General features: G+C 43.1%; 4 protein-coding genes across 11 annotated transcripts in view; 1 reads left to right on the top strand and 3 right to left on the bottom strand.

Moving 5' to 3' along the window:
- Window positions 1-2,309: 2,309 nt before the first annotated feature.
- mgat3b (beta-1,4-mannosyl-glycoprotein 4-beta-N-acetylglucosaminyltransferase b) lies at window positions 2,310-72,145 on the bottom strand. Of its 5 annotated transcripts, XM_076729644.1 has the most exons (6): window positions 23,107-23,349; window positions 18,670-18,824; window positions 12,977-13,445; window positions 9,543-10,210; window positions 7,847-8,129; window positions 2,310-7,708 (listed from the first exon to the last, which is right to left on the bottom strand). In XM_076729644.1, the coding sequence occupies exons 2-6, from the start codon at window positions 18,738-18,740 to the stop codon at window positions 7,211-7,213; spliced, it is 1,989 nt and encodes a 662-aa protein (XP_076585759.1). In that variant the 5' UTR covers window positions 18,741-18,824; window positions 23,107-23,349; the 3' UTR covers window positions 2,310-7,210. The 5 variants fall into 5 exon arrangements, with proteins under 5 accessions (XP_076585759.1, XP_076585760.1, XP_076585761.1 ...); XM_076729645.1 differs by lacking the exons at window positions 18,670-18,824; window positions 23,107-23,349 and adding an exon at window positions 71,905-72,145; XM_076729646.1 differs by lacking the exons at window positions 18,670-18,824; window positions 23,107-23,349 and adding an exon at window positions 64,402-65,179.
- Window positions 72,146-75,709: 3,564 nt separating this feature from the next.
- tab1 (TGF-beta activated kinase 1/MAP3K7 binding protein 1) lies at window positions 75,710-90,502 on the bottom strand. Of its 4 annotated transcripts, none has more exons than XM_076729242.1 (11): window positions 90,406-90,502; window positions 89,050-89,180; window positions 87,959-88,112; window positions 86,424-86,519; window positions 85,448-85,583; window positions 82,281-82,397; window positions 81,023-81,134; window positions 79,924-80,068; window positions 79,227-79,440; window positions 77,820-77,973; window positions 75,710-76,491 (listed from the first exon to the last, which is right to left on the bottom strand). In XM_076729242.1, the coding sequence occupies exons 1-11, from the start codon at window positions 90,436-90,438 to the stop codon at window positions 76,266-76,268; spliced, it is 1,518 nt and encodes a 505-aa protein (XP_076585357.1). In that variant the 5' UTR covers window positions 90,439-90,502; the 3' UTR covers window positions 75,710-76,265. The 4 variants fall into 4 exon arrangements, with proteins under 4 accessions (XP_076585357.1, XP_076585358.1, XP_076585360.1 ...); XM_076729243.1 differs by having other exon boundaries at window positions 75,710-76,488; XM_076729245.1 differs by having other exon boundaries at window positions 85,448-85,556.
- A 1,131-nt stretch (window positions 90,503-91,633) lies between these two features.
- On the bottom strand, window positions 91,634-113,363 carry syngr1b (synaptogyrin 1b). The gene is made up of 4 exons (XM_076728504.1): window positions 112,858-113,363; window positions 98,872-99,109; window positions 96,784-96,929; window positions 91,634-94,077 (listed from the first exon to the last, which is right to left on the bottom strand). Exons 1-4 carry the CDS (start codon window positions 112,957-112,959, stop codon window positions 93,862-93,864), a joined length of 702 nt encoding a protein of 233 aa, XP_076584619.1. The 5' UTR covers window positions 112,960-113,363; the 3' UTR covers window positions 91,634-93,861.
- A 692-nt stretch (window positions 113,364-114,055) lies between these two features.
- Window positions 114,056-122,623, top strand: part of ift27 (intraflagellar transport 27 homolog (Chlamydomonas)) — an 8,975-nt gene continuing 407 nt past the window's right edge. Inside the window, exons 1-6 of the mRNA XM_076728602.1 lie at window positions 114,056-114,225; window positions 114,749-114,828; window positions 121,014-121,073; window positions 121,386-121,445; window positions 121,666-121,783; window positions 122,441-122,550. Of these exons, the coding sequence (XP_076584717.1) occupies window positions 114,192-114,225; window positions 114,749-114,828; window positions 121,014-121,073; window positions 121,386-121,445; window positions 121,666-121,783; window positions 122,441-122,550 (462 nt within the window). The 5' untranslated portion in view covers window positions 114,056-114,191. The remainder of the gene's footprint in view (window positions 114,226-114,748; window positions 114,829-121,013; window positions 121,074-121,385; window positions 121,446-121,665; window positions 121,784-122,440; window positions 122,551-122,623) is intronic.

Below are 122,623 nucleotides of genomic sequence, written 5' to 3'. Positions count from 1 at the left end.
CAAGAGTGAGATGAGAATTGACACCATTTGTTTAATTTGTACAAAAATTTATGTCAAGCCAGTTTCCTGACCAATCACCCAAAAGGTGAACTACTCCTTTAAATTCTCAATAAATAGTACCTGAAAATGTTTTTTAGCAAGCCTACAGCAAGACTACACAAAATTGTGTTGACAGTGTCGTCCACGTACTTTTGGCCATGTAGTGCAGTCTTTCGCACACAAAGAGACGCACATCAGCACTCATGCCTTCCCTCCAGTTTCTGACAGCACTTGATCTGCAGCCAGGTGTCGGCCTGCCTGCACGCCTGACTTTTCATGCGCGAATGTGTCACCGTGTCCATCTGTCTCTGCAGCGCCACGCTGACTTTCATCTTTTTGATCTGCGGTGTCACAACATATGGACTCCTGGACCAGTCTCGTCCTGCACCCACCCCAAAGCCAACAATCTGTCCTGGAAGACACTCAGACGTGTTATGAGTCCTGACTCACAAACACACACCTCTCCTATTTCGCTGTGATAAACAGCAGACACACTCATCCGACAAAACGTGACATGTTTGCGGAGGAGGACTTTCCTGGTCATCGCCGCAAAAGTTTCCACTATTTGATATTCAACACTGCGTCTAAACCGCTGCTTAATTTGATCTGTTTCTTTGCTGAATTGGAGCGCACCTTCAATGTGTGATAGGGAAAATTATTTTCCATGCAACTTTAATGCAGGTTCGCTGCTTCACTGAACAGAACTGGTCCGCGCCCAATTGATTTACTCATTAAAAAGAGGCACGAACAAAAGGAAGGTTTTAGTAGAATTCAACACTGTGAGGCTTCCGGTTGTTCACCAGCACTTTTTCTTTATTGTTGTAAAGTGTCGGCTCATCCAAACGTTCTCACTTACCTCTGCTGGTATCTGGCCACGCAGATAGTTTCGGTTTGATTTGGCCAAGATTTGAGATATTTGCCTCCATCCCAGTACAATGGTAACATGCTTAAAGTGAAATGAGTCTTTTGTGGTCTTTGAAAAATGAAAAAGTCAACAGCAACATCTCTTTCCAGGAACAGTGTCTCTGTTACTGTGAGTAACCTGCAGAAAATGCGGTCAACAATCTTCATAGAGACTATTTCTTTGGCAGAAAGTAACTCCAAGGAAAATGCTGTAAGCACCATAAGCGAAATTCCATTTATCTATGTCATTTAGGGCAGCAGAAATGATGGTTATAACAAAATCTGTGCAACTAAAACCAAATCTGAATACTCAAGGGGAGTGTGTTGAAATTTGGGTGAACTGAGCCCTATAATATTATTTGTAGGTTTCAGTCTAATACTAACAAATGCAGTCCTGAAGTCCAACTAAGCCCACAAAAGTAGGTTAAATACTTGCACTTGTTTTGGGCAATGCTTGTGGTTAGCAACCCCGAGTGCTTTCCAATCAGTGCTGACACATCGTTGCAGCTGTCGGAGCTAATGTGATCGCTCAGCTTGTGGAATGTGAATACTTTCCATTGCTTACACGAAGAGAATAACAACATGTTTACAGCCAAGATGACAACAGTGGCAGTTCTGTGCTCTGACGGGAGGCGTGTGCTGGTTCCCATTTCAAAATCCCACTTTCAAGAACTTAATTTCTCAATTTGATTTAATGCTCTGTTGATGAAGATCTTTCTTCACAGTTATAAGCTACGAATTTATGAAAAAACTTACGAAAAAGTCTTTTCTTGACACACTTTTTCACACGCTCTAAAGGTTCCTGCACATCCCAGATTTCAACAACAAAGCCAAAAAGAGACTCTAGCGAAATGACCCTCTCTTCTCCGCACCCACACATCCTCCTCCTTGATATCTGGCCTGCTTGCCACTAATGTTTCTTGGAAAAGATCAATCGGTGGAAGCCACAGGGCTGGCGGGAGGCCAGAGCCGTGAAGGCACGTTAGCCCCATAGACAGGCAGGCAGCCGCTGCGCAAGAACAACAACAGATGGGGGGGTGATTTTGGTGGTGGGGCAACACAGCCCTGGAGACACACATCTGTCCAGGATACACACACGTGCTGAATGCTAGAGAACATGTGTTGATGGTTAGTGTGTGGACTAATAATGGGGGTCTGGAAGGCTGATAGTGATCATTTTAGACCGATGTTTCTCATTTTTGTGACTCTTCAAAGTTATCCCATCTCGGGATAACTCAAAGGGGCGCTTCACCAATTTTATACACGTCAGTTTACTAGTTTACATCAGCTTGTGGGAAATGTAGGATCAAGTCTTTATACGATACGATACAATAGCTCGACCTCTGCTGCAGCAACTTTGACCATTGTTCCTTAGTGCTAAATCATCACTTGAAACCTTTAGGTACATAAATCATGTACGTTTTGATCATTGTACAAATTGGCCATTTTAAGAAAGTATGTTACACTACATGAAGGTCAGGGAAGAACATCCTGACTGGCTGATATGTAACAGTTAAGTACATAAAGTGGCTGATACAATGAAGTGTGCTGTAGCAGACATGCACACACGGAACAATGGACATGTTTCTTCAGAAAACACTGACAGCGCTCACACCCTCGATTTAGACCAGCCAAACATTTACCTTCCAAGTGGGCCCACGTTTGTTTCCTGTAGCTAATATCAAAAGTGAAAGGAAAATAAAGACGGCGCCGAGCTGTTTCCTCGCGACGCACCTCCAAACATTCAGTGGAATCGCTCCACCTCGTTCGCAGTTTTGCATTTTACAGTTGATCTATTTGCTCTGTTCCATTTACCTGAAACAAGCGGCCACGTTCACTGCAGATTATTTGTTGGCACAGAGCTCATGAAAACCTTTTTCTTTGGTAAAATGTTTGACACTCCTGCAAAATTGTTGAATCTGCTTTAATTAAGCTGTAACGCCCTTAAGGTATATTGTGATTATAGGCTGCAGCTATATTCTTTTCTAGATGTTATTGCGTTATTGATTTTCTGATGGAGCAAAAATGACAGCACGCACCGGGCGGGTGCTGCGATTAGTCAGAGAGTCCAGTAGCGTAAATGTCACGCATTTGTTTAAGTGCTATGACGTCTGCTGAGTGGCTACAATCCACCAAACTATCCCTCAGCAAGACAGAGTCCCTCCTTCTTGGATATCAAACACTTTCAATCCATTATTAGCCCAATGAGGCAGCGCGCACACTGTTTCAATCGGTCAACATCTCAGCCTCGTTTTCACTTTAACTGTCACTGGCTTATAGATTTCCTTTTACGGGGATGATGAGCTGCTCCTTTCATTTGGACGGTTTTCATTTTCATCTCGGCGATGACTTTTCCCTCATCAAAGTGAAAAATCAAAGCCGTTCGGTCAGGTTTATTACCTCCCTCCTCTCCGTGTGTCATAATCACGCTTCATCCAATAAGGCTGTCACTGGGAACAGGATTATTATGTGTGCCACTATTCTCAGGTCTGCAGAGCTCTGACATTCAGTGAAGCAGCGAGAGCATTTTTCACCCAGGTCAGGTTTTCTAAGGAGAATTTAGTCGAAACAGTTCTGTGATTTCTCCGGTTTCTCCGACCGTCCTCCCCCTGCTCTCCCTCACCTCTAATCCTATTGGTCTGTTACCTTGGTTGATGACCTCAGGCTGTTAGGGATCTCAAGAATTCATCAAGAGGATTGTTGTCATGGCGATAACGGGGGCAACAGGCAGGCTGAAGTAACCCTGGCTTTTCTTTCGGCAGGCCAGACGCCCTTATCTGGCATGAGTCACTCTGTCTAACACACACACACACACACAATTGACTGTAAAAGTGCACAGCATACAGGCACATGTGCAACACACACACATACACACTGTTCTCCAGATGTGCAGCCTGATTGCAGCAGGCTGAGAGTTGGGAGTTAACTCTGCTTAAATGCTTCTTGGCAGAACTTAAACACACACCCCAACCCTGGGTGGGACTGAACGAACACCCCTGTGGTCGCATTTCTGAGATGACGTTTAGCTATGAAACACAAACATCTTGGTTTTTTGGCATTTGGCAGCGTGTATTTGAGAGGATGAGCTTACTTATCAGCAAACAGACAGAGTGAGGATGCACATGGTCGTGGTCTGAGGTCTTGAAGCCAGAGGAGGTTTGTTTGCTTTTTTGTACCATCAAATTAGATACTTTGGTCAGTTTCATCTTCACTGGTGATGCCAGAAAACAGCCATCAATGCTATTTTTGCTAGAAAAGCTAAGAAAGTAGAGTGGGTGTGCTGAAGAAATGTTTTAATTCCATAGTTTCGACACAAAAAACAAAACAAATTGATTTGCACAACCATCCATTTCAGATAATTCATGATTTAACATTTCTAAAACACAAAGGAGCCACTCTGTTAAAGTGTTAGCCTGCTTCCCTTTAAATTTCATCATCTGTTTGTCTTTGTTCCATCAATCATTACGAGTCCCTACTTTTTCAAAAGGCAGAAAATCTAATTTGGGATGGAAAAGCATCACATCCAGCATTATTGTCGTCTCCTCTGTCGCCTCACGTCAAGTCCTATTTAAAGCTCGTTCCTCTGCAGCCCCTCCGGAGCTGGATGGGAGTTTGGCTCTAAACACCAGCACCAAACCCCTAACAGCTGCCACCGCAGACCGCGCTGCCATGGAGGCAGCGGCACAGACCCGACACAACTGTCAGAGGCCTGTTGGCTAATCTGCTTTTCCTGCTATGAGCTCACAGCCGTGAAGAGCCAGCAGGGTGATGGACTGATAAACAGAAATGCTCACACAAATTTTGCAAATCTTACCGATTTCGTCATTAAGCAGAGGCTTTCCTCATGTGTTTTCGCTGAGATTGTGCAAAGGGACGGAATGATAAGTAAGGAGGTTGTAGTTTAGCGTCTCCCTCAAGGACACTTTGAATGAGGTGAAACAGGTGGAAAAGAAGAGCATTCGAGGCATTCTGTATTCAGACGTTCTGCGTCTCGATTCTGAGAGAAAATAAAGCTACAACATCAACCTTATTTCTCCAGGTTTGAACATATTCTCAGTCCTATCGTCACCCTTCGGCGACTTATCAAGTTTACTCCCTCAAAACTTTTTACTCCTGCTGAGGAGCTGTTCACATTGAAACAGCTTCGAGCCTGAAACTGAGGTAAGTGCTATCTGTAAAGCTCAGACAGGCGTTGAAGGAGCAGATGGTGGATGCAGTCAATCTACAATTAAGGGAAAAATCAATGAGTTTACTTGTTTTGACTGGTGCCTCTCTGGTGCATGTTTAGCTCCCTTCTTTCCTTAACTGCTGCCATGATGCCCTTGTTCTCGACAAAAACGTAACCCACCTGGCCTCAGCCCACATGAGACGCACCCACAGAGAAAAGCACGCTCGCCAAACTGTCCACAACATCACTAATTTCTGCCAACCAATTTGGGGTGGGGGATGTAGTGAGAAGGCAACAGGCATGAGCGGTCATGCCTCAATGTTCAGATGACAATGATCTGTGGGCACAGGGACGGTAATGGCTGCCCTGTCCTGTCCTGTCGAGACAAGCGCAGAGAAACGAGGCAGAGAGAAGATAAATACACCTCTAAGGATTAAGAGGAAACGGATACACACCCAAAAGGGAGTGTGGGAGTGTGAGAGTGAGTGTGTGTGTGTGTGTGTGTGTGTGGGGGGGGGGGGGGGTATGAAGGAAAGTTTGAGGAAGAGTTGAAGATTTTAACATTTGGACAAAAGAGAGAGGATACAATTCAATTGAAGAGAGAAAAAAATATGCCGGTTAATGAGGATTAAGAGGAAACCCACACCGGAGAAAGAAGAAAACAGACACTTAGTGGCATAAAAAGAGACAGAAAGAGGACAAGAGACGGACAGAAAAAGCCTGGACGAGTCATTTTCAGAGAGTGGGTGATTGACAGCAGCGGAGAAAGAGGAATATTTAACCGAGGGGACCTACAGTCAGTGTTGACCTCGTCTGATCACCCGATGTGAACCCACCCACGCATCCTAACACCACCCATCCCGTCTCCTTTTCACATACTTTAGTTTCCAAGGAAACAAAGTCATCTCAGCTGCTGGATAGACAGAGACACAAAACTGAAGGGTAATGTTTCCCCAACTGGTCTCGATTGTTCTCATCGGACAAACAATAACGGCGAGTTTCATCTGATGCCATCGACTGAGCATGATTTATTCAGGACTGTCTGCAAGCACTGAGGGACACACACACATATTCTGCACACTCATCTCTGCAACACTCGTGCATCAGCAGACGCTTAGGGAAAAGGAACGTCCAAAGAGCCTCCTTTTCTTTCCTTTCCATCACCGCTCTCTTCCTCCCTCATTATTCTCCGCTCTTTCCTGCCTTCTGTCTCGCTTGCACTGTTTTCCCATCTCGCTGTCTTTTTTTCCCCCCCGTCCCCCCTGATGATTCTCTCTCATTCTTTGTTTCTCTCACTGATCTCGTCCCCCCTTCACAGCCCAAAACCTCGGAGGATGATACAAAGACAGGACACACATACAGGTCTAAGGTGCGTGTGATGAATGTGAGTACATGAATGAGCTGAAACACCCTGGAGTCATTCCTTTTCATTTGGCAGTGGGTACTCCTGTGGGGTTTAAATAGGATTTATAATTTTCTACTGAGACCCATAGAATAAGATGATATCTGAATGCATGTCTGTCTCTGGAAGGAGGTCACCAAATATGACAGGAAGACATCTGAAGGTGGAGAGTGAAGTGGGAACATCAGTCCGTAAACTTTAGTAAACACAGACAGAAACAAAAAACCATCCTTCACTTCCAAGTGTCTGTTCTCCACAGGTTTCAGACGGCTGTGAAACACCCGTCTCTTTACTTCGAAGCGGCCCTTTGCTCTCAGCAGGCGTATTGGCTCGGGTGATGAAAACGAGGACAGGGGCGGGGTGACAAAAAGAGAGATAGCTTGGCTCCCCCTCCAAAAAAAAGGGAGGAATGAGGAAATCTATGATTTTGTTCATCCAGTGGTTGTATCCTCTCTATGATCTCTCCATAAAAGCCATGGTGGATGTGATTCAGTGTTCCCTTTTTTGACCCCAAAGTAATATTTTTTTTAAGAGATTTCAAATCCCTGCAACATCAGTGCTGCCTGGTGGAGATACATGTAGTCTCACTCCAATGAGAGATGTAGTTCATCAGTACCGTTCTGCCCCCCAAAACTCAGTGCTGAGGCCTCCACTCAGACCCTACTAGTTATTTCACTCATCTTTTCCTCGCTGAACTCCTATCCCTCATTCAGTCTGGACACTTTGCTGTAAGGGTTCTCCAGGAGGTAGCGGTACCTGTCATAGTGCTCCAGCATGTACTTGGGGGCGTACATGTGCTCTTTGGGGTCCACAGGTGGATATTCCTGCAGGGAGCCATCGAACCAGCCCCCGGTCCTGATCAGATCGCGGATGTAGTTGAGGTCACGCTTGTCCTCATAGTCGCCCCACCGCGGGAAGTCTCCGTTCTGCGCCGACACCAGCTTGAAGTAGATCCCCTCGGGCGTGAAGCACCAGGAGCAGTGCCACCCGGCGAAGTGGAAGGGACTGCCCACCGACCACTGCACCAGGATGTGGCCTGTGTCGTTCTCGTACTTACGGAAGCCTGACATGGTGTAGTATTCACGACGGCGGAGCTTGATACCGTCGCCATCATAGACGTCGCGGAGCATCCCCACCGTGCAGCCGGACACCACTTCTAGAGAGCCAAACTGCTTCCAGAAAAATCCATACAGTGACTGGATGTGGGGAGAGAAGACACAAGAATTATAGATAGATATTGTTCACTTGAGTGAAGAAAGCCGCTTGGATCAATATCATGCATGATACACTCATCCCACAGTCTTCCATGCGCACAAGCTCCATATTGCTGCTACCTTTCGCATGTGGATGGCAAAAGGCTCTGTCCAGCCATCAAACAGCTTGAGGAAAAGGAGGCCCTCATGTGCTGGGATTTCATCAGCGTCGTTGATGACGAAGACGTCATCCAATCTTTGCCCCATCACCCTGGCCATGCCGTTGTTTGTCAGGAAGGTACGCAAGTAGTCATCAGCGATCCAGCCGTCCTGCCGACCCCCCTCTGGGAAGTGGTCCAAGAACACGTACAGGATCTTGTGACGTATGTAGTCGTACGTACCATTGAGGAGGAGCCGCAGGAAACTGTGGAAATTGCAGATGTCATTTAGCGGATTCTCTCACCAAAAGAAAATTAAAGTACAATGAACTTGTGTGTTGTTGTATAGCACACATCACACCACAGCTAACTAGCTTCCAGTGTTGTTGTGTTTAGATCTTTGGATGTATTTTGCCCACCATTCCAGGTAGCCATTCATTTCCATTCTGTCTACATGGTATATTACAGTTAGTAGACTCTCAAATCTTGCTGGGGCTTAATCTTGGCTCGAGTGTAACCCATCACAATGTGCATTAAGACATTTCTTTTCAAGGTTAGATAGTCATTCCTTTGTGCAGAATTTTAAAATCAGTCTTCATTTTAAAGTTACCCTGCAGAGTTTTTTTTGCCACAAGTGACACAACAATGCAATATTTTGATGACCATGTCCCCGTTTTGTTTGTATCTCATGCTTTACTAGCACATCCGCAAAGGTACTGCAAGAGCATGCGGTCAATGCAATCCATATTTGTGCCGAGTTTCAGTCTGAAGGAAATGGAAATGTACGATTCATGACTAAGAATCCATACAAGTTTCAAGAGCCTGGTTATTCATTTTTATACTGTACAGAACAGAATGGAAACCAATGCCAAAAAACATTAAGAAGAATGCATCCAAACTGTGTAAAGTGCATTATGATTTGTGAAATGTTGCAGCACAGATAAAGAACAAGCACCAAAGGTCCCTGTTTGACAAATGACGCCTTTCAGTAAGAAAACCCACTGTCCATACACCAAACAACTCAATTAACCTGTTGAAATGCATAGCAAAAGAGATTGTTCACTGAATGTAGCCGCTTTCATGCAGTGTCACATCCTATGATTGAACACACCAATCTCTCCCTTCAAGGCTGCACGCAGAGTCAATCATGTCGCTCTTGTCATAATCTGCTGTAAAATTGCTCCCGAGGCATTTCATGTTGTTGCCAAAGGAACTTCACTGTAATTTTTATTCAGCACACTGATACTCAAGAAGCATGAAGGTTGGCTGTAAACAAAGATTGTAAGCTGTAAATGGTAACCACTCAATGCATCACCAGTGTCACAATTTAGCAAAAACTTATGAATATGAAAACAGAGCATGAATGGAGCTTCTCCAGCGACCTCAAATAAATCCCTTTAAACTATGACTTGATGACATGACCAAGGTTTTAAGATATACAGTATCTGTAATCAAGCACTGCTCTCATAACTGTGCTGTGCTACAAGACCCATCATTGTGTCATACTCTTTTACTTCTTTAATCCATCTTAAAATTTGCCGAGCATAGGTGCCATTTTACAGTGATATACTGTCAGGCACAAAGAGTCATCTGATGGCCACACAGCAGCTCAGTTGAGGAATACACATCTTGTTTAAATACACCTTCACTTTAAGGGCGTGGCTTCTATAATCTCTTACCTCAGAGGCCGTTTCTCTCCATAGGCAGTAAAGTTTGATTCACAAATGATGAACAGATCAACGGCTTGGGCGAGCTCATGAAAGCGTACATGCAACAGGTCAAACTCGTGGTTAACGTTGATGGCGTTGATGACCCTCCGCGGGGTCTCTCTGGGCGTCAGCCGCTCCTTGGTAGGCAAATTGGAGTGGTACACCATGGTGGGAACCCCACAGTAAGGTCCGTGCCATCCTGGCCGACACACACACTTGACCAGACGCTTCCCGTTGCCCCTGGTCCTGGCCTTGGCTCTTGGAGCTATAGAGGGCTGCTGCTGGACTTCCAGAGGTTTCCGTTGCCCAACAGTCCCAGCTCGAGAACCTTCCCCGGCTCCATTGGCTACAGACCCCCCTGATTTCCCAGAGTACTCCTTTGGGGTGGCCACTTCCGTCCCCTGCCTGAAGCAAAGGGCTCCAGCTTTGGTTCGGACAAAGTAAGGGGTTTTGTCATCTTGAAGCTGGTAGGTGCGAGTGTGGAGGTCTCCCATGGCTTCTACGTGGTCTGGTAATTTCTCCTGGTGTAACACCTGCAGGTGCTCTTTTCCAACCGATGGCACCTCTGCGAGGTCAAGCCTGGAGGCTTCGGCGGGGTGGCTGGGGTTCCGCGACCTTAGGTGATCTTCAGCTCTGTCCTGGAAAGAAAGACAAAGGAGAAGTTGATTAAGGAAACTTCCATTTAAAATAAATGCCAGCGGCAACACACATTTTATTGATATCAATTAACTTAATTGTAAAAAGAAAAACTTGAAATTTGAGCTTTGAGCTGTACAAACTTTGAAACCTGCACTGGAATAGTTGCACTAATAGTTTGAATAGCTATACTACCATCCAGTGCACTTTTTAATGGATGCAGCATTTTCTACTATTGTTCGCAATTTCAAAAAACATCTGTATATGAACTGAGACATTGAAACTCCAAAGACTGACTTCTAAAGGTTCATATAAAAGTTCTTATTGAACAAAAGTTTACATGATGCTGTTCTTGTACAAATTGCGTGCTCTGAGACATGCTCTTGATACCTTGAGACCAATTTCAACATTGATGTAACCAAACAAAGGAAGAACTGCAGTTCCATGTCTTTGTGGATCAACAGACAAAGGCTGGAGACAGCACACATTTCTCTGGTTTATATCAAAATGCTTAGTCTGACGACTGAAGGAGATCCAAGTTCATGACTTGTCGGGAGTGATTTTAAGTACTGGTGAGATCACATCCCGAGTATTCCACTAAACTCTGAGTAGCTCTGTTCAAAACATGTTTACTGTGTACAATGCAACATGTGCACAAGTCCTTCAATGTGTGAGAAGAAAGAACACAGACTTCACCTTCAAATACAAACATCTATCAACAGCTAAAGGGAACAGAATTTAAAGTGAGGTGAATTATCAGGTTTAAACATTACATTCAGGGTAATAATGCATACTTTCCCTTTGTTCTGATTACTCCTACTAAGTTACAGCTCTTCCTGCAAATAATTTTGCCTGTATTTACTACAGCAAGGCCTGAGCCAAAGCTCGTCTTTGTGATTGTCTAAAAGTGCATATGAATGTACAGTGGACCTTTGAGAAACTGGTACGATTGTTAGGTTCTACTGTATCTTTAAGACTGTAGGATCTACATGTCTAGATGTTACTTGAGGCAACGTATATGTAACATGTAATGAATGAAATTAGTTCAAGTAAGTCTGCAGATAATGTTTAGAAATTCCAACAACAATGCACCATATCATTACAACTCCAGTATGAAAGCATTCACTCCTTGACAAACAGGTTTAGCATTGAGTAGAGGCATTACATCATTATCATCCGACCTCTGACAAGTGATTACAGAGCGGTTTCCCTGTGCCTCAAAGGCTCGCGGAACATGGACGTGGGAACTTGCAGAATGTCGGAGACTATTTGCAAAGTGATAAAACAAATGAGGGCAGCACGATATAAACACAGCGCTAAAACAGAATGATAGCAGGATACGATGAAAGAAGGAACGAGATCAAAAATGTGTGAGGTAATCACATTAGAATTACCTCGAGAGGCTTGTGAAAATATCTTGCCTCAAAGCAAACACTGTTTATTACACTTCATGTCTTGTTTACATTGTTTCCTGTCATTCTAAAATGCATACTGATGAAACTATATCTTAATTGCTTTTTTACCCACTGTGCTCCATCAATACTAATTTGTAGTTAATCGTTTTCCACAGCAAACAAAGATTCCTTCAATAAAATGACACATTTGACAAAGTTCATGAAGTGAAAGATTATTTTGCTCCTGCGGGTGGCAGATGAGTTGCAGTAAGCGATAATAAAAATAGTCAATCTGTGCACAAGGAAATAATTACACACATTTGACACAAGAACTGAACTTCAGGTCCATGAGTGTTCTTCATTCTTCAGAGACTGAGGGTGCTTTATGTCCTTTTTTTTTTTTTTTAATTGATACTATGATATGAATATTATTTTGCCTCCACTAAATCATTGTGTCTTGATGTGAGTACTGGGCAACTTCAACCCATCATCCACTTGAGCTTTGTGCAGATAAAACATCTCCATGTGGCAAAAGCACTGACGTTTAACAGAGAGCTTCTTTGCAGGTCAAGGCATCATCTTATCATACTATTAATCCTTAGTTTTAGAATTTATCTCCAATTCCACTGTTTATCCAGTCTTGCTATATACAGTTTTTTTATTGCATTTTTATTTGCATTTACATCACATATAAAACTGTGACATGATCTTGCTTCGTTCTAGTTAAACAACTTCAGCCAGTCTGAGCTCTTTCAGGATAATTCAGAATTCATAGGCTGAGTGACAGAAACCCTGCATGCACTGCAATGCAAAACAACAAAACAGCCTTGTAGAAAATACAAACTTTGTGAAATGTATAAGGTGATACCGACAATGTGTCCTTTGGTGTGTGTAATGTTAATATTTTTTCAATCTAAAATGTTTCATCCTGAAGAGAGAACTCATTAAAATAGCATGTTGTTAGGTATGCACATGCAATGAAAAACTGATGACAACTGATCAGTGTGCAAAACACAATCACATCTTTCTTGGAGCTGAGTCCAAAAACTGTAATTTTGATTTATTTCTGCCTCCCACAGAGGACCCCCAGCACTGCACAAGGCCACATGTAAAATTGCTTTTTTTATTACATCGGAAAAAAACCCACAATGTTTTGAGACAAAATTGGCTTTTCGGAGGAATCCTTGTTCAACAGTGAGGGAGCGTCAGGTGCAGAGCACCTCCTCTACACCTGACAAAAAGACCAATTTGGCCTTGAAGCTCTCTAATCTATCTAATGTAAGAAATTATAGAAGCTATTGCAAGGTTGTTGTGTTGCACTTTTTCTGGTTACTTAATATACATAATGTTATAGAAAAGAGGTACTAATCTCACCTCATTCGGAGTGTCTCCCCGCTGGTTCTCCTCTGGTTTCTCCCACGGGTGAGGGGGCGCCGGCTCCTCCCTCAACCTCATCTCCAGCCCCACGTTGCTAATGATTCCAGCACCTTCAACCATGACACCCCCAATCCCCTGACCCATCCCTCCTCCTCCTCCTCCACCCCCTCCCCTTCCTCCTCCCCCAACAGCACCCGCCATGGCTCTAGCTTTGTTGTCCAACTGATGGAGAACGGGTAGGGGAGGGGCCTCTTCAGGGGAGGCGGGGCTGAACGGAGTGGCGGTCACACCCTTCTCTCTCCAGAAGAAGCCGGTGACCATGATGAAGGACTTGATGTTGGGATAGGGGGCGGAGAGCTCACGCAGCAGGGAGACGTAGTGGAGGGCCTTGTAGTAGTGGAGGAAGGAGATGACGCACAGGCCCACCGTGCACAGCAAGAACACCCTGTGCCGCCGCATTTTCATCCTGGAAACAGAGGAAGGAGGACATGAAGAAACCTGAGTCTGACTAATAACAGAAAACAATTTCCGTTTTGGAATAAGCTTTTTATTCCCATCTGCACCTCTGTGGGCAAACCACAATTAACTTAAAAATAATGGCCTCGGGCTTGTTAAAAAGTCCCCAAAAATTCTCTTATCAAAGCCAGCCCTTGGCTTTGGTAAGAGCAATAGTTCAGATAGCTGGAGGAAAGTGTTAGCCTCAAGTGCATGGGGCCAACTATGTGCAACTATATTCACCATTTTCCCAATGAGTCTGCTAATTGTTTTCTCCTCTCATTAGAAGAAAGTGGTTGAGGAGGAGTAAAGAGTTTGGGACTATGAAGGTTTTAATTGATTTTTAGATGCAAAGGATCTTAAGGATCCAGGCTCTTTGTTCTTTAGAAATGGATAATAGTGTTAGCTTGATGTGAAAATGGATGATCTGACATGAGCTTGGATTGTCAGTTGGACGGTGAAACAAGTGTATTTTCATCGTCAATGGTCAGATTACAGATCCCATCAGCTCTTCTGTTAGTATAGCATTACCTTTTATGGCGTCTTTCCTCTCACCGCTTTACTTTTACAACCTACAACTTCACTACCTTGTTTCACTCTTGTCAGGGTAATTTCCATACATAGGTGATAAACCCAGGGGATGCTACCTGCCCACCACCAACTGGTGAACATTTAGGAGCTAAAGAGCCAGATATTTCCCCCAGTAGCAGGTGGAGACCAAAACAGGGTTAAAACGAGAGCAAATATTGCACAAGTAGTTAATTCAGGTTTGAACTCAAACGTGTAAAAGGGCAGATTTATTTACTCTGATTAACGCTGAGAAATCACTGAGAATCAAAGGCCTGTCTGTGGCAGTGCTTTTGCCTGGCTCTGCCCAGTGAGCTGTACACAGTGTAATTTATGGTGATGATCATGTTGATTAAATGATTTGATTTACTTTCCATCCCATCGCAGCTTTTTATTAAGGAAGATACAGGAAAGAAGTAATGAGAGGAGAAACAAGTGAACCGAGAGAAGAGTCACTGCATCATCATTTATACCGACTTTCAGCTTCCTGCAGGGGACTAAAAAATGTGGATGACGAGAGAGATAAGAGACAGATGAGAATGAGAATGTATTCCTTATAAAGAGACCAGTTACAGATAATTCTTATCTAGTCCTGTTTGTGCACATCTGTCTGATCCATTTCACCTTCATTTTTCTCCGTTACAATAAAAACTGTCTTACGTAGAGCGTCTGTCTTTTCAGTGGGATTTTGTTTATAGCCAGGCACTGCCAGTCCGGTCAAGGGACGGGGACACTCGATGCTTACGCAGCAAGATTTCTTATTGCACTCTAATCCATTTTAAAAAAAATGTTGGGCATCTGAACACATTAAGCATACAATGTGCAGGGGAAATGAAAAACAAAACATTGAGATAGGATGGGGGAAACAAGCCAACTGTGCCAGTGACCTGCCAGCAATGCATCGCATGAATCTGAAATAGCTTCTTTAGCACCCCCACCCCCCAAGGTGCCAACTACTGGACATGAAACAAGAAGAGGAAAGGGAAAAGGAGTGTTAAGAAGGGCAATGGAGGAGTGACGATCAGCTGAAGATGGAGCAGAGGAGGGGAGGTGGTAGGATGGAGAGAAGTGGCCCAGTGGAGGGAGGAGAGAAATGACGAGGCCTGAGCTGGAGCCGAGAGGAGCGAATGTCAGGGCAGAGATGAGGAGAGAGGAGGGAGAGCGAGAGTACTCTGTGAGGATGAATCATTTAACATTCATGCTCTGCAGAACAGAACACTGAGACTGACGCATAGGCTCAAACAGGTGCATGTTAACGGCGTATCACAAATACGTTCAGATTTTAATCAAAGTGAGATCACACCCTACAGTCTGAAAACAAAGGATCACAAGTCCTGACAAGTCCCAAGTCAAGACCAAAATTCTAAACTTTCAAACAAATTATCATTTGCCGGTTTGCTGGTCTGCCAATCGCACATTTTCTGCCTGTTGGTTGGCTGCGGGCAGACTGATTATGACATTGTTTTTCACCTTCGGGAAGATATCAAATCACGTCAAACAGATTAAGTTCAAATGAAGTCACATGTCACGCCTCTGCTAATATCCAATTTCCTGAAGTTCTTCATTCACAACTAATCTCTACATCAAGATAGTTAAGTCAGTCACATGGTGAGACATTTGCACTACACTGACAACAACAACAATCTCAATGACACAACTGCACCTCCCAGTATCCTGAAGAAGACTCTGGACATTCTGAAATCCTGTAACATGAAAGCACAAAGAGAGAACATACCTCCACCAAGACACTTGCATCACTTGTTTCAACATATTCATTTTAATGGACACTAATGGATTACAAGCACCATACATTTATAACAAGTTATCAATTAATGGTGTCGTCATAATCTTTAGTGCCACCCTTTCCTCAAATCTTTTGCTTTCCCAAAATGTGAACGTGTCCTTGGACAAAGAAGAAAATGTAAGCAGTCTTAAATGAGATGCTGATGTTCTTTTCAGGTCATGTTGTGGGAAAGAAGTCCATCCCACGCTTCCTGTGTCTTCACTCAACAAGCCCTAATACTGCAGTTCTGCCAGATATACGCAACCATCTCCGGATAGAGATGTGTTGTGTTGTGTAACTGCTCCATCTCCTCACGGAGATGCTGTGCTGATTTTTCAAAATATAAATGAAGCATACATAATACCCCCACTGATGTGAACACAATCATACATGGAAGAGAGGAGAGGAGGGGATACGAAAGAGGAGGTGATGGGAGCAGACGGGGGAAAGAAGAAGAAGAAGTCAGAGGGAAAGAGGAGGCGAGGTGGAAGCTGGTGGTGTTTGGTGTATTACTGAGGCACTGCGCCACCTCATCTTCCACTGCCACATCCTCTCTTTCAATCCTCCATTATCTGTCATCTTCAATTCCCCCTCACATTCACTCCCTCCTCCACTCCACTCTTCTCTGTCTCCCACACAGCTCGCCATAAAATACAAAGAGGCGGAAGCGAGGGGTGAATAAAAGACTCATCTCTCTTTCTCCATCAAGACCGAGGAGGAGAAGGGGCTTTCTTTCTTTTTCACCAAAAATGCACAGACGCTGCCTGTCAGGTTTGGGGATGACTTGAAGAGTCACAGATTGGTGCACAATCTCCTTCAGGCTGCCATTGTGATGCAAAGATTTAGGACAGTGGTTCTCAAATTCCTGGAAGGCTTATTGGGGCCAAACAGCCCAAGCATAATTAAAGTTGAATCAATCTTAGATGCTCAGAGCAAGGTGACATAGCATAAAGAGTGAGCAACTCCTCAGAGGGGCACACAGGAGACCAGGGTTCCTGAAACCAAACTGAAACCAAGTAGTTTTGGTGTCAAAACCTCACCAAACCAAGTGCTAGAAAGGCTTGCTGGCTGGGATGAGGACATGTTGGGCATCTAATACTACCATGGATGGGTTTATGTTGGAGTTGGTTAAAAGCCTGGTGTGTCTCTTACAGTCCCTCAAGGGCACCATGTGCGTCCGCATCAGATATTACAGAAGTGACAAAGCGTTGCTATTTGACGCTCTGGGAATGAGGACGAGTTGACCAGTGATGCTATCAAGGAGTTTTTTTGACAGGTAAGAAACACAGGTGAGCAGACTGTAAGGAATAGGAATATTGGAAAATTTGCTGAATGAGTTAAACGGGAAGAGCGCTACCACTCTGCAGCTACGCTAAATATGAAGCTCAAGCCAGGAGAAGGTTAGCTTGGATTAGCTTAACGACTGTCAGTTTTAGACTCTGGTTTTTGTACGGGTAAGTCAAACGTGATGTTATATTTTAAATACTGAGCTTTAGACATGCTGGTGGGCAGATTTATTTTATCTTATTTTTTACCTTTGCACAGAGCCAGGCTACCCATTTTCCTCTGTTTCCAGTCTTTATGCTAACACAAAGCTAACTGTCTTCTAGCTGTAAAGACTAGAGAGTGGTATAGATAAGAATATGCTCAAATTAATATTATTCCTTTAATGAAAATATGACAAAGTCTGTCTTGCCCATGGTTTCACTGCAGCGGGGAAGCTACATTATCTTTTATGTCTAAAAACTCTGTAACTCGAACCATGATAATGTTGTTTTAATTCAATAACCTTTTGTTCAGGCTTGTTGCTGATACTCTCAGCATTGTTGTTAGCTAAAATTAAACTGATTTACAGTGGAGTGAGGTTCCAAAGAGGAGCATGACAGGGTGTGAGAGCCATGATTTAGGAGCATTCAGCATAGAGTAGGAGCTTTTTGGCTGTTCATCATTAATCAGTGTGACCTTACAGCTTCTAGAAACATCAACAAATTCAAACTGTGATCTGTCAGGTACTGTATGTGGATGTCCTGAGACACTCGTGTCAAGGTTTTAAAGTGTTTAACATATGGTTTTGAATTTGGTGCTTTCGCTTTGCATGTTGTTGACATGTTAAGAAAACTGATAAAAACAGTCCCTGATACACAATATCTGAATGAACATGAAACTTCAAAAATGCCAACATGCTAATGCAGGATGCATTTGCAAAGCAGCAGGTAGTGCAATAGCATTGAAGATCACTGTGAAAGGAGTGTGCAAAACTCTAGTTGAATGAGACAGATGGTGGAAATATATGACTGAAAACTAAACTATAAAACAACTTTTGTGTCTGCATGTATTACTGTGATGTTGACTGTGCAGAGCAGGCAAATGACATGCAACAACATGGGAGTTCAAAGGGGTTGCATGCCAAATTGCGAACTAATTGAATCAATACTTTAAAGGATTTAGCAGGTTAAAACAAAAATGGTGGAAAAATCCAGGTAGGTGATTGATGGTCACATTAAATTAGAGGTGGTCGATCAATATTGGTTTTATCACTTGGTTGGTAGAGTGTCACAACATAACTGGAAAGTTGAGCTGCAGCTGGACTTGTCGTTTTTAGGAAATACATGCCTTTTACAGAAGAGGAAGGATAAAATAAAAATGTCGAAGTCATTCAGTAACAAACTATCAGCTAGCTTTAAGCATACATTAAAGCTTAGAATTTTTGAAGAACATAACTACTGAAAACATTTTGAATATAGAGAAATCATAGAAATGGCAAAAGGGGGAAATGTACCACAAAAGTCACTAAACTTATTCAGTCCACACACCCCATCACCAATCCATATACAAAAGCACTTACAAACAGAGCAACTTCAGGCATGGTGCTTTCTGAAGATTCAGGGATGCCCAGGTACCTCTGAGCCAAGACATGATTGTAGAAATTATTCCAATGTGCTCAAGTCACCAGTCGCTGTCAGTCTACTGTTGCAACCTTCCTCTCCCTTGCGATGCTGCCTGTCAGATAAGGCACAGGGTGGAGTTTTAAAAGTCAAATAGCAGGCAGAGGTCACATACCTGTAGCTCTGGTAGAGAAAACAGGAAATGGCTTAAATTTGCAACAGAATAAGTCCAAGGTGCCTGGATTGCTGACTAACCTGTTGACAATAACTCAGCAAAAAACCCGACCAACCTGACAACTCAGAGATTCGGTGTTGCACTTCGACAATGTTGGAAGATATGGAAGAGGATAAAGATTTTTAAAAGTGGTGCAGCAGAAGCCAAAATATTTTCACTTTTAGTCCCTCGTATGAGTCAAGTTTTGATGACATTTGATGCCATCATGAAAATCAACAGCATCTTTCACTGGACTTCTCCCACCTGGGCACCCATGTCTTTCAGATGCACCAGTTTGTAATGGAGGCTTTCTAGTCTCCAACCTTTTTGTGGTCTCTAACTTCATGTGGAAAATTGAGGCCCAGTTAACAGTGAATAATCTCTTGAAGCAAATATTGACCCAGCGAATACATGATGAGTGGGCAGTATCAAACCCCATGCTGAGTTAAACTTGGAAGGCCCTCACATTTGGAACATGGGCCGGTGTAAATAAAACGTTCTGCAGAATGTTTTGCTCTGAATGGGTTTCCAAATCCAAAACCAGCTTCTCGGAACGGGACTCTGGTTAGACGTAACATGTTGATATCCAGCATAAACAATCAAGATCTCTCAAGTGACAGTGAAAGCTAAAAAAAAACAAAAAAAAAAAAACCCCCAAATAATTCAATAATAATAACAAAATGTGATAAAACCATTGATGGGTGAGAACTGTGGAAAATGTGGCAACAACCTAACAGTGAGATTATATGTTAGAAATACATCTCCTATTATTGTTCTGTGTGTACAACAGGCTACTACTACCAGTAGTGAGGGGATAAATCTGTGTGAGGTCCAAAATGGGGTATGTTGAAGAGATGAACTTGCAAATTTGCATTATGCTTTCTTGTTATGAAGGATTCCAACAAATCTGGCTGTTATTGTCTCAATGAATCATCATCGTTTGGTCCATAAAATGCCAACAACCAACCCAAGCATATTTAGTTTCATTATCATCTCATCAAGACTAGGAAAAGCAACAAATATTCACGTTGGAGAAGTTGGAAGGAGTGAAAATTTTTGTAAATAATTAATCATCAGAGTAGTTATTCATCACTTTTTGTTGATTAATCGATTAATCAACAAACTGTTTCTGGTCTACTCCTATGTCCTGTATATTCAGGACAAACCAGCGTGTCATAAACTCCTTGAAATCTGGCCAACTTATTCCAGAGTAACCGCCATCAACCGTCTCCACGCGATAAGCCAGCCAATCAAAACTGGGCATGTGTTCAGGTCTGGAATGCATTGAATTGAGGGAAGAGGAAATTTTCAGAAAAGTACTTTTTGTGAGTTGTGATTCGGCTTGAGTTCCTGTGTTTATATAACCGAAAGTTTTTATTGGAGGACAGACTGAAATCAGAGGAGGCAGAGAGCAGAGAGATAACTCCTCTCCCCTTCGACACTGATTGTTTATCTTATCACTGTGATCTTACTTGTAGATTTCACATCGCTCCTCTCCACCCCAAACAAAAACTCTCCCTTTCTTTCTCCGCCCCCAACTCTGCCTCTGTGGGAATGTTTAAAAGGTTTTGGGACTTCACATGCACCCCTGGAGAGTTCAGAAAAGCTCAGACTGCTGGTTGACGAGCACAGCCCAAACATTTGGTTTGGAGACATGTAGGCTGATCAGAGTGATAAACAACCAGAGAGAGAGAGAGAGTACGTGCCAGAAGGAGGAGTTCTCCCAGTTAACTGCTCCTAATTTGATCAGTCTGTGTGTGTGTGTGTGTGTGTGTGTGTGTGTGTGTGTGTGTGTGTGTGCGCGTGCTACCACTGCTGACCTGTTGAAGCAATTTCACAATGAACTTGGTTGGTTCATGAATTTGGGGCTGGCAGACAAGGGAAGGCTCTGTCTGCTGTCATGTGGGACTGGGTGCGGGGGCCGCCGCTTAATGAGGGGCAAATTGCATCATTAAGTTTACTTTTTATTTCTTACCTGAAATAAAAACGCCACGTCAGTGTGTGCTTTGATTATTTAAAAGAAATCTGATTTGAAGAGAGAAAACAATACCAAAATCCTGGAAAATAGACTGAAAATTGATGATATACTGTAGGGCAAACCCTCTTTAAACACACTGTTTAATCATAATACAAACACCTAATTAACATCTCATTTGCATCTCCTGCCCATTTTTCTCATGTCCTCTTTTCTCCCCTTGTTTACTGTAAATCATCATGAGCAGCAGGAAACATTTGAGGCCAGAGGACTTTGACTGTGTTGGGTTTGCTGCAGGAATGATGGGTGGGAGGCCTGTGTCTATTTCTGTGCTGCCATCTATTGTCTGGACAGGAACACTCATGCTGTTGGTTCACCACAGTTTGGCTCAGACCCAGCGCACTTTAAAAATCAAGTTATTAGCACACCGGCTAGCAAGCTTGGCTGCCAAGTGCAGTGTTTCACATTATACGAGCAGTTTAGCACTGTAGCATGAAGCTTTGTAGTAGCACTTCAATAAGTCACAATGCTAGCATGTTCATATTGAGGTCAGGTCATATGAATGTGCTACATTTGTGCAGAGTTACACAACTTACCTTTGGCACTTTGCTCATGAACTGGCAAATGTATCTACCAGCAGCATTAACCTACACAAGGCTCTGGTATACACAGCACACTATCCACACCCCGTTACACAAACATAACTGTGTATGGCGAATAGGACTGTGATTCAATATTCAGCGCTGTATGTGCAGATATGGAAGTGTTTACATGCACAGAGGCAAACACACTTCAATACACACAATCTCACACTTGGTGGTTTGGGGCTTTAAAAGTTTTGCCACATCAGCTAAACGGTTTCATAGGTGGAATGACAAATGATGCACTGCCTCTCCACAGTGCTTAAAGGCCTTTGTTTTAGAAGAACTCTAAAAAGCTGTGCTCAGTGTGCGCTTGTGTGTGTGTGTGCACGCGTGTGACGATGCCCTGTGAGACTAAATCCCTCTTTCTTCTCTCAGCACAAGGAAAACTCACAAACATCTTTCCACATGGGAAAGGCTTTGCATCTGAACTACAAAGCATCTCTCGGCTTTTTCAGCACCACCCACGGTCTCTGACCAGTCTGTTGACCTCACCTAACAAGCACCCAGGGGGGATATCCAAACAAAACAAAGCACCTTGCAGCAGTTAGCGAGACCAACTTGCAACCAGACGATCACAAGTTCGGCCCAAAGTGTCCTTAGTTAAGGCCCTGAAACAAAAGAAACAAACTTGTAATTGTGTAACAAGCCTCCAACTCCGACTCCAAAATGAGCCTCAAACTTTACCAGGACACCTCTTGTTTGGGAGGGACAGAGCGAGACATGAACTCATTCTAAAATACAGAAGGGTAACAGGATATTTGAAAAAAAAAATCCATTGTCTTAACGGGGTTTACTGTCAGAAAAGACAATAGAAGAGTATCAGCGTGGGATGGGAAGGTGATGGATGATACCTGGTTTGACATGGACACAAAAGTGGTGCATGTATGCACACCCACAGCACATAATGTCATATCCCTTTACATGCAGAGGGTCAGAAAGAGAATAGCATGCTCTGTAATCCAAAACGGACAGTATAGAGGGTGTCGAGTTGAGGCAGGTGAGGCCACAATTTAACTCTTTAATGTTCACCACCTCCACCTGATCTCAGGACAGATAAAGTTTAATAAATGGGAAATGCTGTTGCCAAGCAGATAATGCGTACATGCATAAAGTGGAGGCCATTGTGGAAGCATGTGTTAGTTTAACGTCAGTGATGCAGCGCTCCTCAGTCTTTCAACCAGACCATTACTGACAGCTAAAATCCTTTTTTTTTTTTTTTTTTTTTTCCCAGTCCTCTCCTCTGAAAGCATTTTTCAATTAGTCAATCAACATAATACATTTGTGGGATATTTTTCATTACTTTTGACTTCAAGACAACACGACTACCCAGTTAATTAAACAATAATGTAATCCACAATCAAGATAATCATCAGCTGCAGCCACAAGTATTTAATTTAGCATGGGCTAAAACCTAAAATCTCATTCATACATTCATGCAGACTTTTTCTTAAAGGGTTTTGTCCAAAATCCATTTGAAAAGTGCAATTCCTAATCTGATAAACAAACACTGCCATGAAATTAAAACTAAAAGGATATGTAAAAAAAAACAAAACAAACAACTTACTGTTTTTAGTAAATCTTGAGCATTGGACAGGAATTCCTTCCCAATATGGTTAAGTTTCAGAGTAAAACACTTCAGCCATAAAGTTTTATTGGCCTGATCCTTCCACTGCTGGAGTAAATCTCTCAGCATGCACCGCTGACTGCAGTTCCGCCTCTCGTTCCTGCTCTTAATGGCTGCTCAGCTAACTTTGTCATTGGTGCTTCCCTCCATTAGCAAACAAGCACTGGAGAAGTGAAACTTCAGGCAGTCACCAGCACCCCCGCTTCAGAAAATTTATACTGCACTTCCTCATTCTATTCCCCCCCCCCCCCCCCCAATTGTGACACACCTGTGCAGACAAGCCTTGCTGAGTTATTTAGGAACCTCATATGAACTTCGCGGTCATGCTGTGTGTCTGTGCCATTCTGTGGCCACATTTGCATTAAATCAAGATATGCATGAGCCTACGCTGTGCACTTGCTGGCACTTAAGCTGTTCCTACTGTGGCATTATAATAATGCTATAGCTAGCTAAAGGACAGGCTGAACTCTGCAGGCCTACCAAAGTTAACAAACCCTGCACTATTATGGAAGTTACACAAGAAATGAATGTACTTTGAAAATGTGCCAACAGGAAATGATTCAAGGCGCACACTGACAGATGTTGCCCCAACTGTCAGCCTGGAAAGCTTTTGTTAATTTCTTCAAAACTAGGACTACTGTAGCTCCCAAAAGGTATCCAAAAGTCAATTCATGCCAGTGAAAGCAGTTCACCCAGCGCAACCTATATGCTGAGAGTTTGTTTGGCTTCTGTGTCTGTAACGCATGTTACGTGTCCTTCCCTGGATTTGCCTGGCCGACTGCCATGCTTGATTTGTGGCTTTTGATTCATTTTGACCAACTGTTTCTACTTGTGTTGAGCTGTGATGCTTTGAGCTGTTCCTTTTGGATGAATGCCACATAGCATTTCTAGTGAGTGCATCATATGACCAAAGGCTTTTTTTTTTTTTTCTTTTTTTTGGCCACCACACGAACTGGAGGCTTGTTAGCGCCTTGTTTTCTGTTGATTTGTTGGATAAAAACATCCATAAATATCATAACCAAAAACTTGACTTCAGGGTGTGTTGTAGCATTTATGACCATATTTTATCTTGGAGCTGTAATTTGTTCTCATGGGAGCACTTACCTAAGATACGATGTTGAAACACAGCAGCCCATTTGTGTAAATGAGAGCTCTTCACTTGGCGCAAATCCTAAAAAAAAGTTTCTATCACTTCCAACTTTCATGCCTATAATGTCATTACTGTCTTTCCCTGGATCCACATAGAAGCCTGCCATATGCTTGATTTTTGGTTTTTAAGCTGCGTTGGACCTCTTGTATTGGTTCAAACTGAGGTAAGTTGTTTTTGAATGTATGTGATGTTTTTGACATGTCCCTTGTCTATAGATGCCACCTGGTCTTTCTGGTCCTGGGAGCATTATGATTCTTCTTCTCTGTTCTTGTTGCAAAAGTGCCAATAAATTTCAAATGTCAAAAAGTCAGGTGATTTATTTTGAGTTTTGGCATTTTAGAGAATACTTTACTGCGGCATTTTGTTGCTTTTAAGGACTCAAAACATGATTAGTAGGTTTGAAATCCAGCTCTTACTTGCCGTAATAGTTGGGACGCTGTGGAAAAACAGAATGCAATCATTTGCAAATGAACTGCATTCAATGGTTCTGCAAAGTGTCCCTGAGCCCATGCAGTAATATACTTTATATAATCCTGTGTTCACAAACTTGCTTGTGAATGCCTGAGCCTTTCGAGGATGCCCACGCTCATACCCAATCATGATACTATCACCTGTTACCAATGAACCTGTTTACCTGTGGAATGTTCCAGACAGGTGTTTTTGGAGCGTTCCACATCTTTCCCAGTCTTTAGTTGCTCCTGTCCCAACTTGTTTGAAATGTGTTGCTGCATCAAATTTAGTATAAACATATATTTACAAAAATCAATAGAGTTGAGGTCAAACATCAAATATATAGTTTGTGTATTGCTTTCAATTGAGTATACGTCAAAAAGGATTAGCAGATTATCACATTCTGTTTTATTTCTGTTTTTCACAGCGTCCCAGCTTTTTGAGAGTCCGGGTAGGATTCTCTCATTCCTCCGGCGGCAGAACATGAAAAGTCGTTCCTCCTCTCTGTTCTTTCCAACAGCAGCACCAGAGACTAGCTCTTCCTGTCTTGTTCTGCTTTAATGCTATCACAGTATATTCTTCACTTGTCTCTTTTGCAGCAGAATCAGGGAATTCAGCTCTTCTTCTCTGGGCTTATGGGTCGCTGCTTCGGTGAGTCAGATGTCAGGTGAAAGCCAGCGTGCTAAGTGGGTTTCAATAATGCAGGCGCAGTGAGGGCCTCAGAAAGTGTGTGCGTGTGCATGTGTGAGTGTGACACTGTGTGTATGTTAAGATAGAAGCAGGGTTTAGGTGAACATGAAGATTGGGAGGTGGAGGGCTGGAGCTGCAGCGTGAACGTGTGCTGCCTCTGAGAGACGTGCTGCCTGTGAAGAAAACTGTTTGGGTGTAGTGAGTGTGATTTTGTGTGTGTGTGGATTGAGGTGGGAGGATGGGAAAAGCCGGTGGAGTGCCTCCATTCCTCCGACCTCATCTATAATTCAGCTCTGTAGCGGTCCGTGAGGTCTTTCTCTCATTCCCCCCCGTTCGCTCTCTGCACTGAAGGTGGAGACAAGTGTTCCACGGTACATTTCACCGTCTCTCCCCATCTATCCATCCCCATCTACCGCTACCTCTCCAGAGGCCTGAGCAGCTGTGAGCAGCAGCCCAGTGAAATTCACTGAATGAAGATGTTCTGAACACACAGAATGTGGTCAAAGGGGTGATATAACACATACCCCAGCCATAAAACCAGGTGCAAAATTTACATGCTCTCCATTGACATGTACGAAACATGGACATTGTCTCCATGATGTCACCCATAGGTTTCTGGTTCAACCGGGCGCGTCTCAATGACATCGCGTACATAACGAATTTGTTCAACATGTGGCTGCAAACCTCGCGGGGTGTGTTCCAGAAGCAGAGCGTTCTGCCTGCCTTATTTTCTTATCTTGCTCAGACTTTGCTGACTTTGGTCATTTTTCCTTGATATTTGCGCTTGTACAATGGGCAAGTAGGCTCTGTAGCTAACATTTTTTCTTTTCTGTTTTAATTGCGTTTATAGTTGATGTACGATCAGGAGCCTGCAGAGGGCATTTTATTTTGAAAGTTCACTCTATTCACTACACTGTTCCTGTGTCTGACTTCCTGTCTGGCCGGATCTGCTCTGTGCCGATGGACGCGTCGTCTGTTAGAATGAACTCAGCGTGTGTCCTCTGTGGAGCAGAGTGGAGATAAGCTGGCAGCGATCAGCTCGGTCACATGCATCACGGATGGAACACGGATGGAACACGGATGTTACACGCCCAGTGGAATTTAGGAGTAATCCCAAAACAAGAGGAGGACTGTGGGTGAGGCTGAGGAGTGCCGATCTCTAAAGCCACAGACAACATAAGCGGACTGCCCCTTTAACAAATAATCCCCACACATGAAGACATTTCTACCACATCAAACACAGTATAATCATTGTTAACAGTAAATTCACGAATACTAGCAGCAGCAGTAACAGCACGAGTGTCAGAAGATTGACTAGTACGTGTGCTAGCAGTACACATAGTATTTCAGCAGTAATAGTAATGGTCTGAGTTTGAGTTTTATGTACTTGTATAATTTTTGTTTGCATCTGTAAAAGCTGCCCAGTCATTGTACTTCAGGGACAACGAAGCCTCGCTCAGCTGAACTCTCTCTTTCCCTCCATCAAGGCTTATTCAGGCGTTTTCTTTCTTCACTTCCCTCCCTCCATTCCAGCGCTCTCTCGTATTCTGACACCAGCGTTTTACAGAGGCAGTGAAGACACGTTCAGATCCTGATCCTGCCTCAGCTGCCATCCTGCTGCACCGTACCATTTCCTCTGTTATTAGTTTTTTTTTTTTCTCTCTGTCTCTGCAGAGTCTCATTCCAGCAAAGGTGGCTCTTGCTGTAATGGCACACTGCCTGCCCCCCCCCCCGTCACTTCAATTTAAATGTCACATGTTCCTGCACTGCTGTGATTTCACTTATGTTGACCGAACCATCATATGCTGTTCAGAAAGCTGTCAAGGTATTGCTGTGATGTATTATTATTTCAGCATGTAGCTCCATTGTATTCAGTGCAGCGTGTGGTGTATTGTTAAGGCTAAAAACAATCTGAACACAAGGTCCACTCACTTAAACTCTGCTCACATGTTCCGGAGGTGTTCAGAATCATACAGCTCCATGACAAACAAGCTAACTCAATCCTCTGATGAAGGCTGCGATACACTCAAAAGAGGCATGTTAATTATTAACCATTAACAGACTAATTGCCATTAATAATTCAACTGATTAAACATGTATTAACTGACAGTGCAGGTTCTATGTACCAATTTCCCCAGAGCTCACATATGTGGACTTTTATTCCATGAAGCGGTTGGTCGGCATCATTGAGGCAAGATGAAGAGAGCAAAACGTAGTCCAGCATGCACCTGAAAAATCAGTGCCGGTGGAAAAGGGAAGTCCGTCCTAACAAACTATCACATCAGCGTTAGCTAGAAGAGGCTGCAGTGGCGCCTGCAGAGGCAATAACTCCGAGGCTATGCTTTGAGGTGGAAAAGGACATGATGTCTATAAACAGTTTGGAGAGTGAGGGATTTTGTTAGCTGCTGAGCTAAAATGAGCCAGGCGCTCGCATCTCTTCAAGAGGTACAATTACTGAAAAAGGAAAGAAAGACAAGCTTAAGGCGCAGTTAGTTTCAGCCGTCAAGGTGTCTGCAGCCACTGGCTGCTGGACTGCAGAGACTTACGTCAGTTACATGGCTTGAGCCGAGATAATTTTGAACTGCTTCACCCTTAATATTTTTATTTTTAATTGAATTTTTCTTTCTGTGCAAGATCTCATTCTAGCAGGGCTGCACTGCCACAAAATCAAATTTTAAACTTTAACTTGTGGATTAAAAAAAAAGACAATACCAGTCTAACTGTCATCAGAGCAACCGTAACTTTTAATACTTCAATAAGCTTAACAACCTCAAACTTGTTTAACTGAGAAAACTTTGCGAGATGTGGCTGAAAGTCACAAAAGTTGTGTGAAGATCATGTGGTCAAACTACAGATTCCAAGGTCAAGAATGAAGTTTCACCATCGAAGGCTTCAAAAACTTGAATAACTTAAGAACAGTCACTCAAAAAATGTGTCTTTTCAGTGTTTTTGTTGAAGTCAAATCAGGCTCAGTTCCCGTGAGCGTAAAGCGCTTTGCACGCGGTAACATGCTTGTGCAGCCTTGTCTGCTAATGCTAGATGTCCTCTACAAGATATTGGACATATTTGATGAAGCCAGCCTTGTTTGAAAAGCCAAGTGCTGAAATTTTATTTGTTGCACCATATAATGAAATTCCTAGTTTGGCATCCTGTCCTCATCATCATTATAACCTCACCTCTCCTCCTCTCCCCCTGATCTGGGTTCAGTGCCTGTTCAACCTCCAGAATATTCTCTGGACCGAAAAAGCTAATAAGACTCCCTGCAGCCCCCTGATCTCGGTTCAGCTGCCACGGTCTGCAGTCTTGTTGACTGAACACCAAATTGAAAAGGTGAGCCAATTACACATCTGTGGCCTACAGGAAAACTTCCCTCCGCTATAAAGAGCTAACGTCCATCTTCCCAGTTTCCTACAATGCCCTGCACTGTCGTACATCACTGTGCAGCTCCGCTAATGAACTCTCTTAAAAAGCAATTTTCACTGCAGTGATTCACTCCTTCAGTCATTTGCAGCATCCATCCTCTTTTTGCCACTCCCACTCACTTCCGGTCTATTAGAAGCCGAAAGGCCAACTGCTACATCTTGAAGCAGCAGTTAGCGCGTTACCACATCGCATTGTGATTGTATGGTGGACTTACTGTGGATGACTTCCACTAGCGTTTGTATAACATCAGTGGTAATGACGGTGCTCGGCAGACCGTCTTGACAGTAAACAAACATGCTCTCCTTGTTGCAATGCTTTCCCCAGGTGTGTCATTATTTTCAAGACAGGATGAAAACATCAATTCTCTCTCTGTTTTTTTTTTCCGCTCGTCTCCCACCCTCCCATCCTCCCTCTCTTCCTCTCGGACGCCTTCTGAACTGAGAATTGCTTGCTGCAAGGACTAACGCTTCTATTTGTGCCTGAAGTATTGAAGTCATTAGTTTTGCTTGTGTGTGCGAGTATGAGAGAGAGTTAGTGGGGCGACACCGATCTCTCAGGTGGATCTGTTCGGGTATGAGCTCTACTGATTGAACACACAGGCCTCACTGTGTCTGTGTGGGAGAGAATGAAATGGCAGCAGACACTGCTTTTCTTACTGCTGGTTCTCCCTCTCTGTGTGTGTGTGTGTGTGTGTGTGTGTGTGTGTGTGTGAGAGCGTGTGTGTTTACCCATGGTGAAAAGCACACCTGCATGTACTCGTGGAATCCTTTCATCTGTTTTCATTGCCCCCTTCAATCCGCTGCATCCTCTCCAGCCGAAAGCAGCTGGTGTTACATTTCATTAAAATCAGCCGGCTGGTTAATGATCCGGTCAATGGACGAGGTCAAGATACCAGTCCATTCCACGTCATTGACGCTCCAATCATTACAGCTTAGCTGTAAACTGACCCTGATTAAACAACATACAGGTGTGCACACAGGCCTGGATTATCTAAAGTGGGTCAACACTCAAAAACAATCTAGGCTGAAGGATACGCTGACACTTCTATTGTCTGCGTGGCTGCCATTGTTATCACAGAAACAGGAAGATGGAAGCTATTAGAAAGATTCCATTCTGGCTCTGGTTAAGCCTCATGGTCTTTGCATTAGTGCAGGCAGTAATTGCTGAACAAACAGAATCAGGCCTGATGGCCCCAGAGAGTGGTGCCTTTGTGTCCTGTATTGTTGCTGTGTAATGCATAACACGATACGCAATGCTGAGAAGTGGCCACGCCGGGTTAAAGGAACCCACAGTCAGGGAATCTACAAACATACATTCAATTCATGCAGCGGTTGCTCAATGTAACGCCCCCTTCTCTCATGCAACAAGGCCAGTAATGCACATAACTTGTTCTGCAGCAGCAGACAGTCGGCTCCGAGTCAGGGGTTACACCTGAACGCAGCTCCTTCAGCCTCAGCAACTGCTTTTAATTACAGGTCGATGGAGGCACTCGAGGAGAAGGCATGATCAGACAGAGAGAGCGGAGAGTGAAGAGACAGCGATTAGAGGGAGGAATGTAGGGAGTCAAAAATCAAAAAGAAACAGCTCGAGGGAGAAAAAAGGGGACGAAAGGGCAGTCTTAAAGGGGAAGCACGAGTGTGAGAAAAGAGGAGGGTTGGAGCGAGCGGTGGTGCAACGGCAGGATGTGTGGCTGTGGATGCAAGTGAGAGTAGGAAGGAGGGAGGCTGAGAAGGAAACAGAAATAGAGAGAGAGAGATGTGGGGGAGGGATACAGTGGAAGCACTGAATAAAGAAAGAGCCAGGAGCTCTGAGTGTGTGTGTGTGTGTGTGTGTGTGTGTGTGCGTGTGTGTGTGTTAGCGTGCGAGAGAGAGACTGTAGACGGGATCACAGAGAGGAGGAGAGCTGGAATGGGAGAGAGGATGCGCAACACAAAGTTTTGGAGGAAGAGATGAAACATTTGGTACATTCATATGCACACAAACATTTCATGAGTGTGGATTCACAGATTGAGGATAATAGTTTAAGGAAAGAGGAAAAATCCACTCTAAATCACACAGTATGATAAACTGCACTGATTTACATTTAACATCGCCAAAGCACCGTGCGAGCCTGCATTATATGAATCTTTTGTCAATTAAAACAGTCAATTACTGGAGCTAAAACAATTAGTTGATTAATCGCTTAAAGCATGTGACAATTTCCTGCTTTTGGGTTAGGGTTAGGGTATTGTGGTGTTTCTGTTTTGTTCTTTTGCTTCTACTTTCTTTAATTTTCTTATTCCTTTTTTTTATTTTTGTTTCCTTCTGTTTAGTCATTTCTATTATTATTGTTATTCCATTTGCCTGTCTGACAATTATTTTATTATCATTATTGTTAATATATATATATATATAAAATACCGTTTTTCTCATTCTCATGTCACACAAACACACACACACACAAAACCACAAATGTTATTGTTGTTGTTGTTTGTTGTCACTGTAATGTCATATTGCACAATTAAAAAAAAAAAAAAAAAAAAGTGTAGTAATGGAAACACTATCCAGCCCAATTACTAATTCATCTTATTTATCTTTCCCCAACCAATATGCATGTCGACAAATTGAACTCCAACCAATTTCTATTCTGAAGAGTCTTGGCTGGCACACAAGCTGATACCAATATATCTACGTTACCAAGCCAAAATGAGCCAATAAAAATGGCCCAGTAACAGGAAACGCTTGAACGGATGAGTTTGGAGTTCTGTTCTGAAAGAGAGGAGTGACACTATGCTTTTCTTTCCTATTGATGAAATACCACCTTAGCACAAGCTCAGTTACTTACGGCGTTAGTTCTAACATTGAAAGTGTTTCGCTGTCACCCACCAAAAAAAAAAAAAAAAAAAATCTGCCATTTCTTTGACAAACCATTTCATAGAGGGAAATCACTAAGCCGTACTGGTGCCAAGAGGAATTTGAGTAATCCAGCTGGGTTAATCGAGTTCTGCCTCCGAGATTACAACCTTAATGCGAGTAAGATAACTCTACAGGGGTTTATCTGACAGTTGCAATATTACCCTCCTGGCTCTAATCAAATTATTAGAGTTCATGTAAATACAGTGAGCGACGGAGGGAAAAGATGGAGGATGGAGGCAGAGTGGCCCGTTAGAAAAATCGACAAACGGACGCCCGCAAGGCAAGATGAAAGAATCAGGTGATCCCTGTCAGCCGTGTGATCTCGAAAAAGCAGAGAGTGGCGGTAAAACTGCTATCAGCTCCGCTCTTCCTGGCTCTGCTGTCATCTGCTCTTCACTCAATGAAAAGGCGACCAGAGAAAAGCCTGAAAGCGCTTGGCACACACGACCAGCTCCCTCAGACGAGCTCTCCACACACAAAAAAATTCACTAGCTTTCATAAAAAGGCGACAGAGGGAGTGTGAGAAAGAGTGAGGAATTGTGCCACACACATGGAATTTCTTCATTTTGAGTTTGGTCTTCCAGTTTGTTTGGAATAAACAGAACCAGTGGCGGCTGGAATGAACACCTCAACCTTCATTGACAGAAAAGCCAAACCCGCTGAGCAGCAAAGGATATAAATGTTAATGAAAATGTCACAGATTTCCAGAATTAGCTCAAAGCTTAAGGCTCCATTTTAGAAATTATGTCATAACAAATCACTTCTGGGTATGAAGCCAGAATGTCTCATGAACACAAAACATGTTATGCAGAAGAAGGATCTCTCATTTGTAGTTAGCAGCAATCCTGGCATCAAAGGTAGTGCCATATAAAAAGCCAATCAATCTCAGAGCCTGAACTAACATGTTCAGTTAATATTCACCGACAGTATCTGGACCATGTCACCGTATTTTCCTTCTGTCTTCCTTAAAGCTCAGTCCTTTTCATTATTGAATTACAGGTGGCAGCAGGAAAACGGTGAAGCGCATTTGTTTTTTATTTCAGTTATGCAAAGATGAGGTTTGTGAAAAATGCAGCTGTGTGTCAACTGAGACAAACCGAGGCGCTCGCAGACGGAAGTGAAAAGCCGTGTCGCCTGACCTGACTGGCTGCATCTGTGTGCACACAAGCAACTTTTAGACTTCATTTATCAGCTCCATCTCTTATCTATCGCAATCTAGAATAACTGCACAGAGGGAGAGGGTCACCACACTCTGTGATCTGTGCCGATCAGATTCTTAAGTACAGAAATAAAACTGGGCAAGAAAGACGAGAATGTATCAGGGGCAATTAAAAATGGTGACATGATACGCTCTACTGCATGTTTAAGTATAAAGAAAGTGTTCAAAGCGGGACAAAAGAAGAAGAAATCCCTGCACTGTGAGCTCAAAAACGTCTGATGAACATTCACTGATGCCGAGTGACAAAAACCTCTGCCGGAGCCAGTTAAAGGCTGGGAGTGGGAACTTGTTTTGATTTTAATGGCTGCATTATCTTGGCATAGAGGAACAAAGTCCCCCAAAACAGCCCTGCATTGCTTGATTGTTAATCATGCAGGGCAACCAAGCAGAGCCAACAGTGGCCATAAAACTGCTGAACAAACCAATACAGACCTATCATATTTCCCTTTGCTGAAGCAGATAAAGGAAAAGGGTTAAAGTCTTCATATTTTTTTCCATTTCGTTCTGTCACTGTTAGCCTTCAGCATGCATTTGTTGCCACAGAGTTTAAACTCAATGACTTCGCAGTGTTGAGAAACAATCTTGTATTCAAAATTATGTTTTGATCAGTGTATGGTCACCTGAATATAAGGATGTGTTTCAGTTACCTGAGAATGAGCTTTTTATACCCACAGAGGGAGCGGGTTCTCTTCCACGGAGACCACCGTGTTGCACCGCCATGTTTCTACTGTAGCCACGAACGGACAACCCAAACACCGGCTCTAGAGAGGATCTTAGAGAGATTTAGTGTCCATCATAGCCGAGGGCGAGAGATATTCAGCTGGTTGCGATCTGCAACCTCACCGCTTGTTGCCACTAAATCCGACATCCCGGACCTTTAAAGTTGTTGACTCACAAATGAGACATGAGTTGGTTTCAACTGAAATATGAGTGATCGCATTCAGCTGTAAGCCTGCATTCATACTCTGCAGTCTGCAGCTGACACCAAGACCCATTTGTTGACTCATACCACAACCACGTACCACCTCTTCACACAACGCCGGAAAAAAACAGGTTCAGACCTGCATTACTGTATTACACCAACACACCACACACACACACACACACACACACACACACACACACACGCAGCACCACAAAAACGTCCTCTGTTTGCTGCCCCTCATGCTGCTCACGGCTCTTTTCCCGTCTGAGGCCGAGTTTTCAAGCAGTGTGACAGGCTGATCAGCAGTTGCTGTTGCACGTGTGAGGTGTCCGATCGGGTTTGGCAGATTTATGCGACCGCGGCGTTGTCCAGACTTGTAACGAGTCCGATGCCAAGTGCGATCACTGGGCCTGTCTCTGCACTCCACAGCTCACTTATCTGTTGCGGGCACAGTTCAGGAGGCGCCGTGCACGCCGGAAAGTCAGAGCTGCTGGCGTATTTGTGAAGTAGGCAGTGAGTGTTTATTTGAAAAGAGAAAAATGTGCCTTTATGTGCGAGTGAATTCACGTCCTTTAAAACAGACTGTGGCTCTTTGTGTGCCACTGTTATCACCATAACACCGTTAAGCCGTCACACCACACACTCTCTCACGTTCAGACTTGACATTTAGGAAGTTAATTTTAGCAGCGGGACAGAACAGGGCAGCAAAGCAAATGGAAAGCAAGTCTGCAAATTAAGTTATACAGCCCCAGAATAAAAATGCCAGGAAATATAAACTTCTTAAAACCGAGCTTCACTCCCTTTTCCGTGATCCATGACTCGCCTGCGGCTTGAAATCCTGCTTTAACCTCTCAGTGACCCGTAGCAGAATAAAAAGGATGTGTCATTTTAAAGACATCTGCTTGGGAACATAAAATTATGCTATTTCCAAAAGCAACACGACAAACCACGAGACGTCCGCTCTGTTCTTAATTTTGGAGAATCAACAGTGGATCTAAACAGGACTGGCAGATTTCTGGATACGCACTGACCGCAGGCTTATCCTGAGTCAGAGAAAGTGTGTGTTTTTAATCAGTCTCTGTTCCATGGAGTCGTCAATTACAGGACACCGAGACGTGGAGATGGAGGAAATGCTAATATTGTAAATCCAAACACACCCAGTCTTGCTGTATGGGACAACACACTGCTTCAATACTTGGTGAACTTGTTTGAGAAAAACAAAAGTAACAAAGAGTTTGTGAAACACGGAAACAGATCTTGCAGCGTTACCCACAACGCTGGCACAACCACTGATGACAGATCTGCTTCCTGCATCAAGGCCTCTCAGTCAAAGCAGCCAGTGATGTTTTTTATTGAAGCAGATTCCATTCGTTTTCACCTGGTGAAAAGCTGAGCAGCTAAAGCTGACCTGGGTACAGTTCATCTGCTGGATGGGACTACTCTGGGTGAAGAGCTAGTTAATTGCAAAACTGCGCTGAAAAAATGAGCGCTGCTGTCCTTGACCTGAGCGTTGTTATATAATAACCCCAAAGGGCTGCAGAGAGAGGGGGTGTGACAGGGGAGGCAGATAATTACTGGAACTGAGTAGTACATGCTCAGTTTCAGACTAAATAATCAGCTGAATATACTGTCAATGCAATAAATGGGCTGCTTTTTCTTCAGGGGGAAAGATAAAACTGTACATTTTGTGCACGCTCTTGGTAATACTGATGCTGTTAGTGGAAAGAAGGAGATGATAAATGAGCAAAAGACACAAAAATATGTAAGACAAGACGAGACAGAGAGCGTGAATACATGTATAGAAAAATGTGGTGAGACACGATGGAGATAAAAAAAAAAGACGAAACAAGCGCACTGCAGGCGGAGGGCTGCACATCTCAAGACCAGAGAAACTCCATTATTCTCTTGGCCGACAGAGAGGTCACGGTGGCTGCAGTCTGCCGCGTCGGCACCAGTCGCTGTCAGAATCAGAGCTCCTTCAGTCTGAGATAGTGACAGTACAGCAATAAGACCACTGAGGGGGAGTGCAAGAGACAGACTGACTGATACACTTTTTAAAGGTTTTCAGCTGCCAGCTCGGAGACTGCAGTCTGGAAATGCTTCAATTAGGGTATCAGGGAGACTTCCTCTATTACCAACCCTCTGCTATTCCTCATGTCAAAGGTCTGCTTCGCTCAAATGACAATAAAAGCATTTTCACCGTTGCTGTTAGCGGTATCTAGCCATTTTTGGCCATGTTCTCAGACATCTATGTGTGAGCTATCTGTAGCTATCAAATATAAGAGGTAAATGGAAATATAAATTAAGCTCCTTAACACAACTTTACATATTCTAACCTTGTAAAGCTGTTGCAGCATTGCTAATTCAGACATCCAGCAAACACGCAGCAACATCAGGGTTTATAATCAAGTCAGCTTTCCGGGCCAAATGCTGCACCTGATTTTCATTCGTTTAGCTCCCTTGTGGTTTAAACTCTTGAGGGGAATATCTTCCTCCTCAGGTGCTCAATGCACCACTCCTTTTCAGCGGCTAATTGCTTACTTTGTCTGCCATTTGGTGATGGACAGGTAGCATGCAGCGGTTTGATCACAGCTCTTGTTCCTGGTTGATGACAGCAGGGGGGTTGAAGCAAAACAGCTGCAGGCCATACAAACCGAAACAATGACTTAAAGAGGTTAATATGCTCCACAGCGTTGAGTTGAGCTATAACTGTGTGGTTTGTCACTCCCAGTGACTCCTTTCGCATCATGCACAATCTGTTGATGCATTACTGATGTGCAAGTATTACTAGGTGCAGCTTTAAAATGCAGAAATGCAACATGCCTTCCCTGGAACTGGTCCTGGACCGGATAAACCACCAATGTTAATGAGGTTTGAATACCAACATAGCCTGTTGAGCAGCACACGTTATTCTGATGATAGAACAAAGTCATCAACTTCTCCTGCTCCGGGTTCTTTCTTGTCATCTCACACTCGAGACAGCAAGAAGGGAATCCGTCTGCAGGTGTCAGAATAAACTCACAGAAAGACAACGAACGACCCTTCGTACAAAATTGCCAGAACATGCTCTTCACACCTTTCCATGTCCATTGTACTTAAATGGAGGCCGAAATCTCAAACAAATATCTCAAAACCTGTACGAATAAAGCCAAAATTTGGCTGGCCAAGAATTGCATGGCTGGATACCACTAGAGGTAATAAGAAGATATGTTTTTTATAATATGGGTGAACAGACATTATAAATGTGTATAATACAAATCTGTGAATCGTTCGTGTGTTCCTGTTTGCATGATTTGTCCGTAGCTGCTCAAGCATTCATTCAATCACTGCAGCTCTGCATTCAGCTCCTGTTTCTTTGCCACTGGTGTCCACCTTGATCATCTGGCAGCTAACCGACTAGCATCTCAAGTGCCCTTACCTCTGCTGACCCTTCTCCCATTTCGACAGCATAAGCCTCACCTGCACTTCTGGCACTAACTGGAAAGGTCGAGATTTTAGTGGAAAAAGGAAAAGGGATGGGGGAGGGGAGAAAAGGAAAATGTCAGGCACCCTGAGCTACTTGTCAGTAGGACGCGTGTTGGAGAGAAGAGGCGACGTGCAAGCATGTCCGATCCCTCTGAGCTGGGTAAATAACCCTGAGCTGTTTGCTGTGCTCCCTCTCCTGCTAGCGCTCATGCTAATCTCCACACGGACGTGCACACTCAGATGCACGCGTACACATACACATATAACACCCATTGTCATCATTTTCCATCTTCCCCTCGCTGACACCTCATTGTCATTCTCTTTCTCTCCTCCTGTCTCTCCTTCAGTCTACCTCCATATTCCTCTCTGCTCTGGGCTTTTAAAAGCAGAAAATACAATTCGACTAGTTTTTGCCTTCCTTGTCATCTCGGGCCGACACAGAAAGAAAGGGAGAAAGTTTGCTGACATTTTAAAGCTCTGAACACAGAGACACTTTCTTTCTGTACAGTCAAATGTTCAGAGCTCTTTGCAAAGCATTACAGCAAATCAACATGACGCATAATTCATTATTGTGACAAATCACTGGAGGACAATGTGATAACAAACTACAAATGGCTTCAGGTAATAAAGGCATGATAGGCAAGTTGGAGAAATGTGAAGGTATGATTAACGCCGGAACATACTGTTTGTATTAACACAGTAAATGAGGGACGAAACAGATCATTTTGTTGTCAAATGAGCAGGTAGCTAGAGTCGTAAATCAGGCCCTGCCGAGATCCATTTGTTACGTGTCTGCTTTTACAAGACCTCTAAATGAACCTGGAGGAACCTGAATTTATAAGAGAAACAACGCAACACAGATTGGTAGTCGACGGCAGACAAGCTCTGGTCAAGGCTCGACGGGAAAGTCCAACCTGGACTCCCAAAACGTTGTGACGTTGTGCTAAAATAAAACAGCATGAGGTCATTTGCTAATCCCGTTTGACATACTCAACTGAAAACAGCACAGAGACAACATATTTAATGTTTGGCCTCATCACCTTCATTGATTTTTGTAAATATCTGCTTTTTCTGACTTTGATGCAGCAACACGTTTCAAGCAAGTTAAGACAGGAGCAACTAAAGACTGGGAAAGATGTGGAATGCTCCAAAAACACCTGTTTGGAACGTTCCACAGGTAAACAGGTTCACTGGTGACAAGTGAGAGTATCATGATTGGGTATGAAAGGGGCATCCTGGAAAGACTCAGTCGTTCATAAGCGAGGATGGAGCGAGGTTCAACACTTTGTGAACACCTGACTACATGAGCTCAGGAACACTGTAAAACTGTTGTCGGTAAACAGTTCGTTTGCAGCGTCCCGACTTTTTTTTGGAATCGGGGTTCTATGACTGCAGCAGTGTGTAACCGGTAAACTGTTTCCGCCAAGTGTAGACCGAAGCTGTGCATCAACTGCTGGGCTCAGGCCACGGGTAAACATGCAGCTATGCAGTCTCAGGGCACCCGCTATTCATGGTATGACTTTAAAATGAGGAGGCTATAAAAAGTGCCACAACAATCTGAAGGAACTTTCATCAGGCCCTTCTTAATCAGCTCTTGATTAGCTTACCGCAGGAGTTTTGGTATGCGGACCACTTACAAGTCCTGCTAATTAAACAACAGAATTGGGTGAGAAACAAAATCTTACATCAGAGGCATTTGGTAGCTCTTCGTATCACATGGCCCTCATCAGTGGATGGAACTGTCGATCCGCTAAATTACAGCTTTTCACGGTTTTTCACCCATGTTGGCTTCGGAGCTGGGATTCAAAGTTTATGCTTATCCTGAAACAGCACGATTTTGAGAAAACAATCTTAATAGCATATCCATTTAGAAGCATCACATGATGAAAAAATGTTATTTCTCAGTATCTGCCAAAATTACCTGTATGACCTATTCTACTACTCACAGGTGTTACTGGTTGTCCACTCCTTTGGTTAAAGTTTAAGTGCCACTCCACTCCATTAAGATTAGACAAATATCACCTCCGTGGTTCAAAGAGGCCAACCTTGACTGCTGCCAGGAAACAAGACATGAACTATGGCTTGAATGTCAAAGTCACATGCTTTGTACGATCCAGACTCCACCCTAACAGCCTCCCTTGAGTTCATGGCAGGAAAAGGAGAACGGTCCTTATTCACACGCCCACAAGAGAACGTTGGCCAGGAAAACAAAACAAAAGCCACCTCAAGGTAAACTAAACCCGAGGTTTGACACAGCAAAGACCTTCAAGCGCTCAAAAAAGAAAAATGAACTTTGCAAACTATCTGCTGCTGGAGACCATGTGATATGACAGACAGCTCCGGAACAGCAACTAATGGCCCCTTGAGGTGAAACTGTTGCATCAGCTATCATGCTTAGTGCTGGATGATCAACGCTGCTTTTTTTCTGGACAACAGACAACACGCCTATTTCTAGAAGGCCTTCTCAGCTTTATTTTTGCATGTTTAATTAACTTTTCCTGATTATGAATCGACTTCAGAGCCTCTTCGTTGACAACAATTACCAAAATGAAAATATGCAGAGTGATACATCTACTCTGCTGCAGCTTTTGTGTTGATTCTCCAGAATTAAACACGAGCAGATGGGTCACAGAGGTTTGATGAGCCACTTGAGGCTTCTCCTGCACTTTGGCTGATTTCAACATTTAAACAATGTAAATAATGACTTCATTTGCAGTGCATTTTTCCGCTTTAATGGAGTGACTGGAAGAGCAGAAGAGGGGGGAGGGAGGGTTCATGCAAACAAACATGCATCTTTGGATGAAACCACAGACATTTAATCTTGTCTCTGAACCTTTCTCCATACTGCAGCACAGAAAATAGCTGCAGCAACACCAAGTATTAATTTCCTCTCAGGGGAAAAGTAAATGTTAGTATTGAGAAAAGAAAACTGATATCCACAAATTGGATCTTGCTACTAAGGACACTGAATGTTTCCTGTAATACGGAATTTCTTATTATTTCATTCAATATGATGCAGGTTTCCATAACAGTCACACCATACGGCAGTTAAATTCACTAATGTGCTCGACTCTTCTGCAGTTTTAACTCATGTGGTAACCTAGCAGTGACTTAGGGAAATATACAGCTGCGCTCCAGTTGTTTAGTTATGTTCACCTGCACCGCTGAACTTTAACTTTGCATGTGCCCCATGTAAAAGTGACGCGGCAGGCATACAGTACGCTGCTGATATGTCTCCAGCACAGCATGAAAATGCTTCAGCGTTAGTTGCTCGTTTCATTCGCTAATGGTGCGGAACCAAAGCAAGCATCTATCCAAACAGCCCCGGTCACAGTGGGATGCCATGAGGAATATTACAGCCAAATGTCCACGCAAATGCAAAGAGAGGGAGGAAGTGACTACAAGAGCTTTGGTGAGCAGTCACTGAGCTGCACATTAATCATCTCCAGGACTATTCTTATGTTGATTCTAATTATTATCTATGCCTACTACGTTTAAATGCAACTTTCAACGTTGCTGCAGAATTTTCTGATGACGACTAATTGACTCATCGACCAGTTAAGTTCTAAATTTCAACAAGACTGAAACGTCTGATGTAACTGGATTACACAACACAAAGAAACCAAAATGTAAATTTAACAAAGGAGAAGTGAAATTATTAAATAACTAAAACAGGAAACATCATCTCAACTCAGCAACCATCCTGCACTGTTAAACAAAATTTCAAAAAAGGGCAGCAAAATTTTTGTGGAAAGTCATAATTCAAGCATAATCTTAGTATTAAAAATAGTTGGCAGTTGTAGCAGTATTTAATATATAGTTTTTCTACAAATCTGTGCACACAGGTTGAGTCTATAACAGAACAGTTATAGACTCATTTTAAGCTACACAGACCCCTGTACAAATGAATACCTGCCTGTACCTGAGGTAAAGAAAAGCCTCGTCTGATACATGCATGTAGACACATGGACATTAACATGACTGGCACCTAGACAAATAAGGGATTTTTTTTTCCTCTCCACAAAAATAGAAAAATTAGAAAATGAGCACCTGTCCCATCAGGCCGCTCTGACTGTCTCTGGAGGGAAATGTGAGAGGAGGGAGAGGCGACTGGCAGCTCATTAAACCCCGGAAGACAACCTTGTTAATGATGCGAGTGGTGGGCGAGCGCGACACTCAGCTAGCACCTTACCCATGCTATTAGATGTTACAGGATGACAGAAAAGTGCAGGCACAAACACACACAGGCAAATGGATGGATGCACAAAGACAAACAAGCAACAAATACATACGCAAACACGACAGGCGGGCAGAAGGCAGTCAATTTACTGCTCCTGACGACTAAAGAAAAAGCATATCCTTATACAACACTGCATAATTCCCATAAAGCGACAAGATCTATTGAATCCCTCGTAATTCAGCAACATCTGTCCGCTCCTCCTCATCTTGACTCTTCAGCTTTCAATCAGCTAACATGCACACCACAATTACAGAGGGCCTGTTGGTGATGTTAGGCCTTCCTTCTCGTAATGGCAGGATGAGACGACTGTTGTAGATTTGCATGTGTTGGCCTCCCTCTGAGTGCTGTTTTGCATACGGGTGTGCAGCTGGGACTGGACCCTGAATAATCACATTGTCTTCAACGCACTGAGAATTTCTGCACAATACCTGCTTTTATATGGTATTATTAAGTCATGTTAATCTGTTGTTTTCTCCGCTATAGATCGGGTTCAGAGGGACAATCTGTCCTTTAAATGCTGCTGCCCTTGACACAGTTCTGTTAGAGTGGATTTCAAAGGATGCTTTTCAAGATGTTCTAAATGCTAATTTAAAGTCCTTTCAAACCTGATAAGAAGAGATATCCAGTGGTAGTTTGAAGAGTTTGCCATGAAAACCATAAACTTTAAGACACACTGCTGAATACTGGGAGAAAACAGCCGCTGGGAACTTCAGTCTACAAGGATTACGCACTTAATCTTTCTAAAAATGAAAAAAGTTGACCTTTTGGAGAAATGGGGTTTCTGTTCAACCACAATGACACGCAGCTTGGACAGAGTGAACGGTAAAGTTCAGTCCGATGCGATCCATAATTCAGGTGTCGATACATGCTACAGAGAGGGCGTTTTTTTTTTTTTTTTTTTTATTTAAAAAACACACTGCACGGTCTTGATCGATGCTGCGAGGAAACCAACACCAACAAAACAATTTTCAGCAACATTTGTTGGACCAGGCAATGAAGGGAATTCTGATTAAAACTTAAGATCAATGCTTTGGGGGAATGTTTTCCAGGATTTAAAGGTGTGTTTTTTTTTTTAAAGTAAAATCATGCCTAGGCTTGAACTACCTGTCCCCTCCTAACCGAACACCTGCCTCTGAGTCTATAGCTATTCTTAGACATTTTGATGTTAAGATTTGTTTCTCCCTTTTTTTTTGCCATCTGTATCCCATCTGTTTCAAAGCTACTTTCTATGCCTGCAGGTTTTTCTCATGAAGGGAGGCTATTTGCAGCATCTTAAGCAGAAAAACCTGAGTATGAAGCGATGGAGAAATGCTAAAAAAATGTCCTGGAAAACTGGGATACCTACCTTTAAAAATCACTTAAATCAAGCAGCCCCTGACACGGGGTCACAAACCAGGAAAGGCTGTGAACTCCAAACTGCAGTGACTCTCTTCACAAGTTGCCCCACTAAAATGCTCCCAGCAGCTCCTCCACTTCATTGCTCATTCAATTTCCTGCTCTTTGCATTGCTTACATTTTACATTTTTTGGCACCAGGAGCAGAATAAGCTTAATTTCCTGGATCACATCTGTTTCAATCAACCAACTGTAAAAAAAAAAAAAAAAAAAAAAAGAGTAGGCGAGAAAGCCTCTGGCTCCCCGACAACAGAAAAGAAAAACAAAATTCCTCTGACCTAAAAAGGATCATGACAGAAAGACGGACTTAGAAGTGAGGAGAGAGGAGATTTCTTTAATGAGAGTAATTAGTGTGAGCAGAGGAGGACGATGTAGGAGACAGGATGTGATTCAGAGGGGTGACGTGAGGTTATTCTAAACGTGATGAGTTTCCAGCCCTCAGCGACTCGTGCTCTGGGATAGGTGAGAAGGTCATCGCGCCACCATTGTTCATCTGAATACGTCTCGTTCATGTACACGCAGCTGAGCGAGGGTGAATTGTATTCTTTGATTAGCCGTAAATTAAGTTTGCCGTTAAGGACAAAGAAAGTCTGGAAACGAAACACAACAACAAATTCCTGAATTAAGACGACAATGGTGAAGCCGTCCCTCTGGTTAAACTGTGGTACAATTTGAACACAAACGCAGCTGTATGCTCAAACAGATAAATTGGATCGTTTAGACGCACAAACAGCCTCTCTATTTTGTGATAAAATGCCGCATTATGTCCCTGAAACAGTGAGGGGCACAGAGCAGTCGGGGGGCTTTTCTCCGACTTCATGCCTCGTCAATGAGTCTTTAAGAGCAAATTATGGACGTATGAACACACAAACACACACTTCCTGCTTCACACCAAGCCTTGCTTCTCAAAACTGAATGGTAATAGTGAGCGTTGTTCAACGGAAAGAGCACTTTGCCGGCGCTTTCTGTATCAACATGCAGCTCAGAACGACTGCTCGTTTCAAGCCAGAGCTCCCAAAAAACACTGCTACCAAAACAACGCCGCCGGTTTTTAACCACACAGAAACACCGTCAATCACTGTGCTGTGACATCACAGAATGATGGCAGTGTTACTGGATGCTGAATTTCATGTCCATCTTTGTAGACCTTCTTCTGAAAGAGGTGGTACACCAGGACACGCTGATCAATTTCACTAGATAATAGCCTAAACACCAGCCTTCAGATGCACGGCAGTTGTAGCGTGACTTGTTTTATTTATTTCTTTTATGTCTTCTCTTAAGGCCTGGTGGATCAGCCACAAAATTTGGATTGGATAAAACAAGAGGAACACACATTTTCTTATCTTTTCCGGCAAGCTCTGGAGCAAGTGACAGAAATGCTGCTTTCAGCAAAATGAGAAAAAGAAACTCAGCTGCCGCAATTAAGCAAATCTGTTGTACTTTATGGAAAAACAAGGCTAAAAGTCTGCAGCACTTGTGCAATGCTGAAGCTGCAGTATTCATTGCACTCCACAACGTGACAGCTATGCATTGAGTGACAATCGCATAAATACTGGAGACAAATAGTTTTTCTTGGTGATGCTGCTCGTGGGAGAACCATAGGATGTTTAAAATCAACAGCATTTGTCATTAAGTGTGAAGCTGCTCAGCGTGCCACAGTATGCTCATAGAGTGATTTTAAGACTGCAATGTCTGCCTGAGGGTGATGGCAGACAAAAGCTGAGCATCAAAACAAAAAACAGGATTCCTCCTGTAACGGGTGAAACTGTACATTGTAAAAGACAATCTGTCCATGAGATCTGACATTTCTATTCTATGACTGTGGCACTGGGGGAAAAATATGGGAAAACATTAGTATTAACCCTTTGTTGGTCCTTCATTTGCTCCTTTTACAATCAAAAACATCAGATTTTGGCAGCCTGATGGCTCACAGGACGCAACAAAAGCGGTTTAATCCATTTAATTTACTGTTTATTACCCACAGTCATCTAAAGTCTTGATGGACCCTGTTTTTCACTTAATCCACCAAAATCCACCTGTACAATAATAGAATTTTCTTTCAACAGCCTTCCAGCACAATCCAACAGTGATGAAAAACACAGCGATGGCAGATTGGCAGTAATGGCAGGAGAGCTGCAGAGAGGCAGCGTGACACAGTGCCAGAGTCAGTCAGAGAGAAGGAGGAGGAGACGAAAATAGGTAGAGAGGCAGGGGGTGACATGAAATGAGAACACAAGAGAGAGCGAGCTGAGTGTGTGTGTGTGCGTAACAGTAAGACAAACTACACATTAGACAAGCAACCTTATGATGATAAGCACAACCTTGAGAGTGTAGGAGCAGGAAAGTAGTTTCCAAGAGTCAAGTCGCCCCTGAGCAAGGCATTTAGCACGCTAACAGTCCCACTGAAGCAGCTCTGTCTCCAGCAGCTGATGACTGCGGTCATCGTGGGAAGCTTTCATGTGTACAGCTGCTTAAAAATGTAAACATGTTAGCCGCCCCAAAACAGAGGGAGACCGTAAAGAGCTCGTTTGTGAAAGCATCTTCGGGGCCAAGGGCTCGTTGCTGTGATGCTTTTGAAATACAATTCCCAGTTGCTGCCTGTCAATCATACTGCGAAAAGATTCTCTTTAGATTAAAAGCAAAGAAACCAGCCTAAGACTGAATTTCTTTCGTCATATAAATCCGCAATCGAGAGCTGTAAAACAGATTTTTAGACGAAAAAGACACAAAAGGAAAAACCCTAAATTTTGGATCAGTCACTCACCTTGAAAAGATTTCCCATTAGTAGAAAATCTACCTTTTCCCCGCAGCTCCATTCTGTGCATTAGTCTAGGAAGACAAGTTGAGCATGTATGGAAGAATTTAGAGTCTACACGCAGCGCCTGATGTAAGTGAGGTTTAGGTGAAGGTTACCGAAGGATTTGAGAACATGTTGCTGTGGGAAAGCTGGTGCACGAGCATGTCAAGACAAAGCGAAAATGTTGCAAGGGAACAGGAAGTGAGCCGTTGATTAAAGGAGAAGTACTGAACGTCCAATCTTTTGCTTCAGAAAATCCTGTGCATTGCCCGGTTGGGTTTTAGTACATGAACTCAGCATGTGCAGCATGATTATGTGTCATTTGCTGGTGTTGATACAGTCAGCATGAGCACTTCTACCTGTCTGTGGGCTTTTATCTCCTGCTGGCTGATTTATATTCAAGTCGTGTTTTACTGTGTGGCATAAAATCCACTGATTGCGCCGTACAGTACGAGAGCAGAACGAGAGCAAAGAGGGAGCTTGTGTTTTTGTGTGTCACAGATATGGAAGTGTCAGAGCATATGTGTGTGTGAGAGAGAAGACAGATCTAACAGCATGTGTGTACACAAGAGACAGCCAGCAGAGTGTGTGTGTGTCTCTGTGTGTCTGTGTGTGTGTGTGTGTGTGTACCATCCCTCAGTGTGATTTTTATCACATCCCAACTTCCTCTTCTGCCATCAGTGCAGCTCTGAAAAACTGAAAAATGGGCGCTTTAACTTTGCACCACTTGTTAAATCTTAGATCAGCTTTGGTTCTTTGAACTGAACAGTACAAACTGAGCTTTGTGTTAAGAATAAGGGCGTAACAATACACAAAATGTAGTTTGAGCTCAGTTTTGACACGTTAAGGCACTCTTATGTGACATCTCTGTATGGATCAAACTGAACTACAAACATAGATGCATGAAAAGGAAACTTATGGTTGGTTTAAAGCACTTGACGATCTCTATCGCCAAGTGTGGTTGCAGATGTGCAGGGATCAACGCTCCTGTGGCTTTTGTTATCACTTTGCCTTTATCTAACTCTGTAGCAAGATATCACTTGAGTCTGTACTCACCAAGCCTACTTTAGAAATAAACTACAGCAAATGAGTCACCTGTTTGATGCATCTCTTCTGTATGTAATGTTACTCGTTTTCCCCTGGGCATGGTCAACATGAGGGTGTCCAAATGCTGGCTCCGTGCATCCATTCCTTTGATACAAGCTAAGCTAGCATGACTAGCATGGTTACAGTGCCACAGTGTCACACTGCCAAAGCGTCCTGGGTGGAACTGACATTATTGGCACTTTAATCTACATACAAAAATGACTTAGATAATTAGTATTAAACTTAGTTCATCCGGTACCAAACCAAACACCCTGTACCAAGTCACTAGAACTTGTACTCCATACAACGCCGCATAACGAGCGTCAGGCAAAATCTGGCCCATGACTGCAGGTTAGTCATACAGAGGTTAATAAACACAGAGCTGATAAAACTACTAACTACAAGCTCCTCGTCATTGTCAGGACCGTTTGCTAATTTGCTTGATATGCAGACAGGGTTGTAACAGATGTCTTAAACTGATATACTGATAATTCATTACCTTATTATTGATTAACAAGACTGAGAGTCTACATCTATGCTAGCATCTCTGTGAGGCAAACTGGCGCTCAGAGCTGAATGCTAACGCAGCTTGCTAACATGCTCAGAATGACAATGCTAACGTGCTATGAAGGTATAGTGTCTAGCCTATTCATCATCTTAGCTTAGTGTTTTAGCATGTTAACATTTGCTAATTAGCACCACAGACACAAAGCATAGCTGTGTTACGGCAGTTGATGAGAACATAAACATGTGCCCCGAATTTCATACCCGTTCATCCAACAGTTGTCATTCCAGACCAAAGATGTCAACCTGCTGGTTACTACAGGAGAAACCATGTCATCACCCAAGTCAGAGGGCCTCATCCTCTGGGAGTAATGAACATCAGCAGAAAACATTCATGGCAATCAATCCAACAGTTCTTGAGATATTTTCAGTCTGGACCCAAGTGGTGGGCCAACCAAACGCTTGCGTGGCTAAAAATAACAGCACTAAAAACATTTCTGTACAATCAAATCAAAGTTCTTATAAACAGAAAATGAAACATGTGACCCAAAGCTGCAGCCTGACATTGCATCACAAGACTGATCATCACTAGAATGCAATTTTATAGCTTGTAGGCCTCAAGGTTAACTATACCTGAAAACAATCATTATGCTGGCTCTACAGAAATTGCTCTGATTGTTGCAACAATTTTCCTCAGTGGTCAAGAGAATGTTGAAGCCTCAAAATGGAGTTATGGCCCAGTAAAGGCTAAGGAAAACCAATACTGGGAACACTGTCAGAGGGCTATCCTGATGCTTGTATCACTTACAGCCAGAGGCTTGTTGGTAAATCAAAGAAATGAAAGCATATTCTTCTCCAGCATGATTGAGAATTAGCTCTGAAGACAGTGAGCGCAAAATTAGAGACTTGCAGGAAAAACTTGAAAGTGTCAGACGTGTGTGGAGATGAGCGGAAGCTAATGTGGACCAACAGTGTTAATATGCAGCGCTTATTAGAGAACAAGACTGCTGTTGATTCCAGTACAGTGCTTCTCATTATGTGTGTGTGTGAGAAAGCGAGAAAGCATTGTGGGGTTGAGCATAGGCCTGGGTACAGAATATTGTATATGTGTGTGTGTGTGTGTGTGTGTGTGTGTGCGCTCATTGGCTCGCCACTCTGTCTCCAAGATAGTGCTGGTGGAACACAATGAAGCCCATTCAACTCTGAAGCCACCTCCTGTCTCTAGAATAGTGCTGTATCACAGCTCCTGACGGGGTGGGAGCATGTGTGTGTGTGTGTGTGTGTGTGTGTGTGTGTGTGTAACACATGCACATGCATGCATACGCTAACATAATCCTCAATAAAGCCATCTTTGAATTGTCATTATGTTGATGCGGTGCCATCATGAGCAAATGTGACGATGGGATGGCGTGTGAATTACAGTAACTGCTTCGTGTAATGTCCGTGCACCGCAACATGCTTTGTGAGGATGTTCACCGAGTCGCATGTTGAGCTCACACAGGGAACCCAATGGCCCTTAAAGCTCATCAGTGATGAAGAATAATGCATGAATACCCATTTCCATATATTGAAAACACAATATGACAGCATGCCTAGCTTCACCGTGACATGGCTGTTAATCCCCTGTGACAGCACGATATACAGCCACATTATTTTCTATGAGTATAATATTACTTTATGCAGGTGCTGTAAGTTGATGAGCACAGCCAGACTTTTCATAAAGAAGACTTGCATGAGGAAGAGGTGTAAGTCAATACAACCCTCAACACTTAAGCTCAAGAGAACAAGAGTTTACAAAAGGCTGCAACCCGAAAAGTCTTCGTATCTATTTCAAGATTGAGCTGCAGGAAGTAATAAGTGCTTGTCTTCCACAGCAGCAGTCATTCTGTCAGAGTAGGCAGTGTTTCTCATATAGTGCCTTTACTTTGGCGGCCCACTCAAAAAGATTTGCGCCCACACACTTCTTGGTATTATTGTATTTATTTCTGCCTTTCTAAATTGTGCATGCGGCCTGCGGCAGTTCGTGATCATATAGAGGAAAAAAAAAGACTTCTCTCATCAGGGGTGGCTTGTGAATGCAATGTTCCAGTGGAAAGTGAGTAGTACATTTACTCGAGTATCGTACACAAGTACAATGTAAAGGTACTCGTTCTTCACTTGATCATTTCCATTTTATCTTATGCTTCTACTCCGCAGCATCTCAGAGGGAAATGTTGCTTTACTTTTAGCCATGCTCGAGACAGAAGCGTTGGTCAGTCAGTCGTTTGATCCAGATTGAAATACCTTAACTATTGGATGGATTGCGATGAAACTGAGTGAAGCTTTTCTGTTTTAATTTCTCTTTCTTCTTGGAAAATATTGGGAATTTATTAATAAATAAAAGGACCTGCATGTTTGGGTCTCAGGTTTCAGTCACAGCAACAACCCACTGATATTCACAGACAAAAACTGTCAAACGGCTCAGTAAGACTGGCGAACAGTCACCCGCAGCGATGGCTTGGTGTAAGCATACAACATGACCTGCACAGATTGTTTGTGTAGTCACTAATCTGAAAGAGTATCTTCGGTCATTGACAATGTATATAAAGGTGTGTAAGCCTGACGTGTTACCTCACACAGCTGTTAAATGTCACCTGACTCATGGGTGTAGTGTGTGACCTGTGCGCTCCAGAAACACACAAAGTCCCAAACACACCTGATCTCTCACATGACCTTTCCTTACAATCTGTCCTCCTTCTGGATAATAGCTGCAGCTCAATTAAACCTATTCAGCTCCCCACTGCCCTGTAGGTATCTACAACAGAGATACGGTGCCGATGGGAGAGGTGTCTGCTTACACAACCTTTGCAGAACAAGAAAACTCCAGTGAAGTGAAACATCGAGCAGAAACACTGTGTTCAGTATCTGGCTATGAGGCAGGGAGGGTGGGAAGGTATGCTGCTCTTAAATAGGTCTCATTTATTGACCGGCTTATATGCACCACTGACTGACAATCACTGACGACAGAATCAGGTTCAAAATCCATCCAAATTGCTGGGACATGATAAAATCAGGCCTTAGGTTGTGCAATGTGTTCCTGGCTTTGCGCTCAATGGAAAATGTTGAACATGTGTGTTTTAAGATTAATCTTAATTTCAGGTCAATAAGTCGTGTGCCAAAGGAAACAACCGGGGTTCTGCACATTTCACTGACTTTCTTGATTCGCCTCTTGCATTTAGGAAAACATGTGAAAAGAATGCGAGAAGCAGTCATGCGCTTGTGAGGGAGTTAATGGCGAAGAGCGAGTCGAGGATTTCATTACAGCTCAGCCATAGAGAGGTAGAAAATACGAGGAGAAATGTGCTATTGAGGGCTAAATGGATTACATCTCTTAGGTATAAAGTTGCAGCTCCCAAACAAACTCAAGTATATTGTGATATTGATCTTCTCCAGACTTTATGAAATTTCAAAACCTAGAAACACATGCATGCACCAAATCAATTTCATATTTAACAATGATGAGGGTGGTCTGAAACACACACACACACACACACACACAAAAAACCACAGAAAAAGGCTGCTAACTTCCAGTGAGATGACCATGAAATGTGTCTGAAAGCTGTGAGAAACAAACAACTATAGACACAATGCTGACACAAATAGTTCATCTCCATTTTTATACAGTGAGATTTGGCAGTTTGTGTTTTTTAAGCAGAACACATCCGAGATGCCGATGTTTCAGCAGAGGTCGGAGGTCATGAACAGCCAGCAGCATTGGTTTAGCGCTCCAGTGGAAACTGCCTCCCTGCAGTGGGTGTAATCTCATCAACAGTGGAGCGGACTGAACCTGTGATCTTACGAGACGGTGTGTTAAACCACGAGGCCACCCCAGCTGCTCTAAAGCAGGATCTCTCTGTGCGTATGTGTGTGAGCAATTCATTTAAAAAGGCACATGACAGCAGTGTAACGCACTCACACACAAACAACTATTAATATGCAACTCTGTTGGTAAGAAGATGATGTCACGGGGAGACAACGAGGTGTGATATGACGAATATTCCCACATCCCACCATCCTCATCAAAATGCATCATTCATTCACTCCCTCTCAGTACCACACACGCAAGCACACACACACACGTCACACAACAAATCCAAGCCTTAGGTGATTACAACAAACAGGAGGAGGGGACTAAAATGTAAGATTTTCACCACCTCGGGTGATAATATGAAATAATACACAGTAAAATACCACAAAATCAACTTGTGGTTCGTGGCAAAATCTTTATGGCTCAAGTGCTCAATTAAATTCTAAACTTTTCAGAGATGTTTCATTCTAGTATGAAGAACAAACAGGAAAAAAAGCATCATAATTCTCCATCTACTGCAGGGCTTCGCTCTCTCAGTACGTAGATTTATGGACCATGCGCCAGCACTGATGATGCCATAAAACATTTAATCACATTACTAATACTGCAAATTAAAAATCTTTAACAGAGCAAGTATTAACGATGCCTAAATCGATGTCGGTCCTCCAGTTCGATCCTGATCTTGTGCAGCCAAACACTTGACCCCTTCCCAGCATGCCACACAGGGGAAGCGCTAATGTGTTAACAAAGCGACCAGTGTCTCTGCACAGTCAAAGCATTTTGAAGTGGAGACTAAAAGTCACACTGAAACCAACCTTTCCAAAGATGACTGAGTCACCGTATGCCGAGCATCACGTCGCCTAGTCAGCTGAAGAAAATCAAAGCCTGAGTATGTTTTAATCTGCCCTGCTGGCTGCATGTACATCCACTGATGAGAGAATTTAAGATTAACCTACTATCCTACAGCCATGGGTCAGTCGAAATAAGAGCATTAATGTGTGGGAAAGAGTGTGAATCCCAGCAACAGTGGGTTTTAGCCTACGTGACGGCCCTGGCTTACTGGTTCTCTTTGTGAGCAGTCTTGTTAATAGAAATACAGAATCCTAGCTGAAGCGTTACCTATTACCAGGGGTGTAAAGATTAACAGATATATATGAGTCAGATTTGGTTACACTGAACAAAAATGACAGAAATTCTGCAAGAACAAAAAACCCCCAAATAGTTAGAAACAACTCCCACTCTCTCTACAGTCCTGTATCTCGAGTGTGTGTGTGTGTGTGTGTGTGTGTGTTGGTGCATGCACATGTCTCCTGCTAGCTCGCCATGTTCCCCAGTCTCAGCCATCCAACCCTCCACAACATCCCCCCAATCTGTAAAATGCTGCCTGATATCGTTACATTGCATTAGCAGTCTTCAGTATGTGCAATAAAATATGCCAATGAGGCCAAGAGTGGACTGACAGGAAGTAGCAGCCAACACAAGGCGAGCAACTCTAGCGTTAGCAGCTAATGTTACGTCGAGCTGGCCTCCAACTCCTCCTGAGTACTGAAACCATGCACAGTTTTATTTTCATCGAAACGCACCTGTACAGTACTACTGAAAACACTAAATTTAGAAGGATGACGATGACACAAGAACCGAGGGAAACAGCTCCCAGTCGGCGGTAATTAATCAAGTAGTCGCAATATTATCATGAGTATCCCCGGTCTGTGTTTACTTCATATAGTGTAGTTTGTGAGGAAGAGAGAATTTTCAATTTCTGATTTAGAATTTGAGATAAAAAAAAAATTAAATAAGATTATTTTTAGTCACACCTTCATTATGCAAAAACTAAAAATATCACATCCTAATCGCAGCTGACTCAAACTTCATCAGATCAGCTTTGAATGACAGTGTATCATATTCATTAAAAAATAAATAAATAAATAAAAAAAATCATACTGTATCAGATCAGGGGCTGTGAATGCCACAGCACATCTCCTTCCCTTCTGAGGCCTGATAATGACTGAGAACATTTACAGTGTGCTTAAGCAATGACAGGGTAGGGGCTATAATTACAGTACAGGTACCGTTCTATGTGCTGACACGTCTAAAGGAAAGCTGGTGCTGACGGAGGTATTCATATGCATACAGGTGAGACAGTGTGTGTCTGACATACCTTTATGAACAACATGTGAGAGGCTATCTCGCCCATTGCTAGCTGGGATAGGCTCCAGCCCCCCGCAACCCCGAAATGGGATGCGCGGGTAAAGAAGATGAATGAATGAATGTGAGAGGCTATGAAATCAGACCCATGCCTACCCGTGGATTTAAAAATCTGACACAATAAAAAGGAAATTCTTCAAGGGCTAAAACTATTGATTAATCTGTCATCGCATTTTTAGAATAACTGATGGCCTGGTGGCCTCGGGTATTAAGACACTGTCAAAATATATGTCAATACAATATATATGCTGTCAAATAAAGGCAAAAAACGCCGCCCCAAAACACTAAATACATACAAAATACACAGTGTACTAATACAAAATGCTCCGGAGCCTGAGGGGACATCTTTGTTTTATTCCAGCAACAGTTCAGACCGCAAAAGTATTCAATTTACAGTAATATAAAACAGAGAAAGGCAGCAAATCCTCACATTTGCAAAGCTAGTACGAGCCAATGTTTGGCATCACTGCCATCAGATCATCAGATTTGTTGTCTGATCAATTATCAGAGGAATGGACTAATCATTTTGGCGCCTGCATGAGTCTTCCTTTGTCCGTGTGCATTGTGTTAGTCTTCAGAGCTTTATGCATCCGGCCTGACGTCTCCATGTGTAAGTGCAGCCCTGGAATACAAAGCACCACGCCGCCATCAAGGCTTCCCTCCTGGCTGCAGCCTGCCGGCGGGTGGGCAGAAGTTTGGGGACGCACGGCGAATAAACAGTGTAATCAAGTGGGAGGAACAACACTGAGATTCAACAAGGAGAACAGATGGACGGACCACACACACACACAAATACACAGAATTATATATTAAGACCCAGCAGCAGAGTCTTTCTGCAGGGACCACAGCGGAGCACGAAGCCTTAAAGAGGGGCTTTCCTGGGCAAACTGAGGTGAAGCGGAGCTCTTCCAGTTTTTGCAGCCTCCTGAGGCAGTGTGTGTCTGTGTGTGTGTGCATGTCTGTGAGTGTGTGTGTGCGTATGTTCAGTAAGCACTGGGCCACTTTCCCAGATGAGATTCTCTGCTGTAGGATAATCCTGATGAAAATGTCTCCCCCCCCCCACCCCCACACCCTCTCATTCTCTCCATCCGTCCGTCCGTCTGACCAGCCGCAGACAAACAGTTGGCTGGCCGCCCTCGCTCTTCCTCTCCCATCTTCACGTTTTACCTCCCTCGCACTAACTCCTCACTGACGTTGGTATCGCTCAACGGCCGAAGAGAAAAGCAATGCAAAGACTGCGTCATTATCATTTTTGTGAAACATGTCGACCGGCCCAGCTGCTTTTGCTGTTGTTTGAAATGAATCACGAGCACGCCCCCAGCCTTCCTCTTCAGTCTCCTGTCTGTAGCTTTTACCTTGGTCTACACTGATCTTTCCAGATTCTTCTCCTTTTTTCAGCTCACCTTTCCTTCTGTACACAGACTACTTGAGCGCTTGTTATGAACGACTTAACGCTGGTATGATGACAAGAATCTCTCTCACAAGCCCTCCCCTGGCGCTGACACCATATGCTCATGCTATCTAGAAAAAAACTCCATTGTTCTCAACACCAAACTGGACTTGACAAGTGAAAAACAGCGCGTCTTCGTTTTTGTGCTCAAAAAACAGTACAAGCATCGTCTGCTCTCAGAGTCATTTAAGGATACGCTGCAGGCTCGCAGGAGGCAATAAAACACAAGTGCGTCAAAAGCGAGTGTCTGCTGCATGGAGACGACCTTCAAGCCAACTACGGTTGCACATTAAAAAAAACAAAACAATACAAATGGAAACAACCTCCTCAGTGGTTGACCTCTTTCCCACTGCCTCTCATTTTCTAGTTTGGACTATAAATTCACTTAAAAGCATAATAAGATCTGACTTGAACAGCAGTTGAAAATAATTCTCAGTGTTTGCTCAAGTAATTTGAAGTATTAGATTTGCAGCAAGAGGACACACAGTTTTAAAGCGGTCACTGCATCCAAACAGCATTGCAGGTCTGTTAGCCAGGCCTGGCATACTCTGCATCAGTTTTATGTCAAACACATTTTATGAAGTTTGTTCGGGTTTTTTCTCTACGTGTCCAAAGGTTTATATGACACAGTATATATCAATATATCCACAGGTGAGCAGACAGAAGAGAATGTCAGTGTTGATATAAACCATGCAGATGGGACACAATACTTTTAAGGTGTGTTTAAACAGGAAGCAAAGCAAACAGCATATAAAAGCAATCGGAAAGACACAGGTGGGCGCAAACAGAGGCGTATTCCTCTCACAGCTTTATGAACTCAACTTCACAAATGTAAAGAGACGAGAGGAAAAAGGAGAGACAGAAAAGAAACGACAGAAAGAACACAAAACACACAGACACACTCCCACACATGCAGTCCGTGAGGTTTTTGCTAGCTGGCTAATCGCTAATGTCTGCACAGTTTAGGGCAAAATAAAAAAAAAAAACATGTGGGCTTCGCAAAAATTTGGGAATTCACTTCGCCCTCTGTCTGAACGTACTGTCAAAAAGTGTTGACAGCATTAAATAAAAACACGCATTTTCATTGTGAGTGAACCACCGTGAAATGCCATGCTGCTAGCTACATTAGCTCTACTAGCAGGTGAAACAGCCAGAGAAGTGTAACGTTCAGCTAAATTTAGCCCATTTTCGAGCAAGACAGACACCGACTTTCGAGCTGCCAATCATCAAAACTCTTCTTAACACACACTCAATATTTCTCCTCTTTAATGTGTAATGTCATTACACAAACACAAACCATCTGGTACACCACACAAATATCTGCATATTCATCTGTGACCCAAGTATGACTTCATTTCCAACTGGCACCCCCCCCATAAATTGTGCAGCAGTGGTACGCTCCAGCACTGTAGGCTGAATAAACACACATGCTGGGTCGAGCATAGGTCAGGACCATTTTCTCTCACTGCTAGGTGGGTCTCCTGGGGTCTCCATGGCAGGACATGACTGAAAGGTGACACTGAGGTGACCAAGAGGGGGAAGGGGAAAGGAGAGTGGGTGAGAGAGAAAGCAGGGCATTGAGAGAAAGGGAGAAAGGGAGAGAGAGAGAGAGAGAGAGAGAGAGAGAGAGACAGCCTCAAGGGCAGACAACTTCTATTTTGGCCTGGTGGTAAACTCGGCTTGGATGTCTGACAAGAGTACGACACAGTGGCGGCGTGTGTGTGTGTGTGTGTGTGTGTGTGTGAGAAGGGGGTTGAGGGGACATGGAGGGAGAAACTGCCTTATTTAGAAAAGGGGAGCACCCTGCAAACAGCATGGGGGCAGGGACAGGAGGGAGGGAGGGAGCGGATAAGGGAAGAAAAAGCCTGCGATGCTGGTCCCTGACCGGCCGAACCTGTCCTTAACAAACAGCAGCAGTGTGTGGAGTGCTCTTCATCCACCCCCGCACAAAGCCAAGCAACACTCGGTTTGACCTGCCAGCACACAAATCCATACTTCATCATCGCAACTGCTGCCCCCTCAAGACCCTGCTTGAGAGACCGAGTGTGTTTGTGGACGTGTCTGAGAGACTATGGAGGGGTTATTGAGTGGGACTGACTGCACTGTAAGTCTGCGCTTTATGCAGACAACAATAGGGTCAACATCTCACAGTGTACGACCGCTGGCTGCTGTTGCAACATTGTTTTAATGGAGCATTTTAACCAAAGTCCATCATGTCTACGAAGGCCAACAGGTGTGATGAGGTCTGAGGGTGTCAGGAAGGTCATGGTTAAGATGCAGGATGCTGTAAAAGCGAGCAATTAAAAAGTGAAGAGCACACACCATGTAAATGGTTGACCTAGTCTTCAGTGAACAACTCCTACCAGACAAGCAGCAAACAAATTAATCACTTCATAATGATGAAACTCTCATTATTATTATCACAATTAGGGTTTAGGGATACAGGTTGTCATATGACGTACAGATTGTAAAGCATGAGATAAAAATTGACAACATGGTTCAACACAATCAGAATTTAAGAAGAACAAATCAAGCCTTATAAAAGTAGATTTATATATTGAGCACGAAGGTTTCCTCTTGGGCTCGGAAATAATAGTCTGACATGCATAAGATGTGGCTGAGTACTTTGGAAAAAGCTCGTAAAAGTGTCCTTGATAGTTTCGCCAAATTACATTTAAATACCTACAATATAATAGAATTAAACCTTCCAGTATTGAATGCACTATGAAAAGCTATGTATCCACTTCTGGTTTCAGTTAATAAAAGAAAAAGCAAGGGGACCTTTTTTTTTTTTTTTTTATTTAAGATTTTGGATATTTTATTTCTGCTTTTTATTGTGAATTTAGGCATCAATTTATCTTATCATTACAATCATCGAGGACATCCTATAAATATCAACACGCTGTCAAGCTCTAACGGAGCTGCACACGCTCACTGTGTGACCGCACATCAAAATCGCTCTCATCTGCTCATCCTGCCATCACCCGAAAGCAAAAATCTGGTTTGTCTAAATAAGCGCTGCTGCCAAACAACTGGAGGAGTTGTCACTGCCAATGACTGTCAAGTCCCACCTATTACACCTGTTGAACCTGTTACACTGTCCTTGGATGAAACCTCTAGCCAGATCTTTTGCATAGAAAAATGTGGTCTGCTTGCATACCCAAAATACTGTCTGCAGAACTGCATGAGCTTTCAGAGTCAAAGCAGAATGGCAGAGTGCTACCTTTCATGTGCTGAACTCCGGGATGAGATTTTTTCCTCTGTAGCTTGCTGGTTGACAGAAGGTTAGTGACGGGGAAAACTCTGAGCTGTTCATGAACCGAGCCATCAAACGCCCTCCAACTGACTGATGAGGGCTCTGAATGCTGAATCCAAAGGCAATGGGGGGTTGGTGGCTGTGACAAACCAGGAAATGTGTGTTTTCCTCCTTTTTTTTCCCTCCTTTTCTGTCTTTAAACACAACATGGGACTTGCAGCATGAGTGGACAGAGGAGTGATTGTAATGCAGGTATATGTATGATGCATGTGTGTGTGTGTGTGTGTGTGTGTGTGTGAGGTGTGTCGGCAGAGAGGAAAAGAGATGGTGAGGTCACTGGTAAGTGAAATTTTACACACACACACACACACACACACACACACACACACATGCACACACACACACACACACACACACACACACACACACACACACACACAGGCATAGCATGAGAAAGTGTGCAAAAAGAGATGTCAAAAAAAAAAAAAAAAAAGAAAGACGTCTGTCTGTGTGTCTGATTCTCTCTCCAGGAACAACGTGAGCACAGCCAGGAGCCTATACCAGTGTGTATGTGAGTGTGTGTCTGTGTGTGTGTCTACAGATGCCGGATCAGAGGTGGTACACAGCTTAATTCCCCCAGCAGCAGCAGCAGGCTGTGCCCGCCTGTATGTAACCTGTTGGTTGGGTTAGCATGACGCTGTCTGGACATCCTGGAGCCTGGGACCCCGTGTGAACCACAGAGATTACTACACACACACACACACACACACACACACACACACACACACACACACACACACACACAGTGGTAATGATGCACACTGAGACTGGCTCTACTGTATGATCCAGGTCAATGGAAAGATAACCGTAAACACTTGTTTTGCTGCATGTTTCTTTTATGTCCCCTTTCACTCCCTGCTGAACTATGTCTTGTAATTACTTCGGCGCTCACCAGGGTTTTTGCCACTGTGCCCCAGCGCTGAAAACATCCCTTTGTCCCACTGACTTCCAGTGGAAGTAAAGAGCACATTAATGGCAAAGACAGCCCGAGGCTATTAAGAAGCTGCTGGGCAAATACGGACTCCCACATCATTCAGCTTCATTCAACCTTTGCTCTAATTTTTCCACCCAGGAAGTTGGATGGTGGAGACACAAGTAATCAAAAAGCTACACTTAACTGTGAGCCACCTGTACTTTACATTTACTTGAAGGTTATTCTGCTGCTGATTCAGTTAAACCAGCTGCACGACTACAGCTACACAAGTGAATATGGTCCATGTGTGCTCATCTACAGCTGCTGCTCGAGGCCATAATCTCTTAACTTCAGGGGGCTTCAGGAAACAAGTCAAATGTGCATCCTGAGAGCTGGCTCAATTCAGTTCATGAAATATAAAGCAGGAATCAGCCTGCAGTCACAGACAACAAACAGCGCTCTGGAACAGTTCATGCATGTCACTGTGGAACCTTTACAGTTAATTTCAGATATATAAAATCTTATTTTTGACAGAATCTTTTTTTAACATCCCTTACAGAAAGCACATGTGTATGCATAGATATATGGTGTGCATGTGTGTATGCGTCCTGAAACGCCTACAAAGTACATCTACGCCTTCTGCCTCATTGAAAAATCCATAACCGTTGAATATCCTGCGGTTTCCCATTCCACTGAATAGTCACACTTATGCAAGTTGCTTATTGGACTATGATTGCCTCCAAACTAGTTGAGATGTTGCAAAACTCTGCTCACACTGGTGGAAACGTCCTTCCTTCAGCAGCTGTATGTGAAACCAGCCGTCAAACTCTGCAGACAATTAATCTGTACGCTGAAGCTCAACCATCCAAATGAAGTAACAACAAGCACAAACTCATTTCTGAGTGAAATCGAAGTCATTTAACTATCTACTATTTGAATTAGGTTTATTTGCATCTATTCTGCCCCACAGGCCAAGGTTCAGAAACAAAAATCATCGATTTACAGGTCATCTCCAACTTTACTTTGGCTATGCAAAAACTGTCTTCTCTGCTCCTTGCTGTCCCACACACACACACACACACACACACTGCAGGGTATCAGATGTCTGCATCCATCTGCTTACAACAACAAGCCTGGTTTGTGGTCATTTCCTGCAGACTTACATTCTCACCTCTTACAAAACGCAATACGTTCGACTTGGAGAAAGACCGAGGCCTCCGCTTGGATTTTACAGAGCTCTGTTTTCACCTTCCTAAACCTTCCTAAGAAAAAAGAAGAAACTCAGCCTGAGACATTACAAACATCTTGATCTGAGCGCAGCCTTTGAGTTTGAAATCGGTGCACCATGATTACAAGAACTTTGACTGCTGGGTGACTCATGGCTAACATCTGATTTCTTAGGGAAAAAAAACTCCCCGTCCTTTAGTGGGAAAGCTTGCAAAACAGGATGCTGTGGAAGGGGAAGAGGCTGCTGATCTCTGCATACCCAAATCACCTCTGGCACTGTCAACTGACAGCCTCTCTGCGCGCCAGCAAAGCCATTTGTTTTGGCCTTGCAACTTAAGTCGAAGGCAGTGAAAAGAGGGAGCGACATAATGAAATTGCTGCGTGAGAGGAAGTAAGGAAGAAAGAGTTGTGATATGGTGGTCATAAAACAAATAGAAAAGGTCTAAAGCTGCATATGACAGTTTAATGAGACAAGAAGTATGGTATAGAGAAATATATTAACCATTTTAGTACTCATCATTTCTTTTTTACATGAATTCCGATCAGCGTTAGATGTGTCGAGACTGTTGGTGCTTGAGAAGGTGAGACGGAGAGAGAAACTGAGCACTGCTGCCTAGACATCAAAATTTCCACCTGCACACGTCCAAAATACACAAATATTTGAGCTAAATATGATCAGAGTTTTGAAAGCGCTTCAGGGTTCCAGACATTATGACCGAAGCTTCCTTTTGTCTTCTCGGGGAAAGACAGAAACACGGCAGGGCCAGAAGCTAAGTTTGCTATCTGCTGCCTCAAAGCAAGGCAGCATCAGCATGACAGATTATCATCTGTCTGACTGCCTTAAAGGGAGAGTTCGACAATTTGGGAAGTACGGCTTCTCTCTTTCTTGCCGAGAGTTGGATGAGAAGATTGATTACAGTGTCACATCACTACAGTCAATGCAAAAACTGAAGTCCAAAAAAGAAAATTCACTTTTTCCCGGGGGAGGTACTGGAATATTTCCAGCCCGAGACTCCAGGAAGTTACTGGTCTCGGCCAAGAAATAGTCTGGCCCATAACCCTCCGTTTAATAGTGGACTGTTATTTTTTTTTGCTTGTTGTTTTTGCAGATTAAACTAATGAAATATAACATATTAAGTAGTGAGCTTTAGGAGGTGCTGGTAGGTGGAATTTGTCACATTTGGAGCCAAGCGAGCAATATCCACCTCGCTTACAGTCGTTTGCTAAGAGAACCAGCTGCTGATTCCAGCTCCATCTTTACCTCACAGACATGTGAGTGGTATCGAATTCTCGTCAAGAAGGCAAATAGACGTGTTTCCCAAAATGTCAAACTGTTCTTTTAAATGCCATCCATAGTAAGTGTGATGGAGAAGCTTACATGGAGCTATATGCAATGATTTTCTGACATAACCAGCTGGAATATACTCCGCATCTCTTTTTGTTTTCTCGCCTTCACCAACTATTATTCTTCCCTTTATGCTTTTACGTATATATTTGCATCTCATGCCAACGTAGCAAATTGAAAGGGAACTTGAGAGTGTGTGAGACAGAGAGAGAGAGAGGGAGAAATCGCAGGCGTCTGCTCTTAATCAAATCTGGCAAAAGAAGTGAGCTTCAGCTGTGGGGCTCAGGTGGACCTCCGGAGTCCATGCACTCTTTCAGACACACGGCTGGAACACATCCCCCCCGTCCTTCCCCCGAGCCCACTCGGTCTCTCTATTCCATTTTCCTTTTTAATTCTTCAGACCTTCCAGCCATCCATGCATTCTCCGACTTTACATCTCCCTCCTTTTATCTTATTATGATGTACACACACACAATATACATATCAAAAAGGGATGATAAGCCTGTTCAGTGACCCACCGCGGCATCCAAAACCCCAAAGATCCCTTAAAAACACTTTCTATTCCTAACTCTCCTCCTTTTTCTGCAGCCCCACACCTTCCCTCCACACACACACACACACACACACACACACACACACACACACACACACTCAGAGCAGCCCACTGGCCTGTCTCTCAGCATCAGCATCACTGTGAAGTGAAAAGGCCAGCATCCCCATGAGATGTGGTCTTTGTTGATGTAGTTGTTTTGAAACGTGGGGATCTGGGATGCTGGCTGGGGCATTGCCGACCATTTGAAGCCACTGTGAGATAACCACAGAGAACCAGAGCAGCAGTGGCGGTAGCAGGCATCTGCTTATGCTGCTGCAAGCACAGCGAAGCATACGCTGTACTTCCTGCTTTCCACAGGCTCAAATTCTTTCCGGCTCTGCTCTCTTTACTGTCTGACAGGTACAGATCCAGGAACAATTTGGCGACCAAACAAGTCAAAAATAAATCAGGCTGACTTTCATCAAAAAACTGCTTCTTGGTTCGGCTGGACCGAACGAGAAGATGTATGTCGTCTATACAGAACAGACACAGACTGAGCTCCTTAACTTGAAGCAACCTTAGATTCTCAAATAATTACCTCCACCCGACATCCATCTTTAAAAACGTGGATGCATTCTGAGGGAACACACTGAGCATGCTCATCAGCAGAGCCCCGCTTCACACATTCACACCTGGGAGCTGCCAGGTACAGGTACAGTCTGCTACTGTTGGACCACTGAGCCGCACTAATAGAATTATTGCTGATTAATTGCCTTGCTCAAGGGCAACATCATGGAGGGAGAAAGAGGTTTGTGTTTACACTCCACAGCCACACTTCTCAAGCGTTTCTCCACAGTCATAATCTTCATCTGCTTCGCTGTGACGTCCAGGCTACCACCGCCCCCTCATTCATTTGCACAAAATTTGCTCTTAACTGCCTATCAGAGATCCGCTTACTCAAGCCCTCATATACTCAAACCCATCTGGGACCCCGGATCAATACCTGACCCCTAAATAGCAACCAGGTAGCCGGGCCTGCTCTCCCGGGAAATTAGAAATGGATCCAGCAGGCGATTGCGTTGGGCTTTTGGTTTGACTAGATGGGAGATGAAAATGTTTTTTGTCAGAGAGGCTTGCAGTGGCTGCATGCAGAAGACAAGCGCCCGGGGGCAGGGTGATTCAGATGTGGTGAGGTAATGTGTAGCCGGGATTTCCTCTGGGCTGTAAGACGTAGCGGAGGCAAGGCTGAATGCTGCCATCAGTTCAGGTGCTGGGAGGGGTGCGGTGATGTGTGAGGGTGTGAAAATGAAGAACGAGCCGGTAGAACATGGAGATATTAGTGGACATTTAAAGAGCCTTATAACACCGTGGATTCATTCAATGATGGGCAGCCAAAACGGGAATCAAACACAAAATCCTGGCAGCTTTAGTACCTCAATCCACTGAGCCACTAAGAAGTGTCAATGATATGAAATTTTAAGGCTAAATGGTCTCAGTGTACTGCCCAGGTGATGGACGCATTATGAGACAATGGGCTGCTGGGCGCAGACATGTAAAAGACCCCCCCCACTCCTCCCACACAGGAAGAGGACACCCATGCTGAAAGCACTGTGTAGCTGTCTTGCGTCTCTTAATTTCCCTCTCTTTGTGATAGTTGTTGACATTTTGTGTCTCTTAATAATCGTTTCGCATCTCTTTGTGGTCGTTTTGTGTCCCGTCTTGCCGCCTGACCCCTGGGCCGGTGCTTGGTAGGCCTCCTGAGTAATCCATCCATGGTCCTGGTATAGTCTGCTCTGTTATTAAAACTAAATCTCACATCCCCCAAAAATCATAACAGAATGGAGTAATATGGGGGGGGGGGGGGGGGGGCATAAGGTACACTCCATCTCCAATCTGACCAGCAGCAAAAGGCCATCTGCTCATCTCCACCCATCTACTTCCTAATTTCGTCAGAAAAAACTTCATCAACCTCACACACACACACACACACACACACACACACACACGAACTGATACACCACCTCCTCTACATTACAGGTCTTACAGTACAGGCCTACTGTACGTGGACTGGCAGGGGTCTTCGCTTCACGAGCCTTCCAGCCCACCCCCATCTCCATATCCCGGAATGAAAAAAATGTAAAAAGCATGGCATCTCCTCTTACCCATCTGTGCCCGTGTCGGATGTCTTTCAGAGGTTCATGGTGGATGAGAGCCCTGCTGATCTGATTCTTGTCTGGTAGTTTTGCTGCAGAAGCCGCTATGCCATCGCATTGGTGATGCTGGAGTCTCGGTGATAACCAGGGGCCGGGGTCTCTCTCTGTGCTTCAGCTGGGTTACTCTACAGTCATCTCGCAGTGTTTACCCCCACACACTCCTCCGGTTTTTATCTACCGGATCGGTCCCGATGATCGTCCCGAGCGGGACTTGCGGTGGATCCCGTCGGTCGTAGTGATGGCACAGCCTCCTCTCCTGCCTCTGATGTTTGCGATACCAAAGCCGGAGCAGAGGTTTTGTCCAGAGCAGATTCAAACAGAGAACAGAGCAATCGGCGAGCTGCTTTGGTGCGCAGGGGGATGAGCCAAACGGTGCAGAAAAGGATGGAGATGAAGAGATGAGGAGGGACACGGGGTTGGCGGTGAGGGGGGGCGATCGCCTCTGTCTGCCGTCCGATTCGCCGTTTTCTGTCGTGTTTACGACCCGCTGTCGCCTCCTCCCTCCGTCGTTTCTATCTCTCACTCCGTGATGCGTCTCCTTCTCTTTCGTCCTCCGCGCTGCGCTCTGCGCCCGGTGTGATGCCTTTTCCGCTCGTCAGAAAATAAGATCCCCCCCCGCTCGCGTCTCTTTTACTTCTTTTTCATCATCTTCCCTCTCGATCAGACGGGCTGCAAGGAGGAGGGGGAGCTGGAGACGAGTGCGTGTGTGTGTATGTGTGTATGTATGTGTGTGGGGGCAAGTGAAAGAAAACGAAGGCAACGAAGGAGGAGCCCCGCGAGAAGAGAGCTCCTCCCCGTTATGCTGCTTATCAGGGTCGGACGAGGGGGGCGCCCATCATGTAGGAGGGAGATATGAAGGAGGAAATATGAGAGGGGGGGGTGGTGGAAGAGGAGGGGTTGTAGTGCACGTCTGCAGAAGCTTAAGGAAAGAAGACTGCTATTCTTATTTATGCCACCTCTCCTGTGACACTTTCTGAAGTGTCTGATTTCCTAAAATAAAAATATCCAACCTCACACAAGTTGTGCAGAACTGAAACACATGACTAAAAGTCTGTGGCCACACCGGAGCCCCCGTGAGGCTGCAATGCACATTACGTACCAGAAAAAAAAAAAGAAAGAAAGAAAGAAAAAAGATAAGATGCATGGATAAAATAAAATGTGAAGAGACAATGATGCTATTTGGAGACATGCCGCTAGTGGGTCAAAGAGGGTGAAGTTTGACCTGAGGGTGGCGCCAGAGTGACGCCCATACTGTCAAATAAGTTGCCAAATAAGACATTTTTGGGAGCGACAGCTTGCTGTATTAACTCCTTCACTGAGACTCTGATTAGTCTGCTCATTGTGAAGCTGAAGAAGTGGTTATTTTAGCTTAATAGGCTGTTTGCAGTCACGTGACGTTAAATTCAGACGGAGGGCAGGAAGTGAAAACCGCAAAGGACGAGATGCAGGAGTAAGAAGGTCTTACTGTGAAATTACAAAAGAAAGGTATGAGCAGAAAATCAGATCATATGATCAAGTGAACTTGTTCTACTCGAGAAACAAGATGAAAACATACTTTTGAACTTTTTTGTTAGCGGTTGGGTCCACGACCTCAGTACCAAGGTGCTCTGGGATGACTGTCGTTTTTGTTTTTGTGTGGGGGGGTAGCTTTTATTTTCCTGTGAAATAACCTAGCAGCAAACATTCAGCGCTGCAGTGCTGAATGTTGACATTTACCTTACGGTTGTTTGCTAGGTCAACCACTCAGAAAGGTCCGGTGAAACGCCAATAACGACAAGGATCGTATCGAAAGAAGACACGGTGCGTTATTTACGTTGAGCTGTCTTATGTGAAACTGTTATTACTGTCTGCGGTCAGCTCCTCCCGACGGTTAACAAGACATTCTTTCAGTTTTCTTTCACCCTTACGAACAACAACATTTGGAACTCGATAAAAGCTCCTCGTGGTTCCTCGGTTGGATCGATCTGAGCAATACGTAGGCATTTTGAGTGTGTGTTATAGTGCTTCCTATGCAGAAAAACACATCCTGCCCTCCATCTGCAGTTCGTGCCACAACAAAAGAGTGACGTGACATCATATGCAAACAACCTATCAGCTTAGCCAGATTACACATTACACTATCTTGTTTGTTTAGGCTATTTTGTGCAGAAACCACGGCTATACCACAAATTGCAACACTTCGGTTTTTGTTCAGATTGCACATGCAAGATATAACATGCTATTTAGTGAGCTTGGGTCATTATGCTAAGACAACTAGCTGTTACCTCCAGTTTCTTATTTATCATGGATAAAACCATATACCAAAATTCTGACCAGTCTGTGCCACGTCTGCAGGTTCTTCCTGAATTGAAATTACACAGCGGTCCGTAAAACAAAACACAGAAGGTAAACAATGCAATTGTGGTCTCTGGGAAATGAAAAGGAAAGTCTGACATCGGTAGTGTGGACAACACATTGTTTTTTCAAATGATTAGAGAGGGAAAGCACGTCTAGCAAAGTGCGAAATACAGGCTCTCCAGATTGAAACCACACTAGGTTCATCCTCACTTGTTGAGTCCACTCGATCCAGAAATGACAGATTTACTGGATGTGGAGAGTCAAAGACCTGCTAGCACCACTGCAGGCATAGAAAAGAGTGACATTATTTCACATTTTTAATCTGACATGACTGCCAACTGTTCGGTAAGTGATGGGGGTACTCAAATATCCAGCTATGATTACCACAGGAAAAGTCTGGCATGGAGAAAGTATAAAAAGCAAACTCCAGTCAGATGTAATCATTAATGCATTACTCTGCAAAAGTACTTTGTTACAACTCAATACACTGCTATTCCCTCCAGGCCAAGCACAGATAACAATAAAATCATGCAAGAATAAACTACATTATCACTGGTATTTACCATCATGGGAATTTCTTCAGAAGCTAAAATGTTTCTGCTTCTCTCATCGGTTAGTTTAACCTCTAACGTTTTCATTTGAAATCAAGTGTCAGAGCTCAAACCCAACAGTTTTTACACTCAGGTGATCAGAATAAAAGCATGTTACTACACGCCTGCAAGGAGCTGAATGTGTGAGCGTCGTTGCACTGCACACACCACTTTTTTTTTTTTTTGTGCTTACACAGTTCTGTTCACATGTTTCGACAACCCTTTTCTGTCCATCATTCACATCTCTTGCCTTTTAAGGTTGACAAAACCTGAGCATCACATTCCTATGGAGCTTTATGTGCACGTTACAACTCGGCATGGTACTGATATTTTTTGGTATCCAACCATGAGTCCATATCAGAGGCTGCTGGAAGCTAGCTTCACTGCACCGTCGAATCTTCATTTTTCTTTCATTAGCATCATTTTGGTTGTCTATGTAGATTCGTTTACTCAGACATGCAGGTTGCAAACTTAAAAAGGTCTGACACGCAAAGAGGTCACATGACAAGCACATGACCTGACATGTAAAGGTCACATGACCACTGAAATGTTCCTGAAGCGTGCTTCCATCTGTACAAGATCACATGGCAATCCGTCCAATGGCTGTTGAGATATTTCAGTCTGGATCAAAGTGGTGAACTGACTGACTGACATCCACAGAGACATGCCACGAGCATGACTAACACCGCCAGAGAACAGCTAGAAACTTCAAATCAGGCATGTTTACTCAGCCTCTGCCCCATGTTCATCTTTAGCTCACGGCCTCGTCGGCGAGCCCTCGCAGACAGGTCTGGGAAGTTTTCCAGCTTTTGACAGTTTGTGGAGACAAACCAATGTTTACTAATGTTTTCCAGTGTATGTTTGTCATAATTTGTGCAGCACTGATGCTACTGCTGTAATAGCTACCTCTCATTTGTTTCACAACGTGACTCTTGTGAGGTTCCGTTATGCTGAATAAGCACTCTACAAATAAACTTGACCTTTTATATCTACCATCTACTTTCAGTGTAATAAGAGGGGATATCCATGAGGGGATTGGCCTATTGTTGCCTACTCGTCAAATTTCTGATTTTTTTGGCACACACTGCTCTCATTTCTTGTTTGTTTCAGGCTTAGTTTCAGGTCACAGTTGGGTAAGTTTTTCTCAGAGGGAGCTGTTCACTCATGTGAACAAGAAGTCCAGGTGCTCATTATTTGGCAGCAGTGATACAGTTCAGGCTTACAATGGCCTATGACTACTTACTTTTTAACGAGTGTCTGTGTTCGCACAGTAAGTCAGTGAAGTTGCCTGTGCCTCAGCTTGTTATACACTGTAAATACAGCTGGATGTTTGGCCTCCAGTAGTGCAACAGCCTTCATATCAGCCTGAAATCTTCAACCTCACAGCCTCCATTTGTTCTCCCTCTAAGCAGTCAGCAGCTGTTGCAGGGAGGCTTATAGACCCATATATCAGGCTGCTTCGGCCCTTTTATCAAATTTTGATATCAGCCTGTCAGCACATCCAGTGTCCTCATCCTCTCAAATGCACTTTAAACTTGCTTAAGTGTATATTTGTGCTGCATGTTTTTCACTGTTTTTCACTTACTGCACATCCCTGCTGCTATTTTTTAACTTAACCTATATTCGACTGTACACACTGTTAATTTTACATAGTGTTTATTTATACACTGCATATGGAAAATTATTCTGCCGTTTATTTTATCAGTCTCTACGATAATTGTAAATATTTTCACCACATACTCTTCATTCATACATATACTGTGTGTGTGTGTGTGTATATATATATACACACACACACACACACACACACACATATATACTTTTTAACTATTTTCTACCTTGTGCTGAGCTTGTTGCAATAGAAATTTCGCTCAGTGTACACCTGCTGTTTTACTGAATGACAATAAAGTTTCTCTAAAGTCTAAAGTGACAGAGGTGGACTAGTTTCAAAGCAGGGTTATGAAGTTAGTGTGAGTAATACCTGAAAACCCATCAAATCTGGAACATGATTTGAAGTGAAATGCCTCTTCCAGGTTTACTCTGTATTCTTTTCTGGGAATTTGAAGGGTTTTAGCTATCCAGGTGTTTAGGTTGTAAAATGTTTAGGACCAGTGTAGGATTTAGTGGCATCCAGCTGTGAGGTTGTAGATTTCCAACCAACTGAGCCTCACCCTCCTCTACGGTGGCTGCTAAAAACCCAAAGGACCTTCTCTAGAATCAGTGTTTGGTGTGTCCATTCTGGGCTACTGTAGAAACATGGTGGTGCAACATGGCGGGCTCCATGGAAGAGGACCTGCTCCCTCTGCAGTTAATTATGGATATTATATTCCATTTCCAGCAGTAGATACCCCTGAATCCTGCACCCTGGACCTTCAGAACACACACAGACTGATTCCACTAGGCAAGAAGAACCTTGTAAACAAAAGCTGGAGCTGGGTATCATTATCGGTGCCCATAAGATATGTCACTTTGGGGACAATAAACATGCTTTGACCATATCGTGAAACAAGATATACAAGCCAGCTCAAAGTATACGTGTTAAATATAGAACTTCATCAAAACAAATATAGTCGCAGCCTCAGTATTTCTAAAATCCTGGCAGAACAATGTCTGCAGTTCAACAGATAACACAAGATTTCCTCATTTACATCACTGGTGTAAAATCAGCTGATATTTTGATTTCCAGGAAGCTGCCGATTTGCCACATGGAAGCGTTTCTAAACAGCACGCGAATGTAAGGACTTTGAAAACTACTAATTGGGTCTTTATGGACTGGAGCCTTTTTCAAGAATGTCATTTAAAATTACACTTAAAAGACTGTGAAAACTTCATAACAAACAATAATTTTTTTTGTGCAAACACTGGTGTAGAAATTACCTAAAAATACATTTGAATTTGAATCTTAATGGGGAATTTGACCACCTCACATCCTGAGTACAAGAACACTATCCAGGCAAGAGAAACAGGAGAAACTGAAGACTTGAAACCTTTCTGCTACCAAAAAGGTCAAATTCAAAACTACTGTGGACAATTGGCTCGAAACAGCCGGCTCCTGTCTCCACATATGAAAGCCTACCTGCTCAAAAAGCCCAAGATCAGGAGAAAAGGGAAAACTCTGTGGATTTTCGACATGGATCTCATTTTCAGCGAGCGCTGCACATTCACACACACAGACCTCCAAATACAGAATGTAAAATATTCAGCAAAGGAGAGTTTTCAGATGACACCAGAGATATGAAGGTTATGGAGGAGTTTCATCTGAGTCCAGACAAACCGAACTGTTACTGTTGGCTACAGACTTCACCTCTGCAACCGCTGAAATTCCCTCAGATAAAATTCCGCAGTGACAAGGCAGAAATTTGGAGTTGGAGATAGACCATCAGGCTGAACTCAAGGAAAGGTTACAGAGATATGGATGTGTGTGAGAAAGGGCACATTTCTGGTTTATATGAGTTTATCTGAGGCTACATAAAGAGTAATGTCTGAAGTGTACACTACATAGCCTAAGTAGTCTTGATCCCCCCATAAAATTGTTAAAAGCTTTATGACTTTAGACGGCTTCTTTATTGATCCTAATCTGGGATTTTTTTTTTTTTTTTTTTTTTTTTTTTGCCGTAGCAATTAAACATACAGACAAACACAGAATGTGTACAACAATTGTTTGAAAAAGTAATATAAAAGTAACAACAACAAAAAAAGACTTAATAATACAATAGATTGTCTTATAGATCAACATTTTGGGAAACTTACCTATTTGCTATTTTTTTTGCCAAGAGTTAGTGGGTATGATCAATAACACTCCCATGTGAGAGACAAATGAGATATAAAAGTGTTAATCCATGATCTTCATGAGCGCCGGTGGGTGGAGGTTTTCACTTTAAGCTGTCCTCATGTTCTAGTTCTAGTGCAGGGCTAAGATGAGCTAACTGCTGACTGCCTCCAGCTTCATATCTTACGGACAGATACGCGAGATCGATTTTCTCATCCAGTTACCTGCGAGAAAGCTCAAACGCATATTTTCTAAAATGTCACATTTAACAAAATGCCACCATATGTTTTAAGACATTTTCGCTGGAAACAGTCTCCATGACCAGCACACTTTGTGGTGTACTGAAATGTCAGACGGTCACTGATTCGCTGAACGCTCTGTACCTGTAGAGGAGAACGTCTTGTGTCTAATTCTCTCTAAAAGGACTTGTCAGGAACCAGAGCTGCCGCTGAACAGATGTCCATCAGTGCCTTTAAAACAAGTCACAAATCCCATGACAGTTCCAAACACACAGGCCGCATGCTAAAAAACTTCACCGGCAGTGTTTACACTCAGAGACAAAGCGTCAGACTTCATTACGCTCTCAGCGAGAATCTACAGACACTTGACAGAATGGAGATCACAGGATTTCTCCTTCACTACCAGCTTAGTGGCAGACGTGCTGTCACGCCTGCATCTGTTTGCACACAAACACAGCTCTGTTCCTCACCCACACAGATATTCCAGAGTATAACTGATAAAGTCTTGTGTATTTACCTCCGAAATCTCGCATCCAACGTGCAGTAGTTTAGCCGGAGTGTGTCGTTCACCTCCTGGCGCACCATCCCCTGTGCTGTATCCTGCACTGCTGCTTCCAGGTGACACTAACAAGCTCTGCCATTAAAGGTGAGAAGAATCAGGTGAGCGTGGGCTCAACAAACACAGCAGTCCACATCCTTTGGCTGGTAACTGTTTAACTCCTATCCTGTGAGTAATGATGCAAGAAGAGGTTGGAGGATAACTTCTTTTTTACTGCCTTTTATGGCTTCTTTTTTAATACATATCTGCTGACACAACAGGAACAGGATCAACAATGCACCAAGTGTCTTGCACAATGTTTAACATTGCATGGAGTCATAGTGAATAAGCCTGTCAGCCTCAGGTTAGAGGATAGTTGGTTATTTAACCATTTGGGTGCCCAAAATCAAACAGACAGGACAGGTTGCTACTTGAAGGTACTCTGTCAGCGCGGTCTGTGACAGATCTGGAAATCTAGCTCCACATTGCCATCTGATGGGCTGGTTAAAACAAGTCAGTGAGGGACTCAGCATGAGGGTTTCTAAACCTAAAATACACTGGAGTAAAAGAGCAACAGCTCATGTTCAAAGACCTGATCGTGTTAGCTGATTTTACATGTCTACAGTACTTAACAGGTATCTTTAACCAGCTCTGACATACAATGCTACGTGCATAGTAACGCATCACTACGAATAATCCCTTCAGAAAACACAGACAGGAGCCATTCTGCTGCCTCTGCTCGAAACCAGGACGTCTGCAGTGCAGTACGTTCATCTTGAGGTGCGGCTACTTGAAGATAAGGATGAGCTGTGAATATTCTTCCTCCGCTGACTGTCGGTGATGTAACTCTGACTGGCCAGAACATGTTTTGAGTGAGTAAACTGTCTTTCAGCACAGCTGGAACAAGAAGAAACTTTTCCACCTTCCCTTTGTTTGCAGATCCTTCTTTCTTTCTTCGTGACTTTTATTGTACTATTGGACGGGATGTGTGCACCATCTTCTATCCTCACAACGCAGAAGGTCAACGTGAAGTTCTTATTAGGCAGTCACGGTCATCAAGCTCACTGTGGTTTGTATCTTGCCTCGTTTGCGTTCTCAAAGAAGGAATCAATTATTGATTAAGATTAGTTGTACATGATCAAACAGTGTGCAAACTTTTACGCCTTTACAACTGAGGTTTTGTTGTTTATGTGAAGAAGGTTAAGTGTTAAATGTCTCAACCCTGAGCAGAGCCTGTGAGTATTAACATCCAGGGCCACAGCGCTTACACGGAGCTCTCCCTGAAGCCATTCATCACAACTACGCATGAACATGTGCTTTTAGAAAACCCTTCAGCAAGGCACTACTGTGATCTCCCAGCATGGTGCAGATTAATATTGTACAGCATGAAAAACACAACATGCACAGAGAGTACAGAGTGCTGAGCGTGTCTGCAGTGGACTTCCTTTAGGACAGGACTGCACGCAGAGACGGTGGTGAGGGTGGCGGCTCGTTTCAACCTCTCAACGTTCACCTGACTTTTCATTTTCTTTCATTTTCCACAAGGAGCAATAAAGTTAATTGAACCCACTTTTCAAGAATCGGGTCTTGGCCTAAGCAGGAGGAAAACACCAATTATCCCTAAAATGGGCAATTAGTAACGCACCCTGAGTCTGCTGTGATACTAAACAGCTCTGTGTTACAGTACGGCTCCAAGTTGGTGATTTGAAGGTTTAATGGGAAATCATTTTTCTCCCATTTACTACTTTTTTTTGTGTTTTCTAATCACTTCCCTGATTAAGCCAATTAGGGTTTCATAACAGCGTGAAGTTAATTTAGGGAATGAGATTAGCCACTGAAATAACGCTGCATGGTGACTGGCTAGCTAAACGCATACAATGCAATTTCACGCCGAGATATTTCCAAGTTTAAACGGCGTAAATAGTTTGAATGCAGATTCTTTGAAATCACAGAGGAGACACATCTCTGGTCAGCTTGCCTTTCACGCTGGAGGAGACGGACTTCTTTCACCAGACCTCCATGCAGCCACAGCTGGTATATTTGTACATCCACCATTGGTCGCATGTGAAACACGTTTTCTCAACTTAATCCTTTCTAAGATTCAAAGGTGATTCTGAAATGAAGAGATGGGAAAAACCAGAGTGATGACTGTTTGACGGATGGCTCCACTTGTTCCAACATTCACTCAGCTCCCCCTGACCGACCCCGCCCCGCAATGATGGTCGATTATGTTTTGGCTCCACTGTGCTGTGAACACAGTCTCTTGGCGCTCAAGTCGCTGATCCTCCCCATCCATCGATGTCACACTGCCGAGGTGTCAGAGAGGTCCACTTCCACATCATGTTGAAAGAGCAGATCAGGCTTCATGGTCCAGGACTCAGACCTTTAAACTCTGATACACTTCAGCTCTCTGATTCAAAGCAGCTTCCAGTAGGCCACCTCTCCCACATCTCATACTCTCCTCATGCTGTGGTATGTCTTGTATTATGCAGCCACTGAATCACTTCATGATTGATCCCTGAAAACCTTCAGTGTTTTGGTTGTTGGATTTACATTTGTGTCCGGTGACAGTCCTCCATCTCATACAGCTGAACTGTTAGCATTTCTTCTTGCTATGGAAATTTAGAACCAAGGACTTGAAACTGCGTAATTTCAAAAATACATGTATAGCACGATGTTGGAAATTATACTTTTTACACGAGTTCCAAACACTCCTGACATCAAATTACATTTTCTTAAGGTCTCTTCAAAGACTTTTAGTGTATCTAAAATACCACATTCGATGTTGTCATTAATGCTGCAGCAGTCATTCAGTGCATTTACATTCTGTAAGTGCTTCTCTATATACTCATTTCCATTTCCAAATCCAGAAAATTACCCGTGCACACACAGGAAATTAGGATTTGAAGTAGGTGAGATAAATGGCTTGTTGGCTGGTTGTGGCTAACAAACTGATGTTAGCACATTTTCTTTCAGAAAAAAAGGATTCACTTGTGCCTCATTTTCCTCCCCAGAAAACTCTAATGCTTAATCATCCTCTAAGTAAATGCAGCTGTAAAGATGAGTTGCTCTTCTTGCTATTAATTACTGGCAAGGTGCTCTGCTGCTCCTCCACAAACACCTGTGCCATTGAAGCCCTTTTCACACATGCTGTCTGTGCCTGAAATGTTCACAACATTTATTACATGGGGTCATGCGTGAATGGGAGCAGGGAAAATCTGTTGCACCAATTTCCCACTTGAAGACCTTGCAGCATTTCAGGGGAAATGCCGGTTCCGGGTGCGTTGTGTGTAAAAGCAGTAATACTGCAGGGACAAGCACGAAAAGGGTTGGTCTGATGAAAAGACTGGAGCGATTTCAAGAACAGCCCAGAAAAACATTACGTGTCTCGCAAACTTGTTGAAGATTAAATACCTTACAAGAACAATGAAAATAATAAGAGACGTCATCACATTTCTCCAGCCTCGCCCCAGCTCCTTCTTCTGTTGAGTTTCATGGCAGCCGTGTTTCGTTACCACCACCTGCTGGACTGTCCCTGGCCCCATCTTTTCCAGCATTACTGTGCGAAAGGGCACAAGATGGAAATGTTCCTGAATGTAGCTGAATGTCTGAATTGTGAAAATGACTTGCAGTGCCTGAAAGGGTAATCTACCCGGGACCTTGTGTGAAAGAAGCTGTCGAATGAAACTCTGGGATGTGCATTATCAAAATACATTTTTGTCATCGTCATAGCCACCAAATGAACAATCATGAGCCCACTGAAATGAAATATTTCAGGCAAGAGATGTTCAAATGTTTTAAGTGCAAATATGAAGAGAAGCCCAGAGAGCCTATTGATTAACTTGGAGATATAGTTTCATTACAAATAAAAAAAAGTACTTTCAAACGCATCCATTCATTCCACTTTAAGGCCTTACACAGTATGTATTCATTCCCAACTCCACAAACGCTCCAGTCTATGAGATTTCGGTTTGCAGATACATGTTTTTACATCTATAACAATCTGGATTACATATATTCACAATCACTCATGACCAGCATCTATTACAAGGAGCAATCATTACTCTGTGGTGTGTAGTGACATTGTTTTTTCACTGTTTCAGGATTATTCTTTGCCCACTGGCTTTACCAGTGGCAAGATGGCAAGACCTTGAGAAGCCCAGTCCTTCCACCATGCTTCCCCATGCACCTTCAGGTCACTATTTTTAGTTACTGTATGATACATTATTAGCATTTTATCAGTCATCCCAACCACCTCTTGATAACTCTGTCCCTTCTCAATCCATGTGCTGCCAGAAAACCCAGTCCAGCTCTCTTCAACTGGCACCCAGCACCCCTTCTCACTGAGGTCCTAGTCCCCCTTGGGTGCTCTGGCTGTCGCTGTGGTCACTTCCCCAAAGGAGGTAAAATTGACTGAAGTCCACGTAAGGCGGGACCCTGCCCGTCTCGTCAGGCTGCGCCGCCTGGCTGCCCCTCTGGCGGAACAGGCTTCCATCTCCCGAGCTGGAGCTGGAGCTCTGTGTCTGGGTGTTGGTGGACTGAAGGGTGGCTGTGGGGCTCTGACTGCTGGGGAGAGCAGAGGAATAGAAGAGGGAGGAGGAGGATAAAGGTGGTTGGTTGGGGAGGGTGGAGGAGGAGGAGACATGTATGAGGGCGGGAATAGAGGAGGACAAAGTGGGGGCGTCAGAGAAGGGGAAGGGGTCCATGTTGGGGTTGGAGAGACAAAGGAGAGAGGTGGAGAGAGGTAAAGGACGGGGAGGAGGAGGGGTGGTGGAAAAAGAGAAGAGGGAGGTGGAGAGCGGGAGAGGAGGAAGAGGAGAGAGGGGGTAAAGAGGGGAAAGAGGGAGTTCAATAATGGGTTGCAGGATGTTGACGGAAGTTTGGCAGGTAGCGGGGTGGAACGTGCTGCAGGAGCCGAAGAAGGACAGGCAAGGACAGAGTGTAGGACGCGGGATGGATATTGGCAAGTCGGGGCCAATGAGGAAGAGAGATATAGATGTGAGTCAGACGGTGAGTGACAGGGAGATAGAGAAGCAATCGTTGTGGATGAGCGAGCCAAAGCAGCCAACCCAAAGCTGCAGCCACATGCGTTCAAGCAGGTCGCCTCACTGACTATAGCCATGTTCCACACATGCTGATGGAAGCTGTCAGCCATTCATGTTGGTTATAAATGAGACATATAATCAAGCTGAAAGAACATTTCTTGTGACGTGTGTTGTTGCTTTGCTGTGAGGACAGTACCCTGCTGAGCACAGTATCCACCAGTCTCAAATCTCTTAACACAATAATCTGATACTTCAAACGGACTTCCTGGACATTACAGTGCTCCTGTGTAATGTGTTTCTGTACACACAGTAAAAATCACCACCACTGATTTAATTACATTACAGTATATGACATACACTGTTTTAAAATACTTTTCCAGCTGTGCTTGATTAGTCCTCCCTTTCTTGTCTGGGAAAGAGACCCTGGCATGATGGACAGAACAACCATCGACGGAAGAATGGCAAAGTGAAAACCATGCCTTCACAAAAATAAGCATAGCAGTGGAGGGACGCGTGGGAGTCAAAATCAAGCTCACCTAAAATAAATTTAGCCAGGGAGGGACAAGGGAGGTGAAAATCTCTACACCCAAAATAAACTTTGAGTAGGGGAGGAAGAATGGAGTCAAACAAGGCTCACTCAGAGTGAACACAACAACAGCGGGGCGGGGGGAGCGAGACTCGAGTTTACGAAGCAAAAGCACAGCGGTGGTGTGACAAAAAGCAAAAAAACAAGCTCATTCAGACAGAAGCATGCAAAGGAGTTAAAATCAAGCTTACCTAGATCAACACAGGAGGAGGAGGGAGCCAGGAGTGAAAAACAAGCACGGACAAGAGACAAAGCAATCTTACCCTGGAGTGGGGGTGCCTTCCTCCAGCGTGGAGGCAGTGTTGGTTCCATTGGTGAGGGTACTCTGAGAGGGCATGACCAGTGAGAGGGTGACACTGGTTTTACTGGTGCTCTGGCTGTTGGAGTAGGGCACTGACACAGGGTAGATACGTCCACCTGAAAGACGGACAGACAAATACCCTCACATGTAATGACATGTGTTAAACATCATGTTTAATGTTCACCTCAAAGCCAATTATACGGATCACAGAGTAACCGGTCAATGCCGTTCAATTGTTCTGAAATGAAAACAGCTGAGCTACACCAGTGTTGTTTTCATACTTTTCACAAGTGCTATCATCAAGACAAACAAAGGAAAACTAGTGTGCAGCCTCAGCATAAAATAGGCACCTTGAGAACCTGGAGAAAATTGTTTTTTTCCTGCCTCGACCGGTCATTTTGGCTCTATGTGCGATTCTTGGCTGCTCCACTCAAAATCTTTGATTTCTTTTGGAGAGGCTGGCTGCTCTCTGTGGATGAACCGAGCCTTATTTCAACATTTCTTTTCAAGTGTAGCCCTCCACTGGTGTTAGGTTTTCAGTGTGGTCCTAGTTTTAATCCAAGTCTCAGAAACCAGCCCTAAAAATTTAATACGACGCTAATCCAACATGTTTTCATTTTTCACACTCGTAAGATGTGAGAATTCAGGATGTTTTTTGGCCCCAGTCTCAGTCCCTTCACATCGGCTCCGCTCAGACACTATTATTTACCTAAATGTTGATTAACTGAGTATCTGACACATTGAAATAAGACCTGTAGACTGAGAAACCAACATACACATTATTTTCTCTGAGCCATTTGATCCAAATCCTGGAGGTCCTGGTTCAACACTACAAAGCTGATAAGATTCAATTATTTCTAAGATACAGATTCCTAAGATTGGCTCGGCACATCTCTAATTCTAATGACTCTTATATCCTAACCTCTAATATGATCCTGTACCATCAAGTTTCTGTCATTTTTAAAACGACAAAGCTGGGGGTAGGGACCAACTAAAAGTGTGACAATCATTAGCAAAAAACAGATTTTGGCTCCATAATATTCTGCTCAGTATTTAGACATTCATCTTTGCTATTACGTTAGAAAATACTGAACAGTTTCAACTCTTCAGGCCTTTAAAAGTGTTTTTGCTCAAGGTGCTTACAGCTGAAAAAAACACATAACCTTTGAGGGGGGGTTGAGTTGAAGAAGTCTCTGAACCCCTGTTATAGAGTATTGCATTTTTTTCCATATTCTCTCAGAATCTGACTCATAAAATTTCAATATGTCTCTTTTAAATGAGGAGCATTGTTGGTATGGCTAGTGTGGTAACTGTTCCCTGAGCAGGTGCTCTGTGAAACGTGACCCAATCCCAGAATGCCCTTTTCTACCCTGTGTGGGCGTGAGCGCTCCATCAGCCAGCGGGTAGTTGAGTGTTCGGATGAGCAGGGTCATGTCCTCGTGCCGAGAGCAGTAGGTCGCCCTCTGACGGCCGGACACGTAGACGTCATGGTGCAGCCGCTTGACGCGGTCCACCACCGACTGAGCCGCTGCCTCCAGACTGGTCTGCTGGGCCAGCTCTGCTGCTACCATGGCAACAATTTCCTACAATGGACAGCAGAGGAGACAGGGGGTCGGAGAAAAAGGACTGTTGTTACAGTTGCAGAACTGAAGAACATGATGAGGATGAAAAGAAATAATGTAAAGTGAGAACACAGGAGAGGAAAAAGAGACCAATAAGACAGAAAGAAATGCATCATGCGAGGACAGGAGAATGAAGATGTGGTAAAGAAAACAGGACTTGAAGTAGAAAAAAAGCGCAAAGAGTAGAAGAAACAGAAAAGTAGTTTCAGAAAGATGACATCAACGAAAAAGAAAAGAGAAAGGATAGAAGGAAGGAAGAAACATGGCAGGAAGGGTAAAAAAAGATTTCAACAGGTTTAGATGAAAGAAAGATATGAAATGTGTGGTTTGAGTAGGCGGTTTGCAAAAGAAGGAGGAAAAACATTCATGCAGAGATTTAAAAGACACCAGAAAAAAACAGTCGGAGGGAAAGCGGTAAGGAACTGTCAGGATGAATCTGCTGACCTGATTGGCCTGTTCGGGGCCGTGGGCGGACTCAAGGGCATTGATGAGACCTTCTGACATCAGCAACAAGAAGCCCGTCACGCTATCCAAAGACTGGCTGCCATGAATCTCTGGTTCTGCAATGACTGGCTTCGTCTTGGCCGCGCTGATGGCGGAGGAGGACACATAGATATTTAGGAGATAAATTATTATCTACATTAAGGGAGAGAAAAACAAACAGGGACAGGGACTGAAAGAGAGAGGAGCTGAAGGAGAGATAAAGAGAGAGGAACTGAGACAAAAAGAGAGACATAAGTGTACCTGACCTAAATACAATAAACCTAGCTGATCTGGTAGATTCAAAGAATAGCTTATACTTTGTCCATATCAAATTTCCTGCACTCTCTTAGAAGGCATTAAGGAGGAAATTCTATAAAGATTCTATTTTGTGTTTTATTGAGGATCATAATTGGAATGACTCGTAGATATCTGAGCCTGATTTGCTTGGCCTGGACAGCAGACAGGAACAGGAAATGAGAAGTGTGAGAGAGGGGGCCCCCGGATCATGGAATTTCAAGAAGCTCAGCTGTGGTAAAAGAGAGGCTGGAACACAGTCAGATCTGATAATAAAGACCATAATGTGGAGACAGAGCCTCCACTGTCCAGGTAGTGCTGAGTGCACACACACACTGCGATGAAGTCACACACCGACTCCACTTTAAGAACTGTAAGTCAAATGGAAACGTGGCAGCTGGTGGAGCATTTTAAAGCAAAAGTTTGACATGGGGAGGTGTGCTCCTTCGCTTTCTTGCTGAGATTGAAATATGAAGATCCCCTCTGTGTGTGTGCAACTACAAAGCTAGATCAAACAGGCAAACAGCCAGCCTGGCTCTGTCCAAAAATGTAAGAAATCTGCCTACTGGCACCTCTAAATTTAACACTTTATATTTTCTTTGTTTAATCTGTATGTTAACAAAAATACAGAAACAACATAATGTTATTATGACAATGTCAAAAAAAAGCTTAATTCATGCCAATACTGATCAGACTGTTGGATCGGTGCAAGCTTAATAAATAGAAAAAATGTGAAGGTGATGAGGCTTGAGTAATGTGATTTCACCTGAGCAAGTCGATTTCATTGTAGTTGAACTTCACTCGGTAGTCTCCGAGCCTCCTGGTGCTGCTCTGACCAGCAATCTGCCCCGCCTGCCTGACGCGAGCTGAATCTACACCTGTGTGAAAAGGGGAGGAGAGGAGAGGGAAACATTGAACACAGGGAGAGGCGGCAAGTGAGGACAGAGGAGACAGGCAGAGGGTATGGAGGAGAGGAGCTGGAGAGGGGTGGAAGCTGGAGATTGGGGTTGGAGGAGGGGGTGTGTGTTTGCAGGTGGATGGAAATATGAGGGGGGAGGTCACCTTCAGCTGGGTTAATGGAATGGCTGCCATTTCATTTAAATCATTCAGAGAGGGACCTGAACAACAGAATAATTATGTGTCTCCCAACTGGAGATGAGTGAAGGGGTGAGAGAACAAAGAGACAGAGAGCTCCGTCTCCTCTCCTGATGGTGTGAAATGCCGGGAAACGATGCAGCTAATTCACCATTACATCCAATGCAGGTCCCAGGCTCCACCTATTCTACTCTTTCTGCAGAGCTAATCACAATGTACGTATTTACTGCTTCATAAACGAGCCTCATTACTGGACCATTAGCTTGGCTGTCCAAGGAGATAGATGGCTCCAAGTGGGTCTCCACGGCAGCTAGGCCTCACTAACGGTCGTCTCTGCCTGCCTGTACATCCTGCGTATGTATGCTACTGTGCTAATTAGGTTTTTTTCTATACCAAAGCGACCATGCTACGGTCTATTCAGAAGCATAGTTATTTAAGGAAGCAAACGCTATAATAAGAAGATAAAACTAAATCCAAAAAGCTTTTTGTCACAGCTAAAACTAAACAGACATTAAATTAAGGAATTCAAAACTATCTGACGCAATACTCAAATCAAAAAACAAAATTAACTCTATCTTCTTTTACATTTTGATCAGTGACAATTTTTGTTGTCTTTGTTAGGATTAATTCCTGTCTTTTAATTAATTCTTGTCTGTGTAATTCCAGGAAAAACACAACAGTGAGGTCGGCCGAGTACAAGAGGAAGGACGGAGCACTGCTAATAATGCTGGTGAAATTGGATGTCAGTCAGCTTGTGTGAAATATCTGTCTCAGTGGGTACTTGGGCATGATTGACTGAAAATTCAGAATTACTTCTTTTTTTTTTCAAACTTAGCTTTAATTAAAACCTAAGTGAACTAAGTGAAGCAAACAGAGGGCTAATACTGCAGAGAAATAATCTAAACTATCTTTGTATGTCACTGTCTCACCCAGCGCAGCCAGCCTCTGCAGCTCGTCGTCATTGTCCGTGCTGTGTGGTCGGCCGATCTGGAGGACCTGGTTCTGGCCGTCGCTGCTGGACTTGCACAGCAGTGCCCGGTTGGTACCTGGAACCCCAAACAAACATACAAGGATCCACAAAGAGGATTTCATTCAAGGCTGAGACATCATTCTGGCTTCTATCTTCCCACACATTAATGATGCAGAGACAAAAATGCACTGACGCTGCTCTGAGGTGACTCGCAGGCCCAAACCTACACCAGTGAATCAGTGAAGATGCTGCGGCGCTTTGACAAAGCTAAATATTAATCACTGGATGATGAAGCCAGTTGCTGACACATAAGCTGACCAGGGATAGATCAATGATTCATTCACATTTAAGTGAACATTTTTGGGCCACTGAGCGGGTGCTTGATGTGGTGTGACACCGCATCCACCCAAATCTTAAGTTCTACAAATGCCTGATGTAGCTGCTTGTCTAATCTGCAGACAAGGCCTTTCATTTAGCTTTATTATACGGATATGGCAGACAGGGTCTCTGTCCTCTCTGTGGGGCCCTGGACCTCAGCCCCTGTAACCCTGTGTGTTAATCAGGCAGTGCTGACAGGACGTGCTGCTCTTGTAGTGCAGTAGTGGTCTGCTGGTCACAGAATACTCTATATAACCTCCTGATAAGCCTTCTGACAATCCTCGTGTTTAAAGTTGCAGTAGCTACATATTCCAAAAGAATAGCCATGCCTGTTGTATGTCCATATACCCTTGACTGCCCCCCACACACTCCCACTCCCAGCATATCAAATTATGGGTCATACGACCTTAACTGTCAAATATATTTCACATCAACACACAGCTGGAAGTGCTTTTCAGAGCATACTAAACTCTTAGGTTTAAACCTCCCTGCGATTCATGTTCTGTCAACTTTGAACTCTTGACCTTCACACAACAAGCCAGTGGGGAAACAGCCCTCCTTTCTGCTCGCTGCTAATTACCAGAAACGAAATCAGACAGAGAGAGTGAGGGGATCTTTCACTTTGCCTCCTACAGAGCCAAAGATGTAAGCAAAACTTTACACTCATACTCTTACTTTGAATGAGTGTGACACTACAGTGGGATTCATACCACTGGTTAATGATTAAATCAGTGAGAACAGCCACAGTGTCCTGTAACCTGAAACAAGGCCAGCATGCAGCAGCTGGGGTCTGGTTCTTATAATTAACTTTGATTCTTAAAGAGAAATACTTCTAAGGAATGCATGTGTGTGCTCGGGGGCTGGTGTGTGTGTGTGTGTGTGTGTGTGAGAGAGAATGTCTCCCACAGACTCATCTGAATTTCCTCTCAGTTAAGGATCTAAAATGGCCTGCTGGTTGGTGTGGTAAAATATTAATGACAAATGCTTCTTTTCTGTTCTGTGGCTCAAAGAGTCAGAGGTTTGGTTTTGGGTTTGCATTTCAAATCCTTGGAAAAATCAGCATTTTTTGGTCACTTCTATCAAAATAATCTGGATCATTATATCAAATAATTTCAAGCACATGCTGTCTAAGATGTTCACTGCCTAATAATACAGAAATAATACCAGAGCACCTCTGTTTGAATGTAAATACGGAGTAGCGGCCTCACACCCACATGATCCCACCAAACGAAGAGCAATGTTTTGTGGGTGCTGTTTGTTAACTTTGCCCTGAAGCGGATCTGTACAACATAATTTTACATGACCAATAACTATAACTGTACACCGCCTTTAATATAAAATGCCACAGAAGGTTGTGAAATAAAATGAACACGTTAGATAAAAAGCTTTAACTGGACCACTGATATTTGTATCAGAATGTGAAATAAGCAAGAGGCATACCTGCCCAACCCAAACCCAGCCCTTCCATGCTCTGCCTGTTGCTGATGCTGTGCATCTGGCATTAGCTTACATGCCACTAAAAATAGCCCCAATGTCCTCTTGGGAGAGAAGAGGAGCATGGCAGAGATAGAAGACTTTATAAATGGGTTTTTCTGGTTTAAAATGGGTGTTTTGCTCATGAACAGTTTGTGGCATTACAGGAACTGGCCACATGACCTTCAACACATCTGCAAATATCAGAAAATAAGATCTTTTCAGTGCCACTTACAATGACGTATCTTGGCCTAAAGCAGCTGGCCTGGTCATTACATGCGTATGTCCACTACCTCAGTGCCTGCTGAGCGTGTTTCTATGGCTTTCCTTTTTCTGTTTTAGTAAGTCTCTGTTTGGTCTTTCAAATCAACACAGTATCCGTCTGCAGAATTATTCTATTTTGTTTGTGTTTACTGTTGCATGACTGATATTTGAGCTATACTCGAATGAATGAATGAATGAATGAATGAATGAATGAAAAGAAGAAGTAATGAGGTGGAAAGACTATCTGCTGAGTGTTTGATGGTTATTCATTGATGATTAGGGTGTAACCACAATGAAACTATCATCAAATAAAGCTTTATTTCTCTCTTTCACTTACTTTGTCCTCTCATCACTGCACACTCTCTGTCTCAGACTCAGGAAGTCAGCACAAAACTCTGTTTTTAATACTAATTAACATCAGGGTATGTTCGACCCTTGTATTAATATCAATCCTAGGATATTTCCTTGTTTTATCAATGAAGCAGCACAGAGGTTGTGGTTGCTGCAGTTGTCAAATCAGTGATGGTCAGACCTGCAAACTCTCCCCCTAAATTTCCTGAACCTTCAAAAAGACAGTTTTTCCACCTGCAAACACCTGAATCGAACAGGAACTAAATTTGTCCCTGGTTCCTTTGGTCAAGACAGAGGTTTAGTTGCTGAGCTCCTCAAAAAGGTTTTTGTTCCCCTGGGAGAGTTCCTGTGGTGGAAATGGCCTACATGAATTCATGAACTTTAAAGTCTGTCTGCCTTGTGTGAACACCACCCAACCAGTCCAACAAAGCAGTGTCTGAGGGGGATTTTCAAAAAGTGACAAGCCCTAAACCAAAAGCTGTTTAAGCCTGACATCTACTGGCGTAAAGCAGATTCTTAAGTGGCCGTCTACTACCAGCTGGACTATGGTGCGAACCGTATTTTCCAGTACAAAGATAAAAAATTAGTTAAATTTTACTATTTCTGTAGCACTTTTAATGGCCTGTGTAAATGTGTGTGTGTGTGTGTGTGTCTCCGTACCAACATTGGCGATAAAGAGTTTATTGTTGAGGATAAGTGCCACCACGGCCGTAGCTCCTCCTGACACCTCCTGCTCCAGCTCCTTCAGACGTTCCTGCACCTTCTGATTCTGAGAAGAATGGTGGAATGACACATTCTGACCAGCCCGGAGGAGAAGAGGCAACAGAGAAAGAAGTAAAGGAGGAAAGGGGAGTTGTGAGGAAGATAATTAAAGAAAATGCAGTAGGAGGAGGAGGAGGGAGGGAGGAGGAAGGTGAGGGGAACAAAGAAAAGAGGAAAGGATCAGCAGGAGTCAGCAGATTGGAGGAGAAAATAAGGAAATGAGGCAAATGATAAAAGAGGAGGTGAGAAATAAAAGAGCATTGAGCAAGATACACGAGATGAGATGAGAGGCGAGTGGAAACAAGAGAACAGAGAGGAGTGGTGGAGGAGGAATAAAGACAGGCAGGAGGTGAGATGAAAGAGGATAAGAGATGAGTAAGAACACAGGAAATAGTGAACACGAAAGACACAGATAAGCGAACACGACAAAGTGTGAGAACGGAGGAGACGATGACTTGATGTTCTTAATTAACCACCTCATGCAACAAAAAGTGACGAACACCATCTTACAAAAACACCCACAACGGCAACAGCATTAGAACTGAATGTACTCTAACACTTTGTGAAGTAGAGACTGAAAAAAGAGGAGATGCGGCACAAGGAGAAAATGATGGTGAGGGGGGGAGAAGCGGAGGCAGAGAAGAGAGAAGAGCTGCATCCAGAGAAGGAAAACTGAGACCAGCTTATCTAATGAAACAGGCTGATGAGCCCAATTAGAACATAACAAGCTCATTCTCCAATGGCTAGGCATTAGCTCACACTAATGCCCAAATCTGCGGTTGCTATGGAAACCAACAGAGGACCCCTCTTCTCAATTTTCAGCATAATCTGTCAATATGCTTTGCAGAGTGTGTGTACATGTGTGTGTGTGTACCTCATTGTGTGGTAGGAGGTAGTTGGACAGGTGAGCTTTCTCGGCCAGAGCATCATCTATCGTCTCAAAGTAGCTCTTCTCCACCACATCAAAGGCCTGCAACAACAACGTGTATGTGGATGACAGAATGTTGGCAGTTATCCACGTCATATTGTACATACATCAACGCCAAGCTCTAAATAACATCGAAATGCATGTGAACACGAGTGTCTCCATTACAGAGCTCATAGCTAATGAGCTACAACGTGTGCAATATTGTAATGTGGATTAAACGGGTAAGTATTAGCCCCCTGCGTGCTTTGTGCTCAAGTCTTTATTAAGGCATAAACATCCACACTGCAGTAAACTCTCATCATCCTCGATTTGATCAGCTTGTGAATGGTTTTGCAACCGACCACCACAAATGAAATATGTGACAAGCACTGCGCTGTTATCGTTCTTTAAGCTGCATTCAAGGCATGTATGTACATACATTAGCAGTGGATATTTTCTAACCAACTACTTTAAAAGTATCATGTGACACTGTGTTTTCAGCAAGACCACAACTATGAAACCAGCATGAGAAATCAACTCCTGCCACCTGCCAAACGAGCAGAAGCTAGTTCGGCATAAAGGTAGCGCTAGCACAAATACAGTCTGAAGTAGGCTGTGTGCTAAGGATGACGGATTTCAAGTAACTATGAATTCATTAGCTCCTGTTCGCACAGTGATGCTAATGATATGCCTTTCCTTTATATACAAACTGCTTTTATGTGTCCTGGGAAGAATTTCAAAGTACTCATTAAACTACAGACAAAATAGGATACTTGAGATGATACCTTGCTACCATAAGAAAACAATGAACTGGGTGGCCTCACTAGCCTGTCCCTCAGTTTAGCTTGTCTATCTCATGTGGTTTGACAGGACTCTCACAGTGGATGCAGAATGTGGCTCCATATTGATGGAGCTATAAGGCCTGCAAACACAGATCATATCAGATGTGAAGTTGCAATATAGTGTGATGTTACGTCCCTTATGAGGTGTGATTGTTTCAGCCGACTTCAGCAGAAAGAGGACTTTCAGCTCGTTTCTCACAACTCAAACAATATGTACAGCCACACGGTCCTGCTTTCTGTGCTTTGTCGAAGTGGATTCAGCTTACTGTCTGACGACATCTGTAACTGTCTGAAACAGACAATCCAACATCTGTGCCAGCTTCAAGCAGTGACAGTCCAGGTTTGAAGAAGTGACAATGGAAGCAGGGTTTAAACTTCTTTCTCTCACTCTCCATTCATTACATAACTATTTACTTCTCTCCTTGTACATATAACTGAGAACAACACTATGAATGCCTTCCAGGACAGACTGTTTGAAAATTCTCACTGTTATTCCCACATTTAAGCAAATATCACATCTCATTTGCAACAAGTATGAATGATTTTGCCCCCCCATGAATAAAAGCATACTTCTCACTCCCCCTACAATATAAAGACATTATTGTACTTGCTTTGTAATGGTAAACAAATGAAACGTGCAGCATGAACACACACACAGACCTGTGTGAGGATCCTGCGGACGTCGTTGTCTGTGTGACTGGAGTTCAGCTGTCCCAGCAGCAGTTCAGCTGTCAGGCACTGGGAGGCAAAACTGGCCACTCTGCTGCCATCGTAACCATTAAAAACCCCATACAGGAAACAGCCATCCTCGCCTCTGATTGGTGGAGAAAAAAACAACAGACATGTGGCTTCTGTTTGTGTCATGTTTGAGAACAATGACAGACAACGACAATAACACGAAACAATTTAGGCATCTTTTATTTTAAGTTACCTTAAGTGCTGAATTGTGGACACAGCACGGAGACACATGTATATTTCATCTAGCTCATTTCTGAAGTTTGAGTGTTAATAACTACTGCAAACCATAGCTGCCTCAATTAAACTCGCAGCATCATGACTCTGTATGTCAAGCCTGAAAAGCCTGATGACTGCATGCATTGGCAGCAGTGTCACCACATACCCAACCTTCATAATTCACTTAAATGCCTGGTGGAGGATTGAGTATAATGAAGAAATGCTAAGAAACAGTTTACACTGATAGTTGCCTATGACTGAGCAAGAATAAGGTTGCATTTTGTTTTTTAATGGGAGATAAAATAAGAAGTGGTTTGAGATATTACCACTTTGGTAAGAAATACTGATGTTGACACAATATTAGTTTGTAAATCTAATTATCCAGTTGCATTTATGTAAATTATATAAGTACACATAAATAGATTCTAAATCATAAACTAATGAGGGGATGTGAAGGATGAGAGTCTTTCAAAGCCACTTGTTAACAAGAGTCTCCCCTGCTGAGGTGTCCTTCAACAAGACACAGAATCCCTACCAGCTTCAGGGACCTCTTTCAGAACTGGGCACCATCGATATAATGAAACTATCAGCTGGGCAAACAGCAGATAATTTGATAATGCTGCATGCAACGTGCATTTATCTCCAGTACGACGTTCACACAAGTGATCCAAAAACGGTGACCACTGAAAAAAGGAGTCAATTTGTCATCCGAGATGCAGGCAGCACTTATCACTGCATGCATGGTATTATTCCTTTTTGTTCATATTGAGGGCTTTCCTGTTTCCAGAGAGTCTCACCTGAACCTGAGGTGTCCGTCCTCGTTGGTGTGGCTCTGAGTTCCTTTACCGTCTGGGCCGTATACACAGTTGGGGGCAGTGCCAACCCCACACATCTGACACAGTGGCAGGTCATCTGTCCAGCTCTGATGCTGCCAAGGTTAATAAAAAGGAACAAAAGGAAATAAGTAAAAGTTTTTTCTCTATATATTACAGCATAAGTGTTAAAATTGTCTTGCCTTCCCTAACAGCATTACCATGCGCTATGTTATTGTGCATAACAGGCTGACATTAGGAGGCTTCAAACTGAGCACCAGGAGAGGCAAGTGGTCTGACACAATGTGTGTTATAAGGTAATAACATGTATTCATATGTAGTCCCCAGAAGTTTCTAATAATTCACGAAATGATCATTCTGACTTAAATCCTGAACGCTGTATAGACATGAATGCATGCATATACTTTCCCTGCTTCATTCTTTCTTTACACTCATACATATTATTTACAATTCACAGAAACACTTGACTTGAGTGTAGACATTGTATGTCATTGGTCATTGTTGCTTTATATAGATACATCTCAGTATATACACATCGTTTTTCACCTACTTCTAAGAACGTAATACTTCTATCTATGTTTATTCGTCTCTGTTCAGCTGAACTGTCTTGTTTTCAATTCTATGTCTATCTCTACCGTCCTCTAAACTGTTCTGGGAACTGCGTCTAAGTACACTGAGAACAACTTAAAACCGGAGTCAAATTGCTTTTATGTGTAAACAAAGTTGGCCAGTGAAGCTGATTCCGGTGTCAACTGTAACTCTCTTCGCCATCACTAGAGACCAACACCACCGTCTCCGCTTGGGGTCACTGAACCACAGAGCCCAGGCTGATATAAAACGATATGCGGTTGACGCGAACATCGACAGGAGTGTCGACAAGAACCTAACAGCAGCAAACAGTGTATCAACAAATACAGAGAGCAACGGCTTCCGTCAAGCAACCGTCGCCACAAAGTAGCTAAGTAACCAATTCTGAGCCTCTGGTAATTCACACATACAGTGTTACGGATACGATTGGCAGTGCAAAGTGAGTGCCGACCACATAATTATCTCTTCCCAGTTTCAGTAATCTCAACTGCTCTCGGTGACACTTATAAATCACATTATTTTGACATTAAAGTTGCGGTAACTTAGCTAGCTAACTGTTAGCAAACCACTTCATAAGCTCAACTAAAGTAGCTAGCACTAGCATCACTGAATGACACAAATAACATTGAACGAAACAAAACAAAGAGAGATGACCAACAGAGGAGACACCAGAGAGCAGCACGACAACATTTCAGGTTAGTGAGAGTAATAAATAACTGAGTTTTCACTCACACTCTGCATCAAATTCCTACGCTGGGCCGCCATGTTGGACGGTACTTGCTGCGTTCATGATTCATCGTAAAGTCCACACACAGGAGACAAATCCACCTGTCAATGCATTCAGTAGGAAATAACTGATAATTAAATTGAGTGAAAACATGCTGAAACCACAGTTCCGTGACTGCTGTGATGATTAATTCATTCCGAACGTGAACACTACAAATCTTGACACGCGAATTAGCATTTAACAATCGTTTCCATTCCACGTAAACAGTTCACATCGTATTTTAAATCAGCTGTTGACACGGATGTTATGATCCCCTCGAAGTATCTTCCTCCTGGTCGCTTTTCACGTAAAGATCTACAAATCATTACGCTTGAGTAAATTTCCCACGGCACTTAAAGGCAACATCCGTATATTTTGCCCAACTCCTGAATTTTATTTTATTTATTTATTTATTTTACTTTTTTTATTGCGAGATTACATAAGTTCTCGGTACAGCTGCTCCCTAATTTTTTTTTAAAGCTGAACTCTTAATTAAACTAACTTAATTAACAGATAAAAACTAACAAACACCACTTCCGCTTTGTTGCTATTCCGGATTTCTTTGACAACATCGCCACCGCATGGATGTATCATGAGCTACAATAGTAAACTGCAATGCACGTTGCTTACCTGTTTTGTGCCTGTTGAGCATCATTCCTGACATGATTTGTTTTTTGTGAGATCTGAACTTTATTCAATGCTACAGAGATATACGCTTTTATCACTTGCCCTCCACCATTAATAGTAATTTGTATTTGTGTTTGGACTGTCTATATTCTGGCACAGTTATAATAAATGAATCTGATCATGTAATATTCTTCAAAAATACATAAAGTACACCGACTTTCATTTTGTTTTTAAACATTATTGGATGCTTAGTATTTAGGAAATTAATCTAAATTATCTTAAAGTCAGGCAGTAACATTCTACTGAGCAACTTCACTCTCATGCAACCCATTGTTCTGATCAGCTGGGTGATTAAAATTCAAGGAAAGAGTTAGAAATATGCTTTATCATGCCACCAAATCAAAAGCTGTCCTTGTAAATTCTGATCTTAAACGTGATCACAGGTAAAATTCTTGCCAGTGGAGGGAGACATGCCTCGTTTCTGTGTCTGCAGCTACTCAGTATCACCACTGGTGCATTACAATCAGCTTAAATCTAAAATCCCAAAAATCCCTGACCAGTCATTCATATCTTTATCAGTATTTCTTTATTTTTATTGATTAAAATCAAACACATCAAAAACATACATTTGTACACAATCTTTTTCTTAAATCTTACTTTGCTTTTAAACAGATTTCACAAAGGAACATCACACATTTCTACATCTACACAGTTGTACAGTATAAAGTATATATGTGCATATATACTTTGATAATTTGGTCACATTTTTTGTTGCTGTATTTTTATAGTTAGTATTATTATCCCAAAATAAAAACATCTCCATATCCTTAAAGCAACATAAAGGATGAGGCATTGATGACCTCACCATTATATCTTATCACAACACTCAACAGAACATAGATCTTCTTTCTTATCTTTTCTTTTTTTTATACAGAACTAGCATAATGCCCTAAAATAAAGCATAATCTTTTTTTGAACACTCTAATATACTGAATTATAGATTTACATATATTTATAGAGGGATAGATATAATTTATTCTTTAAGAAAATGAAGCAATGCATGTTCATAAATACTCAGGATGGTCATGGTTGTCTCAGCTGTAGACTTGTTGAAATGAAGTGGAAAACGCAACAGATAAATAACCTGCAGGTCTTCAGTGTAGTAAGTTGTCTGCAGGCCTGCTGGTATGAGACTTGTCAGTTTTATGTCATTTGAGATGCTCTATAATGATGACAGATGCTTTGTTTTGTTCTGGGTTTTTACGTGCTTCAGGACAAAAACAAGACAAAATTCAATTAGCTATGCTTTCGCTCTAAAGATGCTTAAAGAGAACTGAGATAGTGTGCACGTATGGTCTATGTTGCCCTGTGTTCGTTGGATTTTGCTTGGCAGTCAGCACTAAGGCAACGATCGAGGAAAGAAAAAAAGCCGGTTCTTCAGGGAAACAGGAAAACATACACTGTCCCACATCCACACATCATTGAAACCCAAAGGAGACCCTCCAACACACAAACAAAAACACTCCCGTGTTACACTTGAGGGGATTAGTTGCCAGATATGCACCTAGTGCATCTCGAAGGAATTTTATCAGCAGAAAACTTGTGTGTCTGTTCAAAATCGATTCGCTGTGAACATTTGCTTGCATGTGTGTTCTTGTTGTGTGTGTTTGAATTAACACTGATCGCAGTCACTTTGCTGACTGACAGCAGACCTCAGAAGATGAAGGCAATGTGGTCACTAGCATTGATCTGCTACAGGGTGACCATTTCAGCAAAAGCTTGACGTCCGAATCTTCCCACCCTCCTGTTTTTTCACCCTGACATCTTCAGCTGCACCCAGTGCCTTTCTGCACTCCACACCCCCTTCCCATGGATGTCCTGAACCCCTTGCTGTTGTTCTGCTGCTTTCTTGCACCTAATTGACATCTTGTCCTAGCCTTAGAGGTTACATTTGCCTCCCAATATTCAGAACATTGACAACAATTTCAGACCAAGAGATAAATTCTGCCTTTTATCCAACATAAACATGGAAATCAGGCCAGTAACTGAAATGTCACAGGTATGAAATCCACTGACTTCTTCATCCAGCTAGATGCATTCACTGTTGCATGTACACACTAATAATCATTTGGTCCAAATTATACAGCCAGTGCAATACTGTGTTACATTACCTGGTGCCTATGAGTAGAAAACCATCCAAAACAATGCGTTGTTCTAACCCACTGCTAGTTTGTTAATTCTTTATATTACTCTTGCGTTATTTACCCCAACTAAAATACATACATATACAAATTTGTTTCTGATGATGTATCCTTTGCAGTTTTGAATGTCATATGCACTTTGTTTGTACACTTCATAGATTTGTGACAGGTAAAACTTAAAGGTCCAGTATGTAGGATTTAGTGGCATCTAGTGGTGATGTTGGAAGTTGCAAATGACTGAATACCCCTTGCCTCTCCCTCCACTCTGTGGAAGAGGGCCTGCTCCTTCCGTAGATAAAAAGAGCTCATTCTACGGAAACAAAAACACGATCTTATTTTCAGGTGATTACACACAAATGAATACATTCTTATAAATATTTTATTCAATTTCTGCCAACAGATCTGCCTAAATCTTACACACTGGTTCTTTAAGGTTGTTGTGTCCAGCACAGGGTCAAAACAACCCACAGGTTCTGGTATTGTATTAGTGCTATGTACTGGGTAAATTTTGGCCAAGTGGTTTTTAGTGTGATGGAAACTATCCAAACCCCAACTTCAACTATCCCCCCCCCCAATATATTTCCGTCCAATATCTCAGTAGTCCTGACGCTGGTAGCCACCAGTGCCGTCAAAGGCCCCGTCGCTGTTGGCCTGGCCCCCTCCTCCTCCTGGGCTCTCCACATCATCCCCACCGAAGGAAGTGTAAGGGGCTCCAGCTGCATCCTGGCTGGGGTCCGTGTATTCCTGGGAGAAGAGGGCTGAGTCGGCCCCCAGCTTGTACCTCTGGAAGGCCAGGAAGGACTGGCCCGCCTTGGGGAGGGAGGTATCAGAGATGGAAGATGGCAGGAAGGCAAAGAGCATAAATAGATGGGTGGAAGGTGTGGAAAAATGGATAGAGGTGGAAGAAGTGTTACAGCAGAGGTTTTGGGACAAGAGAGAGAGGGAAACACTTATTAGTTGGATTGGAAAGCTTATTAGATAGTATGTGAGCCGTTTAGTCAGTCAGAGCAAGTTAGTTCTCCAGGCAACAGTACAAAAAGGGTATTTGTCTATTGTTCAGCTCCGTAATGAGAAACACAACCTCAGCACCACTCAAGCCCACAGTGGGATAGGGACCAAGCAATTAAACGGTGTCCGTGTGCGTTATTAAACAGCTGAGACCCTGCACCATGAAACAACACAAATCTAATTTTTGTTGATAATTAGAGATGTTATAATAAAACAGTGGATGGAAGCCAAAGACACCATGAGCACACTGTGAAACACCCACAGTGACAGTTGAGCTGATCGAAGCTCTCAGCTCTGGGAAGTTTCATCAGGGTTGTATTTACTGGTGTGTCTCGGCTCGATAAGATGTTGCAGACACATTGAATCAGTTTTTACTCTTTCAGTCTGATACACCACTCCACTCTGTCTCCATCAAATATTTTATTGGGCTGGTTGACTGCAAAATATGAAAACAAGTCAATATACTTTTAGAAAAATGGTATTATTGTAGTCCATGTTTGATAAAATAATAATGTTATTTACAGACTGGACCCTGAATGTTTCAGATTTCAGAAGTTCTTTACGACCCAATAACATGCACAGCAACAAACCATAAAAATCCTACCGTAAAAACGGTTAGATACCTCACTTAAATTGTCGTAAAACAGTCTGCTGAATCTGTGAAGTAAATCCCCAAAAGGTATTAAAAACAACTAATCTGCCTTCTAAACTTAATAAAATAGTCAAAGATGGGAAAGCATGGGCATGCAAAGAGAGTTACTGAAACACAAAACTAGAAAAATTAAAGCGATTTGGGAAATACACTTTCCTCACTTTCTGGCACAGAGTTGGATGAGAAGGTTGATACCTCTGTAATGCCTGTCAATATGGAGCTGTATGTATCCCTTTGCTTGTCTGATCCTAATGTCCTGTTTCTACAGGATGTCACTGCTCATGGCCAAAAAAACTGTCCAGCACATATCCCTCCACAACACTCAAACATGTTGTTTTCACACTGTTTCTTGCACAAATTGATATATAGATATAAGATATAACGTGAGCTTTGGAAGAGCTGCTAGATGGATTTTGTGACCTCCAAACAGAGCTGGGCTTGCTGTTTCCCTCCGTTTTCAGTCTTTATGCTAAGATAAGGTAACCTTGTAAGCTTGGTAAGCTTGCTCAAGCTTCATATTAAAATGTGTGAGTGGTATCAATCCTCTTCTGTAAGTCTGGAGACTGAAGAGAAGGCTTTGAGTGTAACTTCTTGAAAAACCAAAAATACAACAGTTTTACAATTTAAAGCAATGCACTCTGATAAATGTATAAAAGCCGTTTACAAAAATCAGAGAAATCACATTTTAAACTAAATTGTTTCACATAAAACTGTCACCTCAATAATTCCAACCCCTACAGTGAAAACATGAAGCACCAATCACTCTGTATACCGTCATGTTAATGATGAGAAGAAGAGATGGCCTATTCTGTAAATCGAGACTACACTTGTTTAAAGGCTCCAGGTTTGGTGGACAGGCCAGCTGTGAAGAGTGAGTACCTGTCATACAGCTGACTACCTCAGCAACAATCTGCTGACCTGCCTGCTGTGATTATGAAATAAAAACTGTGCAAAAACTAAAACAGAAACCCAAACGCCAGATGGAGAACACAGTTCTCACAAGTTTCTGTGGGTTAATATCTTAAAATTCAATGACCAAATATATCTGAAGGCAAAAATTTGAAAAAGACATCGACATGAAAATGTAATATTACTTTTTGGTTTGAAGCGTCTTAAATTTCCAGTGGGCAGTGAGTCTTCATTCCTGGGCCAGAAAGGCCAGAAATATCAGCATTTGGCCATGTAATTGTTGAGTCATGTATACTGGATCAACATTCGAATCAACCCACCTGCACATATTATCATTATATTGTGCAGGAGTCTGGAAAGAAGTTGTTTAACTATGGTTAGCAAAAACATTAAGCAACATCTTACTGGCAATGATTGTATGTCTTACTGGATTACAAATTCACTCATTTCCAGCTCTATTTGATGTTACCAGGCACCCTTAAACAAGTCCAGCCTCAGTCAAGTAATAGGAGTGTGAAACACCAACTGTGGAGGGTTAAGACAGCAAAGGGAGAAGACAGCAGAGTCAGACAAAAGGTTGATTGGGCTGAGGGGGGAACAACTTGATGGATTCCTCTTCAAATGACAAATTCTTTAACTTCTCCAGAGAGAAGAGAGTCTGAGCACCCTGTTGGAACAACATTCACACTTATGAGTTTGCATGCAAACAAATGCGAATTAACATGTTCACATGCATCCAAGCACCACCCAAAAAGAAGAACAGTAGTCAAGGCATATACATTTTCAGTAGCTCATTGGCAAGCAAAGGAAGAACTGAGAGGTGGTCCACAATCTTATATGTGTTCAGTCTTCATAAGCTATCAATAGCACTATGCATCGCCACCTAATGGCAGGTGTTATGTCTTGTTACATTACACTGTGCATGAATGAGTTGTGGAGGTCCTTACCCAGGTGAAGATGGAGAAGAAGGAGAAGGTGATGGCTGCCCGGGCAGCATCCCCTCCCTCCCTCAGCGGGTTGTCCTCATGTTTGGTCACCTGCCATTGGTTTGCCAAGAAACAGAAACCCACAAACCACATGAAGGACCAGAACGCTGGAAAGATAGACATGTAAAGAGACAATGTTAAAATAAGGATAGAAATGTAACAAGACACTACCTAAGTTAAAGCAAATTTTTATCTTGGACTGTATGAGTAAAATCCTTTGATTTAACATTAACAAAGGAAGGGCAGGCCAAGAAAGCTAAACTATAGCTTGAAGTCTTGAGTTGGAAATGAAATTGCATATCATTAGCATGACAATGAAGAAGAAAACAACAAGGGACCAATGACAGACCCTTGTGGAACACCAAATGTAAAACAGAGAAACAGCAGGAATTACCCCTGAAATCAGATACGGTTCTATCCAGCTGGCCAGTTGCTACAACTAGAGGAAGACTGAGATATTGACTGACTGAGATTCAAATAACACCCCATCACACATCTACTGCAGCTGGAAGGGTGGCAGTGGGGGAGAAAAACGATCAGAAACATCCACATCCAAACATCTGGCTCGAGTGTCCGATCAGGACACTCGAGCCAGATGTTCCCTTGTTTCAGTATGGTACAAAGCATTTTATATTACATGATAGAGATAGTGGGAGAGAGAGAGGCAGACAGAGAGTGTATGAGTGATGAAAATATGGAAGGAGAATCTTGTATGTGACAGGAATGGCCTCATTAACCAACTCAGCACTTTACTATCTTGTCATCGTGTCTGAGTTCACTGCAGTAACACAGCAGTCGAGAAGCAGAGGAAGCCACTGACTGGCCGAGACACCAAAGCATAATGTCTCAGAGGCTTGTTAGTCCCAGAAGAGTACTCCATTACTTATTATCCCTCTCAAACCTCCTCTCTTTCTGTTGTAATGATAACCTTACTAACAATCTCTGCAGTCTCTTAAATGCCATTTTTTATAGACCCTCTCTGAGATGGGGTATTTTGGGCCTTTTGATCAGCAAGGAAAATCTGCCTCAGAAAAAGGAATGTAAGATGTTCTCTGATACTTAAAACCCAACTCTACGTGTATGAGATGGAACAGAGTAATGCTGACACATAGCATGTATGCTATGACGGCGTTCCAGAGATGGCGAAAAATGAACAGTAACACCAATCAGCTTTATGGTCACTACACTGTTTCTTTGGAACTGGAAAGGCTGTTGACAAATGATTTTAAAATCAGTCATTAATTTAAAAATTAGAGCAGATATATCTCTGAAAGGTTGCTCACAGAGCCGTAAGCACTGAAAATCAGCTTGTAGCCTCTTTTAGTCTATTTTGTGTCTGCTGAATTTGCTGTATTGCTCGCCATAACAGCTTGATAATCCTCGAACAGTGCAGATCCCAGGAGGCAGATGTGTATCTCAAAACCCTGGAAACAAATTACCACAGAATGCGAACTCCTTGGTCATTGAATAACTGGTCAGACTTGGTTGGTGTACTAATCTTTGAAGTCAAAAAATGTATTTTTGTAAGTAATGCCTGCAATGTCTTTGGGTAGTGAAGCAAGCTAGAAAACTGCATTGGTGAGACATGTAATTGCCTTGTAGTATTTATTTTATTAGCTTTTAAATGTTATTGCCTTAGAAGCTGCTCCGCACTTCGAGAATCTATTTTGAAAGAGCTATTCAGCTTGAAATTATTTGTCCCACGTTCATTTCTATCAATTCTGCAGCACAAATCGTCTTTATACCCTTGTTCATGCATCCGTCTCTGTGTTCTCAACATTGCTTCTCACTCTGAAGAAGCTTCACTCTTCTATGAATGTATGCAGGAAGTGAATTTTGCAAGAAAGCAAAGTATTATTATTAGTCCTTCATTGCACTCATTGCAAAATCAGATTTATTTAAAATATGTCAAAAATGGGTTAAGAAAGAAAAAATCTGATGGCTTTAGATTAATCTAAAAAGAAGATGGTTCACAAAAACAATCCACTATGTTGTGTCTCTACTGACAAGACATCAGGTAGATAAAGCATGCATAGATCATGGGTTTACCTGACAATCCGACATCAGCCAGCACTGCCTTCTTGCGGTCTTTGACGCTGCTGATCTGGGGGAAGTAGACATCCAGAGCCAGGAAGGCCATGCAGCATAGGAAGGCCATGGAGCCCATAAAGACGCCATAATTACAGGCATTCTGGTTGCGGTTGAAGATGCAATACTCCTCCACTTCGTTGGGACGGTTGATGTAGCCCTCATTGGCGATGCAGCCAAAGATCACGATGGAGAAGAGCTGCAGAAGAGAAGAAGGGATGAGATTGTAAGAAAAGAAATTAAGCAGCCCTTTGGCAATGAATGGCACACCCAAAGACCACATCTACTGTTTTTAAGGTCACATATCATTAACTACAACTGACATTTTTTGGATTATCTATTAATCCACAGTTTATTTTCTTAATTAATCAATTGTTTGTCCACTAAATATCAGAAACCGGTCATCAAATTGTTTGAAGACAATCAGTTTACAGCGACATTAAAACAAAGAAAAGCAGCACATTCTCACATGTTGTTGTGTTTGCACAGATTGTGTTTGGAGTCTGTTCACCATGATCCCATTGTTTGTGCGTGGATGTGTGTGTATAGTAAGAGTGTCTTTTCATTCACTAATCTGACCTCCCTGCTCAGTACCTCAACCTCTTGCATGTTTTGTAGTAATTCATAAAAGCCTTTTACAGCCCAAAAGACCACCTACCGTAGTCAGACGGTATATTTAGACTGACCGGGTAATTTATGAACAAAATGCTTCAGCGTGACGCTCTCAGCCCATAATGTCACCACAACCCTGCAGGGGAGTTTTATGAATAATCCCTCATGTCTTTTTCAAACACTTTTGCTCATTGTGCCTCTGGGTTTTCTCTTCAAATATGGAGTTTGACTGTGGGAAAATTAGCCTTGCTCTGCTACTCTGCAATAACACATTACTTAGTGAAGATGTCATGTGAGTGAGGACATATAGGCTATATCCAGTTTGAAAAATAATCAGTACATTAATCAATCTGTTAAAGCTGTGCGAAACTGGGATTTAATCATCTTTGTTAAGGGTAACCAATAACTACATTTGTTGAGATTATTTTTTGATTCCAAATGTTTACTGTTTCTTTCTGTTGTAATTTTGTGCTTTCAGCAATTCATACTTTTTTTACACTGTGGACCTTCATGTGGCACAGAACCACACATCTGTGACCTCCACCATATTTTTATGTAATGTTTTAAACAACACTACAAGTGCTTCACATACCAGTGTCTCCTCGGCTTCACCAGAATCTTTCCAAGTTCAACCACACTTGGAAATCAATCAATCAACCAGCATATGACCAGAATAACGGTTGCTCATGATACTCTTTGGCTGTAGCTACGAGCTGCTGTTAGCTAGTTAGCTCAGTTATCTGTGCAGCTAGTGGCTCTATCAGTTGACCGGAGTCTGATCCCCGAATGAGAGCTCGGAGCTCCGGGGATTCAGGCAAGGGAACCAGACTCATCAGCATCCCAGTGCACATGTCCAGAACATGTTACCATTTCAGAAAAATATTCTGATAAGTGAAATCAAAAGTGTGGGAAAAAAAAGCTTTACTCACATAAATATCCTACACCTGCTCTGTGTAGGGACTTTACATAAACCATGCTGTGTCTGTGTGCCGTTCTGTGTGTGTATGTGAACACATTATGTGATTCTAATGCATTACCTTGAGCTCAAAGGCAACTCATGTTGTTCCATACTGCACTTGAAAAAGCACAGAAAATTAATTATTTCAAAGACATATTGAAGTATTATGTATTGTTTCTGACAAAGAAAATGTGTGTTAATGTGTGGAATTTTGGTGGCTATTGCGTCTGTGTTTAATTCGGCTATTGGATTACACGCTCGTCTTATGACTCTTGGCCATATGAAATCCTTTTTGAACCAAGTGTCTCGTTTAAAAAATACATGGCGGCAAGTTGAAATGTAATTCCAATTTTCTTAATTGCAAGAACGAGCTGGAGAGCTTTTATCCTGACAGGGTTGATTTGTCAGTGGTGGTGGAGGAACGAGGACAGCGACAAAATGGAGTCAATCACACTAAAGGAGGAAGTTACGATAATAGCATCTGATCCCTCGCTCCTTCACGCTCCTCTGCATTCCTCTCCTTTCATCCTCTCCTTATTTTTTCTTCTCCTCTCCTGTGTGCCTTTGCCTCGAGGAGTGGAGACACAAAGGGCTACAAAATGGAGTCAATAACAGGAGCAGGTTACTAAGATACCATCTAATCCCTCATTCCTCCCCTCTCCTCCAGTCAGCACAGCATTACAGAAAAACCCTTACATATGAGACCACACACACATACAAGGGCCCATACTGTTAGTATTCCACCCTGCAGTGCAGTGAGGACTCCACTTTGTACTTCAGTTGATAACAGAAGATCAGAGAACCCCATCCATCTGACAAACGCTCAGACCGGACCCCCCAGGGAGCCGGTTCTGTCTGGATAAGACCGAGGCTGAGTGTGTTTATGTTCATCTGCAGTCTGTGTGGATTCTGCTGCGGTGAGTGATGGATTCTTGTATGACTGAGAGTAAAAGACAGACAGAAAGGTGGAGGTGGAGGTGAACCTTGGGTTGGAGAGCTGCTTGGATAGTTTACCCAGCTGTTGTGTCTCTGTTTATGTGACAGCGATACAAAGGGAGCGCACACAATAGACTGTACATCAGCCCAGACCATGAAGGCCAACAAGCAGGGATGTCAGTCACAATGGGGATTACAGGACAGTTTCTCTCCTCCATTCTGTCCTTCTTTATTTGCTTTCAAGCCCTTCCTTCCACTGTCTGGCTCACACTTGGGAAAGCACGTTTTAGCCGCTGACACCGAGCGCTCCACATCTGAAGTGCCGGCCGAAGCAGAATGTAAGTCTGTTAAATTTGCTTGACACAGACTTCATTATTCATTATTTCAAGAGGTTTCTGAGATTTAATCCATTTGACTGTGCGAGGGGGGAGAACTGAAAGTCAAGTCACCTTGCTTTGAAGCCTTTTGAGGGAATTCCCTCTTGTCCATGGCTTGCTTTAGCCCAGTTCTGGCCCAGTTAACACCAGTGTGTGTGTTACTGCGCAACCCTGATTCCAAACAGGTTGGGACACTGTGTGACACATAAATAAAGCAGAATGTGATCATTTTCTAATCCTTTTTGACATATACCCAATTATATATTTGAGGGGACTGAGTGACCCTCCACAAGTCTTTGTGGTTATGTATCACAATGAAAAAAACTGCTAACTCAGCAGGTTTTGTCATTTATGTGTTTGGCTTGACGCTGAGGCTTGTAGACCTCCATGGTTGAAAAGTTTCTCTAGAAGAAGTCGTATTTGGTGATTTTGTACTCATGAGGCTTCTTTCTATATCATGCAGAGAGGAAACACGAGCTGGCATTTGGCATCTTGATGTCAAACTGGAACACTTTGTTCGCAAGCGCGCGCAACCTTTGTGCGTCCCTCGCCCTCCCTCCATCCCCGTTCGGCCTCTTTGCTCTCAGGTCCGGCTTTCGCCTCGCACACTGCTCTCTCCACGGAGCGATCATCTCAATCCTCCCTCCACACCTGCAGCCTTTTTCATTAAGGAGAGAGACGATGAAGAGATGGCGGAAGGAGACAGAGGGATTGCGGAGGGGACGAGCGGAGGGAAGCGTTGGGGGCAGAAGGGGTATGGAGGCGGTGCTATTTTTAGACCGGCTGCATCATTGCTCCCCCCCTCCCGTCTTCTCTCATTACTGGGCCTGCCTCTGCCCACGAGCATTCTTGAGAAAGATGAGCATGCTCGCCTCACACACACACACACACACACACACACACACACACACACACACACTCAACCATACACTGCTCAAGCACGGACAGTTCGTCTACTGCTTCACATGGCCGCCTTTCTTGAAGATTCAGATCGGACACAAAGTCACACACTCATGCACAAACACACACACACACACACACACACACACACACGGTCAATCACATGATGTCAGTCAGAATGTTCCGCTCAGAACAGTCACACAGCGAGCCTCTGCTAAAGATGCCCCAAGAAAAAAGTAGTCTGTGCATTTATTTTACTTGCTAACTTCTCTCACGTTTTTAGAAAATACTTCTATATTTTCTTTTCAGCTTACCACACACCAGATGTGTGGCTCGGGGTGTAAAGCATAGAGGAACTGTACTGCATTATCATTCATATAAATATTGTTGCATTGGTGGTAAATGGTGGAACAAAGTTCGCACCATAAGCATAAAAAAGTACTTTTTTTAAAACACCAAGTGTACTAAATCAATTTTTTCTAGATGTCACCAAACAGATGTGGAGAATAATGAATAATGAGACACCCCCTTTTGAATGGAGCCTGTCTGACAGTGACATTGATGATGCTGAGTATATTTCACTTGCTGAACAAAGCCTTAAGATTTGGCTCAAAGCTACGAACTGCAACGTCCCCGCTCAAATCTGTCTCTGTTGCATGTCAGTCCTCCCCGATCTCTCCTCTTTGCCTGTTAATGACGGTATAAAATACCCCAAACACACACTTGCTGTGATAGCAGTTTGCTCCACAGTGTGAACTACCAGTGTCTCAGTGTACACAGTGACTATGGAACATGTACATCTGTGTCCACTCGCAGAGGGGAGTTTGTCAGTTTCTGTAACAAGGACAGCTGGACCTGCAGGGCCACTAGTTTTTAGTGATGTGACACAGTTTGATTTCCTGATGCTCCCCTGAGAAACTCCAGAGGGAAATGAATTCACCACCAGGGGATTATCTTTCTCTGTGTTCCTCCACTTTCCACACTCTGCCTGTTCCAGTGACACAAACACCACAAATGCACTTACTTGAAATAAGGATTGGTTTTGGCATGACCTACTTCGTTGGGTTTGAAAACACACGTCGTCTTCAGGGTCACAATTATATTTGCTGTCACATGGCAGGGGGCAGATTGAATTACTGAGCTTTTTCTGGTAGCAGGAATCCAGCTGGAGCAGAGCTTTCACATGCACATCAAGTGCAGATCGCAAGGTGTGACAGACATTTTTTTACTCTGTCTGTCCCACCAAGATGCATAAGAAATGATTGAATAGCACATAAAAAAAAATATGCTACGGTTGAAATGTGGTGAATCCTTGAACTCACAGCACTTCAACATTCTTCACTTGCTTAGGAGCCATGAAAAGTGGAGCATGTGATATGGTTTCATACATGACTCTTCACACCCACCCCCATTTCTGTTTTGCTCTGATTCTGTCCCTATATGACTTCTTTAGGTGTGTGCGTGTGTGTGTGTCTGTGTGTGTGTGCGTGTGTTTGAAGGTTCCCGCGCCTCTCTGATCCGTAGACAGATCACAAGGCCTCTGGTGGTGATGAAAGCAGGCACTGTGAAGGACACCACGTGGGTTTCTGATCTTGTGACCATCAGAGGGTCACTTACAAATTGCACATTAAGGATGCCAATTTCCAGAAGTGTGTGTGTGTGCGTGCGTGCGTGCGTGCTTGTGAAACTGTGTGCATGCATGCGTGGATGCATGTGCTTCCTCCAGAATCTGCCTTTGTCTTTCTACTTTACTTCTTTTATGTCTACTTTCCTGTTTTTTGTACTGTGAACTAAATTCTGGATTGCAAGATGCAATACGCGCACACACACACGCACACACACACACACACACACACACACACACAATCCAAACTGCAATCTTAGCCACTGCATAGGTCTAAATCATATCAGTCGAGTCTGGCTGGTTGTGAATGATTTAAAGCTGCCGTTGTGCTGCCTGAAAGGCCTTTTGGATCCATTGTGAAGAGCAGACAATTGAGCCGGGCCTCATGTCACCCCAGTAATCACACACTGTGCCTCACACAAAATCCTGCATTCGAACGAGCCACACATAAACACACAGGGAGACACACCAGACCATTGCCGAGCACTGCATTTTGTCCAGGTCTTTGTGACTTCAACATAATGTGTTCACAATTGAACAATAAGTGAAATAACATTCTTGGAAAAAGTACTGAAAAGGTGAGTCAGTCAGTCATCTCCTTTGTTGAGTTGTAGTCGGTTCATGTATGAAACGTTAAGATTAAGTCCAAAAATCTAAGTTTCAGGTTAAGGCTGAGGTTAAGCAAAATTATTCGTTAACTCACAGGAGCTGAGTCATGGTATGTCACTTTGATTGACATCCCGCATCTGACCCATCACGTACAAAGAAGATGTAGTCAAGGTACAGGAGCCAGGATGTGCCAGTCCATGGAGGGAATGTGACAAATTAGCTGCTTCCTTCTGGAGGGCTGATGTGTGTCGAAGCTGGTAAACAGGACAGTGGCATCAAGATGCAACCAGTTCGTGAGCTTGCAAAGACAACAGTGTGTCTCATGCCACCGCTGCAAGTCTTGGTTATGTTTAAAGTTAGGGTTGATAACATTGGAGAAATCAGCAAGATTAAGATAGATTTTGAAAGCATCCAACTTAAATTGACACAAGACAGTGATGGGCAGAGCTAACATGGCTAACTGTATCAATCTACCTCATGTCTCATTCACATGTATGAAAACATCTGACACCATTTTCATGAACGTAAACAACGAACATGGCTGTAGCATCCACAGCTGTCAAGCTAGCATGTTAGCATTATGGGCTATGAGAGCAGGCCATCCAATCATTTAATTCAGGCTCAATGAACTGATTGGACGAGTTACAGATACCAGATTAAGTTTTAGATTGAGGGAGGGAAGATCTGGGATAAGGCTGGAGGACGTTAAAAACAAGTTAGTTCGTATGACAGCTGGAAAAAGAAATCTAACTTTGCAGACATCCGCAGATTCACACATCTGTCCAATCACTGCGTAACGTGGGCTCTAATGCTGGATTGATGTTTTTGGAAAGTTGCAGAAATCGTTGGATCTCCCCTCTTCTGAAATCTGAAAGGTTTCACTCTGACACATTAAGTGTGTTGTATGGAGCCCGCCAACGTCTACACCTTTTCTTTACCATATTCTTTTCTAATGTCAGAAGAGCCCTTCTTTTCACTTGTAGGCCTGATGCACTCTGACCACTAATTTTGCACCACACTGTCCATTTTTAATGTTTGTCATTACGCATTTTTGAAGCTTGCACTCAATATCAGCCACTCCAGATATTAACATAAGTTTAACATTTCAACACAACACTGGAGGAAAGAACCAAAGAACCAACTCCGCCAAGCGCTGTGATCCAGTCATCCTCTATAGAAACACACTGAAAATGAGGAATTCACTGAGGTTTGTGTTTGAGCCGCTGTCAGCGGCAAAAACATAATGTCAGAAAACGAGTGCAGCGGATGATTCGTCAAACTTTCTTGTAAACGGAGACAGGTGTGACAAAGATGCCCACCATAAGTCAACAGTGAGTTTGCAGGACTGCTGAATAATACAGGATCACTGCTGGAGGGTATTTTATACTGTGTATGTGTGTGAAGGTGTGTGTGTGTGTGTGTGTGTGTGTGTGTGTGTGGGCTTATTGTCTACTGCAGCACGTTGGTCTGGACTGGGCATACCTGATTGCTGCTGTCACCATGGCAGCAGCTGCTCATGTAATGAGACACACACAGAGAGAGAGAGAGAGAGAGAGAGAGAGAGAGAGAGAGAGAGAGAGAGAGAGAGAGAGAGAGAGAGAGAGACCTTGTCAAAGTACAATTCAAGGAGAGCCACTGCAGCAGCAAGGGTACACAATGAGACAGACAGACATAATCACAAGTCCAGCACACGGTGACACTCATACCCACACATTTACACTCTGTTTGACCCGCTCACTCGTCCACACACACACACACACACACACACACAACATAGACTTACATTCATTTCCTTGCCGAACTCTAACCCTAACCTTAACCCCAGTCTTCATCCTAAAATGTAATGATTTGCATTACATGGACCTGCATTTTGTCCCCATAGAAGGTGAGTCCCCACAATATGACTGTGTAAACAGATGTCCCCACAACATAAGGAATACAGGCCCACACACACACACACACACACACACACACACCTGTACATGCCTCTTTTTTTTTGGTCCACTATCTGTCACCATTTGAATATGGGAGGCAATTAGTGAGAACGTGATCAGCTGAGTCCAGAAAACAAGGTTGTATCTCTGTAAGGAAGCAGACGGTTCCTCAATCTTGTAAAGCTGAACGTAACAGAATCAAGAGAGAGGAGAAGTGCAGCCTGGACTCGTGGTCATTCAGTTACTTCTGCATGTGATTTTAACCAGGATGACAGGTTCATCAGGCTGAAAGAGCAATTTCACTGGATGTTGTATTCATCTTAAAGGGCCATACTGGTGCGGTGTGTTTACACATCGAAGCCCAATTGCGAGGAGTAACTTTTTCTTTTTGCACAGCTGTGTTTTCAATGGCGCTGGTCTGTTTGTTTCTGTATCGTATTATTTATTTGTATAATTGGTCATAGTGAACCATGATGAATATATATTGTATCCAGTGGAGCAGAAATGTCCCAATCAAGTTGAACAATGGATGAATACCAAGTACAATCCAATACTTAGATTTACTTAAATGTTGATTAAATATGTATTTGGCGCACCTTTTTTTTTGTTTTGTTTTGTTTTAGAGGCTGTTTTATCAAAGTGCTGAAGGAAATATTACATTGGTCAGCTTCAGTTATGGATAAGATCTTAACTGGGTGAATGTGTCTCCTGAAATTGATGTGCGCAGCTTTTGAGAAGCCCTATCGCTCTGTTGGAGTTGATCCAACTACAACAGCACAGCCCACAGGAAGTTGTGCAGTGATGTCAAAGAGTGGAGCTTCATCCATCACATGTGATATTTGGTCAAGTACAGGCACACAGACGCACCCAGAGCAAAGTTTCATTTTGACCTGTTATCAAGTTATAATGCGTGTTTTGCCAACGTCAGTGTGCCAATTCGGAGTCACTCGCACTGCTGCGTCCAAATCTTTCTCATATTCACACACTCTAGTTTTCACTTGCACACGGAGCACATTTTTCACACTGCAGAGCCAGACTGTGACGGAGGAGAGCAGGGCTGCGACTCTGCATTTGATCTGCTTTAGTTTAGCTGATACCAATCCTTTATTACAGGCCCTGATCAATGGGATCGACCCAGGACGCCTCTGAACACCTCAAGTAGACTTGATAATAAGCACACTGCTCTTTGTTGTATCATGTTGTCATTGATCAAAGGTTTTGTACCCCTGTGTGGCAATTCTTTACATAGTGATAATGGCACATCATCTGGGAACAGCATCGTGCCCTTCCCTCCTTTAACTCTTGATTTCATCACTCTCTTCATCATTGTAAACTGTCTGACAGTCCCTTTGTCTGAACACAAAACTGTCCAATCACCCAGCGATTATACCTGCATACTGTTTGATCACTTCCTCTTCTAACCTTGGTTTGATAACAAGAACCACCTGAGATATCATCCTTGGACACTGCTAAGCAAAGGGAAGCAGCTGTTTGGATGAACCATCTGTCTATCACAGGCTGTCTTCAAACAGTCAGATGAACAAACCACATGACGTAGTGGAGAGCGCTTACAGCGGGGCCAGTTGGTAAATTAATCATATGCCGAAGCCGATCAGGAGAAGAGCTAATGCATCTTTTCCACAGAGAAAAACACTCTCCAGTTCTACATTGGACAAAGTTACATTATCATTACAGCACATACCATTACCATTACATCGCAGGTGAAGCAATCTCTGCTCAAATGGCATTACTGCACAGCAATACTGTGACCTTCACAAAGATTAATGCAGACTTGATATTCACTGTATGGATGACACTGTATGGTGCTGATAGACTTTCATGCTGTACAGAAATGCCAATGGTTTAGAGCTGCAGTGATTAATCAATTAGTTAATTGACAATAACCGTTTTAGATTTAGACGTCTGTAACGTCTCTTTTTTTTAATAACTTGCATGTTTACATAGGATTCTCTGCTGCTCTCCAGAGGCAAAAACTTGTGCCACCAACATCTCCTGTGGGCTTTGTGGGACCAGTTTGCCTAACTCAGATCTCTACTCTGGAGGCACTGGCTCGCTGCATTAGGACATTTCGTTGTCAGATTTCTATTGCAATGTCTAACATTACAGGACTGGAATCAGATTTTTGCACATCTAACAAACAAAACAAAATATAGAAGAACAACAAGTTTACTTTACTTTTTAGGGTATACAACAAAAAACATCAGTGGTGGGTTTACGGGCTTCCTGACACTGACCAGCCAAATACCAAAATGTATTAACAATCCCATTTGATGGACAGATGGGTGTTGTGCTTGGCTCATTTCTAAATGTTTAATGCAAAAATACAGAGATCTGCAGACATGTACAGAGCGTGTTCGCAATATGAAGACTGCAAGCACTTTCAAACAATGCAGATATGCAACTTTCATAGCAAAGCAGCTTTCTAGCTGTGTCTGAATTCTGACATGTAGGCACTAACAAACTGAGTGTTTGTGTGTGAGTGTGCTCCTGTTTTACATGGAGCTAACGGAATGCGCTGCACTGCACTGAGCGTACGGTTGTGTTACCAGTATCAAAAAGTTACTCACCAATTACAAAATCTCCTGACCTCTGACATGCTGATCATCATCACGGCTAATTTTAAAAAGCTAACCCACGTTACTTATGTAGGAGCATGGAAATGATGGAGAAAATGAGAGAGCAGCGGCGCTCTCTTCAGCAGCTCATCATCTTTTCAATAATATTTTAAGTCTTTATAAGTCACTTTGAATGCTCGAGATAGTGTTAAAAAGCAAGAATCTCACGGAAGAGAAAGCAACTTCATGAGCTGAAAGATGCAGAGGGATGTTATTATCACTTTAAATGTACACAAAGGTGGCTGTTACAGACACTAAAATGGAAAGTGAGCAAATGTTTGCTCTTTCTGTTGCAGGGAAAACCACACATGCAGCAAATATCGCTTTCTTTTTTGCATTAGCTGCCAAGTTAAGTGGGGAACTTTGATCTGCAAATGTAAGCAGTGAGCTGACAGAAACTGTGCTTTGGGCACATCGACTTCTGAGAGCACAGATGCTCCTTTGGTGGGATAAAGCACAAAGCAGAAGGAAACGTGTTTACAGGAGGTGGATGACGATTTGATAAATGCTTTACGTGGCCCCGGTAATAACCAAAACCCTTGAACAGCAGCAGAACTTAAGAAACCCTCTGAGCAAAAGAAGCAGTGATTCAAGCTTGATAAATAATCCACAGACCAAAAGTAAAACCACAGGCAAAAAGATGCCATCTCAACTTGGCAAGGCAGGTTCATTCGGTTTAGTTTAATTCAATAAACAAACTCAATTAGCATCATTTTTTCATTTAGAAAAACATCACACACAAGGTGCTCTCCCTCCATCTGTGACTCTGCTCCTCTGCTCCATCCATCATGCATCATCACAAACACACTGGACTCACTCCCTGAGGCTGAATCACACACACACACACACACACACACACACACACACACACACACACACACATACACACACTTATTACCACCTCCACAAACAGCCCTCAAAGTCAAAAGAAGTGGAAGATAGAGACAGAGAAAAGGGGAGTGCAGAGAGACCCCCCAGCCTCCATTCATAAACTACTCTCTCTCTCTCTCTGTCTCTCCCAGCCTCTCCCTCCTTCACGCACGTGCACACACACACACACACACACACACACACACACACACACACACACACACAAACATTCGATGTCCCCCGTCACCAAATGTTATGTTAAGTGCTGATAGTCTCCTCCCCCACAATTCACAGCAAAGCGATTTTTCGCACCATCACACAAAACATCACAACTCAGGCTGTGGCTGTTACTATGGAAACAAGCTGTTGCTCTGGTGACACCTAGGGGGCCAGATCTCATGGGGGGCCCAAGAAGTCACTCTATACCTGTGCATGCTTCACCTGGATACACCTTACGTACAAAGTCTACTGTAGTGTGGAAAAGTATGTGCAGTGAGAGGAACACGACCATAACCGGAGCAATGAAACAATTAGTGACTGATCAATCAGCTGATCAACACTTTGATGATCGTTTAAGCCACTTCTGAGGAAAACAAGATGTGAGATTTGCTTCTTTGCTCTGTTTCGTGGCATCGTAAATTGTGAATATATTAGAGATTTGTGACGCTGATTTGAAGACATCATCTTCACTGTTGTCTGATATTTAGTTCCTTTCACAGTCTTTAGCTGCTCCAAACATGTCGCTGCATCAAATTCAGAATAAGCATATATTTACAAAAATCAATGAAGCTGATGAAGCAAACATTAAATATACTGTCACTGCAATGAAGTATACGTCATAAATGATCAGCAAATAATCTGATTCTGTTTTAGTTATGTTTCACACATGGCTGTAGGTGTCTCTGTACAAGCAGAGCCCTGAACTCGTGTAATAACTCCAAGAAAACCATCTTATGCTTAGACGAATATGAAGTCTTTCATATAAAAAGAAATGTTTCCTTTCATATCCATCAGTCCTGACTTGGGCAGCAATGTTTAAATACAGCTCAGCTCTTGTGACGCCATGTTTTCAACAACCAGCATGTCAGCAAGACTTGACTGGAAAGTATAATTTGTATATCCACATGAATCTACCTGCCTCTTTATTCATTCAGCATAAGTGAAAAGGCTCTCAGTGTTACATAAGGCCACACAGACACAGACACAGTCCTATAAATAAGAAATAATCCCAAATGTGTGTCTTTCTGCTGTAAAGCGGGGACACCGTAAAGAATGACTTTCCCTTAATATCTGATGCAGAATAAACCAGTATGCTAGCCGTTGTGCTTAGCAGGATTGCAAAGGCAAACACACACTTGTTTTCTGTGTGCATTTAACTGAAACCAGCTAACATGAAGAGTAAATTCACACATTCCTCATGATGAAGTGCAAACAAGGTGATGAGCTGCTGGAATCAGACACAGGGAACACAGCCTGCACTTAGTGATGGTAATCTTGATCTAATCACCACTGAAAAACAAAGACACTACTGTTACTACTAAATTTAATCATGACGAGACTAAAAGTTACGTGTGATGTCTAAAAGTGTGAGTGAAGATCATCTGAGTTACCTGAATCACAGAGAAAAACTCACTTTTATCTGACATTTTGGCAAAAAAAGAAGACCTTCAATGTCATTTAATTAACCAGAAATAAAGATTTATAGAGAGGCAGTGGTGAGGGGTGGTAGACATTCTACTTGATGCTCCCTCATAAAAAAAAAAAAAAAAAAATCTTAGGAATCTCCATTAGTGTTATTTATAGTGGAGTGTCTTCCTCGCCTGGTATTGGTGTATTTCTGTATTCCTCGTCAAATGAAGATCATATTAGAAGCCAAAATTCAAAGGATTCCTGAACAATTAAGAGTTCATAGTATCCACATCACACTTTATGGAAATTTCAACCTGCAATGGTAGGCCTGCCATATTATTCCTATACTACCTGGATTGAGTGGCCGAGAACAGTTTGGGAGACTTTTGAAGACTTTTTTCTGTTTACTATCCTTCTTAAAAGTGCCTACTGTTGCTTTCCCTTTTCATTAGTGCTCCTCCTCTTTGGGGAAGGGAGGATGGGCAGTTATTATGAAATTATTTGTTATGAAATCTCTCACTATGCTTATTAGGAAGCAATAGAGTGACAGAAACATACATGGGGAGCGTCAAAGATCTAAAATATTGGTGGGCCTGTATTTGGTACAGAAAATAATAATAAAATACCATAAAGCAGGATGTCTGTTGCATCCTGTAATCCCATAAGAATATATGTTATTTCTCACTGATATGAAGCCTGGAAGTTTGGGCCCTTTTTAAGGTTAACAAATAAAATAAATGTAATTCAGATCCACATTTGACATATGCACGTGTGAACTGCCGTAAGGTTATTTGTGTGGTCTTTGCAGCCACTCTGCCGCTCAGAAAACCAACTTATTTTTATTTTTTTTTCTGCCACTCACCCAAGACACGATGCGGAGAATGGTCTGAGGCTGCTGGAAGAAGGTGACAGGGTCGAAGGCTCCTCCGGCTTTCCCGGCTCCGTATGCCTGCATCCCCTCCATGGTCCTCCTCCTCTCTGCACAGCCTCCTCTCTGGTCCTCCCCTCCTCCCCGCTGCTGGTTCAAAGGCACAGGGTGTGTGGAGCACCAGGACACCGACACGAAAAATCCCTGAATCTGCTCCTGCTACTGCTAGCCGTACCACCGCTCCTGATGCCGCTGCAAGGATGGATGCTCGTCTCTCCCCGGCTCCTTGGCGCACAGCCTCCCGTGTTCTCCCTTGTTGTTGTTTTTAATTTAACCTCTAAATTCCCTGTTGTCCTCTTCCGATATCCGGGCAGAGCTGTACGCCAGTGTTGTGATGTTGCTCTCTCTCTCTCTCTCTCTCTCTCGCTCTCTCTCTCTCTCTTTTAGCCTTGGAGCCGGTGGCGAACACGTGAACGCGCCTCCGCTGTCACGCCTCGGACGGAGCGCTCCTCACCCCGGTGACAAACAAGCAGCGAGCACGCGCACGTGTTTGTGGAGGGCGCGCGCTCGCTGCAAGCAGTCGCGCTTTCCCATTGGTTCATTGGGGCTTTTTATTCCCTAGCCCCAGCAGACAGGAGCAGTAAACGAGAAAAATATTAATTTCAACCAGCGCATGATACTCAATAAAGCTAAGTTATGTTACTAAGGTGTATAAGTACCAAAGAAAGACCAGATGTATTGATTATTATATTGATTGTTATATTGGCATATATTTTTGTGGAATACAAAACCACGAGAAACGCCACAAAACCTCAAATTAAGTCCTCATAAAAATAATTGATTTGTGACGCTGGAGAAAGAAAGCATGCCCTCTAGTGGTCTTACCGGGCTTTGCCTTTACACGTCAAGTCCTCCTTACTATACGATAGCCTTCCAAGGCCGTTTTTACCCATGTACAACCGTGTCCGACCAACGAATCGGGGCTGTAATTGATCCTATGACACCGATTATTTTACTTTATGTAGCGACACTTGTACACAGGTAAGGGAATCTTGCCTGACAGACACACTCTAGGGAAAAACAACAGAAAGCACACTTTTTTTTGTCCTCTCCAACCAACCAATGACAGCACTGCCATGCGCTGTACGTGCTGCCTGGCTGAACCAATAAAACACCTCTGTGGCTGGTTGCTAAGAGACGCTTTGCGTCCATGTTGCCGAGGTACAAGGAAGAAGACATGTCCATGCATAGAAAGCTAAAGCAGAGTTCATTTATCATCATTAATGAAACAAGAGTTTACTTAGAGTGTCTGGACGTTATCCACTGTAATGGTGAAGCTGAGGGCGAGATGCTTGCTTGTCGGTAAGGTTTTGTAAATTTAGTTAATCCTTTTGCTACTTAACGCTTAACGGTACGAGGGCTAAAGCTAACCAGATGCTAATGTTACTTTATCCGCCGTAGTCCGTTCAAGTTCGGAATTAAAACACTAGATATAAATACAAGGTCCTCTGTCGAATACTTTCCTAAACGTACAAAACTTGAGTTGTGTCCGTTTCATGAGGGTTCGGTGTGGACGGAAATCAGCAATTTGCTGGCTCTGCTCTCCTCGATGCCTCTTACGGTACCTCAGATGTTGTGACAATCTTTTGCATAACAGGCAAAAACACTACGGATAGAAGACATCCGACTCAAACCTGTACTCAAACCTGATAATTTGGCAATACCAACTTTCAAACTCTACCTGAGAAAGACAGGAAGGTGAATGATTTAGCACTCACTTACAGATTATGAAACTCTCTCTCTCTCTCTCTCTCTCTCTCTCTCTCTCTCACTCTCACTGTGTGTGTGTGTGTGTGTGTGTGTGTGTGTGTGTTTGTGTGTGTAGGAGATGCTGCAGTGGGGAAAAGTGCCCTATCTCATATGTTCCACAGTGATGGTACCCTCTTCCAGAAGAACTACAGCATGGTGAGTGCATTAACACGCAGGAAAGAAAAGGATGCAGGTTTGATCCCTGGTGTAATGTGCCACATGTCCCACAGTAAGGGCATGCGAATACTGCAGTGTATGTGGAGAACACTTGTCATTGTAAGGATACACTGTATTATATTCATGTCACAGAATCATAACAGAGATGTCGGGTTGTACAACAACCATTTGAAGGATTTCGGGATTGGGCTGTGCTCTGAGTCAGGGACTAGCCACAGGCTTATATTTTTACATTCAGCTAGGGGAACTCAGGTTTTGAGTGGGTTTCAAGGAGCCTTTCATGAAGTTTAATTCTGGCTCATTTCCAGCCCAGAGCAGGCAACAGTATGTTGGGAATAACCTAATCCATGTGCTATGAAGTGCTGCAGTGTTTATCCCTTACACACTTGTTCATTCCTGCTTTGTGCTACAGTAGTGAACCAGTGTTAATCAGCAAAGTCTGCTGCTTTAACTCATACCTGTAGAGATCTTAACAGGCAGCATATAGACAGTGCAGATGAAAGTCAATGAAGTACTTGAGAGCAGGGCTGCATAATTAATCATGTAAAGTCACATATTTTAAATTTACTCAATCAGTCAGTGTTGGAATAAGGCAATTGTTGAACTATCCAATTTAATATGCATTAATTTTGCCTGAGGTCAAAGCATTTACCCAAAAAGTAATTATGTATCAGTTGCAACTCAGTGAGACTAATTGTGGTCACTGATGATCATGATCATATTACATACTGTATGTCATTTAGTGTAGTCTTTACTGGAACTGCTTGCAAGCTTTTGAAGGACCTGTAGAGGTCTCTTAAATCTACTAGAGGAATCACTGAAGTGCTAAACAGCATAATGTGCCAATTAATGCTGATGCAGAGAAGACTAATTTGCATTATTTATGCTAATCTGCATTATTAACGTGCCTCTGTGATATATGGGGTCATGACTGCTCACTGATTCCCTCTGTCAAAGTTTTAAGGGCTACTGACTGCATGACCTGTCCAAGTGAAGGCAGGTGCAGTGCCTTCACTTGTGAACATAAATATATGCACCAGTGCAACTTACACATATTCATTCTTCGTGAGTGTACTATTTAGCCTTGTAGCTTGTTAGGGTACAGAACAGGTTGGTGGGTAATATACTGGACAAGAGCCAAGTGTGTGTCTGCCTGTGTGTTTGTTAGCTCTAGCTGTGTCAGCAGTATTGGGGGTTCTGAGGTGACAGGAATGTCGATAATTAATACAGCAGGATTCTGGAAAGCCACCAGAACAGGTACTTAAGGAGCGCACACACACTGTACAACACCAGTGTTGGGTTTCTCCGTACTGCATAGGCCTATACCCACTTGTTTGTCATGCTGTATGTGTCTGTTCATGTTGGACTAGTAGACTGTTAACACAGTGGAAAGGCGCAGCAATAGTGCTGCATTTTTAATTTTGCACTTGCCTAGCATACTGTATGTGCTTGCTGAACTCCAGGCAAGCCTCAACACATCTGTACTGCTGCATAATATGAAAAAAAGAAGAAGAAAAACAGAACATACAGATGACATCGTGTAAAAAAAAAAAAAAAAACATGAAGGGATTGGGATGTCACGTTGAAAGTAAGAGGAAAAGCATGCAGGCTGGCATGTGCAGCTGTAGATCAAGGGCCTGCATCCACCAGACACCACTTTATTAGCTGGATGCAGTGAAACAAATGCTCATGGGAAAGTGCTTGTCATGGTCTCCGCTGTTGCTATGCAACTGTTAAAACACCTATTTGAAGCCAGCCGCTTGTATGGCATTAGTTGAAATATTTTTAACATCTTGCTCATTTGGCACCAAGCACTTCATGCAAGATGAACTCCACCTTTCAAAACTTCGAAGCTGGTCACTATAAATTTCTGATCCAGGAGTTACTGTACATATTTTAAAGCTGCAGTAGGTAAGATGGAGAAGAGAGCAGAGTTAGCCTGATAATTTGAACCAACACAAGTTCCACGTCACTCCCCCTCCCTCTCCGCTGCACTCATGCCCTGCCTCTAAGCCCCTCCTCCCTGAGGCGTCTGCGCGGCTGCCGTGACAACCAGTAACGTTAGCCTTAGCATCGGAAACAAGCTAACTCTGCCCAGCTGCTACATCACAGTCGCTAACATACCGTACGCGCTGCGGAGTGTTACTGTAACAATCACCATATTAGCTTTCTGGTTATTTGTTGTCTTAGCCGTACATGCTGTTGTTGGCAGCGGGGGTATGGGCAGTTTCTCCTTTACGGGTGGCTGTTGCTCCTCCATAGCTTTCACTAGCCTCCTGACGCCGCTCACAGTGCTGTTTGACTGAGCGACAGCTGGCAACATGAGCGGAGGGAGGGGGCGGTTTGCAGCGTGTGTGAGTAGTGATTGACAGATATCAGACACTTCCTCAGACGCTCCTCTGGCTCTGATTGGTTGTTTTGTGTCAGGCGCGGTGGATTCTTGCAAATGGCAGTAGGAGCAGCAGGTGGGACCAATGGAGCTGTTTTTTTTCACAGATTACATGTTTCATGTACTGCTGTCTGGGCATAGGGACAGTTTTAGCAAATATGACAAAAAATTACTTTTATACAAGTTACTTACTGCAGCTTTAAATGTTGTTGTTTAGATCAGTTTGTATAGTGGTACTGATAGCAGACATTGAAAAAAGACAAGGAAGTATCTTAGAATTTTCAGCTTCTTCTAATCTTCTAAATTACACCCTGAACATTTACAAGTATCTCAACAACTACAGGTCAGATTCACATTGAAATTCAGTATGGATCTTCATAATCCTGAAAGAATTTTTACTTCTTTTATGTCTTCTAATCTATCTAATTGGACAAATTGACATGAAGTGTACTGAGCACATTCACCCTTCCAAGGAGATAAACCCTTTCATTTTGACTGTCCTGTTACCCTTCAGACAGCAGAATTGTCCAAATGTTGTTTATACTATTTTGTGCATACTTACGCTATAAGCACGCCATATCAGTATTAAGCAGTGGTAAATGTGTCAGGTTGTATTTTCTCTGTATGATTTCCCTGCAGTAGGAAACAGGGAACAGCTTGTCCTTTCCACTGTGACTAATGTGAAAAAGAAACCGGCACTATGAAGAGTTATTCCTTGTGCAGACACCTAAGTCATCCCTCATGTTCTTCAACTTTTGATTTTGAAGGGTAAGGTAGTGGAGGCTGTCGGCCATTCTGCTCACGTCCTCCTTTGAAAATGTCAGACGGCCCGTTAGCAATATTCCAAGCTTATTTGTTACTAATAGGCCCTCATTGACATTCCAGCGAGAGGCTTCCTCTGCATCACACCAGCTCATTAGACCGCTCCAAAGTGGGGCCGCCGCATCGTCTGTGTGTGTGTGTGTGTGTGTGTGTGTGTGTGTGTGTGTACCATTGGATACTTGTTATGAACCGTTTCTGTGTATCAATCAGGTAAATGTTGGTCTGAGGTGTGTGTGTTTCACAGGGGCAGTGAGTGTGAAAAGTCTGTGTGTGTGTTTTCAGCGGTTTAGTTTCTGGCATTTGACACGCTCAGTTAAGTGTGAGTTCAGGAGATCAGATCAATTTAGAGTTTGCTGCTGACGTGAAGAAACCTTGACTTGCTTCTTCAAGGTCACCACTGATCTCACACCAGCAGATACGTAGTGGCGAAAGACAGCCTGCAACCATCTAGTCCACTTAGGACTTCATTAGATCTTGAAGCTTGTGAAGAATGTGCATCAGGGATAAGATCATATTTATCATATCCTCCTTACCCTCTACTGCCTGCAGTCCATCCCTTTTATATCTTCCTCCTCTATTTGCCCTATATTAATTTTAAAAAATCCCAGCTGCCTCTCACTCAAACCTCCTTATCAAAGCTCAAACAACTGCTCTTTCTTTTAACAGCAGAGAAAACTTTCATACCAGCCACAACTGTCAAGTTCCATAAATTGCGTTGAATGTTTGGTCAGATTCAGAACTGTTTTACTTATTCTTTCATCACATAGTTCCTCCAAATTTGAATCCAGATGCAGTAGATTTTAGTTTTATTTAGGGAAATCAGCTCTGTTATATGGCTGAATGTTGTGTGGACAACATTTATCATTTGAGAACTATGGCCTCTTTTGTTCAAGGGAAATTCCACCACCTTGTATGTGGATGTCCACTCAGTGTTGATGCTAAATGTACTCAATTGAAGAATCTGCTGGAAGAATCTGTTGTTCTTCAGGTACCAGTGCCGTCATTTGACCTGTATAGTGATGTAGGTGGTGTCAAGAAAGACCTACTGGCTATTTCAGCCTCTGGTCTGCACCTCTGGGTAGCTAAGGGCATGCTGCAGCTCAAGAACATCCTTGTTCTCTGTGCTTGTGTTGCAAACTAGCTGCATTTCTAATAGCGAAAAATGGCATTCCAAAGTTTGAGTACAGAGGATGTTAAGGATGAGGATACATTTTACAGTGCTTTAGCTGAATTGTATATTCAGCCATATTTATTCAAGTCAGAGTATACAGTTGAAAAAATGCAGCAGAGGGAGGCTGTTGCTGCAGCTGCATCAGCCATGCAAGAGGATATGGCCGGCGGAGACCATCCAGAACCTGAGCTGCTGAGAGCAAACTGTGGCTGGTGGTGCCTTTGCTCAGATTGCTCTCCGATGCCAGAAGAAACTGAATCATTCTGCTTTCAGCGTGGGCAGTTTTTGTTGGGTGCTGTTGTGGACGCCAACCCAGAAAGAGTCCCGAGAGAGCCTGTTTGTGCGTTACTATGCGTGATAGTTTTACTTCTCACTTGGACAAACGTGTGCTGGAGACCTTCAGGATTCCAAAGATAATTTGGAAAAGGCAACCAAGTCCAGCAGGATGAGAGGGAAGATGACTGTTGAGTGAGTGTCTTTGTCATCTAACGCTATGTTTTGGCCAACAAAGTAAGTGATACACAGCAGCGTGGGTGTGGGCATCAGAGGCTTGTGTGCAATGCATCCTGGTACATATAGGAACTGCTGGCACTGCTCTGCCTCCTGACTGCATTTGCCATCAACACTGATTGAACATCCACAACAAATGTGGCGAAATCTCCCTTTTTTGTGGCTATAATCAATATTTTCATATTTTTATTTTATTTCAATTGATCACATGACTACTTGTATGTGACATCCACACAGAGTCATCTCTGTGGATGTTTCTGTTGTCTTTCAACTCACTTTTGATTTTCTGGCCCTCAACATCACTATTACAGACCACTCTCGCGGCTCTTATGAGTGTTGTTTTCAGCTGCAGCAAACAGCTGTTCTTCATTGAGAAAACTCAAACAACTTGCTGTTCGCTATCTGTCCAGCACCAAACAGCAGACAAAGTTAGCAACCAGCTGGAGAACAAAGCGGAGCGTTTAGTAGCTAAAGAGCCAGATATTTCCCTCAGGAGTTTCTGGACAGCAAAAGTGGACGCAAACACGACTGCAGATGAATGCTAATGTTGGTCTGTGTCGAACGTAGGCAACTACAGGCAGAAAATCAGCTTGTGGCAACTGTCAATCCTGTATACGTGTAAACCTCTACTCTTAGATGTTCAGTAACCATTAAGACTCTCACTATGTCTTAATTACTACCACTGCTGGGCCCCTAATGGGGCTTGTATCATTGTTAGACTTAAACAGAGCTGGTAGTCCCCCCCCCCCCAAGGCATTTTTCTTTATTGAGACATTAAGAATAATGAGATTCAGACTAAGGCAGACACAGAAGAGAAGCTTTGGTCAGATTTTGAACATCAGGACGGTGAAGCTGCTTTCAAGCCAAGCCAAGCTGCTAATTAGTGACGCTTATGTTTAGACATTAACAATTAATCAAACCAGACAGTTTGCTGTGCTACTGTGTAGGGTGTCAGCTCTGTGACGGCCAAACGTCTCTTCTCTTCTCTTTTCTTTATAAAAGCCTCAGCCAGAAGAATGTTGGAGCTGTAAAATGCATGTTGACAGGAACGGTTACAGTCTCATTTGACTAACTGCAGCTTTTGAAGACACAAAAACATTTACACCTAAGGAAAAAAAAAGCTGAAAATACACTCACTATAGTAAGGTGCTTCGCATAAAAACAGATGAAGGCAAAAGGGGAAACATGGCCTGCAGGCTTCATGGAGATCTTTCAGCCTTACATTATATAAACAGCATTATAATTAACATCTTGGTTATGTTTGCTCGCCAGACAACCGGAGTGGAGCTGCTAATGAAATGTGTGAACATCCCAGAGACCAATGACAGTGTGGTGAGTCCAGCCATTGCTCTTATTTAGTCTGTGTCTACCTTTTTGGGCCTCTTTTTTTTTTTATCATAAAAGTCATTAAAAACTGAAGGTGGGTGTTGAGAATTGGAATCCATCAGTGTGGAAGTTTTTCCAGACATTTAATACTGTTAGCTCCTCATCTGTATTCAGTCAGCAACAGGGCAGCATTGTAGGAAGAGCATTAATGCCCTTGCCAAAGAAAATAGGAACTTTAAAACCATGTAATTTGACTAAATATCCATGTATAACACCTCTTCCCGTCCCTTCTCTTCTCTTCTCGCCTTTCCCCTCCAGGAGCTCTACATCATAGACTCTGCAGGGAAGCAGACATTAGTGGAGGCCTGCGAAAAAATGGTGAGACTGCTCTTCTAGACTTTTACATTTGCATGAAGCGGCCGAAAGTCACCATCCAGGGCTCCAGACCATCACACAAAGTACAAACACAGGGAAGCTACTGGAGTGCTATGTATTTCAGAAGAAGAACGAAGTAAGCTGATGTGAGACTAACTCATCTCCCTCATTCCCCACACAACCTTTCCCACCATGTCCTCACCCGTCACCCTCCCTTCCATAGTGGGGCGAGCTGTCGTTGCTGTGCCTGGTTTTTGACCTGACCAGTGAGCAGTCTTTTTCCAACTGCAGCCACTGGATGGAGAGAGTTCGTGCTCACTGCCAGGGTCTTCACATTCCAGGTAACAGCCTCTAAAGGTTCTGCTGATGTTGATGCTTCCAAAAGGATGAATCATACTTTTTTGTTTCAGACACAGGAGCGGCGTATAAAATCCAGTCAATTTTCAAAATAAAACACTTTCTGCAGAAAAAAAAAGCTAAAAAGAGACCCAAACCATTTATGTATGTAACCTACTTAGCCATGGTAGAAGCTCAGAGGTCAAGGAAAAATGACCAAATCAACAAAATCTGAGCAACACAGATTTTTCATACTGCAATTTGTTATTAGTCAGCGGCCGACATACACCACAATATAAATCCATATATCTGTGATCTGCAGATGATGAAATTGGTTGAACATGTTTCCGTTCACCTCCTTTCAGGTAATTTTGGAGACTGAAACAATACATTATGGCATTTTCCTTTCCGATCGTTTCCCCATGTCTTGGAGGATTATCAGAGATGTTTCACAGAGTCTTAATTAAAATGGATTCTTCTTTTAGTTGGCTCTCATACATAATGGATGAATGGATGGACACTAACACAATCAAATGACCTTCAGCTATGTAGAGCCCAAGAAATAGTGTGCCTTACACTGAATATAGACGGCAATTAAATAGTACAGTTATTCCTTTTCACGTGAGCTCTCTTTGTGTATTATGTGTACGTGTGTGTCTCAGGTGTCCTGGTGGGCAACAAGTCAGACCTGTCTGCTAGAAGAGAGGTCCAAGCATCTGTTGCCCAGGAATGGGCCCAAAGCCAGGGGCTGGAGTACCATGAGACATCCGCTGTAAGTGCCTTTCAATATGGACATTATATTATATTAAGTTGTGTTCTTGTTTGGCTTTGTGGGTAAGCAGGTG

Source organism: Chaetodon auriga, chromosome 4 (assembly GCF_051107435.1).
Source record: "Chaetodon auriga isolate fChaAug3 chromosome 4, fChaAug3.hap1, whole genome shotgun sequence".
In the NCBI taxonomy this organism is placed as follows: Eukaryota; Metazoa; Chordata; class Actinopteri; order Chaetodontiformes; family Chaetodontidae; genus Chaetodon; species Chaetodon auriga.
The sequence above is the reverse complement of the archived record's forward strand: the minus strand, read 5'-3'. Positions and strand labels throughout refer to the sequence as shown.

Excerpts from the sequence above, each read along its gene's own strand:
- tab1 (XM_076729242.1), bottom strand. The coding sequence starts at position 90,438 with ATGGCGGCCCAGCGTAGGAATTTGATGCAGAGT. Across the intron at positions 81,135-82,280 it reads GCAGAGGCTGGCTGCGCTGG|GTGTAGATTCAGCTCGCGTC; the intron begins GTGAGACAGTGA and ends CTTTTCACACAG. Across the intron at positions 77,974-79,226 it reads AGCGCTCACGCCCACACAGG|GTGGACGTATCTACCCTGTG; the intron begins GTAGAAAAGGGC and ends TCCGTCTTTCAG.
- mgat3b (XM_076729644.1), bottom strand. The coding sequence starts at position 18,740 with ATGTCTTGGCTCAGAGGTACCTGGGCATCCCTGAATCTTCAGAAAGCA. Across the intron at positions 13,446-18,669 it reads TGCCTGAAGTTGCTCTGTTT|GATGAAAATGCGGCGGCACA; the intron begins GTAAGTGCTTTT and ends CTCTGTTTCCAG. Across the intron at positions 7,709-7,846 it reads TTGCCATCCACATGCGAAAG|TCACTGTATGGATTTTTCTG; the intron begins GTAGCAGCAATA and ends CCCCACATCCAG.
- syngr1b (XM_076728504.1), bottom strand. The coding sequence starts at position 112,959 with ATGGAGGGGATGCAGGCATACGGAGCCGGGAAAGCCGGAGGAGCCTTC. Across the intron at positions 96,930-98,871 it reads GGCTGATGTCGGATTGTCAG|CGTTCTGGTCCTTCATGTGG; the intron begins GTAAACCCATGA and ends CTATCTTTCCAG. Across the intron at positions 94,078-96,783 it reads TCTTCTCCATCTTCACCTGG|GCGGGCCAGTCCTTCCTGGC; the intron begins GTAAGGACCTCC and ends TCCCTCCCCAAG.